Source organism: Thalassophryne amazonica, chromosome 4 (assembly GCF_902500255.1).
Source record: "Thalassophryne amazonica chromosome 4, fThaAma1.1, whole genome shotgun sequence".
In the NCBI taxonomy this organism is placed as follows: Eukaryota; Metazoa; Chordata; class Actinopteri; order Batrachoidiformes; family Batrachoididae; genus Thalassophryne; species Thalassophryne amazonica.
The window spans coordinates 115,888,725-116,022,668 of record NC_047106.1 but is presented as its reverse complement, the minus strand read 5'-3'; the positions used below and the strand labels follow the sequence as shown (position 1 = coordinate 116,022,668).

Genomic DNA, 133,944 nt, shown 5'->3' with positions numbered 1-133,944 from the left:
GTAGTGCTCATTTGCGAACACTTGAGCTTTTACACATCTGAATGTAATGACATCAAATTTTTTTTAAAAAGTGAAATCTGGTTTTATGTCAACATTTCTAAAACGATACCCTGTACATTCAGTGACAACTAATCTCTACAACATAAAAAAAATAAAACAAAAATAAAATATAACCGTCACAGCAATGTTGTACATAACTATATATACCTTTAAGTGTAACACCTGTCATCACTTTCACTGCCACTTTTCTTTAGACAAATCAGGGGATGGATGCGTCAACATTTCCAAGACACTGAATGTTTTGGACTTCATTTACATCAATCATTAAGAAATACAAATAGTACTGTATGGTATCAAGTACTGTGTCAAGAGGGCAGTTCTCAAAAACTGACTGCAAACAGGAAGGCCACCAAGACACCCGTATCTGTGGTTGTGATTGGAGAAACTGCACAGTGTAAAGTTCAACTGTAACATCACCACTTATACAGCTTCATGGTGGACTGGCAATCCTTTTGTGGGATGAAAGTCCTCTGCACCTCTCCACTATAAAGCAGAGAATGGTGATGCAGCAAACAAAAGATGCACTCTGCACAATTTCTCCAATCACAGCCACAGAAGCTGATAGCTCCTTCAGAGTCATCTTTGCTGTCTTTCCTCTCTAGTATCTCATCTTGCACAGTCCATTTTTGAGAACTTCCCTCTTGGCACAGTACTTGACACCATACAATACTCCAGATTTGCCATACAGAACCATGCTGTTTGGATTACCAAATCAAATCAATTTTATTTATATAGCGCCAAATCACAACAAACAGTTGCCCCAAGGTGCCTTATATTGTAAGGCAAGGCCATACGATAATTACGGAAAAACCCCCAACGGTCAAAACGACCCCCTGTGAGCAAGCACTTGGCAACAGTGGGAAGGAAAAACTCCCTTTTAACAGGAAGAAACCTCCAGCAGAACCAGGGTCAGGGAGGGGCAGTCTTCTGCTGGGACTGGTTGGGGCTGAGGGAGAGAACCAGGAAAAAGACATGCTGTGGAGGGGAGCAGAGATCAATCACTAATGATTAAATGCAGAGTGGTGCATACAGAGCAAAAAGAGAAACACTCAGTGCATCATGGGAACCCCCCAGCAGTCTAAGTCTATAGCAGCATAACTAAGGGATGGTTCAGGGTCACCTGATCCAGCCCTAACTATAAGCTTTAGCAAAAAGGAATGTTTTAAGCTTAATCTTAAAAGTAGAGAGGGTGTCTGTCTCCCTGATCTGAATTGAGAGCTGGTTCCACAGGAAAGGAGCCTGAAAGCTGAAGGCTCTGCCTCCCATTCTACTCTTACAAACCCTAGGAACTACAAGTAAGCCTGCAGTCTGAGAGCGAAGCGCTCTATTGGGGTGATATGGTACTTGGAGGTCCCTAAGATAAGATGGGACCTGATTATTCAAAACCTTATAAGTAAGAAGAAGAATTTTAAATTCTATTCTAGAATTAACAGGAAGCCAATGAAGAGAGGCCAATATGGGTGAGATATGCTCTCTCCTTCTAGTCCCTGTTAGCACTCTAGCCGCAGCATTTTGAATTAACTGAAGGCTTTTCAGGGAACTTTTAGGACAACCTGATAATGAATTCCAATAGTCCAGCCTAGAGGAAATAAATGCATGAATTAGTTTTTCAGCATCACTCTGAGACAAGACCTTTCTAATTTTAGAGATATTGCGTAAATGCAAAAAAAGCAGTCCTACATATTTGTTTAATATGCGCATTGAATGACATATCCTGATCAAAAATGACTCCAAGATTTCTCACAGTATTACTAGAGGTCAGGGTAATGCCATCCAGAGTAAGGATCTGGTTAGACACCATGTTTCTAAGATTTGTGGGGCCAAGTACAATAACTTCAGTTTTATCTGAGTTTAAAAGCAGGAAATTAGAGGTCATCCATGTCTTTATGTCTGTAAGACAATCCTGCAGTTTAGCTAATTGGTGTGTGTCCTCTGGCTTCATGGATAGATAAAGCTGGGTATCATCTGCGTAACAATGAAAATTTAAGCAATGCCGTCTAATAATACTGCCTAAGGGAAACGTATAAAGTGAATAAAATTGGTCCTAGCACAGAACCTTGTGGAACTCCATAATTAACCTTAGTCTGTGAAGAAGATTCCCCATTTACATGAACAAATTGTAATCTATTAGACAAATATGATTCAAACCACCGCAGCGCAGTGCCTTTAATACCTATGGCATGCTCTAACCTCTGTAATAAAATTGTATGGTCAACAGCATCAAAAGCAGCACTGAGGTCTAACAGAACAAGCACAGAGATGAGTCCACTGTCTGAGGCCATAAGAAGATCATTTGTAACCTTCACTAATGCTGTTTCTGTACTATGATGAATTCTAAAACCTGACTGAAACTCTTCAAATAGACCATTCCTCTGCAGATGATCAGTTAGCTGTTTTACAACTACCCTTTCAAGAATTTTTGAGAGAAAAGGAAGGTTGGAGATTGGCCTATAATTAGCTAAGATAGCTGGGTCAAGTGATGGCTTTTTAAGTAATGGTTTAATTACTGCCACCTTAAAAGCCTGTGGTACATAGCCAACTAATAAAGACAGATTGATCATATTTAAGATCGAAGCATTAATTAATGGTAGAGCTTCCTTGAGCAGCCTGGTAGGCATGGGGTCTAATAGACATGTTGATGGTTTGGAGGAAGTAACTAATGAAAATAACTCAGACAGAACAATCAGACAGAAAGAGTCTAACCAAATACCAGCATCACTGAAAGCAGCCAAAGATAACGATATGTCTTTGGGATGGTTATGAGTAATTTTTTCTCTAATAGTTAAAATTTTATTAGCAAAGAAAGTTGTGAAGTCATTACTAGTTAAAGTTAAAGGAATACTCGGCTCAATAGAGCTCTGACTCTGTCAGCCTGGCTACAATGCTGAAAAGAAACCTGGGGTTGTTCTTATTTTCTTCAATTAGTGATGAGTAGTAAGATGTCCTAGCTTTATGGAGGGCTTTTTTATAGAGCAACAGACTTTTTCCAGGCTAAGTGAAGAGCTTCTAAATTAGTGAGACGCCATTTCCTCTCCAACTTACGGGTTATCTGCTTTAAGCTGCGAGTTTGTGAGTTATACCACGGAGTCAGGCACTTCTGATTTAAGGCTCTCTTTTTCAGAGGAGCTACAGCATCCAAAGTTGTCTTCAATGAGGATGTAAAACTATTGACGAGATACTCTATCTCACTTACAGAGTTTAGGTAGCTACTCTGCACTGTGTTGGTATATGGCATTAGAGAAAATAAAGAAGGAATCATATCCTTAAACCTAGTTACAGCACTTTCTGAAAGACTTCTAGTGTAATGAAACTTATTCCCCACTGCTGGGTAGTCCATCAGAGTAAATGTAAATGTTATTAAGAAATGATCAGACAGAAGGGAGTTTTCAGGGAATACTGTTAAGTCTTCAATTTCCATACCATAAGTCAGAACACGATCTAAGATATGATTAAAGTGGTGGGTGGACTCACTTACATTTTGAGCAAAGCCAGTTGAGTCTAATAATAGATTAAATGCGGTGTTGAGGCTGTCATTCTCAGCATCTGTGTGGATGTTAAAATCGCCCACTATAATTATCTTATCTGAGCTAAGCACTAAGTCAGACAAAAGGTCTGAAAATTCACAGAGAGACTCACAGTAACGACCAGGTGGACAATAGATAATAAAATAAAACTGGTTTTTGGGACTTCCAATTTGGATGGATAGGACTAAGAGTCAAGCTTTCAAATGAATTAAAGTTCTGTCTGGGTTTTTGATTAATTAATAAGCTGGAATGGAAGATTGCTGCTAATCCTCCGCCTCGGCCCGTGCTACGAGCATTCTGGCAGTTAGTGTGACTCGGGAGTGTTGACTCATTTAAAATAACATTCATCCTGCTGTAACCAGGTTTCTGTAAGGCAGAATAAATCAATATGTTGATCAATTATTATATCATTTACTAACAGGGACTTAGAAGAGAGAGACCTAATGTTTAATCGACCACATTTAACTGTTTTAGTCTGTGGTGCAGTTGAAGGTGCTATATTATTTTTTCTTTTGGAATTTTTATGCTTAAATAGATTTTTGCTGGTTATTGGTGGTCTGGGAGCAGGCACCGTCTCTACAGGGATGGGGTAATGAGGGGATGGCAGGGGGAGACAAGCTGCAGAGAGGTGTGTAAGACTACAACTCTGCTTCCTGGTCCCAAGCCTGGATAGTCATGGTTTGGAGGATTTAAGAAAATTGGCCAGATTTCTAGAAATGAGAGCTGCTCCATCCAAAGTGGGATGGATGCCGTCTCTCCTAACAAGACCAGGTTTTCCCCAGAAGCTTTGCCAATTATCTATGAAGCCCACCTCATTTTTTGGACACCACTCAGACAGCCAGCAATTCAAGGAGAACATGCGGCTAAACATGTCACTCCCGGTCCGATTGGGGAGGGGCCCAGAGAAAACTACAGAGTCCGACATTGTTTTTGCAAAGTTACACACCGATTCAATGTTAATTTTAGTGACCTCCGATCGGCGTAACCGGGTGTCATTACTGCCGACGTGAATTACAATCTTACCAAATTTACGCTTAGCCTTAGCCAGCAGTTTCAAATTTCCTTCAATGTCGCCTGCTCTGGCCCCCGGAAGACAATTGACTATGGTTGCAGGTGTCGCTAACTTCACATTTCTCAAAACAGAGTCGCCAATAACCAGAGTTTGATCCTCGGTGGGTGTGTCGCCGAGTGGGGAAAAACGGTTAGAAATGTGAACGGGTTGGCGGTGTACACGGGGCTTCTGTTTAGAACTACGCTTCTTCCTCACAGTCACCCAGTCGGCCTGCTTTCCCGGCTGCTCGGGATGTGCTGGAAGGGAACTAACGGTGGCTAAGCTACCTTGGTCCGCACCGACTACAGGGGCCTGGCTAGCTGTAGAATTTTCCCACGGTGCGGAGCCGAGTCGCCAATTCGCCCAGCCTGGCCTCCAAAGCTATGAATAAGCTACACTTATTACAAGTACCATTACTGCTAAAGGAGGCCGAGGAATAACTAAACATTTCACACCCAGAGCAGAAAAGTGCAGGAGAGACAGGAGAAGCCACCATGCTAAATCGGCTAAGAGCTAGTAGCTGCGCTAAGCTAGCGGATTCCTAAAAACACACAAAGTGAATAATGTGTAAATAATTTAGAGGTGATTCAGCAGAGGGAGTGCTTTAGTTAAGGCACGTGAAGATTACACTGAAACAAATCGTTATCTAGTTAACTAGATCAATCTAACTGCGCAGATTAAACAGCTAACAGATACAGCAAAACACCGCTGTGCTCCGGAACAGGATGTGATACAATACCGCAGCGAGAGCCAACCACCAGTATAGTTCAGGGTCTGTATCTATGCACACCATTGTTTTGACCTTCATTTTGTTTGTCATGTTATAGGTTCTCATTTTCACACACACACACACACACACACACACACACACACACACACACACACACACACACACACACACACAGAGGGTTTCTTAAATTAGACAAAATTTTCTTTACCATTAAATTGTATCACCACTGAAAATTCAGTGATATGTGCGTATCATGTTTCTAAAACACAGAAACTGAAAATGCAGCATCAACAAATTTTTTTTTTTGGTTGTAACGGGGTTGGGGGGACAGAATAAAGAACATGTTGTCCAGGGTTCATTCAGTGTCCAAGGTTTAAAACAATATCTACCTCGTAATTACCTCCGCCAAGGAGGTTATGTTTTCGGTCGAGTTTGTTTGTCTGTCAGCAGGATAACTCAAAAAGTTTTGAACGGATTTTGATGAAAGTTTGTGGAGTGGTTGGAAATGACAAGAGGAACAAGTGATTAAATTTTAGTGGTGATCTGGATCACGATCCGGATCCATGAATTTTTTTAAAGGATTCTTCACCATTGCGGGATAGGTGGGAATTTTGACATTCTAGTTTCTAACTCCACAAAAACAAGGCAGAAAGGCTTGAAAAAAATTAGGGTGTAACATAGTCAAATGTTCTATCAAACAACAAAGTTTGGTGATGATCGGATCCCGATTCTGGATCTGGTGATCCAGAATATGCAAAAATATAGGGAAAATAGAAAATGTGTCAGTGTGAGATGACAAATGAAGCTTGAGATGCACAACTAACACCAAACTGTAGCTGAATCTGTACTGATTCAGTAAGGTGTCATCAGATTTGATGTAGCTTCAAATGTTATGGAGCTAGATCCAGAAGAATACCGCCATTACCGAAAAATCGTTTTTATACAATAACGTTTGAACTAATAAAGACATAAAAGTGATTCCAAGTTCTAGTGGTATGTTTTCATGGTCAAGGATGTCAAATATAAAGGAAAGAAAAGTGTATATATGATAGTTTTGGTTGTAACACTGAACTGTTGAATAGATCACTGTGCCAAGGAGGGAATCTCTTTAGGGTCAGTGACCCTATGGCCTTGTTAGTAAACGATGTCATACAACACACTGCAAAGAGGAAATCCCTCATGACAAGCTATACAGGCTGGGGAGCACAATGAATTTATTAGATGAAGGACTATCATTTGGCATTATTATATTTTAGTGGCAATGAATATCACTATCCACATTACTTCACTTGGTAAAAGCAGAGTGATGAGTCAGCAGTGCACATCACTGAACAAAGTACACAAGGTGCAAAACCCACTCCCAGGTGTTGATGAATCCTGCCTAGGATCCAGAAAACCCAAAGGCTGACATTAGCACCTTACTGTCGCATATATTGCTTCGGTGCACTTCACTGAATATATAGAAGGTGCACTTCATTATGTAGCACATGCAACACTTAAAAAATAGTTCTATTTCAGAATTTACTGTTATTTATTTAGAGAAGTGTTTCATAAATGTTAAAAAATTCATATATTTGCAGTTTAGTTGAATAATTAACTGAAATTTGTCTCATTTGTTTTGGTCTATAAGCACATGCAATATCAATATCAGTGCTCAGATGACAGTAGCTTCTGGGAAAGGTGCAAGTTGCAATAAACTGTGATGCCAAGTGCTAAGGATACATGTTATCCAGTCACAGCAGATAAAACTTTTTTTTACTACTGAGCAAACATCATTGTTAGACTTTTTTAGGTTCAATGATTCCACAGCGTGTAGATGTTATGGCGTCAGTGACCCCATGGCCTTGGCAGAGGTTTGCACTCTGAGTGCTTCTAGTTTAAAATCAAACTTCAGTAAACAGAGTAAAATATCACACAAAACCAGAAGTTCTACAGCATTTTAAAGACACATTCTGACTAGGCCATTTCTCATTTCTACTATTGTGAAACACTTATGTATATATGCATACAATGATATACGAGGTCTATTAGAAAAGTATCCGACCTTATTATTTTTTTCAAAAACCATATGGATTTGAATCATGTGTGATTACATCAGACATGCTTGAACCCTCGTGGACATGCGAGAGTTTTTTCACGCCTGTTCGGTTACGTCATTCGCCTGTGGGCAGTCTTTGAGTGAGGAGTGGCCCACCCGCTCGTCGATTTTTTTCATTGTTTAGGAATGGCTCAGATACTGCTGCTTTGTTTGATCAAATTTTTTTCAAAACTGTAAGGCACAACTGAGTGGACACCATTCGATAAATTCAGCTGGTTTTCGGTAAAAATTTTAACGGCTGATGAGAGATTTTGGTCTGGTAGTGTCGTTTTAAGGATGGCCCACAGCGCCTGACGGCGATCTGCGCTTCGAGGCGGCAGCGTCTCACCGTTTCAAGTTGAAAACTTCCACATTTCAGGCTCTGTTGACACAGTAAGTCGTCAGAGAACAGAGAACTTTCAGAAGAAGTCGGCATAAGGAGTTTATTCGGACATTCCATTGTTAACAGACATTTTGTAATGAAAGAACGTGTGGGCAGTCGCATGTCGGGCCGGACCTGACCGCGGGGGGTCGCGACAGGAAAAACACCTCCGTTGGAAACCTTAACGGACAAGTTGGAACATGCTCAAGCTGTTAAACAATTTCTCAGTTACTTGTTGAAAGCCATCAAAAGCCACCTGAATTTTACAAATGGTTTTCAACACTGAGGTGTTTTTCCTGTCGCGGCGCACACAGATTTGCCGAGCCGTCACGGAAACGACTCGGCGAATTTGCGTGCACGTCTTTCATTACAAAATGTCCTTAAACAGTGGAATGTCAGCATAAAGTCCTCATGCCGGCCTCTTCTGAATCTTCTGTTCTCTCACGATGTCCTGGGTGAATTAAGCCTTAAATTAGGATGTTTTCAGGTTGAAACAGGCCGACGACGTCGCCTGGAAGCGCTGCACGGCATCCCGCTCCATGGGAAGTCCTTACACTGACACAAACACCCCATAATCTCTCATCAGCCGTTAAACTTTTCACCGAAAACCATCTTAATTTCTCAAATAGTGTCCACTCGGTTATTCCTCACAGGTCCAGAAAAATGTTGATAATTCAACGCTCGCCGTCTCGAGCAGCGCGTAAAACAAAGGAATTCAGCCAAGAGAGTGGGACCACATCTCACTCAAGGCCTGCCCACAGGGAAATGACGTCACCGACACGCGTGAAAAAACTCACGCATGCGCACGAGGGTTCAAGCATGATTGGTGTAATCGCACGTAATTCAAATCCATGTAGTTTTTTAAAAAAATAAAAAAGGTAGAATACTTTTCTGATAGACCTCGTATATCATACACACCAGCTATTTACTGCACAAACTAATAAATACTAGTATAGTTATTTACATTGAAGAGTACTGGAGGGAAATATCCACAGAACTACAGCAGAATGAAAGTCAGACGCATACTGACTAGGCCATTTCTCATTTCTACTATTGTGGATGACTTGAGTGTAGCTATGAAGTGAGAATCAAAAGCCCTTCTGAACTAGGCTATTTTTTTTTAGCTACTCAGTGAAAGCAGTTACCACACATTACCATGTAGATTTTGGAAAATGTTCAGAGCAGTTGATCCCTCCTGGTGTACATACAATAGCAGCAGAGTCCATGGTGATTTTCCAGAAGTGAAACTGGGTCACAATTGACCTTATGGTGCATAGGGAGGTAAATGTCAGTGATTATTTTGGAGCTTACTACAAAGTCCCTGCCTTGACTGGCAAACAAATATTACAATGTAGGACAGGACAAAAAAGTTTTAATGTTCTGTTTATCAGTTTGATATTCCAAAGCAGTGCAGTTACGAAAGGTTGTTGACCTCTTCCTAAAGATCATGTGCAGAATGACATTTCAGTGGTTGGTTTGTGAAATACCCAAGTATATAAATAAAATAAAGTTCTAGAGAAGTCCATTGCACAAGGATTCAGACTGAAACACACTGAAAACATGATCAAGTCTGGCTTAACAGTCATACCTGCAGGACTAATTTCGCAGTCATTCAAGGTCACAAAAGGTCAGGTAAGATTTTTCCATAGCCATGATATTTAAAACAAGATATTAGATATTATATAAAACTTGACATATTTTGAAAAAGGATTAGGAACTCAAACTAAAGTTCAACGGAGCAATCTGAAAGGTCAATGACCTCTTAAGTTCACAAGAGGTCAAGTACATCCTGGAAAATTGGTGATTAGAATTCGAAATATTCAAATCTAGAAAACTGGACAATTATGTAAGTATTTTGTGGATTCTGAATGAGCTCAGATTGATAATTCATGCTCAAAGTGGGATTTCTAGTGGAGTCAACCAGTACAAAGGTTGATGACCTCTCAAGGTCACCAGAGGACAGATACAGTTTGGGAAATGGCAGATTTGGAATCAGCACACCCAGATTGACAAAGTAAGACCATTTGCCAACTTTTTCCTCACATTTGCCTGTATTTCTTTAAATAAAGCCCTTTCCTCAGTTTGGCACCAGTCTATTATGAGTACTGATGAGCTACGAGATACCTGAATTTCCCCTAGGGGATTAATAAAGTATCTATTTAGGTGAGGACCAGTGAACGTCCTGTGTTGAATTATGTCAAACAATATGCACAATGACCATTCGGGACGGGACGATGTACTTATGTCTCGATAGCATCACGACACTTGAGTATGCCTGGATGTAAGGATGACATGACGTTAAAAACTGACAGGCTAAACAAGTTGCTTGTTAAAAACTGTTGCTAATCGTGGGGTCCTGGTGGCTTTAAGGTCACACTTGTATCTTAAAATGTGACAAAAATGAAGCAGAAACATCTGCAATATATTAATCATATGAAAAATGTACCTGGTTACTGCAACAAGTCAGTTTTCAGTCATCCAATCTCAATCAGTATCTACAAGGACAGTGTCCAAATTAACATTTTCCACAACAATTCACCTGCATTGTCTCAGTACACCCAGCAATAAATCTAACCCGGTCTTGGCTGGCGAAATAACCTGAGTTGGACTGGCGTAACCTCCAAGGGGAGCTTCACACTATGGTAACCAGGGATAAGTACAGCCACCAACTGGCCTCAGGACTGACATAGGAATTACTTCTTACTTAAAAGTTCAAACATACACAATTATCAAACATATTGATAAAATATTTAGTGGCATGGTTTAATGATATACAGAAGAATTTTAGGGATCATTTTATACACAAAGAAAAACAATCTTCCAATAGTGTCTTGTTTTGCATCTCCCTGCTAGGGATTAATGACGAGCAATCACTGTTATTTTTCAGATTAAAAAGTTCAAACAAAATGTTTGCCAGTTCTACAAAAGTATTACTGAAGAACGAATCAAATGCAAAATGCCAAGATGCACTACACGTCTGTACAACAAAAGACAAATATTACAATAAAATGTAATTGTGCAGTATATGGCATTGTGCAATACAGGACATTACAGTTAGGGCAAATGTATAGAAGGAAAAGTCAGACACTACAAATTATTGGGGGAGCGGGGTTAAGAAGAGGGGCAGTCAGGACATCGCACAATAAAGGCATACGAAATACAGGCATCTTATACAAACCTACATGGAAAAGTTTTCAAACAAATAGGAAGCAATACTATTTCAAGCAGCAAAAATAAACATAGGCGGCAGAAGTAAATTTCACCAAGGGGGGGCTGGCTGAACTGGCTGAATGCACCACTATGGTTGCACAAGAAAGCCCCCTTCATGAGGGAGTCAAAGGCTAAAGGGTCCAGTATGATCCCCTCATCAGAAACAGTAATACTGATTTGTAGTGGTGCGCACAGCTAACCAAAAAGTTTCAATAATTGTTAATCCACTAACTGAAAAGTTATCTTTTCTAAAGTTAAACCAATAAACCCTTAAAAATTTAGCAGAACTTACAGATAAAAGCTAAACTGATAACTTTCAATATTGACTTCAGTACAATGGCAGCTACTGACACGAGTCAGCACTTCTGTCTCAGATCAGCCTTCTCTCAGCAAAAGAGACCTGGTGACCAGAGAGAACGGAAGGGGGTGGTTGTGGGGGGGGGGGGGGGGTAATCATTTTTATAACCATACAGACCTGCTGGCGCATTACTGGAATCATGCACAGGCAAACAGTTTTGATTTATGGTTAAAATTTTAAACAAACTAATTCTGGACAAGTTATTGAAATTAACTGTTGTTTTACAAAGTGAAACTATAAGCTATATGTTTTAAAGTAATGTACTAATTTTGAAGGTTTTAGCATTTAGACACATGCTGTAATACATTATGGGAGGACTAGTTTCTTGACATCGGCTGTTGGCTGGTCGGTATAACCCACAAGTTACTGAAACGTGTGGTGGGTTTTACAAATAAATCTATGTGTAAATATGTCTTTTTCTCATTTGTGTAAAAAAACAAAAAAAAACAACAAAAAAAACAAAAGCAATTTCAAAACTGAAAATTGTTTGTGTTTTAGCACTTTTAAGGTGCGTTTACACATAAGAAAGATGCGTTACGAATGTCATTTTTCTGTCATTCGTGACACATTCCTGACATTCTTAACGTGACTTAACGCATCTGAATAGGTTTCTTAATAGTGCGTGTTGGTGCGTGATATTCTTGATATTCGTGGAGCATGTTTTTGCCTGTCAAAAAATCTTCCACGAATGTCACGCACCACCCTCATTTCGCCTCACGTCGTGGAGGTCGCAATTGAGCACGTTGATCCGTCTTGATGAGTATTGATCCTTAATAGAACGTGACGATGTTCGTAGTGGTTCCTGTGATGGTTCTTGCAGCCCAAACTGTCACGCGTTACTACAAATTGACACGGAAACTGTCAAGTTTTGACACGACTTGCAACGCGGCGTCACGACAAATCAGTTTTCTGTCACATGCGCATAATTAAACTCGGCTCCACAGTGTTCAGTTTGATGCAGTATGCCGAAGAGGAACGGTGACGCAAAGTCGGCCAAGTGTCGTTCCACAGCTCCTGCTGAAGCTCCTCAGGACGTTCCTGCAGGTGTTCCACCTGCTGTTGTAACCAATGAGCAGGAGAACGAGTCTGAGCCAGAGGAACCAGAGGGCCGAGAGGAGCCTCACGTGCAGCCAGACATCTCTGCACCTCCTCCAGTCCGGCGGAGGAAGAAGCATGCGCACAATTAAACCCTGCTGCACCGCATTCAGTTTGATTGCTGACACCAAGTCGACTAAAAGTCTCATTTCAGTGCTCTTCAGCGCACTCCTGCAGGTGTTCCACCTGCTGCATGTGCCTGATGTTTGGGAAAACGCGCGAGACGAGAGCCGCATGAAGCCACACATCTGGCTCTGTCAGTTTCCTGCTCCTCCTCTCTGCGCCACTCCATGGCACAGAGCCCAACTACGCATGCAGTCACAAAGTTCTTCTGAAAAACTGGCGCGATCTGAATATGGGTGTGTGTCTGGAGACAATTCACCTCGTTCATGTGACAAAACTTAACGATGCGCTGTTACACGCAATAGCGCGCAACAACGCGGACCATTGTTCTTGACCGTGCACAATGGTTCCTGATAATTCTCCAGAAACACGTGCCATTAATCCTAACGTGTGGTAACAGGTTGCAGCAGTTCCTGAGGACACCTGACGACTCTTCCCCGAATCATCACATTCGTGATCAGCGGCCAAGAATGTATACTTCGTGGCATTCATGACTTGTCGTTATGTGTAAATGCAGAATTAGCAAATGTATGGCAACTGCTGTCAAGACTATATGCTCATACCAAAAAGGTTATACTGCCATGAACACTGCTAAAAGTGCTGAATCATAAACAGAATTTTCAGTTTTGAAATTGCCTTTTTTTTCTTTTTACAAATTAAACAAATTACATATTTACACAGATTTATTTGTAAAACCCACCACACATTTCAGTAACTTCGTTATACCAACCAACTAACCACTGTTGCCAGGAAACTAGTCTTCCCATAATGCATTGCAGCATGTGTGTCTAAACGCTAAAACCTACAAAATTAGTGCATTACTTTAAAATTGACATTTTCATTTTGTAAAAAGACAGACAATGTTAATTTCAATAACTGGCAGTCTTAGGTGGTGAAAGTTGGGCCTACAGTATGCTGGAAGACTGCAGGGCCAAGAACAGAGTAACCCTGTGAAGCATTTGCTGGAGGAGAACAGGGAGTTTGTTACCGACTTTCAGATAATGTCAGTATTCACTACAGAAGTTATAGCCTTGTGCTCTAGAATGAGTGGGCATAATTGGGCCTCAATATGCCTTGATTTGTTCAGATTCAGCTGCTGCTTTAAAGGCTTTGGAGGCTGGAGTGCCACGGGTGGGTGCTGACTTAATTTTTGAAATTTTAGTTGCTCTAAAAAGAGCTGATATGGAGGGCTTGTCTGTTGCTTTTATGTGGGAACCGGCCCACGTGGGAGTGGTGGGCAATGAGGTGGCGGACCTGACTGCCAAGCAGGCTCTGAGGCAGGATTTTATCAGTGTGTTTACAACATTAGGATTCTTGGAGTACTGTAGCATGGTGGCCCGCAAGGTGTTGAGTCAGTGGCAGCAAGAGTGGGACTCTGAGAAGAGAGGGAGGTATTACCATAGACTGCAAAGGGATGTTAAAGAGGGAGACACCAGTAGGGGGAAAAGCAGGTCAGAGCAAGTGATTTTTTTTCAAGGTTAAGGCTGGGACATTGTGGCCAGGCTCCTGACCTGTGTTTGAATGGAAAAAGGACTAATGCAGTCTGCTCGTGTGGAAAAGAAGAAACTGTAAAGCATGTCTTGATGGAGTGTGTCACCTATAAAGTGGAGAGAGGGCGCCTCTATAAAAGAATCACTGAGTTAGGCATTGAACAAAATCTCTCTGAAGACTCTTCTTGGCCCAAATAGCCACAAAGATGAAGTTGTGGCCGCTGTTGTATCATTTATTTATTGTACAAATTTCCATCTAAAGATTTGAGTAAATCAGCGTAGTACTGACAGCAACACGTCTGGAGGCGTCTAGTCTGCCGGAAACATAAAAGAAGAAGGTCTGTATGGTGTTAAAAATAAATCATCTTTTTATTTTCTTCCTCTTCCTTTCTCTCTGGTAGTCAGCTCTCTTTTGCCTGCAGAGAATAGAGCTCTACCATTCATGCCTATCCATCTGCTGCAAAACATGTAACAGGCAGGGACTTAAAATCTTTGATTTTAGATTTAACAAATGTTCTTAACTGTTAAGCTTTATTCACTATGCCTGCAAAAATATGTTAGTGGTCTAAAGGTTATCGGAACTAAATTTATTGGAAGCTAATTGGTCCACTGATGGTTTTAGCGGAACTATGCCCACCACTGCTGATTTGCAAGATAGGGGAGGACTACAAAGACTCAAAGCCCACCATGGCACATCTAAAATGGAATCCAAGAGGTCAAAAGCAACAGTGCTGTATTTAAAACACAGAATTTGCTGATATGAAAAGAAATAAATGGGGGGACGGAATTTGACAAATGTTCTACAAACTGTAAACATTAAAATACCAGTACACTGATGTCTTTAGAGCAAATACAGCAACAACTCAGTGCAGTGAAGAAACCTATTACCACACAAAAAATGACCATCTGTAATACATTATACCTTATCTGGGTGGGCGTCTTGCAGTTACCTCATAAAAATTCCAAAACTCAGGTTGAACAATTCCCCAGCCCCCTAACCCCCCTTCCACCGCCTATGATAAAGGCAGAAGTATTTATGTCTACAGGCAAAATAAAAAGCTGATAGTTAAATAAAAAATGATCGTGGATTCAACTAATTCCTACTCATGTCTGATATTTAACAGACCTTTCAAACATCATGCTGTATCAGACTAATGGCTAGCATTTCAAAAAATGCAAAAAAAAAAAGTTAAAAAATACTGTTTCAAAATAGCATTTTTACAGTCAGGTCCAAGGGACCTTAGGGCCAATGTACACCATAACGACAAAATCGAAATTAATCAGTCAAGATATACTTGTGGGAAAGTTCAGGTTTAATTCAAGGAGTGTCAAATATATTACTATTCAGGAATTACATCCATTTTTATCTGCAGTTTCTCCATTTTCAGAGGTTACCCTAAGCCAGGATTTCAGATAGACTTGCCAGAAGGCACATGGGAGACTGAGACCTAAATGTTATCTCCTCTGAGGATGGGTTATGTTGACTTAAAATTAGGGAATAACCCGTTGTGTCTGATGATTTGCGAACGTTAATGCTGGATTTTATGGTGGTTAATTGAGTTTTAAAACGGATATCTGCAACCTTAAAATCCAGCATTAACGTCCGCAAATCATCACACAAGGGGGTTATTCCCATTCTAATCCAATTCCATCTTTTGCACGGTTTACTTTTCTGGAAGTAATTCAACCAAAAGACCACTTCACGGGTGAAGGCTACATCTAAACCTGCATAATAACATAGTTCGATAACTGTTACACAGACCGTAGTTTTAGGGAAATTTTGCTAGATTCCTGGTCCCGAGTTGTCAAATAATCACCGTTAGTATTGTATTTATCGGTTATCACAGTAGTAATTGCAATACTTACATTGGTCGGCAAAGCTTACCGCAGCAACAGCATCTTCATGCCAAACTGGAAATTCTGTGAACAGACCCACAGATTTCTCTATCTGGTCAACTGCATTGAGTAATTCTGTATCAGATTCCACATCAATACTTAAATATGATAGATTAAATTCACCCATTTCAGCATTGTCATTGCTCCACCAGTTTTTCTCACGCTCTTCTTCTTCGTGTTTAATGGCAGTTGGCAACCTTCTCTCGCTCTCAGCTGACAGCGTCATTACTGACATCTGCCTAGCAATGTGGTCAGGGTGCAGAGTAACACATCAAATGTGAAACTGTAGAATATTTTGCCACTGTCAATGCTATATTTTATGGTTGAAATCTCACACGATTAACCAATCACATTTGCGGAACAAATGTAATTGGATTAGAATTATATATATATTGTGGCATTTTTGATATTATAATTTGTGTAAATTTATTAATTATTAAAATAACATGGGACAAAATGATACAATAATGCAATAACATTCAAATGTGGTCCAAAACCATGTGAGGGGGACTTGGATGCTGTCACTGTTTAAAATCCTTATTGGGAGCAGCGAGAAAAAAGAAAATATGTTGTGTCCCTTGAAAGCACCTGATTTCCGAAGATCGCAGGAAAGTGTCCATGGCACAATTACACAGCACCAGAAGGAGCATGGAAGGAGGAAAAGTCCAAGACATATTCAGTGACTGAGAAATGTTCAATTATCCATCTCATATATATATATGTTCTTAATTCCTAAATGATTGATATTTTTTGTTAAACACCATTAATTAGAGGTAAGAGTCTACAGCACAAGCACATGTTGACTGTATCATTTCAACTCTATTGTGGTGGTGAAGAGGCCAAAAATTAAAAACACTGTCCTAATAATTATGGACCTGACTGCACATATTTCAGTTCATATTATCAGACAAAAAAAAGTTTTAGCAGCAAGTAAAAATCTATTAGGAACAAATATTTCACAGTTTGCAAAGGTGGGTGGAACAGCCTACTCATCAGCCTACCAGGATGATGACAGTTCATGACATTGTATGAAAATGCCAGAGAACAAACAGGTGGGATATTACTGATTGTGCAACAGACTTTAGGATACATTTGCAGCTTAATCAGACTTGGTAATCTCACATAGATAATTTATGTAAACCTGTTTACCAATGATCATCACAAAAGTTACTATCTACACTGAATCCATAACAAAATACCTGGTGTAGGGTCTTACTCACATAATACTGCTGGTGAATATTGAAGCTTAATGGAAATCAATCCTCAAATCAAACACGCAGCATTAAGGAGATGCTTTGACTTCAAGGATGCATAAGGCTTCATCTCGCCAGAAATAACTTGCATCCTGTTGCACTGCGGAAAGCTTTTCTCTGAAAATGCTTATTAACAGAAGGCCAAACAAATGTTAAAACAAATGTTAGACTAACTCCCATATACACATTTTAAAAAGCACTGGACTACAAACGATGGGATGAACAAACCAGTTTACTCAGAAGGCGGCATTGGAACTCAACCACCTTCCCAATGCAGTCAATGGCTGTTTAGTTACCTCAACTCCACCTAATTGAGGCTGCAGCAGCTCAAGTAATTGATGGTTTTCCCCTCTCCAGGCATCGGGGCAGTGTCATTATTATCCAACTTGTTCTGCTTGGCCCCTCGAATGAGTTTGCAGGCCAGATCGAGGAAGAGTTTCTCGACGTTGTCAGACTCTTTGGCTGAGGTTTCAAGATACAACATGCTTTGAGCCTCAGCAAAGTCCTCAGCCCTCTGTCGGAGAACCTCCCTCTTCTCTGCAAGATCAATTTTATTACCTGGAAGACATACAAAATCTCTATCGGTAAGTAACATTTGCTTAACAGATTTTCATCCTGAATACTGGAGGGTGAGTCTGTGTCTGAGACACAGATGGAAGCAGAGGCGTATGTGTGTGAGGCATGCCTTGTTTGTAGAAGGACCGTGTCAGCTACCCCCCCAGACAAAACAAGAGAAATTAGACTTTGGAATTACTGGTTTTGTGTCATCTAGAGTACATGAAATGGCGTAGTTCCAAATTAGAGGTGTTCCACCTTGCGTGGCATGATGCTACCTCACAACGAGGTTATGGGTTCAATTCCCACCTGTGGCCTTTCTGCATGGAGTTTGCATGTTCTGCCCGTGTTTGCGTGGGTTTCCTCCAGGTGCTCTGGTTTTCTCCCACATCCAAAGACATGCGGGTTAGGTGGACTGGAATCTTTGGATTGTCCGTAGGTGTGCGAATCGATTTTCGATTGAAAGCGCTCTGGGAAATAGTTATATTACTTAAAAAATGTTTATGTTTAAGAAAATGGAGCTTTACAAGGTTAATCAAGTGATTCTAAAGATGTAAATTTACTTATCTGCTTTGCTCGTTCACAGTTGGCTGGCAGTTTAGTGAAGTGCTGGTGAGTAGTCGGCAGATACCGCTGCTCCGCTTCTTTTAGCTCTGGGTGATGGCGTCGCATGTGGGCTTGTGGATTTGAAGCGTTTCCGAAGTACTTGACTTTCATTTTGCAGATTTTGCACACTGCGTAAGTCATGTCAAGCTCCTTCTTACGCAGTAAATAATAAAATCCAAAATGCGCCTAAACATTTGCCTTCAGCAAAGACGGTGCTGGCTGAATTAGCTCATCATCCGCCATGCTAAGCTGCAGCTCACGAATGTTTGAAGCACGCCGGATTCTCCCCTCGCGGGGACGCTGTAGTACAAAGGCCGTTGCCTGACAAACACTACACGCAGCAATTAAGTAAGAAAATTTTTAAAAGATGCTTTTTAAAAATTGATTCTTGAACATTTTGGATCGACTCAATAAATAAGAATCACGATTCGGACGTGAATCGATTTTTTGTGTTTGTGGCCCTGTGACAGACTGGTATCCTGTCCTGAGTGTACCCCACCACACGCGCTATGACTGCTGGGATTAGCTCCAGCCCCCCCGCAACCCTTAATTGGACTAAGCGGTTGAAGATGAGTGTGTGAGTGTGTGTGCATAACTCAAAGTTTTTGTTTGACACGGTACCATTTCTCATTCATGGACAACCACCTGTTAGTTGTTCACCTTTTTCAGCACAGGACTTCTTGGATTATTTCGAGAAGAAAATAGAACACATTAGGTTGAGCATATCTCAGCATGCCTTGGCCCAGTCACTGCACCCTAATATGGAACTGGGTGCTACCACTGAGTAGTGGATCAGATAACTAACAATTGTTCATTTCTGGAAACAAACAAATGTAATAGTTTGCACCATGTGTCATGCTGAGTTATGTTATGGGGCAACATACAGCAGTGTTCAGAATAATAGTAGTGCTATGTAACTAAAAAGATTAATCCAGGTTTTGAGTATATTTCTTATTGTTACATGGGAAACAAGGTACCAGTAGATTCAGTAGATTCTCACAAATCCAACAAGACCAAGCATTCATGATAAGAACACTCTTAAGGCTATGAAATTGGGCTATTAGTAAAAAAAAAGCAGAAAAGGGGGTGTTCACAATAATAGTAGTGTGGCATTCAGTCAGTGAGTTCGTCAATTTTGTGGAACCAACAGGTGTGAATCAGGTGTCCCCTATTTAAGGATGAAGCCAGCACCTGTTGAACATGCTTTTCTCTTTGAAAGCCTGAGGAAAATGGGACGTTCAAGACATTGTTCAGAAGAACAGCGTAGTTTGATTAAAAAGTTGATTGGAGAGGGGAAAACTTATACGCAGGTGCAAAAAATTATAGGCTGTTCATTTACAAATGATCTCCAATGCTTTAAAATGGACAAAAAAATAAAAATAAAAAAAAAATAAAACACACAGACACGCATGGAAGAAAATGGAAAACAACTATCAAAATGGATAGAAGAATAACCAGAATGGCAAAGGCTCACCCATTGATCAGCTCCAGGATGATCAAAGACAGTGTGGAGTTACCTGTAAGTGCTGTGACAGAAGACGCCTGTGTGAAGCTAATTTATTTGCAAGAATCCCCCGCAAAGTCCCTCTGTTAAATAAAAAACATGTGCAGAAGAGGTTACAATTTGCCAAAGAACACATCAACTGGCCTAAAGAGAAATGGAGGAATATTTTGTGGACTGATGACAGCAAAATTGTTCTTTTTGGGTCCAAGGGCAGCAGACAGTTTGTGAGACGACCCCCAAACTCTGAATTCAAGCCACAGTTCACAGTGAAGACAGTGAAGCATGGTGGTGCAAGCATCATGATATGGGCATGTTACTCCTACTATGATGTTGGGCCTATATATTGCATACCAGGTATCATGGATTAGTTTGGATGTGTCAAAATACTTGAAGAGGTCATGTTGCCTTACGCTGAGGAGGACATGCCCTTGAAATCAGTGTTTCAACAAGACAATGACCCCAAGCACACTAGTAAATTAGCAAAATATTGGTTCCAAACCAACAACATTAGTGCCTTGCAGATGTGAAGAAATCCTTGTCCTACCTTGTTTCCCATGTAACAATAAGAAATATACTCAAAACCTGGATTAATCTTTTTAGTCACATAGCACTACTATTATTCTGAACACTACTGTATGTCACAGAATCCAATGGACGTTGACCTTATTTGACCTTTACTTTGGAGACCAAGCATTCAACAGTCAAAACTATTCCATTTATTAATTCTACTAGCACAACTAATAATTTGCACCACTTTTTACCAAAATTTGAGCAACTTTAACTTTTGACCCCTGTACAAACTGAAATTGACCTGTCACCATTCTTACTGTTTTTAACCCCATAACTCTGTAACATTCAGTCACAGATAGTCCAAACTATACCTTTTTGGAATCTCTGTGATCAGACAAATAATGTAGTATAGTTTTCAACATGATTAGAGCATTTGCAAATTTTGACCCCTGTGTAAATCTTCAATTGACCCTACCTGGCTGCCTATTGAAAATTTAGGTGGCTAACGTGCTTTTGCAAAAGAATAATGTCCAAGGAGTATTTGCAACAAATTTGGTGCTTGTTTCATCAATTGAAAGATTCCTTTGTAAATATTTTTGCTTCACTATGAGGTGTTACCTAGATTTACAGAATTTAATAATATTTCACTAGACGCGCTGAAGAAACTCCTTGCACATGCCAACAAAACTGTTTAAAGACCTATGGCCTATTCTTGGGCTGACTGTGCTGGAAATTATTAATCTCTGACCAACTTCTGGATCTTTCCTAAATGTTTTAAATCGGCAGTGATTAAACCATTACTTAAGAAATCTAATCTTGACCCTAGTGTATTGAAAAATTATAGGCTAATATCAAATCTACCATTCTGTTCCAAAATTCTGGAAAAAAAAAGTGTTTTCACGGCAGCTCGTGGACCACCTCAATGAGAATAATCTTTTTGAGCCATTGCAGTATGCTTTTAGAAAATATCACCCCACAGAGACAGCGCTCAATAAAGTAGTGAATGACCTTCTGTGATCAATGGATTTAGACACCACTACGGTTTTGTTGTTGTTAGATCTTAGTGCTGCATTTGATACCGTGGATTATCATATTTGCTCGATAAAATGGAGAATCTTTGTGGGATTACTGAAGTGCCCTTGCGTGGTTGACGTCATACCTGTCCAGTCGTTCTCAATGGGTTTGGTATAATAACACTACCTCTAACCTCTCCCTTTATGTAGCACCCCTTGGGTGTATACTGAAGAGTTTTGGGATCAACTTTCACTGTTATAATGATACTCAGTTGTACATGCGGATAAATGTGGGATATCTTTGATAATGACAATGAGCACGCACTTCTGTCTTTGAACATTTTGCCCCCTGCAGGAAGGTCTTGTTTACTACACAGCTTCCAGCACAGGAGCAAGCTGAGAGCAGCCAAAGCCCAGCTCTCTACTAATCACAACACTCCGGTCAGGCAGAGGTCTTGGAAAATAAAACAGTGCTGACTTATGGTTTTGATTTATAAATAACATTAATACCGATAGAATAACTCCATTAATGTCATTTCTGTCATGTGTACAAAGTTAAAATATAACATATCTCTTAATGTTGAATAATGCACTAATTCTGAGGTTTTGTAACAAACAGACAGATCGCAAAGGATTCTGGGTAAAATGTGCCTCTGCTAAACACTGATTGGTTCAGTCATTCATTATGTAAACCAACACGTTAATGTGATGTGTGTTAGTGTTTACAGATAAATGTGCTTTTGTAAAATATTCCATTTTTTATTTGTAAAAACAGGCATTTTTACAGAGTCCTGGAAGTGTCATCGCAAAATGTTTTGCATGTGGAGAGAATGTGCGCTCATTTTATTAGTGCTGTGCGCACATTTTATGATAATGTGCGCACGTTTTATTATATTGTAAAACGTGCACTCAATATTGGCTTGACACAAATGTTGGCTTTACACTGTGCGAGTTTTGGCCCTTTTTCAGATGTTTTTCATTCGTGCGAGAATTTTTTTGGACTGAGTTTCAGGTTAATCGCGCGTCCTGCATCGTGTAGTGTACATGGAGCAACAAGCTGCGTTTAACATCTCATGACCACCTCCTGATCACCGATCGTATGGTCGAATGAAAATTAAACCTGTTTGATATTATTCTGGTCGGCCGTCCTGAGGGTATTCTGCTGTTGAAGAGCAACAAGCGTCCAACCGCTCGCACTGTGCATGTGCAAATAGCGCAGAGCTGTCTTTTAATGTTTCTTTTTGTTGTTTTGTTTTTAAACTTTGATGTCTCCCATCGAGAGTTTTTGTAAATTAAGTTTGAAAATAAAGCTTAGGTTTTGCTTCTGGAAACACGAGTCGACGTGTGGTTTTTGAACGTACAATGTGTGTGAGAACATAAATCGGGCGCTCTGAACTTTTACACCGTGCGGTTCTGTGGTACAGTTTGAACTGAAAGAGTACAGTGATTAAAAATATCATACAGTGTCTGCCCAGCTTCAGGACAAATAATGGCAAGTAGATGGCAGTAGAGACCACGAAAACTTGCCAAAACAAAATTCCAGATAATCCGTGTCTGCTACCTTTAAGATGCGTGGAATTTAACAAAAGTAAATACAATGACAACATCTATAAATCCAGAGAATATATTCACAAGCGTTTTAGGCACTAGAGTTTAATGCTGTTGTCCGTGGAGCCTGAACAGAGTGTCTGAAATGCATTTGTCCTGTCGTGAACGTACTGAGATTACCCTATCCTACCCATAATGCACTGCTGGGCACAGCATGTGCTCACTAAAACCTTAAAAATTAGCGCATTACTTTAAAACTAAAACATATATCAGATATTTTCACTTTATAAAACTTCAGATGTGACAGTAATTTTAAATACCTTGTCCGAAATTAGTCTGGTTAAAATTTGAACTTGAATGAAACTTGAATTTGAAGTTAAAAATGTATGCCTCTGGATGACTTGGGTGATATTGCCAGCGTATCAGTATGGTGTTAAAAGAAATGTTTTTGTTTTTTTTGTGACTGGTTCTCCTTTGCCTGCAGAGGATAGAGCAGTTTCTCATAGAAGCAGCTCTCTTCTGTTTGCAGAGGGTAGAACTATACATCTGTTAGGAAACTTTTAACAGGTAGGTTAAAAGTAACAATGATTTTAAATTTTAAAAATGTTTGTTGCTGTTCAGCTTTGTTTACTACGTTATCGAACAAAAATTTATCGGAAGATAATTAATCCGATAATGGTTTTTAAAAAGTTATCTAAAAAGATAATCCGATAATGAAAACATTATCTTCAATAATTATCTGTTATCGGATTATCAGAACTGTGCCCAGCACTGGCATTAGGGGTCTCCAACTGGTTCAGAATGCTGCTGCCAGACTTTTGACATGAAGCAGAAGGTTTAAACATATTACACCCATTCTGGATTCTTTGCACTGGCTTCCTGTCTCTGTAAGAGCAGATTTTAAGGTCTTGCTGCTAACCCATAAAATTTTTCATGGACTGGCACCTTCTTACCTGGCCCATTTGGCGAAGCCCTACGTACTAGCCCGGGTTCTGTGATCGCAGGATGCAGGACTACTGTGTGTTCCGAAGGTGAAGAAGAAATCAGCGGGGGTCAAAGATCCTTCTCTTATCATGCACCCGCTCTATGGAGCAGTCTCCCTACAACCATGAGGCACTCAGATTTCATGGCCTTTTTCAAGTCAAGACTAAAAATGTATTTTTACTCCCTTTCTTATGAATAGATTTTTTTATCTGTATTATTCTTTTACTTCTGTCTTTTAATTATGTATTTGAATATTTAAATGTACTCACTTGTTTTAAAATTGATTTTGAACTCTCTTGTATGAGGCAACCTTTGTCATGTCAATTGATTAAATTGAATTAAATTAAGTCAAGAACTGTTTCTTGGATGAGCTCACTATGTATTTGGAAAAAAAAAATTTACACAATATCCATGAAAATACACAGTGTTATTATCAGTCAGTACTTTTCCTCACAAGCAATCATACACCTAATGAGAAAACAATTCTGTTGCTGACGTACAAAGCACTTTTTCCTCACCGACTAATATAGTCACCACTTGGTTGCTGGCGTACTGCTCAATCTCCCTCAACCACTCGGGAAGGCACCTGAAGGAGTCCTCACAGGTAATGTCATATGTAAGGATGAGGGCATTGGCACTACGGTAGTAACTCTGAGTAATGGAGCGAAATCTCTCCTGTCCAGCCGTGTCCCATATCTGCAACTGAAAAAGACATAGAAATAGGCAGCTGTATATTTAAACATACTATGAATGATTTCTGTGCCACTAGATGTCACACTTGTCTAAGACTACAGGATATAAACAAGCTTTCTCCTTCAGCCACTCCTACTCCCCTACCTCCCACTTCTGCACCGAGCAGAACAATTGGCAATTACAGTTTTAACAGGTCTAATATGTAGTTCTCTGTGATCAGTGCTGAACACTCGAGCAGTGCAAGTGAGTCTTGCATTTGCAGTACTGATAAAAGTTTTGGTTCAATCAGGTTCAATCCATTCTGTAAATCCACTTTTAAGTTTCCTTTTATCTGTTTCACCCTGTATTTCTAATACAGGGTGTCTTCTGTATTTCTGTACTAATTCAGATCAGGGAGACAGACACCCTCTCTACTTTTAAGATTAGGCTTAAAACTTTCCTTTTTGCTAAAGCTTATAGTTAGGGCTGGATCAGGTGACCCTGAACCATCCCTTAGTTATGCTGCTATAGACTTAGACTGCTGGGGGGTTCCCATGATGCACTGAGTGTTTCTTTCTCTTTTTGCTCTGAATGCACCACTCTGCATTTAATCATTAGTGACTGATCTCTGCTCCCCTCCACAGCATGTCTTTTTCCTGGTTCTCTCCCTCAGCCCCAACCAGTCCCAGCAGAAGACTGCCCTTCCCTGAGACTGGTTCTGCTGGAGGTTTCTTCCTGTTAAAAGGGAGTTTTTCCTTTCCACTGTTGCCAAGTGCTTGCTCACAGGGGGTCGTTTTGACCGTTGGGGTTTTTCCGTAATTATTGTATGGCCTTGCCTTACAATATAAGGCGCCTTGGGGCAACTGTTTGTTGTGATTTGGCGCTATACAAATAAAATTGATTTGATTTATTTGCTAGCTTAACATGTTTGGTTCACGTTCATGTCCAATGGCCTTTAGTGAACAGAGCACACTGAGCTTGTGCATCTGTGCGGATTCATACACAAGTTTTTAAAAATGCTAATGTGTGCTGCCTAATGGATGAACAGTTCAAGTACAGTCTGTGTGAGACACCCTTGGTCCAAAATAGACTGACAGAAGAAAAGAATTCATTGAATGGACAGCCATCTGTTGATGGAGATTTTGCAGCCATGGAAACCCAATGTTAAAAAGACAAATTTTGTTAATTTCAGTAAGTGTGCAATGTTTCACATTGTGACAGCAGCTTTCTCATAGCAGTTCCCCTGTTCTACCACTAGATGTTGTGTGTGTGCGCACAATCAGAGCTGTACGTATATTTACACACGTTTCAAAATGTAAATACAAGTTGATAAATCCATACTTTAAAGTATGTTTAAGCACAAATCTGTGCATACGAATGGCTGATAAATAAGGCTCGTGGTACTAAAGACATCCAGTCACCACGTTAGGTCACTGGTTAGCTTCCAGGGCCTGGTTTCATAAAGCAGTCTAATTATTGAAGTTTCCTAAACTTACTTAGTACACTACGAAATACGGTACCCACTTTCCTCAAATCGGCCAGTGTCAGTGCTGCACTTCATTTCATAATACTGTTGCAACTGGGCACACCCAGACTGCTCTGCCCAATACATATCCAGTATATATGGCAGGGGTGGCCAAGTTCGGTCCTCGAGAGCCACATTCCTGACACTCTTAGTTGTCTCCGTGCTCCAACACACCTGAATCCAATGAAAGACTCGTTAGCAGACTTTTAATGAGCCTTTCATTGAATTCAGGTGTGTTGGAGTAGGGAGACAACTAAGAGTGTCAGGAATGTGGCTCTCGAAGACCGAACTTGGCCACCCCTGATATATGGTGTTCATTACATGGAAAACCATACAAAAGCATTGGGATTTTGCTTTAGTCCGGTGAGTGCGGGTATCCGGTTTATATGATGACAGTTTAGGTGAATTTTACTGTTTTTTTTTTTTTGTTTTTTTTTTTTAATTGTTGTAGTGTAGGTTTTACCCAAGGCATCAAATATGACCATGGGTATTGCGAAGGCTTTTTGTCCATCCATCCATGCTCAGCCTAAGTCCAGTCCTATTACTGCCAGAGTCTTCAAATTGACAGGTAACATTCTTGGGAGACAGTCCTTGGACAAGATCAAAGATGGCTAACCTTGACCTATTTTAAGAGGTTAAAAAGTCACATTCAGTTTCAATCTGTTCAGTTTTATTTCTGAGTGGCAGGAATGATAGCCAATCAGAGAAGAGCTGCACCGTAACGTCAGTGGCTGGTCTCTCCAAAAATCGCTTCGTTTTGTGTGTTCATATACATGTTTCTCATATGCAGTGAGGCAAATAAGTATTTGATACACTGTCGATTTTTCAAGTTTTCCTACCTATAAAGAATGTAGAGGTCTGTAATTTTTATCGTAGGTACACGTCAACTGTGAGAGACAGAACCTAAAAAAGAAACTCAGAAAATCACACTATGATTTTTTAAAATAATTAATTTGCATGTTATTGCATGGAATAAGTATTTGATCACCTACCAAGAAGCAAGAATTCTGGCTCTCACAGACCTATTAGTTTCCCACCCCCTTCAGAGTAAAGCAAGGTGACGTGCTTTCCCCCACTTTATTTGCTTTGTATGTAAACGATTTGTCATTAGAAATTAAGAAAGCTAATTTAGGTATACCAATTGAAGATATTAATTTAAGTATTATTTTATATGTAGATGATATTGCTTTGGTAGCAGAAACTGAGGAGAATTTGCAAGAAAATCGTGTAATAAATGGAGGTTGTAATCAACCAAGAAAAACACAAATTATACACTTCCAAAGGAAGTCAGAACAACAGAGTAATCAGTTCTATTTCTTTGAATTATACTTCGTATTATAAGTACTTAGGTTTTATTTTTTTATTTATTTTTAGTTTTTCTGAAGGAATGAGAGTATTATCAAACTCTGCAGGTAGAGCACTGGGAGATGTGCTGAGTAAAACCAAGTCATGCCCAGATCTCGGCTTTGGTACATTTACAAAATTGTATAACTCTGTGGTTGAATCAGTTCTGTTGTATGCAGCAGGAGTATGGGGCTTTGAGGAGGCCAAGGAATGTAAGGCCATTCAGACTCTGGCCATAAGGTGCTTCCTTGGAGTGCACAAGTACACTACCAAGTTAGCTATTGAAGGGGATAAGTGGTTAGATTGTGGAACCGCCTAACCTAACTGCCAGAGGAAAGGCTCACCAGAAAGATTTTTAATTGGAACAAAATGCACAATCATCCATAGATAAGGGAAGTCTCTAACTTTTTCTTGTACTGGGTTAAGTATGTATTTTACCATTTACAGTGTAGTATAAAGATTATTAAACAGAAATTGGCAATTAAATGTCAAGAGCAATGGGAGGAGGACATTTGGAAAAAACCCAAGCTAATAAATGATGTTTATATGCACTGAACCATATGCTGCATCCAACTTGAAGAAAGGTCAAAGATCCCTTTGTGCCCAATTGAGAGCTGGCATCTTGCCCCTGGCAGTTGAGGTGGGTAGGTATCAAGGGATACCAAAGGATCAGCATTTGTGTATTTTATGTGATTTAGGAAATGTGGAGGATGAGTCACACTTTGTTTTTCATTGTTCATTGTATACTAGTCTAAGAAATGTTTTATTTGAAAAAGTACAATCCAAGCCAGGAATCCTGATTTGTTTTGGTTGTCCAAATTTAATATGTCAAGTTGGCTGTTTGAAGAAGAGGTGTTTGTTCTGGGTAAAGTTTTGGCGAAAGCATGGCAGCTGCAGTGGAGACAGCTGTACCCGCATATATGAAAAAGTTGCATGTATTTATTTAGTTTTGTTGGGAGTGTTTTATAAACCCATGGGGGCTGGGCATTATTGTATGCAGGACACTTAAATAAAAATTATCTATCAATCTATCTATCCTATTCTACACTCTTTACCTGTAATAATTGCACCTGCTTGAACTATAATTATGAGTGTTATCAATAAAATCTAAAAAAATACATCTGCTGCCAGGGGAAAACGAGCATCTCATCAGCTGCACAGTGTGCACACACACGCACAACGAGCTTTGCAGCACAAATACACACATTCCAGCTCCCAAACTTACACACTCTCAAAGTAAAAAAAAAAAAAAAAAAAAAAAAAAAACTCAAATCCTGAACACGCCAGACTCACCGTCATGTTATGGATTTATTTCCAAATTTAAACTCCTCACGATAAAAGAAGCACACGCGCGAGATCGCCGGCCCAGCGCTGGAGCAGAGCTCTGTATTGCCAAGTCCTGGAGAAGCTGGGAAGAGAAGCGTGTGATCCGATCCACTGTGCAGATCTGTGCACACAAATCTGTGGATCCACCTGCTCTAGTGTTCATACAGAACAATAAAGTCCACTTCATCATCAGACTGATCACTCACTGCTCAGACTCTGATGAAGCGCTTTGATCGTCTTCATGTAGTTTGAAAAAAAGAAAAATTTGAAGCACTGGTCCGCCTCATTATTTTGACACAAAATAAATAAATAAAAATACACAACACCACACACTAACCACACATGCCACCACACACACTAAAAACACACTCCAAGCACGACAAATATCATGCAACTTTCAAAACTGATTGCTGTCTGCTTTTCACTCCGAACGAAACCACAATTTTCCTTCGCTCAGCAACCAAATTTACATGGATTAGGATCATTGTTTATTAGGTAATATATTTTACACCAGTGATTTTTTTGGGGGGGATTTTTTTTTTTTTACTTGTTTGCTGTTGCAGACAGAGGGAGACGGAAGAAGAGTCCCATTCACAAAACGCGCCCACACACCCACAAGCACAGCCATGTGGGGTTGGTGATTTTGATTTGTTAGCTCCTGAGTTTTCCACCAATGGTAAACACCCCTTTCTCCTGCTGCAGATGAGGGAGTCCATTTTCTTTCCACCCCTCTCTCTCCTCCAGCAGAATGAGGAAATGAGTTGGGGTTTTTTGCTGCAGGTGTCTGCAAAACGTGCAGCAAATATGAGCATATTATCCAGGAAAAAAAAACAAAAAAACATGTAAATTATTAATTATAATTCAAGTTATACCTGGCCTATTAACAAAATTTTATGAAGTGGTGTACAGGATGAATTACACACATTCAACATGCATTCAAACAGACACTCAGAGTGGAGCGGATTGTGTGCTACGTCCACTAATTAGGTCATGTGACTTGACGAGGAGGGGCGTCAGTCGACTACAGAGGGTTAAAGACATGCAGGTTAGGTGAATTGGAAACTTTATACTTGTGCAGGTCTCCCTTGCAAAAGAGGTCTCAATCTCAATGGACTAACCTGGCTAAATAAAGGTTAAATTAAAATATCTATCCACCATGGTGAAGACCAAAGGGACAAACTGTAGACCTGCACAAACCTGGAATAGGCCACAGGACAATAGGCAAGCAGCTTGGTGAGAAGGCAACAACTGTTGGCGTAATTATTAGAAAAGGAAGAAATGCAATCAATCTTCCTCAGTCTGTAGCTCCAATGCAAGATCTCACCTCGTGGGTAAGAATGATATGAGAAAGCCCAGAACTACACAGGAGGACCTGATCAATGACCTGAAGAGAGCTGTACCACAGTCGCAAAGATTACATTACTAACACTACGCTGTCATAGTGATGAAAACAACCCAAGAACACCATCCCAACCATGAAGCATCGGGGGTGAAACATCATTTTTGAGGGTGTTTTTCTGCAAAGGGGACAGGATGACTGCACCTCAGTAAGAACACTGAAGAAGGGATGGGTCGTGGCTGGGTCTTCCAGCATGACAATGGCCTGAAACACACAGCCAGGGCAACTAAGGAGGGGCTCCGTAAGCAGCATTTTATGGTCCTGAAGTGGCCTAGCCAGTCTGCAGAACTGAACTCAACAGAAAATCTTTGGAGGGAGCTGAAACTCGACATCTGAAAGATCTGGAGAAGATCTGTATGGAGGAGTGGACCAAAATCCCTGCTGCAGTGTGTGAAAAATTGGTCAAGAACTACAGGAAATGTCTGTCCTCTGTAATTGCAAACAAATCTGTACCAAATATTAAGGTCTGTTTTGCTATTGTATCACATTTATTTCATGCAATAACATGCAAATTAATTATTTAAAAATCATACGTGATTTTCTGGATTTTTTTTAGATTGTGTCTCACAGTTGAAGTGTACCTACGATAAAAATTACAGACCTATCCATTCTTTGTAGGTAGAAAAACTTGCAAAATTGACAGTACATCAAACACTTATTTGCCTCACTGTATCATGTAAAACTAATGAGAAATAAACTACAACTGAAAACTGGTTTTGGAACGTAATAACACCTCTGTACTAATTTACAAGACACTTTGCAGACATTAGCATGGTGACATCACAGGCTGGTAGCTAGCTGCAAAACTTGTGTGTAAAATATCTTCGTCATATATTATGTAAAAGCTAGTGAGAAATAAACACTTCTAAACCTGATAACACCTCTGGATTCATTTACAAGACATTTTGCATATGTTAGCATGCATGCTAACCTCCACTAACTCAAATATCACTTTCCATGGAGATACAGCGGGAAAATAAGTATTTGATCCCCTGTCATCTTGCAGGTTCTCCCCACCTACCAAAGAATGGAGAGGTCTGTAATTTTTATTGTAGGTACACTTCAACTGTGAGAGACAGAATCTTAAAAAAAAAAAAAAAAAAAAAAAATCCAGAAAATTACATTGTATGATTTTTAAATAATAATTTGCATTTTATTGGATAAATAAGTATTGACCACCTACCAACCAGCAAGAATTCTGGCTCTCACAGACCTGTAATTTTTCTTTAAGAAGCCCTCTTATTCTGCACTATTTACCTGTATTAATTGCACCTGTTTGAACTTGTTACCTGTATAAAAGACACCTGTTCACACAATCAATCACACTCAACCTGTCCACCATAGCCAAGACCAAAGAGCTGTCTAAGGACACCAGGGACAAAACTGTAGACCTGCACAAGGCTGGGATGAACTACAGGACAACAGGCAAGCAGCTTGGTAGAAGACAACAACTGTATGATTATTTATGAGAAGTGGAAGAAACACAAGATGACTGTCAATTTCCCTCAGTCTGGGATTCCATGCAAGATCTCACTTTGTGGGGTAAGGATGATTCTGAGAAAGCTCAGAACTACACAGGAGGACCTCGTCAATAACCTGAAGAGAGCTGGGACCACAGTCACAAAGATTACATTAGTAACACATGATGCTGTCATGGTTTAAAATCCTGCAGGGCAGCAAGGTCCCCCTGCTCAAGCCAGCACATGTCCAGGCCTGTTTGAAGTTCACCAGTGACCATCTGGATGATCCAGAGGAGGCATGGAAGAAGGTCACGTGGTCAGATGAGACCAAAATAGAGCTTTTTGGAATCAACTCCACTTACCATGTTTAGAGGATGAAAACAACCCCAAGAAAACCATCCCAACCGTGAAGCATGGGGGTGGAAACATCATACTCTGGGGTGCTCTTCTGCAAAGGGGACAGGACAACTGCACCATATTGAAGGGAGGATGGATGGGGTCATGTGTTGTGAGATTTTGGCAAACAACTTCCCTTCCCTCAGTAAGAGCATTGAAGATGGGTCCATGCTGGTGTCTTCAGGATGACAATGACCCCAAACACACAGCCAGGGCAACTCAGGAGGGGCTCCATAAGAAGCATTTCAAAGTCCTGGAGTGGCCTGGCCAGTCTCCAGACCTGAACTCAATAGAAAATCTTCGGAGGGAGCTGAACCTGAAAGATTTGGCGAAAATCTGTATGAAGGAGTGGATAGGGCTGTCACGATTAGGAATTTCTGGAGACGATTAATTGTCAGAGAAATAATTGCGATTGACGAATATATTGTCTTTTTTCCCTTCTTTATATTCTACTATTGTAGTATAATTACACAACTCTGGAAGAACGTTTGGCTTCTGTGAGTGGAGAAACTGGGAATGGTGCAACATTTTTATTTTTATCTTCATTTTATATACAGTCACAACGTTTTCTGATTTGTGGTTGTTTCTGTTGCATTTCTGAAATTGTTTCTCCTCATCAGTCACGTTTTGTGCTTAAACACTACATTAAGCTCAAGATTGAACAAATAAATACCTTTGGGAAGTAACAGCTGTTAAAGTTCAGAGTTCTCACCAGTTCATATATTCTCATTTTAAATATGTTTTTAAAGATATTTGACCGTTTATTTCATCTCATGATCTCATAAATTCAGCATACGACGCGCACATGGTGTGAACAGGACGGTAACGGCAGAATCACACCTTTAGAGAAAGTTCAGAGAGAAGTAAGCTTCACGTTTGTTTTTTAACATGTTCACTCGGGTTAAAATCCTCTCTCTGCTCCACGCTCGCTGCGCACTGATGGTTCTCAGACTGTTAACGTGTCGTGCTTCCATTCAGGAATCTCCCTCACCCACCCCCTCCCTCGCAGTCTGCAGCCTGTTGACACACACACACACACACAGCTCCGCATTTTAGACAGCTTTTGAAGAAGACGGCCACAGTTTTAATCGGCCGTCCGTCTTATCCAAACAGCAGGACGGATCGCTCCTCAGCCTCCATGTTATTGTCCCGCCTTAAGACGAGAGCGAGGCTGCAGCACAATGACGTCAGATTCTGAGTCGTTTTATGCTTTGTGGATAAAATAAATAATTCACGGTAATTGCAAATATGAAAAATAATCGCGAATATGAAAAATTGACGAATATTGTAATAACTGTGAAAGCCCTAGGAGTGGACCAAAATCCCTGCTGCAGTGTGTGAAAACTTGGTCAAGAACTACAGGAAACGTCTGACCTCTGTAATGGCAGACAAATGTTTCTGTACCAATTGTTAAGCTCTGCTTTTCTAGAGGGTCAAATACTTGTTTTATGCAATAAAATGCAAATTAATTATTTAAAAGTCATACAATGTGATTTTCTGGATTTTTTTTCTAGATTCTGTCTCTCACAGTTGAAGTGTACCTACGATAAAAATTACGGACCTCTCCATTCTTTGTAGGTGGGAAAACCTGCAAAACTGACAGGGGTCAAATACTTATTTTCCCCACTGTACATTAGTGTCATTAATACTTGCAAATGCACAGAAGGTGATCAACAAATATTCCTTGACTTGCACAACTTACGATCTTAAAACCTAAATATTGTTTATGACTGATAAATAGAGGGGCTTTATTGAACATGTACAATTTGTATGTAATACAACAGGATTTTAATAATTAATTCAACTGATCTGAAATGGGAGCTGGTTCCACAGGAGAGGAGCCTGAAAGCTGAAGGCTCTGCCTCCCATTCTACTCTTACAAACCTTAGGAACTACAAGTAAGCCTGCCGAGAGCGAAGCGCTCTATTGGGGTGATATGGTACTATGAGGTCCCTAAGATAAGATGGGACCTGATTATTCAAAACCTTATAAGTAAGAAGAAGAATTTTAAATTCTATTCTAGAATTAACAGGAAGCCAATGAAGAGAGGCCAATATGGGTGAGATATGCTCTCTCCTAGTCGCCGTTAGTACTCTAGCTGCAGCATTTTGAATTAACTGAAGGCTTTTCAGGGAACTTTTAGGACAACCTGATAATAATGAATTACAATAGTCCAGCCTAGAGGAAATAAATGCATGAATTAGTTTTTCAGCATCACTCTGAGACAAGACCTTTCTAATTTAGAGATATTGCGTAAATGCAAAAAGCAGTCCTACATATTGTTTAATATGCGCATTGAATGACATATCCTGATCAAAAATAACTCCAAGATTTCTCACAGTATTACTAGAGGTCAGGGTAATGCCATCCAGAGTAAGGATCTGGTTAGACACCATGTTTCTAAGATTTGTGGGGCCAAGTACAATAACTTCAGTTTTATCTGAGTTTAAAAGCAGGAAATTAGAGGTCATCCATGTCTTTATGTCTGTAAGACAATCCCGCAGTTTAGCTAATTGGCATGTGTCCTCTGGCTTCATGGATAGATAAAGCTGGGTATCATCTGCGTAACAATGAAAATTTAAGCAATGCCGTCTAATAATACTGCCTAAGGGAAGCATGTATAAAGTGAATAAAATTGGTCCTAGCACAGAACCTTGTGGAACTCCATAATTAACCTTAGTCTGTGAAGAAGATTCCCCATTTACATGAACAAATTGTAATCTATTAGATAAATATGATGCAAACCACCGCAGCGCAGTGCCTTTAATACCTATGGCATGCTCTAATCTCTGTAATAAAATTTTATGGTCAACAGTATCAAAAGCAGCACTGAGGTCTAACAGAACAAGCACAGAGATGAGTCCACTGTCTGAGGCCATAAGAAGATCATTTGTAACCTTCACTAATGCTGTTTCTTAATTACTGCCACCTTAAAAGCCTGTGGTACATAGCCAACTAATAAAGATAGATTGATCATATTTAAGATCGAAGCATTCATTAATGGTAGGGCTTCCTTGAGCAGCCTGGTAGGAATGGGGTCTAATAGACATGTTGATGGTTTGGATGAAGTAACTAATGAAAATAACTCAGACAGAACAATCGGAGAGAAAGAGTCTAACCAAATACGGCATCACTGAAAGCAGCCAAAGATAACGATAAGTCTTTGGGATGGTTATGAGTAATTTTTCTCTAATAGTTAAAATTTTATTAGCAAAGAAAGTCATGAAGTCATTACTAGTTAAAGTTAAAGGAATACTCGGCTCAATAGAGCTCTGACACTTTGTCAGCCTGGCTACAGTGCTGAAAAGAAACCTGGGGTTGTTCTTATTTTCTTCAATTAGTGATGAATAGTAAGATGTCCTAGCTTTACGACGGCTTTTTTATAGAGCAAACAGACTCTTTTTCCAGGCTAAGTGAAGATCTTCTAAATTAGTGAGACGTCATTTCCTCTCCAACTTACGGGTTATCTGCTTTAAGCTGCGAGTTTGTGAGTTATACCACGGAGTCAGGCACTTCTGATTTAAAGCTCTCTTTTTCAGAGGAGCTACAGCATCCAAAGTTGTCTTCAATGAGGATGTAAAACTATTGACGAGATACTTATCTCACTTACAGAGTTTAGGTAGCTACTCTGCACTGTGTTGGTATATGGCATTAGAGAACATAAAGAAGGAATCATATCCTTAACTTAGTTACAGCGCTTTCTGAAAGACTTCTAGTGTAATGAAACTATTCCCCACTGCTGGGTAGTCCATCAGAGTAAATGTAAATGTTATTAAGAAATGATCAGACAGAAGGGGAGTTTTCAGGAATACTGTTAAGTCTTCAATTTCCATACCATAAGTCAGAACACGATCTAAGATATAATTAAAGATAATTATCTTATCTGAGCTAAGCACTAAGTCAGACAAAAGGTCTGAAAAATCACAGAGAAACTCACAATAACGACCAGGTGGACGATAGATAATAACAAATAAAACTGTTTTTTGGGACTTCCATTTGGATGGACAAGACTAAGAGTCAAGCTTTCAAATGAATTAAAGCTCTGTCTGGGTTTTTGATTAATTAATAAGCTGGAATGGAAGATTGCTGCTAATCCTCCGCCTCGGCCCGTGCTACGAGCATTCTGGCAGTTAGTGTGACTCGGGGGTGTTGACTCATTTAAACTAACATATTCATCCTGCTGTAACCAGGTTTCTGTAAGGCAGAATAAATCAATCTGTTGATCAATTATTATATCATTTACTAACAGGCACTTAGAGAGAGACCTAATGTTTAACAGAACACATTTAACTGTTTTAGTCTGTGGTGCAGTTGAAGGTGCTATATTATTTTTTCTTTTGGAATTTTTATGCTTAAATAGATTTTTGCTGGTTATTGGTGGTCTGGGAGCAGGCACCGTCTCTACGGGGATGGGGTAATGAGGGGATGGCAGGGGGAGAGAAGCTGCAGAGAGGTGTGTAAGACTACAACTCTGCTTCCTGGTCCCAACCCTGGATAGTCACAGTTTGGAGGATTTAAGAAAATTGGCCAGATTTCTAGAAATGAGAGCTGCTCCATCCAAGTGGGATGGATGCCGTCTCTCCTAACAAGACCAGGTTTTCCCCAGAAGCTTTGCCAATTATCTATGAAGCCCACCTCATTTTTTGGACACCACTCAGACAGCCAGCAATTCAAGGAGAACATGCGGCTAAACATGTCACTCCCGGTCCGATTGGGGAGGGGCCCAGAGAAAACTGCAAAAACAATGTCGGACTCTGTAAAGTTACACACCGATTCAATGTTAATTTTAGTGACCTCCGATCGGCGTAACCGGGTGTCATTACTGCCGACGTGAATTACAATCTTACCAAATTTACGCTTAGCCTTAGCCAGCAGTTTCGAATTTCCTTCAATGTCGCCTGCTCTGGCCCCTGGAAGACAATTGACTATGGTTGCTGGTGTCGCTAACTTCACATTTCTCAAAACAGAGTCGCCAATAACCAGAGTTTGATCCTCGGCGGGTGTGTCGTTGAATGGGGAAAAACGGTTAGAAATGTGAACGGGTTGGCGGTGTACACGGGGCTTCTGTTTAGAACTACGCTTCCTCCTCACAGTCACCCAGTTGGCCTGCTTTCCCGGCTGCTCGGGATCTGCCAGAGGGAAACTAACGGCGGCTAAGCTACCTTGGTCCGCACCGACTACAGGGGCCTGGCTAGCTGTAGAATTTTCCCACGGTGCGGAGCCGAGTCTCCAATTCGCCCAGCCTGGCCTCCAAAGCTACAAATAAGCTACACTTATTACAAGTACCATTACTGCTAAAGGAGGCCGAGGAATAACTAAACATTTCACACCCAGATTGAAAAGTGCGGGAGAGACAGGAGAAGCCGCCATGCTAAACCGGCTAAGAGCTAGTAGCTGCGCTAAGCTAGCGGATTCCTAAAAACACACAAAGTGAATAATGTGTAAATAATTTAGAGGTGATTCAGCAGAGGGAGTGCTTTAGTTAAGGCATGTGAAGATTACACTGTGAAACAAATCGTTATCTAGGTAACTAGATCAATCTAACTGCGCAGATTAAACAGCTAACAGATACAGCAAAACACCGCTGTGCTCCGGAACAGGAAGTGATACAATACCGCAGTGAGAGCCAACCACCAGTAGAGGCAAGCAAGAGCTGTCAAAAACAATTATGATTAACACTGCTTCCTCACAGCAAGAATCTAAAAAAAAAAAAAAAACTTTTCACATACTTCACATGAATTCCATCCATTTTGGAACAAGGCTCTAACATAAAATGTGGAAAAAAGTGCAGTGCTGTGAATAATTTCTAGATGCACTGTAAATCACACTGCTTTCAAATGTAATCATGTCATCCAAAAGGAACATATTTACTGGGTTAAAAAAAATAAAAGAGTTGAGGGCACAGTCCAGAAATATGTCTAAAATAACTGCCACTTGAGCAAAAAGGAGCATTTTGCAATGGCCCCTATAGGCGCCGCCCTCGACTGCCTAAATTTTGCAATTCTCTGGAGCTCCTTCAAGCACAGATTGACTCCAATCAAAATGAAGCTGGGCAGTCATTGGCGCATTGAGATATTTACATTTCAAAACCTATTTTTTTTTAAGAAGTCTGATTTTAGCCTTCAACAAACTGACCCCTGTAGAGGCCCTAGAAAAAAAAAGATGGTATAGGGACTTAGAATTTTTGGATTATCATAGATCATAGATCGTCCATTAAAAAATAAATAAAAAAATTTACGCAAATCTGACACGGCACCACCTTACCTTTAAAGAAACTGCCTAAATTAATCTGTTCTAAAAGTATCATGTGTATCACATGCTTTTATGTAACTAATATACAACTGCACTTGTTCATATTTTAGCATGTAAAATATGTATTGTAACAATAATAATAATCAATAGTCAATAACTCTGAGCAGGACTGTGGCATAGTAACTTTTACATACCTTGACCTTCTCCCCTTTGATTTCAACTGTTTTAATCATGAAATCTACTCCAATAGTCGCCCCTTGTCCAGGTGGGAAAAGGCCCTAAAATAATTCAACAAAATACTCAGTCAAATAATTGAAATTTTAGTACTTCAACAACTTCAATCTCAAACACCCACTCATAACCAACCTGAGTAAAGCGTCGGACGAGACATGTCTTTCCAACTCCAGCATTTCCTATCAGAACTATTTTGAACAGGTAGTCATAATCTTCCATGCTCATGCTAAACTGAGGTAAACAAAGAACAAAGAGTGGTGATTAAATACATTTACACTCAATCAATGCTTTTAATTTCAGTTCCTATTCACTCCAGGTCCAGTTAAGGCTACTGGTCAAGATTAGCAAGGCACCTGGAAACAGTCAGAGAGAACAGAAGTGACACTCCCAACATGCTGTGAAATACACCTGTCACAGGAGTTCACATACGACATCAGACTTGAGTATGCTTCAGTAACATAAATATATGCATAACCATATACTAAGTTTTCCCACCCTACTAAATTTGGGGCCATATGGCCTCATGCTCCGTCCTTTTCTGGATTATGAGTGACATACAAGTTCAGTTATCATCTGCAGGGGCTGCTTAGCTACAAGGTGCCTTGTTCTAAAGTAAAGCCACATGCTTGACCATTTACCACATTCCATCTCACACTGTTGAGGCTGCAACGTTAGCATGTATGCACGCAAGCTCGTCTCCAAGCAGGCATGCTGTGCAACATTGCCACAGCATCCAATCATGACCCATTTTAATATAACTGCCTGTCTATCCGACAAGGTAAGAAAGAAACTTGCAATTGAGGGTGAGTAGAGTGTCAAGGCCTGATGTGTCATCACTGTGTAGTGTATGACCACTTTAGACCCCAGTCACACATAGCAAGCATGTATAGGAATCAGGCAGAATCAGCCGGAACAAGGAAAAAACCCAAATCTCAAGGCATAGTCGAGAGGGACAGGACAGTTGGACAGCCGTGTAGGACTATGATGACTATGTGGAATGTGGACGGATCCAGTCCGAACTGAGTTGTGCTCACCCGTAGAATCACAGCCCAAACGTCGTCGTGCTGTCAGACTGCATCAGAAACATAAATAAAGTGCCCAGACTGGCCAACGGATGTGCCCGAGTGCTGTCACTCAGTCACTCATACATCGATTCCACTCACCACTCACACCCTCATGCACACTGTCCTGAGCAGGACATAGCGGAGGCAGGATGGCCATGTGCCTGCCTCACATGAAGGACTGTCAGCATCGTGCGACGGACACAGCACACCAACGGCAATGTCATCAGCAAACAAAGCGCACGGGACAACTGTGCTCCGTACTAACCGACTGGATCGCCAGCGTGAGGTGCACCGGAGGATAGCGCATGACATAGGATTTTTTTTTTTTGCAGTGATGGATGGGGCATTTTGTGCTGGTATCATCAGTAAACAGAGCAATGGACAGCTGTGCTCCGCGCTGACAGGCTAAATCACCAGCCCGTCTATTCACCTTTACTCGCAGAGCAGAGAGCTGCGCAAATCCTGCAAAACACCACACACACACACAGAGTGGATGATATTATTATTTCATGAGGGACACTAACTTTAGTTTATGAACCAGAGAAGCAGGAGATATTAATGTTCCAGTCCACGGCAGAGAACTGTGTCGTTGGCTGCCCCACAAAAAAAAAGGCACGTTAATGACAAATGAATAAAAACTGTCCATGTGAAGCGGTGGACGATTCTCGCAGAAAACGAGTCCAGTTAGAGACTTTAATCAGGAGAAAAGGTGAGTCACGACTGAAATCTTTAAATGGCTTTGATATAGGTTGATGAATAAATTGTGGACACACTGCTTCTAAATCAGATCCAGCGGGTCCACTATCAATATAGAGAAATTATTATTTTCACATTACACACCCTCGAAAACAATGTAATGGCCCAACTGCAGTGTAATGGACCGTTACGCTGTTATAATGCTGGTGAGAACCCTGCATAGACTCCCGTTGGATGGGTGTCCCACCTGGAGTGTGCCAATCGAAGCAGCTGCGCGAATGGTATAATAAAACGTAATTTGTGATTGTTTCATGGTGGTTAAGTTGACCACAAACAAGGTCAGAGCACAAGCTTCCTCCGCATGTCTTTCTGCACTTATACCACAGAGCACTTTCAGCAGGGCTGCACAATGTGAGGCCAGTGGGCCAATTCATGCTCCTGTTTTTGTCCCACAATAGCAAATGACAAGCTTTCTGGAAATTAATAAATTACTGCTAGGCATCACACTCGCCGAGTGTGAAGCGTCCAGGATGAAAATCAGGACCTCCAAATCTGAGGCCTTGGTTCTGAACCAGAAAAGGGTGCTTTGCCCTCTTCAGGTCGGTGGAGTGTCCTTGCCTCAAGTGGAGGAGTTTAAGTATCTCGGGGTTTTGTTCACGAGGGACGGATGGAGTGTGAGATCGACAAACGGATTGGTGCAGTGTCTGCAGTGATGCGGTCGCTGTATCAGTCGTGGTGAATAGAGCGGAGCAGGGGGACAAATCTCTCGATTTACCAATCGATCAACGTTCCGACCCTCAGCTATGGTCATGAGATTTGGCTCATGACCGAAAGAACGAGATCTCGAGTACAAGCGGCCGAGATGAGTTTCCTCCGCAGGGTAGCTGGCGCTCCCTTTGAGATAGGGTGAGGAGCTCAGTCAATCGGGAGGAGCTCAGAGTTGAGCAGCTGCTCCTCCCCGTCGAAAGGAGCCAGCTGAGGTGGCTCGGGCATCTTTTCCAGATGCCCCCTGGACGCCTCGCTGGAGAGGTGTTCTGGGCACGTCCCATTGGGAAGGCCCCGGAGAAGACCCAGGACACGCTGGAGGGTCTACGTCTCTCGGCTGGCTTGGGAACGCCTCGGGGGAGTGTGTGGATCGAGAGGTCTGGGCGGCTTTGCTTGAGCTGCTGCCCCCGCAACCCAACTCCGGATAAAACGGAAGAAAATGGATAGATGGATGGATGGATGCTAAGCATATTAAAGAGTAGTAATTTTTGTTTTTCTTATTTAGAATTTTTTATTTTAGATCAAGAAAGTTAATTTTCACATATGACAGTAAAAGATGTTCAAAGTTTTTTTTTTTTTTTTTTTTTAACATCTAGCACAATATCTCAAGGAAGAGGTATCTTCAGATTTGTTTTGCCCAACCAACAGTTCAAATCAAAATAGTCAGTAGGTTTTTGACAAGCATGCAAATCCAGTTTTTCTTGATTATGCCTGAGGTTAAATCCATTTTAAATACATAGACATTAGTTTGGACTTGTTAAACCCCAGCAATGACTTCTGAGTAAGAGAGGAACAAATAAACAAACTGAACTTTCTGTGACAATGGAACAAGTGAAATTTCACTTAAGATTTCTTGACATTTACTGAGAAAACTCATTTTGAGCAATGCTTTACTAGTATTAGGAAGTGATACATCTTTTACAGACAACAGAGCAGGTTAATCTCAGGATGACAAGGACTTCACTTAAGACTTTTAAGATGATTTCTGACTACAATTTACACAAATATATTTGGTAAGATTCTTTTGAATTTTGCGGATTCGCACGTCCAAGCATTCTGGGCATTCCGGGCAAAATTTGACTTGAAGTGAGGGTGGGCGTTTGCACAAAATCGACCAAGTATTAAGTTTGTCGGACCGCTCATTTCAATAAAATGTCTGAAGAATAAATCACTTCTCTGTGTCTGTTTTTGTCATATCCTTTTGTCATTTTTTTAAATATGTTCCTTGTCAACTGATGTCTGGCACAGCAAAAAAAAAAAAAGGTGACATGAGGCACACGGTCAGTTTTCAATATTAACCACGCAGACAATTTACTTCACTTAAATATTTTGCACAGTGTTATATTAAAACAGAAAACTCTGGCACTTTTGACCAACTGCAGTTTATTGTTTATATTATAACATTTGAAAAGACGTGTCATTTGATTTAAAATGGTGATTCGCTTTGAAGTTATTAATTCCGACCGGACTCTAACTTGACTCAGCAGAGAACGGCGCAGCATTTGGAGCTGTGCAAACGGAATGGAGGACGATTTCGTTTCTTTTTCACAATGAGACAGGAGTCCCAGTTAGTGACTTTAATTCACACAAAAGTGACTCACGATTGACATAATTTAATGGCTTTGAGACGGCTTAAGAAGCACATTTGCCACTTCTGAAAAGCAGCAAAGCAAAGACTCAATGAAGCAGCGGGTCAAAGCACTGCTTCATTGCTTCAGGCTTCAAAGAGCCGTACTGCAGAAACGGTTGATTACAGACCCACTGCAGTGTCTGCAATCAATGTCGAGAAATGATCATTTTCCCGACAAACACCCTCAAAAACAACGGCTGCTCTGAAGGACCGATAAGGGAATCATTAAGCAAAAAAGGTTATTGATGTTGGTGGATCGAATAATTTCTTAAATATTCTCAAAAAGAACTGGTTCCTGATACCCAACCCTAGCCACCATGCAGATTGTCAAATTTAGTGTATCCCTTTCTGTTTTCCTGGGTAATTTTTTTTTTTTAACCAGGGCTGTACAGTGCGAGCGTTTTGCTCGCATATTGCGCCTAAAATTTGATTGTGCGAGGAAAAAAAATAAAACGGGCCACGTGTGCGAGAATGTATTTCAACCCTTTCATTCGCATTTTGCTCCTAAAATAAATACAGTGGTCCTCGCCAACGCGGTTCACCTTTCGCAGCCTATCGAGCCGTCCTGCCGTCATTTGAACGTTCAAACTTGGATAAGACGGCTGATTAAAACGGTGGCCGTCTTGTTCAAAGCCGTCTAAAATGCAGTTTACCGGAGGAGCTGTGTGTGTGTGTGTGTGTGTGTGTGTGCGCGCGAGTCAACTCGCTGCAGACTGCGAACGGAGGCACGAGATGTTACATTCTGCTGAGACCATCAGTGCACGTGACACAGCGAGCGCAGAGCAGAGAGAGAGGATTTTAACCCGAGTGAACATAAAAAACAAAAAAAAAAAACTACTTTTCTTACTTTTCTTTTCTCTGCTCTTTCTCACCGGTGTTTTTCTGATGGCACCGTCCTGTTCACACCATGTGTGCGTCGTATACTGAATTTATGAGATCATGAGATGAAATAAACGGTCAAATATCCTTAAAAACATCCTTAAAAAATGAGAATATGAATGAACTGAGGAAAAATTACGCAAACACTGGATAAAAAATAAAACCCTGCTGCAGTGATGTTCAGAGGCACAGATCACAAAAAGCAGGTGAGAACTCTGAACTTTAACAGCTGCTATTTTCCAAAGGTATTTATTTGTTCAATCTTAAGCGATGAGGAAAAAAATGACTTCATCACACTAAATGAACTGGAGTCAGAATAAAGCTGCTGATTTTTGTTATTTTCCAAAGTTATTATAAGCTGCAGCTATATGTTTTATTCATTTCAAAGTGAGTTACCTCTTATTTTATTCTGATTTATTTTACAAAAAATGGGGAGTCAAATCAGCCTGCATTGTTCTGTTCAGTTTATATCAGTTTTCCTGCACATGTCCAGGTATTTTTTCCTCTTTATAAGAGTTTGGTGTTTGCATTTGCGCCACAAAGTTTTAAAACACAATAAAATGTTCACACTTTTCTTTAAAGCAGTTCTGTAATTTCAGAAATGCAACAGAAACAACCACAAATCAGAAAAGTTGGGACTATAAGTAAAATGAAGATAAAAATAAAAATGTTGCAGAGTTGTGTCTTGGTGGCTTCCCTCACTTGTCTCCTTCCAGCATGGACATTTAGTTTTTGAGAACTGCCTACCTGACACAGATTTACTATAAAGTACCACACTGTTTGTATTTCTGAATGATTGATGTAAATGAAGTCTAAGAAATAGTCACTGATTTGGAAATGTTCATGTTTTCATCCCGATTTCTCTGAAAATGCTGCAGACCTTAATTTAGGAAATTCTGTATGATCCGACTAGTCGACTAATCGCAAAAATAATCGTTGACTAGTCGACTATCAAAATAGTCGTTTGGGCAGCCCTATTTTCAAACCATCTCCCGAGATTTTCGAAAAAGGGGTAGTTTTTCGTCAGACCCCAGTAAAAAATAAAATTATAAAAAAATCATGCAAAAAAGCCCATGATAGGGGGGTGATTGTCTGAAGGTTTTCCCTAGATAGGGGGTATATTTTCAACATGGGGAACAAGCATAGGTACCCCCTTGAATTGGGGAGTGGGGGGGCCGGGATTTTTCTACTCAGGTTTGAACTTTGAGAGTGTTTACACACGAGAGAAAAGTGAGAAAATGTTCATGCCTGATTGAGAAAAGTGTATAAAGTGTGTAGTGAGGGGTTTTACAGCTTTAAAACGTCTATAATAAGTAAAAAATAACGCTGGCCACTTCGCGGATTTCGCCTATCGCGGGCTATTTTTAGAACGTATCTCCCACGATAAACGAGGGACCACTGTATATCCCATAGAGAAAACCATTCCCACATCTGTACAAATCGACAAGAGTGTGTGTGTGTGTGTGTGTGTGTGTGTGTGTGTGTGTGGTGTGCTGTGGACCGTTGGTTGAATGTAGCTAAGCGTAGCAGGCGACCTGAGTATAAAAAGTGGGACGGGATGTTATGTGTGTGTGAGGGTTTAAAATAATACAAGAATACACATCAAAAAGTAATTAAATGGACAAAACAATGATGTAAATAATGACAGAAAAGGAAGTAAAAAACAATGAAATAAATACAACATCAGAATCATATAAAATGTGCATGTGTGTAAAAAGGTACTCTGTACAGTATGTGTCTTTGCGTTAATAATAAAATTGTATCAAGAAATTTCACAGTGCTCCTAAATTTTTATCTGTGCTCCTAAATTGTTTTTATTTAGGAGCACCTGTGCTCCTAGTGAAAAAGCTAAGCGTACAGCCCTGTTTACATCTTTGCAAGTTTTGGATCTTTCCTGATGCCAGGACCTCAGCAGTCCCCTGACACTGGACCGTAAGCGCAAGCGTGGGGCCTCAGTCAGTCAGCCTGCACGTGAACATGAGCACAGCCTGTGAAAAACTGGGCTCCGGATGGCAGCATTTCCACAAAAGCCACACTGATAAATCCGCTCTGCACCTTGTTGATGAAAACTCTGATCAAATCCAAATAAAGGTGGTTTTTGAATAAACTTGATTGACTTAAAGTCCATGTAGAGCAGCGCAGCCAGCAGACCAACTGTTTTTTTTTTTAAATAGACAAACACACTGCTTCACTTTAAATGCTCAGTAAGTCTATTTCAGATGATCAGTGTAAAAGGCTTTATTTTACTCTGTGTCGCATTGGAAAGCTGTAGCTTTTGGTGCTACATTGATTTGCTCTTACATGGCTTATGCGCATATGTACTACAATGCTAAATGGAGCTTCAAGGTACAGAATTTGCCTCTATCATTTTTTATAATCAAATTATTCGAGTTACTTGACTAATTGTTTCAACCCTAAAACAAATATTATGCATCTGCTACTTTTAACCTGTGTGGATCTTCATAAACGCAAACAAAATTTCAGACATCTTATATATGTTACTCTGGAACAAACAAGACAAACAGTGTTGTAAAAGACAAGCACGATGTTAAAGAGCAAACTTCACTTTCCCCCCAATGACATGATCAGGAAGCGATCGCAGCTCACGGCAATTCCAAGTGACAATAATGGAGAAACAACCCGAGCTTCTCACGTTTACATAAAACAAACAATAACAACATCTATAAACCCAGATAATATATTCATGAGAGTTTTAAGCACTATGCAAGAGTTTTATGTAGCGATGTTAATGCTGTTGTCCGTGTGGAGTGGTTAAATTTCAGCCTTATCAAACCGCCTCAATGCATTTCTCAGTGTTACTGACATCACGCAAAAAGGTGAACTCTCCCAGGTTTTGCAGGACTTGAAACCTCAATAGGGCGAATATTAATGGCATCTCACAGAGTGGCGAACTCTAAGATTTTGCGGGATTTGAAACTTCAACAGGTTGAATTCGATAACATTTAAAACCCCAAACTCCCATGGTGCACTGCAGAACAATGTCCATTATTTACTGCAGCGGTCTCAAACTGATTCCACAAAGGGCCAAGAGGGTGCAACCACCCACACCACCTGGTGATTTCACTGATTAACTGATTCCATCTGCTCAATGTGATGTCAATCAGTGAAATCACCAGGTGGTGTGGGTGGTTGCACAGAAAACCTACACCCTCTTGGCCCTTTCTGGAATCGGTTTGAGACATCTAATTTTCTGGTTAGCTAAAATTGATCATCCATCCATGCATTTTCTTCCGCTTCATCCGAGGTCGGGTTGCGGGGCAGCAGCTCAAGCAAAGCCACCCAGACTTTCCAACTGACACACCTCCCCCAGGGGAACCTGAGGAGTTCCCAAGCCAGCTGCTAGAAATAGTCCCTCCAGCGTGTCCAGGGTCTTCCCCAGGGCCTCCTCGCGATGGGACGTGCCCAGAACACCTCTCGAGCAAGGCGTCCAGGGGGCATCTGAAAAAGATGCCTGAGCCACCTCAGCTGGCTCCTTTCTCCCCCTCGAATTGCCACCTTATCGTGGTGGGGGGTTTGTGTACCTGGATGATCCTAGGAGCTATGTTGTCGGGGGCTTCGTGCCCCTGGTAGGGTCTCCCATGGCAAACAGGTCCTAAGGGACGGTCAGACTAAGGGCAGTTTAGGAGCTCCCATGACCAGTATGAAATCAAGAACCAAGACGTCGCCTGGTATGGCGGAGCTGGGGCCACACCCTGGAGCCAGGCCTGGGTTGGGGCTCGTGCGCGAGCGCCTGGTGGTCAGGCCTTAGCCCACAGGGCCCGGCCGGGCCCAGACCAAAAGAGCGACATGGGCCCGCCCTCCTGTGGGTTCACCACCTGCAGAGGGGGCAATGGGGTCGGGTGAAGAGAGGACTGGGTGGGTGTCGAGGGCGGGTGGCCCGTGGCCCGGTCCGCGCTCAACTTCTCTGGCTGTCGGGATGTGGAATAAAATGCTCATTTCTCCAAAAATATTAGTCCTATCAACTTTCCGTTTTTGCAGCATTCATCTGTGAACCAAAACACATAAAATTACCAAATGACAAATATCAGCTCTCCCCAGTTTCTCCACGATCGAAACCATACACATGCACACGCAGTACTTAGCTATTACATTATTTGCAATAGTTAAAAAATTAACCAAAAATTACTAAATTAAGAAATTAAATGAATAAATCCAGACATTTGAAAGCCACAACATACAAACGTGATATTTTTCTTAAACTACTTAAAACGTTAATCAATTGAAATAAGTGATTGATTTTTATGGATGATATGCAGCCCTGTATGTGAAAACATCACAAAAAAAAAAAACAACACTACTTTGATTGTAAATCTTGATGAACCCCTCAGAAGACATATTTTCTGCGGAATGAAGCAGGATCCGCTTGCAAATTGGTGCAACTATCTTCTGGTGTCGCATCTTCGTCTTCAGCTGTTTATCTTATTATTATTATTATTATTATTGTACCTGCTTTTGCGATAAGAAGTGTCGCTGCCAGCATGATAACACTTGGCGCAGACAAAATGTTGAGTTAACGCCGCATTTCTGCCCGTTATTCGGTGTGAGGCGGAGAGAAGCGGAGCTAGCAAACACCAGCGGCGCGCACAGCCATTTTGGAGCCATTTAAAGCAGGCAGCGCAAAACAATTAGCACTTACCGCAAAGACGGGACAGCCCCGGGTTTAGGAGGATTTGCTGTGCATAGGTCACCTCATTAAACTGGCGGAGCCACTGCTGCTGGGTAGGCCACCCTCCTCCCTGTCAGCTCCCCGTCTGTCTGCTCCGTTAGCAGCGCGAGGAGGAGGAGATGGGGAGGCGATACTTGATGACGTCACCACTTCACGGCACAACGCAGTACTTTTTAAGTGCTGTACTGCTTTAAACCCCCTTTTATTATTAAAATGTTTTAACGTAGAAACGAATTATGTGCTTACAGGGTAGAAATTCAACTTCAATTAAGGGGTTGACGTGATATTTGGACCCTATAAAAACAAAATTTAGCCAGTTTTATTTAGAACAAGTCAGGATGAATACATGATGAACACCGTGACTGAGTACTGTATGTCTTGGACATCATTTATGTCAATCATCAAGAAATACGGAAGGTACTGCGTGGTAAATGTTTCTAGAGCAGGCAGTTCGGAAGTCAGAACAACAGAGTAATCAGTTCTATTTCTTTGAATTATACTTCGTATTATAAGTACTTAGGTTTTATTTTTTATTTATTTTTAGTTTTTCTGAAGGAAGAGAGTATTATCAAACTCTGCAGGTAGAGCACTGGGAGATGTGCTGAGTAAAACCAAGTCATGCCCAGATCTCGGCTTTGGTACATTTACAAAATTGTATAACCCTGTGGTTGAATCAGTTTGTTGTATGCAGCAGGAGTATGGGGCTTTGAGGAGGCCAAGGAATGTAAGGCCATTCAGACTCTGGCCATAAGGTGCTTCCTTGGAGTGCACAAGTACCTACCAAGTTAGCTATTGAAGGGGATAAGTGGTTAGATTGTGGAACCGCCTAACCTAACTGCCAGAGGAAAGGCTCACCAGAAAGATTTTTAATTGGAACAAAATGCACAATCATCCATAGATAAGGGAAGTCTCTAACTTTTTCTTGTACTGGGTTAAGTGTATTTTACCATTTACAGTGTAGTATAAAGATTATTAAACAGAAATTGGCAATTAAATGTCAAGAGCAATGGGAGGAGGACATTTGGAAAAAACCCAAGCTAATAAGATGTTTATGCACTGAACCATATGCTGCATCCAACTTGAAGAAAGGTCAAAGATCCCTTTGTGCCAATTGAGAGCTGGCATCTTGCCCTGGCAGTTGAGGTGGGTAGGTATCAAGGGATACCAAAGGATCAGCATTTGTGTATTTTATGTGATTTAGGAAATGTGGAGGATGAGTCACACTTTGTTTTTCATTGTTCATTGTATACTAGTCTAAGAAATGTTTTATTTGAAAAAGTACAATCCAAGCCAGGAATCCTGATTTGTTTGGTTGTCCAAATTTAATATGTCAAGTTGGCTGTTTGAAGAAGAGGTGTTTTGTTCTGGGTAAAGTTTTGGCGAAAGCATGGCAGCTGCAGTGGAGACAGCTGTACCCGCATATATGAAAAAGTTGCATGTATTTATTTAGTTTTGTTGGGAGTGTTTTATAAACCATGGGGGCTGGGCATTATTGTATGCAGGACACTTAAATAAAAATTATCTATCAATCTATCTATCCTATTCTACACTCTTTACCTGTAATAATTGCACCTGCTTGAACTATAATTATGAGTGTTATCAATAAAATCTAAAAAAATACATCTGCTGCCAGGGGAAAACGAGCATCTCATCAGCTGCACAGTGTGCACACACACGCACAACGAGCTTTGCAGCACAAATACACACATTCCAGCTCCCAAACTTACACACTCTCAAAGTAAAAAAAAAAAAAAAAAAAAAAAACTCAAATCCTGAACACGCCAGACTCACTCATGTGTTATGGATTTATTTCCAAATTTAAACTCCTCACGATAAAAGAAGCACAGCGCGAGATCGCCGGCCCAGCGCTGGAGCAGAGCTCTGTATTGCCAAGTCCTGGAGAAGCTGGGAAGAGAAGCGTGTGATCCGATCCACTGTGCAGATCTGTGCACACAAATCTGTGGATCCACCTGCTCTAGTGTTCATACAGAACAATAAAGTCCACTTCATCATCAGACTGATCACTCACTGCTCAGACTCTGATGAAGCGCTTTGATCGTCTTCATGTAGTTTGAAAAAAAGAAAAATTTGAAGCACTGGTCCGCCTCATTATTTTGACACAAAATAAATAAAAATACACAACACCACACACAACCACCACACTAAAAACACACTCCAAGCACGACAAATATCATGCAACTTTCAAAACTGATTGCTGTCTGCTTTTCACTCCGAACGAAACCACAATTTTCCTTCGCTCAGCAACCAAATTTACATGGATTAGGATCATTGTTTATTAGGTAATATTTTACACCAGTGATTTTTTTGGGGGGGATTTTTTTTTTTTTTTACTTGTTGCTGTTGCAGACAGAGAGACGGAAGAAGAGTCCCATTCACAAAACGCGCCCACACACCCACAAGCACAGCCATGTGGGGTTGGTGATTTTGATTTGTTAGCTCCTGAGTTTTCCACCAATGGTAAACACCCCTTTCTCCTGCTGCAGATGAGGGAGTCCATTTTCTTTCCACCCCTCTCTCTCCTCCAGCAGAATGAGGAAATGAGTTGGGGTTTTTGCTGCAGGTGTCTGCAAAACGTGCAGCAAATATGAGCATATTATCCAGGAAAAAAAAACAAAAAAACATGTAAATTATTAATTATAATTCAAGTTATACCTGGCCTATTAACAAAATTTTATGAAGTGGTGTACAGGATGAATTACACACATTCAACATGCATTCAAACAGACACTCAGAGTGGAGCAGATTGTGTGCTACGTCCACTAATTAGGTCATGTGACTTGACGAGGAGGGGCGTCAGTCGACTACAGAGGGTTAAAGACATGCAGGTTAGGTGAATTGGAAACTTTATACTTGTGCAGGTCTCCCTTGCAAAAGAGGTCTCAATCTCAATGGACTAACCTGGCTAAATAAAGGTTAAATTAAAATATCTATCCACCATGGTGAAGACCAAAGGGACAAAACTGTAGACCTGCACAAACCTGGAATAGGCCACAGGACAATAGGCAAGCAGCTTGGTGAGAAGGCAACAACTGTTGGCGTAATTATTAGAAAAAGGAAGAAATGCAATCAATCTTCCTCAGTCTGTAGCTCCATGCAAGATCTCACCTCGTGGGGTAAGAATGATATGAGAAAGCCCAGAACTACACAGGAGGACCTGATCAATGACCTGAAGAGAGCTGTACCACAGTCGCAAAGATTACATTACTAACACTACGCTGTCATAGTGATGAAAACAACCCCAAGAACACCATCCCAACCATGAAGCATCGGGGTGGAAACATCATTTTTGAGGGTGTTTTTCTGCAAAGGGGACAGGATGACTGCACCTCAGTAAGAACACTGAAGAAGGGATGGGTCGTGGCTGGGTCTTCCAGCATGACAATGGCCTGAAACACACAGCCAGGGCAACTAAGGAGGGGCTCCGTAAGCAGCATTTTATGGTCCTGAAGTGGCCTAGCCAGTCTGCAGAACTGAACTCAACAGAAAATCTTTGGAGGGAGCTGAAACTCGACATCTGAAAGATCTGGAGAAGATCTGTATGGAGGAGTGGACCAAAATCCCTGCTGCAGTGTGTGAAAAATTGGTCAAGAACTACAGGAAATGTCTGTCCTCTGTAATTGCAAACAAATCTGTACCAAATATTAAGGTCTGTTTTGCTATTGTATCACATTTATTTCATGCAATAACATGCAAATTAATTATTTAAAAATCATACGTGATTTTCTGGATTTTTTTTAGATTGTGTCTCACAGTTGAAGTGTACCTACAATAAAAATTACAGACCTATCCATTCTTTGTAGGTAGAAAAACTTGCAAAATTGACAGTACATCAAACACTTATTTGCCTCACTGTATCATGTAAAAACTAATGAGAAATAAACTACAACTGAAAACTGGTTTTGGAACGTAATAACACCTCTGTACTAATTTACAAGACACTTTGCAGACATTAGCATGGTGACATCACAGGCTGGTAGCTAGCTGCAAAACTTGTGTGTAAAATATCTTCGTCATATATTATGTAAAAGCTAGTGAGAAATAAACTTCTAAACCTGATAACACCTCTGGATTCATTTACAAGACATTTTGCATATGTTAGCATGCATGCTAACCTCCACTAACTCAAATATCACTTTCCATGGAGATACAGCGGGGAAAATAAGTATTTGATCCCCTGTCAATCTTGCAGGTTCTCCCCACCTACAAAGAATGGAGAGGTCTGTAATTTTTATTGTAGGTACACTTCAACTGTGAGAGACAGAATCTTTAAAAAAAAAAAAAAAAAAAAAAAAAAAATCCAGAAAATTACATTGTATGATTTTTAAATAATTAATTTGCATTTTATTGGATAAAATAAGTATTTGACCACCTACCAACCAGCAAGAATTCTGGCTCTCACAGACCTGTTAATTTTTCTTTAAGAAGCCCTCTTATTCTGCACTATTTACCTGTATTAATTGCACCTGTTTGAACTTGTTACCTGTATAAAAGACACCTGTTCACACAATCAATCACACTCCAACCTGTCCACCATAGCCAAGACCAAAGAGCTGTCTAAGGACACCAGGGACAAAACTGTAGACCTGCACAAGGCTGGGATGAACTACAGGACAACAGGCAAGCAGCTTGGTAGAAGACAACAACTGTTATGATTATTTATGAGAAAGTGGAAGAAACACAAGATGACTGTCAATTTCCCTCAGTCTGGGATTCCATGCAAGATCTCACTTTGTGGGGTAAGGATGATTCTGAGAAAGCTCAGAACTACACAGGAGGACCTCGTCAATAACCTGAAGAGAGCTGGGACCACAGTCACAAAGATTACATTAGTAACACATGATGCTGTCATGGTTTAAAATCCTGCAGGGCAGCAAGGTCCCCCTGCTCAAGCCAGCACATGTCCAGGCCTGTTTGAAGTTCACCAGTGACCATCTGGATGATCCAGAGGAGGCATGGAAGAAGGTCACGTGGTCAGATGAGACCAAAATAGAGCTTTTTGGAATCAACTCCACTTACCATGTTTAGAGGATGAAAACAACCCCAAGAAAACCATCCCAACCGTGAAGCATGGGGGTGGAAACATCATACTCTGGGGGTGCTCTTCTGCAAAGGGGACAGGACAACTGCACCATATTGAAGGGAGGATGGATGGGGTCATGTGTTGTGAGATTTTGGCAAACAACTTCCTTCCCTCAGTAAGAGCATTGAAGATGGGTCATGGCTGGGTCTTCCAGGATGACAATGACCCCAAACACACAGCCAGGGCAACTCAGGAGGGGCTCCATAAGAAGCATTTCAAAGTCCTGGAGTGGCCTGGCCAGTCTCCAGACCTGAACTCAATAGAAAATCTTCGGAGGGAGCTGAACCTGAAAGATTTGGCGAAAATCTGTATGGAGGAGTGGATAGGGCTGTCACGATTAGGAATTTCTGGAGACGATTAATTGTCAGAGAAATAATTGCGATTGACGAATATATTTCTTTTTCCCTTCTTTATTTCTACTATTGTAGTATAATTACACAACTCTGGAAGAACGTTTGGCTTCTGTGAGTGGAGAAACTGGGAATGGTGCAACATTTTTATTTTTATCTTCATTTTATATACAGTCACAACGTTTTCTGATTTGTGGTTGTTTCTGTTGCATTTCTGAAATTGTTTCTCCTCATCAGTCACGTTTTGTGCTTAAACACTACATTAAGCTCAAGATTGAACAAATAAATACCTTTGGGAAGTAACAGCTGTTAAAGTTCAGAGTTCTCACCAGTTCATATATTCTCATTTTTAAATATGTTTTTAAAGATATTTGACCGTTTATTTCATCTCATGATCTCATAAATTCAGCATACGACGCGCACATGGTGTGAACAGGACGGTAACGGCAGAATCACACCTTTAGAGAAAGTTCAGAGAGAAGTAAGCTTCACGTTTTGTTTTTTAACATGTTCACTCGGGTTAAAATCCTCTCTCTGCTCCACGCTCGCTGCGCACTGATGGTTCTCAGACTGTTAACGTGTCGTGCTTCCATTCAGGAATCTCCCTCACCCACCCCCTCCCTCGCAGTCTGCAGCCTGTTGACACACACACACACACACAGCTCCGCATTTTAGACAGCTTTTGAAGAAGACGGCCACAGTTTTAATCGGCCGTCCGTCTTATCCAAACAGCAGGACGGATCGCTCCTCAGCCTCCATGTTATTGTCCCGCCTTAAGACGAGAGCGAGGCTGCAGCACAATGACGTCAGATTCTGAGTCGTTTTATGCTTTGTGGATAAAATAAATAATTCATGGTAATTGCAAATATGAAAAATAATCGCGAATATGAAAAATTGACGAATATTGTAATAACTGTGAAAGCCCTAGGAGTGGACCAAAATCCCTGCTGCAGTGTGTGAAAACTTGGTCAAGAACTACAGGAAACGTCTGACCTCTGTAATGGCAGACAAATGTTTCTGTACCAATTGTTAAGCTCTGCTTTTCTAGAGGGTCAAATACTTGTTTTATGCAATAAAATGCAAATTAATTATTTAAAAGTCATACAATGTGATTTTCTGGATTTTTTTTCTAGATTCTGTCTCTCACAGTTGAAGTGTACCTACGATAAAAATTACGGACCTCTCCATTCTTTGTAGGTGGGAAAACCTGCAAAACTGACAGGGGTCAAATACTTATTTTCCCCACTGTACATTAGTGTCATTAATACTTGCAAATGCACAGAAGGTGATCAACAAATATTCCTTGACTTGCACAACTTACGATCTTAAAACCTAAATATTGTTTATGACTGATAAATAGAGGGGCTTTATTGAACATGTACAATTTGTATGTAATACAACAGGATTTTAATAATTAATTCAACTGATCTGAAATGGGAGCTGGTTCCACAGGAGAGGAGCCTGAAAGCTGAAGGCTCTGCCTCCCATTCTACTCTTACAAACCTTAGGAACTACAAGTAAGCGCAGTCTGAGAGCGAAGCGCTCTATTGGGGTGATATGGTACTATGAGGTCCCTAAGATAAGATGGGACCTGATTATTCAAAACCTTATAAGTAAGAAGAAGAATTTTAAATTCTATTCTAGAATTAACAGGAAGCCAATGAAGAGAGGCCAATATGGGTGAGATATGCTCTCTCCTAGTCGCCGTTAGTACTCTAGCTGCAGCATTTTGAATTAACTGAAGGCTTTTCAGGGAACTTTTAGGACAACCTGATAATAATGAATTACAATAGTCCAGCCTAGAGGAAATAAATGCATGAATTAGTTTTTCAGCATCACTCTGAGACAAGACCTTTCTAATTTTAGAGATATTGCGTAAATGCAAAAAAGCAGTCCTACATATTTGTTTAATATGCGCATTGAATGATATCCTGATCAAAATAACTCCAAGATTTCTCACAGTATTACTAGAGGTCAGGGTAATGCCATCCAGAGTAAGGATCTGGTTAGACACCATGTTTCTAAGATTTGTGGGGCCAAGTACAATAACTTCAGTTTTATCTGAGTTTAAAAGCAGGAAATTAGAGGTCATCCATGTCTTTATGTCTGTAAGACAATCCCGCAGTTTAGCTAATTGGCATGTGTCCTCTGGCTTCATGGATAGATAAAGCTGGGTATCATCTGCGTAACAATGAAAATTTAAGCAATGCCGTCTAATAATACTGCCTAAGGGAAGCATGTATAAAGTGAATAAATTGGTCCTAGCACAGAACCTTGTGGAACTCCATAATTAACCTTAGTCTGTGAAGAAGATTCCCCATTTACATGAACAAATTGTAATCTATTAGATAAATATGATGCAAACCACCGCAGCGCAGTGCCTTTAATACCTATGGCATGCTCTAATCTCTGTAATAAAAGTTATGGTCAACAGTATCAAAAGCAGCACTGAGGTCTAACAGAACAAGCACAGAGATGAGTCCACTGTCTGAGGCCATAAGAAGATCATTTGTAACCTTCACTAATGCTGTTTCTTAATTACTGCCACCTTAAAAGCCTGTGGTACATAGCCAACTAATAAAGATAGATTGATCATATTTAAGATCGAAGCATTCATTAATGGTAGGGCTTCCTTGAGCAGCCTGGTAGGAATGGGGTCTAATAGACATGTTGATGGTTTGGATGAAGTAACTAATGAAAATAACTCAGACAGAACAATCGGAGAGAAAGAGTCTAACCAAATACCGGCATCACTGAAAGCAGCCAAAGATAACGATACGTCTTTGGGATGGTTATGAGTAATTTTTTCTCTAATAGTTAAAATTTTATTAGCAAAGAAAGTCATGAAGTCATTACTAGTTAAAGTTAAAGGAATACTCGGCTCAATAGAGCTCTGACACTTTGTCAGCCTGGCTACAGTGCTGAAAAGAAACCTGGGGTTGTTCTTATTTTCTTCAATTAGTGATGAATAGTAAGATGTCCTAGCTTTACGGACAGCTTTTTTATAGAGCAACAGACTCTTTTTCCAGGCTAAGTGAAGATCTTCTAAATTAGTGAGACGTCATTTCCTCTCCAACTTACGGGTTATCTGCTTTAAGCTGCGAGTTTGTGAGTTATACCACGGAGTCAGGCACTTCTGATTTAAAGCTCTCTTTTTCAGAGGAGCTACAGCATCCAAAGTTGTCTTCAATGAGGATGTAAAACTATGACGAGATACTTTCTCACTTACAGAGTTTAGGTAGCTACTCTGCACTGTGTTGGTATATGGCATTAGAGAACATAAAGAAGGAATCATATCCTTAAACTTAGTTACAGCGCTTTCTGAAAGACTTCTAGTGTAATGAAACTTATTCCCCACTGCTGGGTAGTCCATCAGAGTAAATGTAAATGTTATTAAGAAATGATCAGACAGAAGGGAGTTTTCAGGGAATACTGTTAAGTCTTCAATTTCCATACCATAAGTCAGAACACGATCTAAGATATAATTAAAGATAATTATCTTATCTGAGCTAAGCACTAAGTCAGACAAAAGGTCTGAAAAATCACAGAGAAACTCACAATAACGACCAGGTGGACGATAGATAATAACAAATAAAACTGGTTTTTGGGACTTCCAATTTGGATGGACAAGACTAAGAGTCAAGCTTTCAAATGAATTAAAGCTCTGTCTGGGTTTTTGATTAATTAATAAGCTGGAATGGAAGATTGCTGCTAATCCTCCGCCTCGGCCCGTGCTACGAGCATTCTGGCAGTTAGTGTGACTCGGGGGTGTTGACTCATTTAAACTAACATATTCATCCTGCTGTAACCAGGTTTCTGTAAGGCAGAATAAATCAATCTGTTGATCAATTATTATATCATTTACTAACAGGCACTTAGAGAGAGACCTAATGTTTAACAGAACACATTTAACTGTTTTAGTCTGTGGTGCAGTTGAAGGTGCTATATTATTTTTTCTTTTGGAATTTTTATGCTTAAATAGATTTTTGCTGGTTATTGGTGGTCTGGGAGCAGGCACCGTCTCTACGGGGATGAGGGGATGGCAGGGGGGAGAGAAGCTGCAGAGAGGTGTGTAAGACTACAACTCTGCTTCCTGGTCCCAACCCTGGATAGTCACAGTTTGGAGGATTTAAGAAAATTGGCCAGATTTCTAGAAATGAGAGCTGCTCCATCCAAAGTGGGATGGATGCCGTCTCTCCTAACAAGACCAGGTTTTCCCCAGAAGCTTTGCCAATTATCTATGAAGCCCACCTCATTTTTTGGACACCACTCAGACAGCCAGCAATTCAAGGAGAACATGCGGCTAAACATGTCACTCCCGGTCCGATTGGGGAGGGGCCCAGAGAAAACTGCAAAAACAATGTCGGACTCTGTAAAGTTACACACCGATTCAATGTTAATTTTAGTGACCTCCGATCGGCGTAACCGGGTGTCATTACTGCCGACGTGAATTACAATCTTACCAAATTTACGCTTAGCCTTAGCCAGCAGTTTCGAATTTCCTTCAATGTCGCCTGCTCTGGCCCCTGGAAGACAATTGACTATGGTTGCTGGTGTCGCTAACTTCACATTTCTCAAAACAGAGTCGCCAATAACCAGAGTTTGATCCTCGGCGGGTGTGTCGTTGAATGGGAAAAACGGTTAGAAATGTGAACGGGTTGGCGTGTACACGGGGCTTCTGTTTAGAACTACGCTTCCTCCTCACAGTCACCCAGTTGGCCTGCTTTCCCGGCTGCTCGGGATCTGCCAGAGGGAACTAACGGCGGCTAAGCTACCTTGGTCCGCACCGACTACAGGGGCCTGGCTAGCTGTAGAATTTTCCCACGGTGCGGAGCCGAGTCTCCAATTCGCCCAGCCTGGCCTCCAAAGCTACAAATAAGCTACACTTATTACAAGTACCATTACTGCTAAAGGAGGCCGAGGAATAACTAAACATTTCACACCCAGATTGAAAAGTGCGGGAGAGACAGGAGAAGCCGCCATGCTAAACCGGCTAAGAGCTAGTAGCTGCGCTAAGCTAGCGGATTCCTAAAAACACACAAAGTGAATAATGTGTAAATAATTTAGAGGTGATTCAGCAGAGGGAGTGCTTTAGTTAAGGCATGTGAAGATTACACTGTGAAACAAATCGTTATCTAGGTAACTAGATCAATCTAACTGCGCAGATTAAACAGCTAACAGATACAGCAAAACACCGCTGTGCTCCGGAACAGGAAGTGATACAATACCGCAGTGAGAGCCAACCACCAGTAGAGGCAAGCAAGAGCTGTCAAAAACATTATGATTAACACTGCTTCCTCACAGCAAGAATCTAAAAAAAAAAAAAACTTTTCACATACTTCACATGAATTCCATCCATTTTGGAACAAGGCTCTAACATAAAATGTGGAAAAAGTGCAGTGCTGTGAATAATTTCTAGATGCACTGTAAATCACACTGCTTTCAAATGTAATCATGTCATCCAAAAGGAACATATTTACTGGGTTAAAAAAAATAAAAGAGTTGAGGGCACAGTCCAGAAATATGTCTAAAATAACTGCCACTTGAGCAAAAAGGAGCATTTTGCAATGGCCCCTATAGGCGCCGCCCTCGACTGCCTAAATTTTGCAATTCTCTGGAGCTCCTTCAAGCACAGATTGACTCCAATCAAAATGAAGCTGGGCAGTCATTGGCGCATTGAGATATTTACATTTCAAAACCTATTTTTTTTTAAGAAGTCTGATTTTAGCCTTCAACAAACTGACCCCTGTAGAGGCCCTAGAAAAAAAAAAGATGGTATAGGGACTTAGAATTTTTGGATTATCATAGATCATAGATCGTCCATTAAAAAATAAATAAAAAAATTTACGCAAATCTGACACGGCACCACCTTACCTTTAAAAGAAACTGCCTAAATTAATCTGTTCTAAAAGTATCATGTGTATCACATGCTTTTATGTAACTAATATACAACTGCACTTGTTCATATTTTAGCATGTAAAATATGTATTGTAACAATAATAATAATCAATAGTCAATAACTCTGAGCAGGACTGTGGCATAGTAACTTTTACATACCTTGACCTTCTCCCCTTTGATTTCAACTGTTTTAATCATGAAATCTACTCCAATAGTCGCCCCTTGTCCAGGTGGGAAAAGGCCCTAAAATAATTCAACAAAATACTCAGTCAAATAATTGAAATTTTAGTACTTCAACAACTTCAATCTCAAACACCCACTCATACCAACCTGAGTAAAGCGTCGGACGAGACATGTCTTTCCAACTCCAGCATTTCCTATCAGAACTATTTGAACAGGTAGTCCATAATCTTCCATGCTCATGCTAAACTGAGGTAAACAAAGAACAAAGAGTGGTGATTAAATACATTTACACTCAATCAATGCTTTTAATTTCAGTTCCTATTCACTCCAGGTCCAGTTAAGGCTACTGGTCAAGATTAGCAAGGCACCTGGAAACAGTCAGAGAGAACAGAAGTGACACTCCCAACATGCTGTGAAATACACCTGTCACAGGAGTTCACATACGACATCAGACTTGAGTATGCTTCAGTAACATAAATATATGCATAACCATATACTAAGTTTTCCCACCCTACTAAATTTTGGGGCCATATGGCCTCATGCTCCGTCCTTTTCTGGATTATGAGTGACATACAAGTTCAGTTATCATCTGCAGGGGCTGCTTAGCTACAAGGTGCCTTGTTCTAAAGTAAAGCCACATGCTTGACCATTTACCACATTCCATCTCACACTGTTGAGGCTGCAACGTTAGCATGTATGCACGCAAGCTCGTCTCCAAGCAGGCATGCTGTGCAACATTGCCACAGCATCCAATCATGACCCATTTTAATATAACTGCCTGTCTATCCGACAAGTAAGAAAGAACTTGCAATTGAGGGTGAGTAGAGTGTCAAGGCCTGATGTGTCATCACTGTGTAGTGTATGACCACTTTAGACCCCAGTCACACATAGCAAGCATGTATAGGAATCAGGCAGAATCAGCCGGAACAAGGAAAAAACCCAAATCTCAAGGCATAGTCGAGAGGGACAGACAGTTGGACAGCCGTGTAGGACTATGATGACTATGTGGAATGTGGACGGATCCAGTCCGAACTGAGTTGTGCTCACCCGTAGAATCACAGCCCAAACGTCGTCGGTGCTGTCAGACTGCATCAGAAACATAAATAAAGTGCCCAGACTGGCCAACGGATGTGCCCGAGTGCTGTCACTCAGTCACTCATACATCGATTCACTCACCACTCACACCCTCATGCACACTGTCCTGAGCAGGACATAGCGGAGGCAGGATGGCCATGTGCCTGCCTCACATGAAGGACTGTCAGCATCGTGCCGACGGACACAGCACACCAACGGCAATGTCATCAGCAAACAAAGCGCACGGGACAACTGTGCTCCGTACTAACCGACTGGATCGCCAGCGTGAGGTGCACCGTAGGATAGCGCATGACATAGGATTTTTTTTTTTTTGCAGTGATGGATGGGGCATTTTTGTGCTGGTATCATCAGTAAACAGAGCACATGGGACAGCTGTGCTCCGCGCTGACAGGCTAAATCACCAGCCCGTCTATTCACCTTTACTCGGCAGAGAGCTGCAGCAAATCCTGCAAAACACACACACACACACACAGAGTGGATGATATTATTATTTTCATGAGGGACACTAACTTTAGTTTATGAACCAGAGAAGCAGGAGATATTAATGTTCCAGTCCACGGCAGAGAACTGTGTCGTTGGCTGCCCCACAAAAAAAAGGCACGTTAATGACAAATGAATAAAAACTGTCCATGTGAAGCGGTGGACGATTCTCGCAGAAAACGAGTCCAGTTTAGAGACTTTAATCAGGAGAAAAGGTGAGTCACGACTGAAATCTTTAAATGGCTTTGATATAGGTTGATGAATAAATTGTGGACACACTGCTTCTAAATCAGATCCAGCGGGTCCACTATCAATATAGAGAAATTATTATTTTCACATTACACACCCTCGAAAACAATGTAATGGCCCAACTGCAGTGTAATGGACCGTTACGCTGTTATAATGCTGGTGAGAACCCTGCATAGACTCCCGTTGGATGGGTGTCCCACCTGGAGTGTGCCAATCGAAGCAGCTGCGCGAATGGTATAATAAAACGTAATTTGTGATTGTTTCATGGTGGTTAAGTTGACCACAAACAAGGTCAGAGCACAAGCTTCCTCCGCATGTCTTTCTGCACTTATACCACAGAGCACTTTCAGCAGGGCTGCACAATGTGAGGCCAGTGGGCCAATTCATGCTCCTGTTTTTGTCCCACAATAGCAACTGACAAGCTTTCTGGAAATTAATAAATTACTGCTAGGCATCACACTCGCCGAGTGTGAAGCGTCCAGGATGAAAATCAGGACCTCCAAATCTGAGGCCTTGGTTCTGAACCAGAAAAGGGTGCTTTGCCCTCTTCAGGTCGGTGGAGTGTCCTTGCCTCAAGTGGAGGAGTTTAAGTATCTCGGGGTTTTGTTCACGAGGGACGGATGGAGTGTGAGATCGACAAACGGATTGGTGCAGTGTCTGCAGTGATGCGGTCGCTGTATCAGACCGTCGTGGTGAATAGAGCGGAGCAGGGGGACAAATCTCTCGATTTACCAATCGATCAACGTTCCGACCCTCAGCTATGGTCATGAGATTTGGCTCATGACCGAAAGAACGAGATCTCGAGTACAAGCGGCCGAGATGAGTTTCCTCCGCAGGGTAGCTGGGCGCTCCCTTTGAGATAGGGTGAGGAGCTCAGTCAATCGGGAGGAGCTCAGAGTTGAGCAGCTGCTCCTCCCCGTCGAAAGGAGCCAGCTGAGGTGGCTCGGGCATCTTTTCCAGATGCCCCCTGGACGCCTCGCTGGAGAGGTGTTCTGGGCACGTCCCATTGGGAGGAGGCCCCGGAGAAGACCCAGGACACGCTGGAGGGTCTACGTCTCTCGGCTGGCTTGGGAACGCCTCGGGGGGGAGCTGTGTGTGGATCGAGAGGTCTGGGCGGCTTTGCTTGAGCTGCTGCCCCCGCAACCCAACTCCGGATAAAACGGAAGAAAATGGATAGATGGATGGATGGATGCTAAGCATATTAAAGAGTAGTAATTTTTGTTTTTCTTATTTAGAATTTTTTATTTTAGATCAAGAAAGTTAATTTTCACATATGACAGTAAAAGATGTTCAAAGTTTTTTTTTTTTTTTTTTTTTTAACATCTAGCACAATATCTCAAGGAAGAGGTATCTTCAGATTTGTTTTGCCCAACCAACAGTTCAAATCAAAATAGTCAGTAGGTTTTTGACAAGCATGCAATCCAGTTTTTCTTGATTATGCCTGAGGTTAAATCCATTTTAAATACATAGACATTAGTTTGGACTTGTTAAACCCCAGCAATGACTTCTGAGTAAGAGAGGAACAAATAAACAAACTGAACTTTCTGTGACAATGGAACAAGTGAAATTTCACTTAAGATTTCTTGACATTTACTGAGAAAACTCATTTTGAGCAATGCTTTACTAGTATTAGGAAGTGATACATCTTTTACAGACAACAGAGCAGGTTAATCTCAGGATGACAAGGACTTCACTTAAGACTTTTAAGATGATTTCTGACTACAATTTACACAAATATATTTGGTAAGATTCTTTTGAATTTTGCGGATTCGCACGTCCAAGCATTCTGGGCATTCTGGGCAAAATTTGACTTGAAGTGAGGGTGGGCGTTTGCACAAAATCGACCAAGTATTAAGTTTGTCGGACCGCTCATTTCAATAAAATGTCTGAAGAATAAATCACTTCTCTGTGTCTGTTTTTGTCATATCCTTTTGTCATTTTTTTAAATATGTTCCTTGTCAACTGATGTCTGGCACAGCAAAAAAAAAAAAAAGGTGACATGAGGCACACGGTCAGTTTTCAATATTAACCACGCAGACAATTTACTTCACTTAAATATTTTGCACAGTGTTATATTAAAACAGAAAACTCTGGCACTTTTGACCAACTGCAGTTTATTGTTTATATTACAACATTTGAAAAGACGTGTCATTTGATTTAAAATGGTGATTCGCTTTGAAGTTATTAATTCCGACCGGACTCTAACTTGACTCAGCAGAGAACGGCGCAGCATTTGGAGCTGTGCAAACGGAATGGAGGACGATTTTCGTTTCTTTTTCACAATGAGACAGGAGTCCCAGTTAGTGACTTTAATTCACACAAAAGTGACTCACGATTGACATAATTTAATGGCTTTGAGACGGCTTAAGAAGCACATTTGCCACTTCTGAAAAGCAGCAAAGCAAAGACTCAATGAAGCAGCGGGTCAAAGCACTGCTTCATTGCTTCAGGCTTCAAAGCAGAGCCGTACTGCAGAAACGGTTGATTACAGACCCACTGCAGTGTCTGCAATCAATGTCGAGAAATTATCATTTTCCCGACAAACACCCTCAAAAACAACGGCTGCTCTGAAGGACCGATAAGGGAATCATTAAGCAAAAAAGGTTATTGATGTTGGTGGATCGAATAATTTCTTAAATATTCTCAAAAAGAACTGGTTCCTGATACCCAACCCTAGCCACCATGCAGATTGTCAAATTTAGTGTATCCCTTTCTGTTTTCCTGGGTAATTTTTTTTTTTTAACCAGGGCTGTACAGTGCGAGCGTTTTGCTCGCATATTGCGCCTAAAATTTGATTGTGCGAGGAAAAAAAATAAAACGGGCGCACGTGTGCGAGAATGTATTTCAACCCTTTCATTCGCATTTTGCTCCTAAAATAAATACAGTGGTCACTCGCCAACGCGGTTCACCTTTCGCAGCCTATCGAGCCGTCCAGCCGTCATTTGAACGTTCAAACTTGGATAAGACGGCTGATTAAAACGGTGGCCGTCTTGTTCAAAGCCGTCTAAAATGTGCAGTTTACCGGAGGAGCTGTGTGTGTGTCTGTGTGTGTGTGTGTGTGTGTGTGCGCGCGGAGTCAACTCGCTGCAGACTGAGAACGGAGGCACGAGATGTTACATTCTGCTGAGAACCATCAGTGCACGTGACACAGCGAGCGCAGAGCAGAGAGAGAGGATTTTAACCCGAGTGAACATTAAAAAAAAAAAAAAAAAAAAAAACTACTTTTCTTTACTTTTCTTTTCTCTGCTCTTTCTCAACCGGTGTTTTTCTGATGGCACCGTCCTGTTCACACCATGTGTGCGTCGTATAATGAATTTATGAGATCATGAGATGAAATAAACAGTCAAATATCCTTAAAAACATCCTTAAAAAAATGAGAATATATGAATGAACTGAGGAAAAATTACGCAAACACTGGATAAAAAATAAAACCCTGCTGCAGTGATGTTCAGAGGCACAGTTCACAAAAAGCAGGTGAGAACTCTGAACTTTAACAGCTGCTATTTTCCAAAGGTATTTATTTGTTCAATCTTAAGCGATGAGGATAAATAAATGACTTCATCACACTAAATGAACTGGAGTCAGAATAAGCTGCTGATTTGTTATTTTCCAAAGTTATTATAAGCTGCAGCTATATGTTTTATTCATTTCAAAGTGAGTCACCTCTTATTTTATTCTGATTTATTTCTACAAAAAATATGGGGAGTCAAATCAGCCTGCATTGTTCTGTTCAGTTTATATCAGTTTTCCTGCACATGTCCAGGTATTTTTTCCTCCTTATAAGAGTTTGGTGTTTGCATTTGAGCCACAGAGTTTTAAAACACAATAAAATGTTCACACTTTTCTTTAAAGCAGTTCTGTAATTTCAGAAATGCAACAGAAACAACCACAAATCAGATAAAGTTGGGACTATAAGTAAAATGAAGATAAAAATAAAAATGTTGCAGAGTTGTGTCTTGGTGGCTTCCCTCACTTGTCTCCTTCCAGCATGGATATTTAGTTTTTGAGAACTGCCTACCTGACACAGATTTACTATAAAGTACCACACTGTTTGTATTTCTGAATGATTGATGTAAATGAAGTCTAAGAAATAGTCATTGATTTGGAAATGTTCATGTTTTCATCCCGATGTTTCTCTGAAAATGCTGCAGACCTTAATTTAGGAAATTCTGTATGATCCGACTAGTCGACTAATCGCAAAAATAATCGTTGACTAGTCGACTATCAAAATAGTCGCTTGTGGCAGCCCTATTTTCAAACCATCTCCTGAGATTTTCGAAAAAGGGGGTAGTTTTTCGTCAGACCCCAGTAAAAAATAAAATTATAAAAAAATATCATGCAAAAAAGCCCATGATAGGGGGGGTGATTGTCTGAAGGTTTTCCCTAGATAGGGGGTATATTTTCAACATGGGGAACAAGCATAGGTACCCCCTTGAATTGGGGAGTGGGGGGGGCCGGGATTTTTCTACTCAGGTTTGAACTTTGAGAGTGTTTACACACGAGAGAAAAGTGAGAAAATGTTCATGCCTGATTGAGAAAAGTGTATAAAGTGTGTAGTGAGGGGTTTTACAGCTTTAAAACGTCTATAATAACTGTAAAAAATAACGCTGGCCACTTCGCGGATTTCGCCTATCGCGGGCTATTTTTAGAACGTATCTCCCACGATAAACGAGGGACCACTGTATATCCCATAGAGAAAACCATTCCCACATCTGTACAAATCGACAAGAGTGTGTGTGTGTGTGTGTGTGTGTGTGAGAGAGAGTGTGTGCTGTGGACCGTTGGTTGAATGTAGCTAAGCGTAGCAGGCGACCTGAGTATAAAAAGTGGGACGGGGATGTTATGTGTGTGTGTGTGAGGGTTTAAAATAATACAAGAAATACACATCAAAAAGTAATTAAATGGACAAAAACAATGATGTAAATAATGACAGAAAAGGAAGTAAAAAACAATGAAATAAATACAACATCAGAATCATATAAAATGTGCATGTGTGTAAAAAAGGTACTCTGTACAGTATGTGTCTTTGCGTTAATAATAAAATTGTATCAAGAAATTTCACAGTGCTCCTAAATTTTTATCTGTGCTCCTAAATTGTTTTTATTTAGGAGCACCTGTGCTCCTAGTGAAAAAGCTAAGCGTACAGCCCTGTTTACATCTTTGCAAGTTTTGGATCTTTCCTGATGCCAGGACCTCAGCAGTCCCCTGACACTGGACCGTAAGCGCAAGCGTGGGGCCTCAGTCAGTCAGCCTGCACGTGAACATGAGCACAGCCTGTGAAAAACTGGGCTCCGGATGGCAGCATTTCCACAAAAGCCACACTGATAAATCCGCTCTGCACCTTGTTGATGAAAACTCTGATCAAATCCAAATAAAGGTGGTTTTTGAATAAACTTGATTGACTTAAAGTCCATGTAGAGCAGAGCGCAGCCAGCAGACCAAACTGTTTTTTTTTTTAAATAGACAAACACACTGCTTCACTTTAAATGCTCAGTAAGTCTATTTCAGATGATCAGTGTAAAAGGCTTTATTTTACTCTGTGTCGCATTGGAAAGCTGTAGCTTTTGGTGCTACATTGATTTGCTCTTACATGGCTTATGCGCATATGTACTACAATGCTAAATGGAGCTTCAAGGTACAGAATTTGCCTCTATCATTTTTTATAATCAAATTATTCGAGTTACTTGACTAATTGTTTCAACCCTAAAACAAATATTATGCATCTGCTACTTTTAACCTGTGTGGATCTTCATAAACGCAAACAAAATTTCAGACATCTTATATATGTTACTCTGGAACAAACAAGACAAACAGTGTTGTAAAAGACAAGCACGATGTTAAAGAGCAAACTTCACTTTCCCCCACAATGACATGATCAGGAAGCGATCGCAGCTCACGGCAATTCCAAGTGACAATAATGGAGAAACAACCCGAGCTTCTCACGTTTACATAAAACAAACAATAACAACATCTATAAACCCAGATAATATATTCATGAGAGTTTTAAGCACTATGCAAAGAGTTTTATGTAGCGATGTTAATGCTGTTGTCCGTGTGGAGTGGTTAAATTTCAGCCTTATCAAACCGCCTCAATGCATTTCTCAGTGTTACTGACATCACGCAAAAAGGTGAACTCTCCCAGGTTTTGCAGGACTTGAAACCTCAATAGGGCGAATATTAATGGCATCTCACAGAGTGGCGAACTCTAAGAGATTTTGCGGGATTTGAAACTTCAACAGGTTGAATTCGATAACATTTAAAACCCCAAACTCCCATGGTGCACTGCAGAACAATGTCCATTATTTACTGCAGCGGTCTCAAACTGATTCCACAAAGGGCCAAGAGGGTGCAACCACCCACACCACCTGGTGATTTCACTGATTAACTGATTCCATCTGCTCAATGTGATGTCAATCAGTGAAATCACCAGGTGGTGTGGGTGGTTGCACAGAAAACCTACACCCTCTTGGCCCTTTCTGGAATCGGTTTGAGACATCTAATTTTCTGGTTAGCTAAAATTGATCATCCATCCATGCATTTTCTTCCGCTTCATCCGAGGTCGGGTTGCGGGGGCAGCAGCTCAAGCAAAGCCACCCAGACTTTCCAACTGACACACCTCCCCCAGGGGAACCCTGAGGAGTTCCCAAGCCAGCTGCTAGAAATAGTCCCTCCAGCGTGTCCAGGGTCTTACCCAGGGCCTCCTCGCGATGGGACGTGCCCAGAACACCTCTCGAGCAAGGCGTCCAGGGGGCATCTGAAAAAGATGCCTGAGCCACCTCAGCTGGCTCCTTTCTCCCCCTCGAATTGCCACCTTATCGTGGTGGGGGAGTTTGTGTACCTGGATGATCCTAGGAGCTATGTTGTCGGGGGCTTCGTGCCCCTGGTAGGGTCTCCCATGGCAAACAGGTCCTAAGGGACGGGTCAGACTAAGGGCAGTTTAGGAGCTCCCATGACCAGTATGAAATCAAGAACCAAGACGTCGCCTGGTATGGCGGAGCTGGGGCCACACCCTGGAGCCAGGCCTGGGGTTGGGGCTCGTGCGCGAGCGCCTGGTGGTCAGGCCTTAGCCCACAGGGCCCGGCCGGGCCCAGACCAAAAGAGCGACATGGGCCCGCCCTCCTGTGGGTTCACCACCTGCAGAGGGGGCAATGGGGGTCGGGTGAAGAGAGGACTGGGTGGGTGTCGAGGGCGGGTGGCCCGGTGGCCCGGTCCGCGCTCAACTTCTCTGGCTGTCGGGATGTGGAATAAAATTGCTCATTTCTCCAAAAATATTAGTCCTATCAACTTTCCGTTTTTGCAGCATTCATCTGTGAACCAAAAACACATAAAATTACCAAATGACAAATATCAGCTCTCCCCAGTTTCTCCACGATCGAAACCATACACATGCACACGCAGTACTTAGCTATTATACATTATTTGCAATAGTTAAAAAATTAACCAAAAATTATCTAAATTAAGAAAATTAAATGAATAAATCCAGACATTTGAAAGCCACAACATACAAACGTGATATTTTTCTTAAACTACTTAAAACGTTAATCAATTGAAATAAGTGATTGATTTTTATGGATGATATGCAGCCCTGTATGTGAAAACATCACAAAAAAAAAAAAACAACACTACTTTGATTGTAAATCTTGATGAACCCCTCAGAAGACATATTTTCTGCGGAATGAAGCAGGATCCGCTTGCAAATTGGTGCAAATATCTTCTGGTGTCGCATCTTCGTCTTCAGCTGTTTATCTTATTATTATTATTATTATTATTGTACCTGCTTTTGCGATAAGAAGTGTCGCTGCCAGCATGATAACATTTGGCGCAGACAAAATGTTGAGTTAACGCCGCATTTCTGCCCGTTATTCGGTGTGAGGCGGAGAGAAGCGGAGCTAGCAAACACCAGCGGCGCGCACAGCCATTTTGGAGCCATTTAAAGCAGGCAGCGCAAAACAATTAGCACTTACCGCAAAGACGGGGACAGCCCCGGGTTTAGGAGGATTTGCTGTGCATAGGTCACCTCATTAAACTGGCGGAGCCACTGCTGCTGGGTAGGGCCACGTTCCTCCTCCTGTCAGCTCCCCGTCTGTCTGCTCCGTTAGCAGCAGCGCGAGGAGGAGGAGATGGGGAGGCGATACTTGATGACGTCACCACTTCACGGCACAACGCAGTACTTTTTAAGTGCTGTACTGCTTTAAACCCCCTTTTATTATTAAAATGTTTTAACGTAGAAACAGAATTATGTGCTTACAGGGTAGAAATTCAACTTCAATTAAGGGGTTGACGTGATATTTGGACCCTATAAAAACAAAATTTAGCCAGTTTTATTTAGAACAAGTCAGGATGAATACATGATGAACACCGTGACTGAGTACTGTATGTCTTGGACATCATTTATGTCAATCATCAAGAAATACGGAAAGGTACTGCGTGGTAAATGTTTCTAGAGCAGGCAGTTCTCAAAAACTGAGTGACTGTGCGAGAAGGAGATGAGTGAGGGAAGCCACCAAGACCCCTCATGCCACCGTTTTGTTGTATTAGCATACTTCTTCTGTTCCCTTCCACCATGAAGTTGTGACTGGTGATGCGACAGACAAATGTTCGTTTTCTAGTTTGTCCTATCACAGCCAAAGGCACCTGCAATTCCTTCAGAGCTGTTAAGGGTGTCTCAATGGCTTCCCTCATCAGCCTCCTTCTTGCACAGTCATTCAGTTTTTGAAAGCCACCTACTCCAGACAGATTGATGATAGAGCATGTTTGTATGTATGCATGTATACTCAACAAAAATATAAACGCAACACTTTTGGTTTTGCTCCCATTTTGTATGAGATGAACTCAAAGATCTAAAACTTTTTCCACATACACAATATCACCATTTCCCTCAAATATTGTTCACAAACCAGTCGAAATCTGTGATAGTGAGCACTTCTCCTTTGCTGAGATAATCCATCCCACCTCACAGGTGTGCCATACCAAGATGCTGATTAGACACCATGATTAGTGCACAGGTGTGCCTTAGACTGCCCACAATAAAAGGCCACTCTGAAAGGTGCAGTTTTGTTTTATTGGGGGGGGATACCAGTCAGTATCTGGTGTGACCACCATTTGCCTCATGCAGTGCAACACATCTCCTTCGCATCATCTGTGAAGAGAACACCTCTCCAACGTGCCAAACGCCAGCGAATGTGAGCATTTGCCCACTCAAGTCGGTTACGACGACGAACTGGAGTCAGGTCGAGACCCTGATGAGGACGACGAGCATGCAGATGAGCTTCCCTGAGACGTTTCTGACAGTTTTTGCAGAAATTCTTTGGTTATGCAAACCGATTGTTTCAGCAGCTGTCCGAGTGGCTGGTCTCAGACGATCTTTGAGGTGAACATGCTGGATGTGGAGGTCCTTGGCTGGTGTGGTTACACGTGGTCTGCGGTTGTGAGGCTGGTTGGATGTACTGCCAAATTCTCTGAAACGACTTTGGAGACGGCTTATGGTAGAGACATGAACATTCAATACACGAGCAACAGCTCTGGTTGACATTCCTGCTGTCAGCATGCCAATTGCACGCTCCCTCAAATCTTGCGACATCTGTGGCATTGTGCTGTGTGATAAAACTGCAACTTTCAGAGTGGCCTTTTATTGTGGGCAGTCTAAGGCACACCTGTGCACTAATCATGGTGTCTAATCAGCATCTTGATATGGCACACCTGTGAGGTGAGATGGATTATCTCAGCAAAGGAGAAGTGCTCACTATCACAGATTTAGACTGGTTTGTGAACAATATTTGAGAGAAATGGTGATATTGTGTATGTGGAAAAAGTTTTAGTTCTTTGAGTTCATCTCATACAAAATGGGAGCAAAACCAAAAGTGTTGCGTTTATATTTTTGTTGAGTGTATGTATGTATGTATGTTTCATCCCCTTGCTTGTCTAAAGAAAACTGGCTATAAAAGTGATGATTTAAAGAAATAACCCTTGTATTTAGTTTTTGCAATTACTTATGGGTCTGAAAATGAAGCAACTGTGTATAAAATAGTGCTGCAGTGATATTTTTGTTATGCACCTTGAATTAAAGATAGATAGATAGATAGATAGATAGATAGATAGATAGATAGATAGATAGATAGATAGATAGATAGATAGATAGATAGATAGATAGATAGATAGATAGATAGATAGATAAGTTTGTGTAATATTTCATACAAAAAATACCAGTGTTTTATCTTGATACAAAGATGACAGCAAGAATAATACATAAATGATGCAGTTGAAAGAAAGAAAGAAAGAAAGAAAGAAAGAAAGAAAGAAAGAAAGAAAGAAAGAAAGAAAGAAAGAAAAGGAAATCACTCAGGAAGGTAAATCCCATAAGGTGTCACTTTATGCTGACGACCTTTTGTTTTATATATATATCTCGCCCAGCAGAATTTTTACTGAAATTACTACATATTCTGGATGATTTTGGTCATCTGTCAGGTTATAAATTAAACTATTCAAAGTGCTTGCTTTTTCCAACTAATGATATGGATAACAAATATTCTATTTTCCTATTCAAACTGGAAAAAAAATGAGTTTACATGAGTAGCAAATAATCCCCCCCGTGTGTTGGATAATGCATTTCAACATTGGCATGGAAAGGAATTGACATTTTTCAATTACTTGTTTACAAATGACACATTCTCCTCATTTGAGACACTCAGGAAAGACCACAATTTATGCAACACTCATTTTTTTTTAGATACCTAGTATGTACTTTCACTAAGAAAGTGTTCCCCTCGCTCCCCTACCTGCCACCTAAAAGCCAATTAGATAACATTCTCGACCCCTTTGAGTAGAAACGGGTTTCGTGATATACGAGGTCTGTTAGAAAAGTATCGGACCTTTTTATTTTTTTCAAAAACCATATGGACTTGAATCACGTGTTATTGCATCAGCCAAGCTTGAACCTTCGTGCGCATGCGTGAGTTTTTTCACGCCTGTCGGTTGCGTCATTCGCCTGTGAGCAGGCTTCGTGTGAGCACTGGTCCACCCCTCTCGTTGTTTTTTTATTGCGAATAAATGTCTGAATGATTTGGAGCTTTGCTGCATCAAATTGTTCCAGAAACTGTGAGAGACCTCCAGGTGGATACCGTTCGGAAAATTAATATGGCTTTCAAGGGACGATTTTATGGGTATTACACAGATTAAGGAGTGATCCAGACGGTTTAAAGACCACCCACAGCTGCTGAGAGCGCGCCACGCTCCGAGCGCTGATCGACAGCCTCAAACCCCGCTGAAACAACCAGATCATTTCCAACGTGAAGGCTTTGTTGATCCGGGACCTCGTCTGACTTTCACAAAAAGGCAGAAGGCGTGGACATCAGTACTTTTTCGACACATTCCACTGTTACAGGAGTTTTTTTCATGGAAAGAAAAGCAGACGGATGCGCCACTGTGCCGTTCATGATGCGGCACAAAACCACCTCCGTGTTGGTCTCACAGGACGGCTTTGAGATGGCTTTCAGGCGGCTTCCGGTTGCTTTTCAGTTGTGTGATTATCCGAGAAATTGCGCATGAGCTGGACATGCCCCAACATGTCCTGTGAGGCTTCATCACGGTGTTGCTTTGCGCCATGCGGCTCCACCGCGACGCGCGGAACTCCACTGCTCTTTCCATGACAAAAACTCCTGTAACAGTGGAATGTGCCGTTCATTTCTAAACTGGACGTTGTCTTGATCCGGTATGTCGTCTGACTAGCACAGGAATTGCGGAAGACGTGGACATCAGCAGGTTTTCAGCCATTGAGACAGACGTGCGGAGGAGTTCCGCGTATCGCGGTGGAGCCGCATGACGCAAAGCAACGCCGTGATGAAGCCTCATAGGACATGTTCTGGCATGTCCAGGCTCATCCACAATTTCTCGGATAATCACACAACTGAAAAGCAACCGGAATCCATCTGAAAGCCATCTCAAAGCCGTCCTGTGAGACCAACACGGAGGTGGTTTTGTGCCGCGCCATGAACGGCACGGTGGCGCATCCGTCTGCTTTTCTTTCCATGAAAAAAACTCCTGTAACAGTGGAATGTGCCGAAAAAGTGTTGATGTCCACGACTTCTGCCTTTTTGTGAAAGTCAGACGACGTCCCGGATCAACAAAGCCTTCACGTTGGAAATGATCTGGTTGTTTCAGCGGGGTCTGAGCCTGTCGATCGGCGCTCGGAGCGCGGCGCACTCTCAGCAGCTGTGGGCGGTCTTTAAACCGGCTGGAGCACTCCTTATTCTGTGTAATCCCCATAAAATCATCCCTGAAAGCCATATTAATTTTCTGAACGGTGTCCACCTGGAGGTCTCTCACAGTTTCTGGAAAAAAATTGATGCAGCAAAGTTCCAAATTGTTCAGACATTTATTCGCTTTAAAAAAACGAGAGGGGTGGACCAGTGCTCACACAAAGCCTGCTCACCGGCGAATGACGCAACCGACAGGCGTGAAAAAACTCATGCATGCGCACGAAGGTTCAAGCTTGGCTGATGCAATCACACATGATTCAAATCCATATGGTTTTTGAAAAAATAAAAAGGTCCGATACTTTTCTAACAGACCTCGTACACTTTGATAAGGGGTTTAAATCAGATATCCTGGGAGAAAACTAAAACTGCATGGGAGAGTGATTTGGGGCTGGTGCTCTCGGAGGAGGCGTTGAGGGACAGCCTTTCTCGTGTACACAACTCTTCATTATGTGTACGCCAGGGATTAATTCAATTTAAGGTACTTCATCGTCTCCATTACTCACAGGACAAACTCTCCAGAATTTTTCTCACTACAAACTCTGCCTGCCCGAGATGTGGTAACAGCTCAGATCAGTGGGACATATGTTTTGGGTATGCCCCTCTCTAAACAGTTACTGGGGCAGTATTTTTGATGTATTCTCTCATATGTGTAAAAAGACCATAGCTTCTGATTCCCACACACAGCCATTTTTGGCATAGCCCCCAAATTGTAAGATCACAAACTTAGAGGCGAACACTTTGGTATGTGCTTGCGGACTGATTCTTTTTAACTGGAAGGCAAAGAAACCCCCATCATTTCTACAGTGGTTGAAGGAGGTGTTTTCCTTTCTGCTTCTGGAAAAACTCAGATACAAGACAAGCAAAAGAAGCAAGGAATTTTCTGTGTCCTGGAGTTCTTTTATGGACTACATCGAACTTTCCCCCTTACAGTAAATAATCTGCTCTTTCTATTTTCAAGGATCTATGTTGGAATAATACTGCTGTATTCAAAACAAACAAACAAACAGATTAATTGTAAGCAGACTTCCCAGTTTTATGGCACCCCTTTTTTTGTTCGAAGCCTCAAGGGAGTGGGGGGAGTTGATATTTAGGGACTGAGTAGGCAACATCCTACGAGGACCCTATTGTAATTGCACTGTTTATTATTATTATTATTATTTATTATTATTATTATTATTATTATTATTATTCTCACTCTTGAAATCGAAATTTCGGCCTCTTCCCATGCTCAAAAACTCACCAAACTTTCCAAAGTCGTCCGGCCGGATCCGAAATTCGATATTTTGGGGGCAACGCACATGGTCACAGAAAAATTGCGAAATAGCGCCCCCTAGAAATTTTCAAAAACCCCTCTGCATTGGCCTTTTTTCGTTGTAGCCTCACGAAATTCGGTACACATATTTACCATGCCAGGACGCACGAAAAAGTCTCTTACTGTCATGGTGAAATATCGACAGGAAGTTGGCCATTTTGATTTCAAGTTTCGATTTTGAGCAAATTTTTGCCATTTTTGGCCATTTCCACTACTTACATTTGAACGAACTCGTCCTAGGGATTTCATCCGATCGTCTTCAAATTTGGTCAAAATCATCACAACACAATGGTGATCAAAAGTTATCAAAAGATTCTAATTAAGTCAAAAGGCGTGGCTGCTAGGAGTCGTCAAACTTTGGTGAGCTTTTTGGAGCACGCCATTTCACTTCGAACGGCTGTCACGCCCACATACTTCATTGTAGATCCTTCAAACTTGCTGGACATGATGAGGGCTCCGCCCTGAATGTCTACATATCTTAAGTTCCAACCTGTGCCATAGCGCCCCCCGGTGGTGGCGGGAAATGTCCTATTTTTACTTTAAGAGGTCCTGATGTCACATACTTAACCCAATCAACTTCATTCCACTTCTAAAACATGCAGAACAAATTGGTGAACGTAGGCGATGAACGCCGTGAAGTTACGAGTAACGGCGTCTGAATATTGCCCATTCGCCATGAAATTATGTTCTTCATTTTGACGGCTTTAATTTTGTCACATCATCATGAAAATTGATACACAGGTCGAGCACGACAACCTCTTACAATTCATAGGGGCGTCGCCCATGGGCGGGGTAAAATGCCTCAATAGCGCCCCCTTGAAACTTTCAAAAACCCCTCCCCATAGGGTTTTATTTTGGAGTAGGGAGATGAAAATTGGTACACATGTATGTCTTTCATAGACGTACAAAAAAGTCTCTTGCACCATGAGTCTACTCCAAACAGGAAGTCAGTCATTTTGAATTTTCTTCTCATTTTGGCGTGATTTCCACATGTTGTATTTGAACGAACTCCTCCTAGGGATGTTGTCCAATGCACTTCAAATTACTTTGACAGCATCCAAAGATGATACTGACCAAAAGTTATCGAAAGCTTTTCTCTATGTTGAAGGGTGTGGCCGCTATGGTGCCGCCATTTTGACCCTTTGCCATAGAACATCAAGTCATGATAACTCCTTCATGCTTTGCCTGATTGACTTGAAACTTCACATGTATGATGACAGTTGGCCCCTGAACACACCTAGCCCCTCTGTTTGTACACTGAGCGCCACCTAGTGGATGAACATTCAACATGTCATAACTCCTTCATGCATTGTGTGATTTGTTTCAAGTTTTAACTGTGTGATGAGTGGTTGCCCCTGCATGCACATGCCCACATGTGGTCACAAGGGCACCCACTGGCCTGGGTAGGCGGTTGCGCAGAACGAGGGCCCGTATATAACTGCTTGCAGTCCTAGTTACATTCGTATTTTTTTGTTTGTTGTGTGAAAGTTGTTGGTATTGTGTATGTACATTTAAAGTGTGAAAAGAGGAAAATAAAGTGAAAAAAGAAAGAGAGTGAGAGCAAACTTGAAAAACAAAATTTACTATTTTATGGAGATATTCTTTTAAATGATTTTTGCATATGATACTTTTACAATGGCATGACTTTTTGCAATTTTAAATGTCTGTCACACCATGTTTTCAGTTCAAATCTGGGAGCATGTGCTTGTGACATGTGTTGTCCCATCTAACACATTACAGAACTGCCTTGGGTCCTGGATGGAAGCCACCCAGGCAGTCAAACCATTCCCAGGTACTGGGCACCGTAGTCTTGTTTGGGGGTGGGCGATAAAGGGGTTAAATGAAACTGCATATGATGCAAAAAATTGTACTTCCGGGGACAGCCCCATTATCATTATTCACATTAAATCTCACTAAAACGTACCGACACAACCGCTCCAATTTGTCTTTTCTTTTCTCTACTGGGAACCGAAAAAACTCCACTTTTCGCGAGTGCTTCGGTGATTGCAGCCAAAAGCAAAACAGTACACCATCTTTCTGTGGGAAGTGATGCTGTATTTGTGTTGCGCACTGACAGGCTGTCCCCTGAAGTGGTCAAATCCCACGATATCACACAGGGGTTCAAACAAGACTGCGCTGCCCCATTGTAAGTGACAATCTATCTACCTCAGCCAGGTAAAAAGACCTCATCTGCCACAGTTATTTCAGCAGTTCCCAAGGATCCATCAAATAGATCTAGTACCAAAGACATCAAGTCGTCACCTTAAGTCTCTGGTTAGCATTCAAGTCTCACAATCATACAGTAAGACAGGAAGCTCATGTTATGGCTCCAGTTATGGACTCTAAAGACTTGGGCTTTCATTCTACTGCATAGATATTGGGATCGCCAAACACTTCAGTCCAGTGATCTCATGACTCAATAAGAGCTTCCCAGGCATCTCTCAGTGATGGGGGTGCCAGAGTCTATCCCAAGCAGTCATTAGGTAAAAGGTGGAGTACACCATGGATAGGCCGCCAGTCTATCATAGGGCCACGTGTAGAGACAAACACATTTACATCTATGGTTAGTTTTGTGCTTCCAGTTCAACTAACCTGCATGTCTTTTCAAATGGGAGGAAGAGTGGCAAGAGGAACCCGCACACAAACAAGGAGAACATGCAAACTCCACACAGAACGGACGAAGTGGGAGGTGATTCCAGGATCTTCTTGCTGTGAGGCAACAGTGCTAATCACTAAGTCACTGTGCTGCCCTCATTTCAATTCTGTTTATTCATATAGCCCTAAGGCATGTCACAAGGATAAGGTCTAACCCCCATGAGCAAGCACACTGTGAAAAAACTACCTCTGGCATTTTTAAGGAAGAAACCTCAAACAGGCCAGACTCAAAGGGGTGACCAACTGCTTTGGCCTTACGAACAATAACAAAATTCAAAACATAATACAAGAAAGAATTGGCAAACATGCAAAACATAAGCATCCCTGCAGTAAAGTCCCTGCGATAAAGTCCAGTGAGCATCGTGGCCCACAGTTCAGGAGTGGCAGTTAACAATGTCCTGCAACCTCGGTTCAGACATCACATGCTCAGGCACTGATTCTGCAAAGGTCACAGTACAAAGTCCACAAAGTCAAGGTCAGTAAACCTTTCCATGCCAACAAAGGCACCAAAGTCACATACAGAATACTGTAGCTGGATCTGGATGTGAGCTTAATATACAGGTCTTCAGCTTTATTTTGAGTGTGTAACACACAGCCTGAGTGGATAAACAGTATGGGAATTATAGCACATGATACTGCATTTTTAAGAGTCCAGATGTTATGCGACGACTGGTGATCAGCCATATCATGAACAGTTTTGTGTGGTTCCTCAGGACTTACTTTTTTTATTTATATGTAAGCAAATAAAAGGTCTACGCTTAATTTGGATGGCTGAATTTGCCATTGAGACCTGTTAACTGTCAGTATGCTGTGCAAAGAGGTGTCAGTGCTGATGCCATCACTGGACTAGAACTTATCCCAGCAGTCACAGGGAGTGAGGCAGGGTACACCCTGGACAGGATGTCAGTCTGTCGCAGAACCACATATACACAAACAAACACATTCACACCCACAGACACACACCTACAGAGAATTTAAAGTTTCCAATCCACTTAACTTGCATGTCTTTGGATGTGGGAGAACATGCAAACTCCACACAGAAAGGCCACGGGTGGGAATCGATCCCATGATCTTCCTGCTGTGAGACAACAGTGCCAATCACAAAGCCACCATATTGCAATATCATAGTCTTATTGCATATAATTAAATGTTGCAAGCATTTTTTTTATTCTAAGTGTGATAATTGATAACGCAACCACTGGTGACAACAGGAGTTCATAAATAACAAGTGCCTGCATTATGCACTCATTTCTGATGAAGCAAAACGTAATTTCACCTCACATTACAGTAAAGAGTCTGTACTGTCTTCAACTCATAGTAAACACTTGCTTTCGTGAAAATAACATCTGTGGCGATCACAGTGAGATGGGAGCGGAACGGAAGTGCTCCTGCTCTGTTGTGGCCGGACTTCTTACTGGCTGCACAGCGTGTCCTTGACTCCTTCCGGGAGGTGAAGGAGGCAAGACAACAATCGAAATCTTAGCGAGAAGTTGTGGCCATGGCCCTTATACCAGGAGAAGGAAAGGGTCTGCCTCCTCCGGGAATCGTTAACAGGAACTCGGTGTGGTTGGGGTTCATTGGCTGGTGCTCTGCGATGCTTGATAACGCCTTCCGCCACAGGCCGCCGCTCTACTCAGGTTAGCATCTCAGCTAGCTCAGCACCTTGAGCGAAAAGTTACTCTCAGTTATGTTGTTTTACATCAGGCGTTAAGCCAGTGGTGTACGAGACCAATGGATGGGTACCAGTAATATGTATATGTCGCGGACATAAACGAGCAAAGCTCTTCAGCATCTCGCCATGTCATTTAGGTCTTGGGGTGGGTATTGACAAGATTTTATCTATCGATGCCATTATCAATTCCGCTTATCGATCCGATTCCCTTATTAATAACTCTTGTGAATTTTCTGGGTACTAAAAGTAGGCTTTACAGGTTTTCTATGTCAACAACATTTTATTAAGTCTTAAAACCCCTTTCTAAGCCTGTATATCCCATCAATGGGAAATTTAACTTTTTATTTGTGAGATACTGACAAGCCAAAATGAGGTGGGTGGTAGGGGGTTTTAAAGTAAATAAATATGAAATTGGTCACTGGGTCATTGATCTCTGGTTTTAAATAAAATCGACATGGTGGATCCTTGATCTCTCGACATAAATAGAAATAAACAATCTGTAGTTTTTGTCAAAAGCATTTCCTTTCAGACATTAATGGCATGAATGTCACTCCATACCTGTGAGCTGAGCTCAGCCAGCTCCACGTCAGCATCAGTGTAATTCATAAAAGATGTCTCATTTTGGGAAGAAAAACACGTTTTAGTCGATTGTAGTTTATTGTTTGTATTACTACATTTGGAAAGGTGTCATTTGATTTAAACTGTGATTCACTTTGAAGTCATTATTTCCGTCCGGACTCTAATTTGACTCGTCAGAGAGTGGCGCAGCGTTTGGAGCTGTGCTAACAGAACGGAGGATGATTCTTGTTTCTTGCCTGCAACAAGACAAGAGTCCCAGTTACTGACTTTAATCCGCACTTAAGTGACTCACAATTTACATTTTTAAATGGCTTTGAGAGGGGTTAAAAAGTGGACTTCCCGCTTCTGAAAAGCAGCAAAGCAATGAACCAAAGAAGCAGTGGGTCGGAGCACTGCTTTGATGGTTCAGGTTTCAAGAACGGCTGCTGCAGAGGCGAATAACAGACCCGCTGCAGGGTCTGCAATCAACGTAGAGAAATTAGCGTTTTCCTAACAAATGCCCTCAAAAACAACGCCCGCTCAGAACAACCGATATGGGAATCGTTAAGCAAAAAGGCTGTTGATGTCGGTGGATCAAATCATTTCGCGCCATTTCTGGTTTGCGGCTTCGTCTACCATCGGATTGTGGCTTTTTACTGTTGTTTATGACAATGTTGTCTGGTTTTTGCCTCTTTCTCCACTGGGGAGATTTTTTTGTGCCATTTCCAGTTTGTGCCTTCGTCTATCATAAGAGCAAGATTTGTGCCGCTGTGCGGCACTTCACTTGTATTCGTTCAGCAGACACATTCGACGTCTTTCCTGCCTTAAATATACTTCTATCTTTGAATGGTTTAGATAACGTTAAATATAACTCGTTAAATATAACTCGTTTGAGCATCTGATTCTCCACTACGCTCAGGATATTACGCTTTGCCAAGGTCAGAAGAATAAAAATCAGCCGTATTACTTTGTCACTGTATATAGGCCTCCTGGCCCATATTCTGAATTCTTAGATGAATTTGGTGCGTTCATTTCTAACTTGTCAATGAGAGCAGATAACATTCTGATCATTGGTGACTTTAACGTTCATATAAATAAGCCTTTTGATCCCCTCTGCAAATCATTTATGGAAATTGTGGATGCATTAGGATTTCGGCAATGCATTCGGGATTCGATGCACATTAGTGGAAATACCCTGGATCTGGTTCTCGGACGTGGTATTGCTGTCATGAATACTGACATCATGCCTCTTACATCAGTGGTCTCTGATCACTCACTTATTAAGTTTACAGTTTCACTGCCATGTTTAGTGGAACAACAACCTTATTTATCATTACGGTCATGCATCAACTCCTCAACTAAGACTGAACTAGAAGCTAGATTGCCTGATGTCTTAGCCTCACTTTTGACAAATACCCAGTCAGTAGACAGACTTGTGGATAGTTTAAACTCAGTGCTCAAAACTACACTCGACATGATTCCAGCACCTGTGTTGAAACCGTGCTCCCCCAAATCGCAGTCACCTTTACCTGTGTGACCTCAAGCATAAAGCAAGAGGTCTAGAACGGAAATGGCGTCGTTCAAAATTAGAAGTATTCCACCTTGCATGGCGTGATGCTATCTTAGACTATAAGCATGCACTATTGGCTACAAAGCGGACCTATTACTCTGATTTGATCAACAAAAACAAGCATAACTCAAAGTTCTTGTTCAACACGGTGGCAACCACCTGTAGTTCGTGCTCCTTTTACAGCACAAGATTTCCTGGATTACTTTGAGAAGAAAATAGATAACATTAGGTTGAACATATCCCAGCATGCCTTAACCCAGCCACTACACCCTGCTATTGAGGTGGGCGCCACTACTGAGGTATTACCTAGATTTACAGAATTTGATGGTATCTCTCTAGACATGCTGACGAAACTCGTAACGTCAACAAAAAGCACAACCTGTTTATTTGATCCTATACCAACAAAACTTTAAGGACCTGTGGCCCACTCTTGGGCCGATTGTGCTGGAATTTATTAATCTTTCTTTAACTTCTGGATCTGTTCCTAAACGTTTCAAATATGCAGTGATTAAACCATTACTTCGGCCGATATCAAATCTATCATTTTGCTCTAAAATTCTGGAAAAAGTGGTGTCATGGCAGCTTGTAGACTATCTTACTGAGAATAATCTTTTAGAGCCGCTGCAGTCTGCTTTTAGAAAATATTATTCCACAGAAACGGCTCTCACTAAAGTAGTGAATGATCTTCTGCTTACAATGGATTCGGACACCACTTCGGTTCTGTTGCTGTTAGATCTCAGTTCTGCATTTGATACAGTGGATAATCATATTCTACTTGATAGGCTGGAAAATCATTTTGGCATTACCGGGAGTACCCTTGCATGGCTGACGTCATACTTGACCAGTCGTTCTCACTGTGTTTTGTACAGTAACACTACCTCTAACCTTAGTGACATGAAATTTGGGGTTCCTCAGGGGTCTGTCTTAGGCCCCCTGCTTTTCTCCCTTTATATAGCACCCTTTGGGCACATATTGCGGCATTTTGGGGTTACCTTTCACTGCTATGCCGATGATACTCAGTTATATATGCCGATAACTGCTGGTAAGCTCGTTCACATAAAATCCTTAGAAGATTGCCTTGCATCAGTGAGAAGTTGGATGTCTAGAAACTTCCTACTTTTAAACTCTGATAAGACTGAAATGATGGTTCTTGGTCCAGTGAGACATCGGCATCGATTTGACCAGTTAACACTCAGCCTAGGCTCGTGTGTCATACATCACACTGACAAAGTGAGGAACCTTGGGGTAATTTTTGATCCTTCGTTGTCCTTTGGTCTCCATATTAGAAATATTACTAGGACTGCTTTCTTCCACCTGCGAAATATAGCAAAGATTCGTCCTGTCCTGTCTATGGCTGATGCTGAGACCCTGATCCATGCGTTCGTCTCTTCTAGATTGGACTACTGCAATGTTCTATTTTCTGGTTTACCGCAGTCTAGCATTAGGGGTCTCCAATTGGTTCAGGATGCTGCAGCCAGACGTTTGACACGAAGCAGAAAATTTGACCACATTACACCCATTTTGGCGTCTCTTCACTGGCTTCTTGTCCCAGTGAGATCAGATTTTAAGGTTCTGCTACTAAGCTATAAAATTATTCATGGACTGGCACCTCCCTACCTAGCTGACCTAATTAAACCTTACGTAGCGGCCCGGGCTTTACGTTCTCAGGGTGCAGGACTACTTTGTGTCCCTAAGGTGAATAAGAAGTCTGTGGGTCACAGAGCTTTCTCTTATCGTGCCCCTGTTCTGTGGAATGATCTCCCTGCGTCAATAAAACAATCAGATTCTGTGGAGACTTTCAAGTCCAGACTTAAGACGCACTTATTTTTCCTTTCATATCGCTAGCATACTGGTGCAGTTTTGTTTTACGCTTTATACTCTTTTAATTCATGTTATTAGTAATTGAAGTGGGCCTCGGCCTCAACGTCACCTAAATTCTGGGTCTTTTAGTGAAGCTTAGGGCTATTGGCCAGTGATCACCTTAGTATTTCTCTGTTTTTCTTGTTGATTAATGCTGGCAAATTATACAGTATTTTTTGTCTTTCTGTTGCCTGATTCTGTTTTTTGTCTGTTTAAGGTGCAGCTCCATCCAGAGATAGGAGTTATGTTTGTGTTGGCGATCCTCCTGTCCTGTGCGCCAACAGCAATTCTTGTATATTCGTCCGTGAATTGTTCTGTGAATTATTTCTGTAATTTATGTTTGTAGCATGGCCCAAGCAGAGGGTCACCCCTTTGAGTCTGGTCTGCTTGAGGTTTCTTCCTCAGAGGGAGTTTTTCCTTACCACTGTTGCTCTGGGGGTTGGTAAATCAAATCAAATCAATTTCATTTATATAGCGCCAAATCACAACAAACAGTTGCCCCAAGGCGCTTTATATTGTAAGGCAATGCCATACAATAATTACGGAAAAACCCCAACGGTCAAAACGACCCCCTGTGAGCAAGCACTTGGCGACAGTGGGAAGGAAAAACGCCCTTTTAACAGGAAGAAAACTCCAGCAGAACCAGACTCAGGGAGGGGCAGTCTTCTGCTGGGAGTGGTTGGGGCTGAGGGAGAGAACCAGGAAAAAGACATGCTGTGGAGGGGAGCAGAGATCAATCACTAATGATTAAATGCAGAGTGGTGCATACAGAGCAAAAAGAGAAAGAAACACTCAGTGCATCATGGGAACCCCCCAGCAGTCTAAGTCTATAGCAGCATAACTAAGGGATGGTTCAGGGTCACCTGATCCAGCCCTAACTATAAGCTTTAGCAAAAAGGAAAGTTTTAAGCCTAATCTTAAAAGTAGAGAGGGTGTCTGTCTCCCTGATCTGAATTGGGAGCTGGTTCCACAGGAGAGGAGCCTGAAAGCTGAAGGCTCTGCCTCCCATTCTACTCTTACAAACCTTAGGAACTACAAGTAAGCCTGCAGTCTGAGAGCGAAGCGCTCTGTTGGGGTGATATGGTACTATGAGGTCCCTAAGATAAGATGGGACCTGATTATTCAAAACCTTATAAGTAAGAAGAAGAATTTTAAATTCTGTTCTAGAATTAACAGGAAGCCAATGAAGAGAGGCCAATATGGGTGAGATATGCTCTCTCCTTCTAGTCCCTGTCTGTACTCTAGCTGCAGCATTTTGAATTAACTGAAGGCTTTTCAGGGAACTTTTAGGACAACCTGATAATAATGAATTCCAATAGTCCAGCCTAGAGGAAATAAATGCATGAATTAGTTTTTCAGCATCACTCTGAGACAAGACCTTTCTAATTTTAGAGATATTGCGCAAATGCAAAAAAGCAGTCCTACATATTTGTTTAATATGCGCATTGAATGACATATCCTGATCAAAAATGACTCCAAGATTTCTCACAGTATTACTAGAGGTCAGGGTAATGCCATCCAGAGTAAGGATCTGGTTAGACACCATGTTTCTAAGATTTGTGGGGCCAAGTACAATAACTTCAGTTTTATCTGAGTTTAAAAGCAGGAAATTAGAGGTCATCCATGTCTTTATGTCTGTAAGACAATCCTGCAGTTTAGCTAATTGGTGTGTGTCCTCTGGCTTCATGGATAGATAAAGCTGGGTATCATCTGCATAACAATGAAAATTTAAGCAATGCTGTCTAATAATACTGCCTAAGGGAAGCATGTATAAAGTGAATAAAATTGGTCCTAGCACAGAACCTTGTGTAACTCCATAATTAACCTTAGTCTGTGAAGAAGATTCCCCATTTACATGAACAAATTGTAATCTTAGATAAATATGATTCAAACCACTGCAGCGCAGTGCTTTTAATACCTATGGCATGCTCTAATCTCTGTAATAAAATTTTATGGTCAACAGTATCAGAAGCAGCACTGAGGTCTAACAGAACAAGCACAGAGATGAGTCCACTGTCTGAGGCCATAAGAAGATCATTTGTAACCTTCACTAATGCTGTTTCTGTACTATGATGAATTCTAAACCCTGACTGAAACTCTTCAAATAGACCATTCCTCTGCAGATGATCAGTTAGCTGTTTTACAATTACCCTTTCAAGAATTTTTGAGAGAAAAGGAAGGTTGGAGATTGGCCTATAATTAGCTAAGAGCTGGGTCAAGTGATGGCTTTTTAAGTAATGGTTTAATTACTGCCACCTTAAAAGCCTGTGGTACATAGCCAACTAATAAAGATAGATTGATCATATTTAAGATCGAAGCATTAATTAATGGTAGGGCTTCCTTGAGCAGCCTGGTAGGAATGGGGTCTAATAGACATGTTGATGGTTTGGAGGAAGTAACTAATGAAAATAACTCAGACAGAACAATCGGAGAGAAAGAGTCTAACCAAATACCGGCATCACTGAAAGCCAAAGAGAACATTATGTCTTTGGGATGGTTATGAGTAATTTTTTCTCTAATAGTTAAAATTTTATTAGCAAAGAAAGTCATGAAGTCATTACTAGTTAAAGTTAAAGGAATACTCGGCTCAATAGAGCTCTGACTCTTTGTCAGCCTGGCTACAGTGCTGAAAACAAACCTCGGGTTGTTCTTATTTTCTTCAATTAGTGATGAGTAGTAAGATGTCCTAGCTATACGGAGGGCTTTTTTATAGAGCAACAGACTCTTTTTCCAGGCTAAGTGAAGATCTTCTAAATTAGTGAGACGCCATTTCCTCTCCAACTTACGGGTTATCTGCTTTAAGCTGCGAGTTTGTGAGTTATACCACAGAGTCAGGCACTTCTGATTTAAGGCTCTCTTTTTCAGAGGAGCTACAGCATCCAAAGTTGTCCTCAATGAGGATATAAAACTATTGACGAGATAATCTATCTCACTTACAGAGTTTAGGTAGCTACTCTGCCCTGTGTTGGTATATGGCATTAGAGAACATAAAGAAGGAATCATATCCTTAAACCTAGTTACAGCGCTTTCTGAAAGACTTCTAGTGTAATGAAACTTATTCCCCACTGCTGGGTAGTCCATCAGAGTAAATGTAAATGTTATTAAGAAATGATCAGACAGAAGGGAGTTTTCAGGGGAATACTGTTAAGTCTTCAATTTCCATACCATAAGTCAGAACAAGATCTAAGGTATGATGAAAGTGGTGGGTGGACTCATTTACATTTTGAGCAAAGCCAATCGAGTCTAACAATAGATTAAATGCAGTGTTGAGGCTGTCATTCTCAGCATCTGTGTGGATGTTAAAATCGCCCACTATAATTATCTGAGCTAAGCACTAAGTCAGACAAAAGGTCTGAAAATTCACAGAGAAACTCACAGTAACGACCAGGTGGACGATAGATAACAACAAATAAAACTGGTTTTTGAGACTTCCAGTTTGGATGGACAAGACTAAGAGTCTAGCTTTCAAATGAATTAAAGCTCTGTCTGGGTTTTTGATTAATTAATAAGCTGGAGTGGAAGATTGCTGCTAATCCTCGGCCCATTCTACGAGTGTTCTGGCAGTTAGTGTGACTCGGGGGTGTTGACTCATTTAAACTAACATATTCATCCTGCTGTAACCAAGTTTCTGTAAGGCAGAATAAATCAATATGTTGATCAATTATTATATAATTTACTAACAGGGACTTAGAAGAGAGAGATCTAATGTTTAATAGACCACATTTAACTGTTTTAGTCTGTGGTGCAGTTGAAGGTGCTATATTATTTTTTCTTTTTGAATTTTTATGCTTAAATAGATTTTTGCTGGTTATTGGTGGTCTGGGAGCAGGCACCGTCTCTACGGGGATGGGGTAATGAGGGGATGGCAGGGGGAGAGAAGCTGCAGAGAGGTGTGTAAGACTACAACTCTGCTTCCTGGTCCCAACCCTCAAGGCGACTCTGTTGTGATTTGGCACTATATAAAGGAAATAAATTGAAATTGAATTGAAAATTGACTGCTGAGTTAGCTTACAGCTCTGCTCAGCCTGACAGTTGCAACATATTTAGTGTTAAATCTAGACGCTCTCTAATCTTCCAGTACCTTACTGTACTCCCCCCCCCAATGGAACATTCCATCTTTCAACTAATGACAACACTCATAAACATAAACACTGTCAAAGTAGTCCATGAAATCCTGGGTGGTGAATTGGGAACATTTCTTTTGGAATTTTTGATTGTTTTTTTTTTTTGTTAATTAGAATAATATATTACCTACACTGATGTGACGATTTACTCAGACTGACCCAGACAACAAATATGAGTAAATTAAGTGCTTTTATTTATTTTATGTTTGTTTCTTGTGGCATTTTAGAAATGCAGAAATGTGCTCTGTTCTCAAAATGGTATGCGAAAAGTGAACAGGACTCACTTTTCTGATGTACGAGTACATCAGGATGCACTGCTGCCTCATCAGGGCTCATAACATCAGATCGCAAAGTTTAGAGAGTTCTATTGTGTGTGTCCCAAAAATTCACAAACGCCACAAGAAACCACATATATGTACTTAATTTACTCATATTTGGAGTCAGTCTGGGTAAATCGTCACACTCCACGTTGAAAAAAGGTGGCAACAGCTGGAGTTGTCTTGGAAACACTTTGCGCACAACACCAAGGCCCGGTTTCATAAAGCAGTCTAATCTTGTTTAGTAGATTAAACTGACTTAGTTGACTCGTCTTTTGCCGATAGATAGATAGATAGATAGATACTTTATTGATCCCAAGGGAAACTGTGCATTGTCCGTGCTCCAAGGATAGAATTAAAAGATACAATAAAATGGAAGGAACAAAGCCCACCACAAAAATAAATAAATAATAACTAAAAACTAGCTGATAAAGCACATTCTCCCTCCTGCTCCTCCCTCCTTAGTTAGTTGTTGCACAAAGCACTTAGTCGGTTAAAGTTTTGCCTTACCTGACTAAAGTTTTTAGCCTGATACAGAGGAGGCTAATCTTATATTAGTCGATAAACTTCAGTGTCTTACCTCAAAAAGAGGTGGCTATCATGTACCACCACCTGATGGAAGAGGAAGGAAGGATAGACTTGCGCCAGGAGCGGGTGTTCCTGGACCGGAATAATGTATTAGGGATGTTTACAGATGCTGAGGTTGGGAGCGCTTCCCCTCTGCTCTGGACTCAGCCATGTTTATAGCGGACAGACTGACCTGGAAGTAAACAAAATGGTTGCACATTGTAGGCATTTCTTGGCAACGGCATTCACAAGGCCGCTATGACCATGAAAATCATCGACAAATTTAAGACGACTACAACCCCTGGCAAAAATTATGGAATCACCGGCCTCGGCGGATGTTCATTCAGTTGTTTAATTTTGTGGAAAAAAAGCAGATCACAGACATGACACAAAACTAAAGTAATTTCAAATGGCAACTTTCTGGCTTTAAGAAACACTATAAGAAATCAAGAAAAAAGATTGTGACAGTCAGTAACGGTTACTTTTTTAGACCAAGCAGAGGAAAAAAATATGGAATCACTCAATTCTGAGGAATAAATTATGGAATCACCCTGTAAATTTCCATCCCCCAAACTAAAACCTGCATCAAATCAGATCTGCTCGTTGACATTGACCCTATGCCATGACATTGATCCTATGTGTCTTTTTGCAAGGAACGTTTTCACAGTTTTTGCTCTGGCAAGATGATTATCATCTTGAAAAATGATTTCATCATCCCCAAACATCCTTTCAATTGTCCAAAATATCAACGTAAACTTGTGCATTTATTGATGATGTAATGACAGCCATCTCCCCATTGCCTTTACCTGACATGCAGCCCCATATCATCAATGACTGTGGAAATTTAGATGTTCTCTTCAGGCAAGCATCTCTATAAATCTCATTGGAACGGCACCAAACAAACGTTCCGGCATCATCACCTTGCCCAATGCAGATTTGAGATTCATCACTGAATATCACTTTCATCCAGTCATCCACAGTCCTTGCTTTTCCTTAGCCCATTGTAACCTTGTTTATTCTGTTTAGGTGTTAATGATGGCTTTCGTTTAGCTTTTCTGTATGTAAATCCCATTTCCTTTAGGCGGTTTCTTACAGTTCAGTCATAGATGTTGACTCCAGTTTCCTCCCATTCGTTCCTCATTTGTTTTGTTGTGCATTTTTGGATTTTTGAGACATATTGCTTTAAGTTTTCTGTCTTGACGCTTTGATGTCTTCCTTGGTCTACCAGTATGTTTGCCTTTAACAACCTTCCCATGTTTTTTGTATTTGGTCCTGAGTTTAGACACAGCTGACTGTGAACATCTTTTGCAACATTGCATGATGATTTACTCTCTTTTAAGAGTTTGATAATCCTCTCCTTTGTTTCAACTGACATCTCTCGTGTTGGAGCCATGATTCATGTCAGTCCACTTGGTGCAACAGCTCTCCAAGGTGTGATCACTCCTTTTTAGATGCAGACTAATGAGCAGATCTGATATGATGCAGATGTTAGTTTTGGGAATGAAAATTTACAGGGTGAATCCATAATTTTTTCCTCAGAATTGAGTGATTCCATATTTTCCTCTGCTTGGTCTAAAAAAGTAACCGTTACTGACTGCCACAATCTTTTTTTCTTGATTTCTTATAGTGTTTCTTAAAGCCAGAAAGTTGCCATTTGAAATGACTTTAGTTTTGTGTCATGTGTGTGATCTGCTTTTTTTCTACAAAATTAAACAACTGAATGAACATCCTCCGTTGCCGGTGATTCCATAATTTTTGCCAGGGGTTGTAATCTACATGTTTAGCCGTCAATGTGAAATGGAGATTAACCGGATAAGAGAAGAAGAGAAGAGCCTTTGTTGTCATTATACATATATACATACATACAGTGAAATGTGTCTGCATTTATCCCATTCTAATTACAGTTAGACACAATCTGTTGGACATAATAATGTTGGACGACTAACCTTAGTCAACTAAGTAAGCTTAGTAGACTAAAAGGTTAGACTGCTTTATGAAACTGGGTCCAAATCATTATATCTAAAGTGTCTGAAACATTATGACAGATTAAAGAAACATGTGAGTAATGCATATGAAATTTTGATCTCATTCAAGTCCATTTTTGTTCTGTACAAGTCCTTTTCTCATTCATCAAATGCGTTCCTCATCAGCTGATGTACGGCAAATACTTGGGAAAGTTTTGTGCGTGCCCAAACTTTGAGCTGACATCGGAGGAGAGCTTTCCTGGTGATTGCACGGTTTTGGACACTTTGAGGCCGTTGAAGCTTACCGCTTGTGGCCAGCACAGTTTAAAGCACCGATGTCTGCTGCTAACACAGTGAATTACCTCACATTACCTTGATATTGACAATATCTAACAGCATCAATTAAAAACTAGGTGTTGTAGCTTAGTTCCTCCATAAAGCATTGATTCTAAGCTTCAAAGTGTGCTTTGAAGATTCAAGTGTTTCTTCAGAACTTTTGCTTCGAAGTACGTGACATTCACAAAAGTACAAAGACAAAATAAGTCAAAACTAGCTGGAACACAGAGGGGCAATGGCTATGAGAAGGGAGTCAGTCACACAGAGAGAGGCTGTTAACACACACACACACACACACACACACAGAGGCGAAGGTCACAGTGAATTTGTTTTTTTTTCCCATGTTAGCTATAATAGCCAGGGGCTTTACGTGGTACACATGACGATCTGCTGGCCTCCACCATTAGGGAACACACTGTACAAGATGTGTATCACAAACATGAGTCTAATGATAAGAAAAATGAAACATAAGGTTTATCATTATCATTGGTAGCCACTTGAAATGGAAAATTACTGTATCAGGCCACTAAATGATGTCATGATGTGACCCAAAAAAAAAAAACACTTTACCACAATAAATTTGAAACCGCTAGAAGGATGAGCTCATGGGCATGTGAGTCAGCAGACTGCCACGTGTTGGTTTATATGTGATATCATGATGATGTCATCATGTGACAGTATACAATCAGAAAAAAAAAACACCTTTTTCTTAGTAAGACTATTTTGAGTGCCTACATATGTATAATGAAATAGAAAGGCAAAGTGTCCAACTGCCATTCACTCTCAGATTGCATTTTAGGCTCTGTGTTCATATAGTGTTTATTTTTTTCCTCCCAGTTGCTTTCGCTGAGTGATGTGACATGGCGACTGCCAAACTGAGTGAACGCAGTGTGACTGTTTGTTTACATTTATGGTAATTTATGTTATAGGTCATGTTTTAACTGTAAAACATCGTTTCAATTACATTTCTTTGTCATAACAGTTTGGTAATGAAATGCTGTAAATCTTTGCCTATTTTTTATATCAGCAGATAAATTGGTATCGTATTTTTTTGTAATGCTCGCAAATAGCAATTGGACTTCAAACATGCTGCTTGTTTTTGTGTGTGTGTGTGTGTGTGTGTGTGTGTGTGTGTGTGTGTGTGTGTGTGTGTGTGTGTGTGTGTGTGTGTGTGTGTGTGTGTGTGTGTGTGTGTGTGTGTGTGTGTGTGAGAGAGAATGATGCAATGTTTATCAAAATCTACAGTTTTGATCCTATCTTTACCAAATTTGATGTGCTGATAATTTGAGTCACTGGGCTCTGTTTTTGCATACTTAAAATATGTTTTCTTATCCATTCAACAGAATATTCACATTTTCATGTTTGACGGGTGGAGGTTGAGGCTTGGTGTATATGACAAATGTCTGTGTAACCTTACACACCCGGGTGTCAACTAGGGGTCAACCGATATGGATTTTTAAGGACCGATACCAATTATCGATGCCGATATTTGAGGCTGATATTTGCCTGCAGTAAAACGTGTCATAAAGGTCCTAAAATTTAGTATAACACACTTTTGACACAAAAGTTTTTAAAAATGTTTTGCAGCATATGTTTAATTCACATAACCTTTCAACATTACCTTCACACAAAATGGCAAGGAGCTATAAATAATATTGTTATGAATTTGAATAAATAAATAAATACACTACTACTATCTTCTTCTTCTATGTGACAGGCATTATCAATCTGTTGATTATTTTCTGGATTAATCCATTAGTTGTCTCTTACATAAAATGTCAGAAAATGGTGAAAATTATTGCTGTTCCTCAAAGCCCAAGATGATGTCTTAAAATATCTTTTGTCCACAACTCAAAAGTATTCAGTTTACTGTCAGAGAGGAGTAAAGAAAGGAGAAAATTTTCATGTTTAAGGAGCTGAAATCAGAGAATGTGGACATAAAAAAAAGACTCAAAGCCATTGATTTCTATTTAATCCAGTAGATGAAGGACCGCGGTGATCCGCTCATTCGCTAGCTGTTGCCAGAGCACCGCCATCTGACAACCAGTCATAAATAGAAATCAGTGTGGACATGATCAATGTTTTTAAGAAAGTTTCAGGATAAATCTGCATTTTCTGTGCTTTTACTGTGCTGTTACATTTATTCAAACTCAATCCCACATTTGTACAGCCACTGTTTGTCTAAACAAATACAGAAGAGGATCAGATTTATATAATAGTCTTGAATGAATTTGTTCCTCCCAGTCCAGATAGTAAATAATACCTTCAGTTTGTCAAACACACGATGTTTGCCATGACATGAGATACTAGTCTGATCCTTAATTAATTTCATTATGAAGTTAATGATTGGAAATAATCAGGGGTGAAGAGCTTCGCACGCTCGCGTCATATTAAAGATATTAATATTACAGACTGTTTTTAACCCACCTGTGGTACCGCTTTTACGGAGCGCTTTCAGCGAAAATATCAAATAAACCAAATAAATAAATGAAACAGCCACGCCAGCCAGGGTGACAGTAAGATTATTCAATAATTTCTGGACCAAGTTGAAAGAAATCTGAAAACACTAGACTGGAGTATGCAGTATATCATAGAGAAATAAATCTCATTTGTGTATATTCTTATATTAGTAGAATATAAAATGGCAAAGCGACTGTCATGTGACTCATCAAATTGAGAGAAAAAGTATTTCCATTCTATGAATTTGCTCTATGACAGAATATCTCAGGATGGGAAACTTGATGTGAAGAAAAAAAATGAGGTTAATTAAAAAGGGATAAATTGAGACTTATGAAAGTGAGACTTCTAATTGCATCGCTAAAAGAATGGTGAGATATTTATCAGACAAAACATTCAGGCAGTAAAGCAGAAGTCACTACAGAATACAAATCGACACAAAACCTAAATTTTCTAACCTTTTTTTCAGCAATTTCAGTCATTTCTCCACATAATTTATATTACATATAATACACACTTATGAAAGCTTACGTCACAATTTATTATTTATTTATTTAACCTTAATTTAACCAGCTGACAGTCCTGTGTCAGGTTGTCGCTGTACTTGAACGCTGCACAAAACAGTGTTTTCAGATCACTTTAACCTAGTTTAAGCCAGCGAATTATCATATTTCTATTTAATCTAATTACTGACGACCCATACTAACGCTAAGCAAAATGGAGGCTGCTGGCAACAGCTCACAGGCTGCATCCGCCATCTAGTGGATTAAATAGAAATTGATGCTCAAAGCGAACAGGTTACCATCTATTTGGAGATTAATTTAATAATCAGTTGATGATGATATTCTGTGATAGACTGGAGTCCTGTCCAGGGTGTACCCTGCCTCTTGCCCCATCGCTGCTGGGATCGACCCCAAAACCCTTAATTGGTGTAGAGTAAGCAGGTATAGAAAATGAATGAATGAATGAATCGATGATGGTTGCAGCTCTATTAAATATCATGGTACAAATTACTGGTGGTATACGTCGTCTTTGTTCTTGTCACAGATTTATTGTACTGATGTCATATTGTTACTTAACACAATCATGTAATCTGTCCTAATTTCCTTTTTAGGTGTTCATCGACAAGTCCTGTATATAACAGTTGGATGGTTCATTGGCTACCATCTTCGAAAATATGAGAAATATAGAGCGGCCAAACTTGATCATGAAATGTTCGCGTACATGAAACTCCACCCAGAATTATTTGTAGAAAAAGGTAAGATTTTTTTCACTGTGTGTGTGCCTGTGTGTATTGTCTCTAACAAAAGAAACCAGAAACCAGAACAGCCACAACATTGTTGTTCATTCATTAAATTTTAACCCCGATTTATGTGTCCGTCCATCTGCAGTTACTGATATTTGATGAAATGTTGGAAAATTGGAGGTGGATCTTCCTTCGATAGTTGCAGAAAGATCCTGTTTATTTCATTATGAGCAATGAGGTGGAACTTTAATGCCTACCTGCTGACTACGGCTCCGTCTGCACTTTTCTTTGTCTGTTCTGTTGTCTTTTTTCATATATTGTTTACTTTCAGCAATCATTTCTCTTAGTCCTTAAATTAGGGCTGCGCAATATTAAGGGTGGAATTATACCCAAGGTCCACTATATGACACCTATGACGATACACCTTTTGTGTTTTAACACACGTCACAATATATTAATTATGTCACTTTCACATTAATTATGTAGAAAGTGATTTGTGTTTATTAACTATTTTGAAGCAGTAACTGTAATTCTTGATTTAATCTGTTTCCCATTTATATATTTTAGAAATAATTAATGGGCAGCATGGTGGCTTAGTGGTTAGTGCCGCTGCCTCACAGCAAGAATGTCATGGGATCCATTCTCACCTGTGACCTTTGTGTGGAGTTTGCATGTTCACTTGTGTTTGTGTGGTTCCCTCAGCTCAGTGAAGTTGACCCCCCACCCATGTAAAAAAAATCCAAGCAAACACAGTGGTTAGTGCAGATTTGTGCCATATACATTTTTGTTTGTGCTGCTATGGTTTCTGAGATATTAAAGATGTTTTTTAGTTCAATTAGAGGTCAACACCCCCCCCCCCCCCCCCACAGCTTGCTCCAAAATGAACCACACTGGTCTACTTTTTAGTGCTTCGTTTGTGCTGATTTGTGCCATTAAAATTTTCATTTCAGCTGCTATAGTTTCTGAGATATTACAAGTTTTATTTTTGTGCGATGACAGCGGACACACGCACGACAGAGGAAGGCAAGTACAGTTATATACTAATAAACACACGTTACAGTTCCCTCTGGGTGCCCTGGCTTCCTCCCACATCCAAAGACATGCAGGTTTGGTGGATTAGAAACTTTAAATTGTCCGTAGGTGTGCGTGCAGGTGTGAGTGTGTTTGTTTGTCTATATCCACCTGACAACCAGGAAGGTAGTCAGGAGGTTAAGTGGGCCTGTGACAGACTGGCGTCCTGTCCAGCGTGTACCCTGCCTCAAACTCTGTGACTGCTGGGATAGGCTCTGACACCCCTGTGACCCTTAATTGGAGTAAACGGTTGAACATGAGTGAGTGAAAAATAATTGATTCTTTTGAAAGAGATCATTTTATCCATGTAGTAGTTGACATTTTGTGGTATCACTGTAAGTCACCTTTCCTGCTTCTTAAATTTGGGGTTGCCGTAGCAGATCTGAGGTGGATCTGATTGTTGATTTGGCAAAAGTTTTACTGTGGATGCCTTTCCTGGCGCAACACCACATTACCTGGAGGAGTGGGTAGGGGTGGGTTTGAACCAGGAGCATTCTGCACTGAAAAAAGCACCCTAGCCACTTGGCCACCACCCCTGCTGTGGTATCACTGTACTAATTTCAAAAACATATGTCCCAAGATAAAATTATCAGCATCATTATCACTATGTGGTCATACACAGCAGCCACTGTTAACAAAAAAACTTGTATGGTTTTCTGACATCAGATACTTTACTCCAGTTTAAGGCTTCTTGTATAAACAGAGTTGGGGTTTTTGTGTTGTTTTCATTTCTTTCCCTCAAATTTATTTTCAGTTTAAAAAAAAATGGATTATTTAGCAGGACTTGCACATCTGTTGCAATGATAATTATTAGAATGACGCAAATTAATTTTGAAGGTTTTAGTGTTTACAGAAACACATGCTGAAATGCATTATGGGAAAATTGCCATCTACTGGCCATCCAGTAGATGGCAGTGTTCACGGCAGTGTGAATACCAATTGCCACACATTCGCAAAAAGTGCTGAATCACTTAAACAGAATTTTCACTTTCAAATTGCCTTTTTTTTTACAAATGAAAAAGACATATTTACAAATACATATTTATTTGTAAAAACCAACACACACTTTACAGTAACTTGTGTGTTATATACCTACCAACCACTGATGACAGGAAAGTAATTTTCCCATAATGCATTTTGGCATGTGTGTCTGTAAACGCTAAAACCTTCCAAATTAGTGCATTACTTTAAAACTAAAACATAGCTGATATTTTCACTTTGTAAAATGATAGAGGTGATGTTAATTTCAATAACTTGTCCAGAATTAGTTTGTTTAAAATGTTAACCACAACTCAAAACTGTCTGCCTGTGCATGACTCATGAGATACATCTGCAATTCTGTATGGCTGTGAAAATAAATTCTTTTTTTCCCCTCTTCCTTTCTCTGTGGTAGCCAGCTCTCCTCTGCTGGCAGAGGATTGAGCTGTACCTCTCTCATAGCTGTTTGTCTGCTACAAAACATGTAACAGACAGGCACTAAAATCTATTTAGCGGAAGTTAATTGATCCTCTGATTGGTTTTCAAAGTTAGCTGAAAAGCTAATCAGCTAACCAAAAAATTTGCTTTGCTAATTAGTGGTTAGCAGATTAGCAGAACTGTGCCCACTCCTGGACAAAACCCAGTAATTGCATGACATTGTGTTTTTTCGACATTCTGACATTGCATAAAATTTGTGTGTTTCACTAATAGAAACCTACCTGTTAACTCAATAACAACAAGAGCAAATTGAGATTTTTGACATCTGCCGAGCCGGTTCACCTCCAAAATTCATTGGAGTCTTTCATACCCTAATATCTATCTGTGGTGCAAATTTGGAGAGAATCCATGAAGTAGTTTTGATGTAGTCCTTCAAAGCCTGTATATAAAGAATCTGGAGCCAGGTCACCTCCAACATTTAATGGAGTCTTCTGTGGCCTAATATCTGTTGGTGAAAATTTCATCAAAATCCGTGCAGTAGTTTTGACAAAATCCTACTAACAGACAGACAGACAGACAAATAAATACACTGAACAAAAATATAAATGCAACACTTGTTTTTGCTCCCAATTTTCATGAGCTGAACTCAAAGATTTAAAACATTTTCGATATGCACAAAAGACCTATTTCTCTCAAATATTGTTTACAAATCTGTCTAAATATGTGTTAGTGAGCACTCCTCCTTTGCCAAGATAATCCATCCCACCTCACGGGTGTGGCATATCAAAATGATAATTTAATCATTTCAGTTATCAACTTAGATCAACTTTGCTGCATTATTTAATTATTTTACTTTTCATGATTTTGACAAAGGCTGTTTTGTGTTTACTGGCACTGTTCATATTGCTGTTTAATATGAGAAGTATTTTATTTTAAATTATTTTCTAAAACATTTGACAGCTTGTTGTCATTCAGGAACCTTCTTTTTTCATTGTTCTTTATTTTTAAAATGGAAAGCAAAGTAGTAGGGTTTTTTTCTTTTCCTAAAAAAAAGATCCCATTCCTAACTTAAAAACTGGACCCAAACTGAACCGTGGCTTCTGGTTGTTTTTTGTTGTTGTTGTTGTTTGTTTGTTTTTTTTCTTTTGTGAAAGCATTTTGTTTTGTTGTTTTGTTCTTTACCTGTGATTACAAATTTGGTTTGTTGTCATTCATTTCTGAATCTATTTTCAATTATCTGTTTAAAATATAGGGGTGCCTATAATTCTGACTGAACATCTTCTGTCCTGTGTTAAGTACTTTGTAAAGTGATATTTCCAGAGAAACTCTGTTTTTAAGAATGCTGGCCTGTGCATGTGTAATGAAGTTATTTCCTTTGTGTCACCAGAAAAGAAGACACTTGCAGAAATCGTGGAGCCTTTCAGGCCCGTGCGCTAAGACTCCAGTGGAGTGATGGTAGAAGAGAAGGACAGTGCTTCACAGACTATCCTGAAGTCTTTGTCATGTTCTGTGGAACATACATACTTGTTGTAATAAATATTCATTTTGAGCATTTTGACTGTTGTTTTTCTATATACATGAAATTAATCCTAATTATAAACACGTCCTTGTTCAGTGTACAGTTGTGTTTGTGGATATTAAAGCTTAAAATAATTTTAAAAAACACTACCATTGTGATCAGTAATATTTCCACCACATAAACATTTGAAACATGTCTTCAGCTATGAAAAGAAATCAGGCAAGTCTTTATAACTGCATGTTTATTTTCTTTAAGTTAAAGTTGTCTTCGTGTTACTTAACTGCACAGACCGCTCATGTACGTACACCCGATTATTATTATGATGTGATTGAGAAGTTTTGAGCCTGACCACACCCAAAAATAAGGTGGTGCTTTTCATCTTTTGCATTCTGAGAATCCAACATTTCAATTTAATTTTATTTTATTTTCATTTATATAGCACCAAATCACAACAGACGTGCCTCAAAGCGCTTCACACAGGTAAGGTCTAACCTTACCAACCCCCAGAGCAACAGTGGTAAGGGAAAAACTCCCTCTGAGGAAGAAACCTCAAGCAGATCAGACTCAAATGGGTGACCCTCTGTTTGGGCTATGCTACAAACATAAATTACAGAACAATTCACGGACGAATATACAAGAAATGCTATTGGCGCACAGAACAGGAGGGTCGCCAGCACAAATGCAACTCCCATTTCTGGATGGAGCTGCACCTTAAAGAGAAAAAACAGAATCAGGCATCAGAAAGACAAAAAATACTGTATAATTTGCCAGCATTAAACAAGAAAAACGGAAGAAATACTAAGGTGATCGCCGGCCACTAGCCCTAAACTTCACTAAAAGACCCTGAATTTAGGTGAAGTTGAGGCCGCAGCCCGCTCCAATTACTGATAAATGAATTAAAGAGTAAAAAGCGTAAAACAAAACGGTACCAGTATGCTAGCCATATGAAAGGGATGTCTTAAGTCTGGACTTGAAAATCTCCACAGAATCTGACTGTTTTATTGACGCAGGGAGATCATTCCACAGAACGGGCACGATAAGAGAAAGCTCTGTGACGTGCAGACTTCTTATTCACCTTAGGGACACAAAGTGAGGTGGGCTTCATAGATAATTGGCAAAGCTTCTGGGGAAAACCTGGTCTTGTTAGGAGAGACGGCATCCATCCCACTTTGGATGGAGCAGCTCTCATTTCTAGAAATCTGGCCAATTTTCTTAAATCCTCCAAACCGTGACTATCCAGGGTTGGGACCAGGAAGCAGAGTTGTAGTCTTACACACCTCTCTGCAGCTTCTCTCCCCCTGCCATCCCCTCATTACCCCATCCCCGTAGAGACGGTGCCTGCTCCCAGACTACCAATAACCAGCAAAAAATCTATTTAAGCATAAAAATTAAAAAAGAAAATATAGCACCTTCAACTGCACCACAGACTAAAACAGTTAAATGTGGTCTATTAAACATTAGGTCTCTCTCTTCTAAGTCCCTGTTAGTAAATGATATAATAATTGATCAACATATTGATTTATTCTGCCTTACAGAAAGCTGGTTACAGCAGGATGAATATGTTAGTTTAAATGAGTCAACACCCCCGAGTCACACTAACTGCCAGAACGCTCGTAGCACGGGCCGAGGCGGAGGATTAGCAGCAATCTTCCATTCCAGCTTATTAATTAATCAAAAACCCAGACAGAGCTTTAATTCATTTGAAAGCTTGACTCTTAGTCTTGTCCATCCAAATTGGAAGTCCCAAAAACCAGTTTTATTTGTTGTTATCTATCATCCTCCTGGTCATTACTGTGAGTTTCTCTGTGAATTTTCAGAACTTTTGTCTGACTTAGTGCTTAGCTCAGATAAGATAATTATAGTGGGCGATTTTAACATCCACACAGATGCTGAGAATGACAGCCTCAACACTGCATTGAATCTATTATTAGACTCAATTGGCTTTGCTCAAAATGTAAATGAGTCCACCCACCACTTTAATCATATCTTAGATCTTGTTCTGACTTATGGTATGGAAATTGAAGACTTAACAGTATTCCCTGAAAACTCCCTTCTGTCTGATCATTTCTTAATAACATTTACATTTACTCTGATGGACTACCCAGCAGTGGGGAATAAGTTTCATTACACTAGAAGTCTTTCAGAAAGCGCTGTAACTAGGTTTAAGGATATGATTCCTTCTTTATGTTCTCTAATGCCATATACCAACACAGTGCAGAGTAGCTACCTAAACTCTAAGTTAGATAGAGTATCTCGTCAATAGTTTTACATCCTCATTGAAGACAACTTTGGATGCTGTAGCTCCTCTGAAAAAGAGAGCTTTAAATCAGAAGTGCCTGACTCCGTGGTATAACTCACAAACTCGCACCTTAAAGCAGATAATCCGTAAGTTGGAGAGGAAATGACGTCTCACTAATTTAGAAGATCTTCACTTAGCCTGGAAAAAGAGTCTGTTGCTCTATAAAAAAAGCCGTCCATAAAGCTAGGACATCTTACTACTCATCACTAATTGAAGAAAATAAGAACAACCCCAGGTTTCTTTTCAGCACTGTAGCCAGGCTGACAAAGAGTCAGAGCTCTATTGAGCCGAGTATTCCTTTAACTAGTAATGACTTCATGACTTTCTTTGCTAATAAAATTTTAACTATTAGAGAAAAAATTACTCATAACCATCCCAAAGACGTATCGTTATCTTTGGTTGCTTTCAGTGATGCCAGTATTTGGTTAGACTCTTTCTCTCAGATTGTTCTGTCTGAGTTATTTTCATTACTTACTTCATCCAAACCATCAACATGTCTATTAGACCCCATTCCTACCAGGCTGCTCAAGGAAGCCCTACCATTATTTAATGCTTCGATCTTAAATATGATCAATCTATCTTTATTAGTTGGCTATGTACCACAGGCTTTTAAGGTGGTAGTAATTAAACCATTACTTAAAAAGCCATCGCTTGACCCAGCTATCTTAGCTAATTATAGGCCAATCTCCAACCTTCCTTTTCTCTCATTGTTACGCAGATGATACCCAGCTTTATCTATCCATGAAGCCAGAGGACACACACCAATTAGCTAAACTGCAGGATTGTCTTACAGACATAAGGACATGGATGACCTCTAATTTCCTGCTTTTAAACTCAGATAAAACTGAAGTTATTGTACTTGGCCCCACAAATCTTAGAAACATGGTGTCTAACCAGATCCTTACTCTGGATGGCATTACCCTGACCTCTAGTAATACTGTGAGAAATCTTGGAGTCATTTTTGATCAGGATATGTCATTCAAAGCGCATATTAAACAAATATGTAAGACTGCTTTTTTGCATTTATGCAATATCTCTAAAATTAGAAAGGTCTTGTCTCTGAGTGATGCTGAAAAACTAATTCATGCATTTATTTCCTCTAGGCTGGACTATTGTAATTCATTATTATCAGGTTGTCCTAAAAGTTCCCTGAAAAGCCTTCAGTTAATTCAAAATGCTGCAGCTAGAGTACTGACGGGGACTGGAAGGAGAGAGCATATCTCACCCATATTGGCCTCTCTTCATTGGCTTCCTGTTAATTCTAGAATAGAATTTAAAATTCTTCTTCTTACTTATAAGGTTTTGAATAGTCAGGTCCCTTCTTATCTTAGGGACCTCATAGTACCATATCACCCCAATAGAGCGCTTCGCTCTCAGACTGCTTACTTGTAGTTCCTAGGGTTTGTAAGAGTAGAATGGGAGGCAGAGCCTTCAGCTTTCAGGCTCCTCTCCTGTGGAACCAGCTCCCAATTCGAATCAGGGAGACAGACACCCTCTCTACTTTTAAGATTAGGCTTAAAACTTTCCTTTTTGCTAAAGCTTCTAGTTAGGGCTGGATCAGGTGACCCTGAACCATCCCTTAGTTATGCTGCTATAGACTTAGACTGCTGGGGGGTTCCCATAATGCACTGAGTGTTTCTTTCTCTTTTTGCTCTGTATGCACCACTCTGCATTTAATCATTAGTGATTGATCTCTGCTCCCCTCCACAACATGTCTTTTTCCTGGTTCTCTCCCTCAGCCCCAACCAGTCCCAGCAGAAGACTGCCCCTCCCTGAGCCTGGTTCTGCTGGAGGTTTCTTCCTGTTAAAAGGGAGTTTTTCCTTCCCACTGTCGCCAAGTGCTTGCTCACAGGGGGTCGTTTTGACCATTGGAGTTTTTACGTAATTATTGTATGGCCTTGCCTTACAATATAAAGCGCCTTGGGGCAACTGTTTGTTGTGATTTGGCGCTATATAAATAAAATTGATTGAAATTGATTGATTGAAAGTAGTCCTGCACCCTGAGAACGTAAAGCCCAGGCCGGTACGTAAGGTTTACGTAAGGTTTAATTAGGTCAGCTAGGTAGGGAGGTGCCAGTCCATGAATAATTTTATAGGTTAGTAGCAGAACCTTAAAATCTGATCTCACTGGACAGGAAGCCAGTGAAGGGATGCCAAAATGGGTGTAATGTGGTTGTACTTTCTGCTTCGTGTCAAAAGTGGCTGCAGCATTTTGAACCAGTTGGAGACCTCTAATGCTACACTGCAATAAACCAGAAAATAGAACATTGCAGTAGTCCAATCTAGAAGAGATAAATGCATGGATCAGGGTCTTAGCATCAGCCATAGACGGGATGGGACGAATCTTTGCTATATTTCGCAGGTGGAAGAAAGCAGTCCTAGTAATATTTCTAATGTGGAGGCCAAAGGACAACGGAGGATCAAAAATTACCCCAAAGTTCCTCACTTTGTCAGTGTGATGTACAGTACCTTTCAGAATAATAGTAGTGCTATATGACTAAAAAGATTAATCCAGGTTTTGAGTATATTTCTTATTGTTACATGGGAAACAAGGTACCAGTAGATTCAGTAGATTCTCACAAATCCAACAAGACCAAACATTCATGATATGTACACTCTTAAGGCTATGAAATTGGGCTATTAGTAAAAAAAAAAAAAGTAGAAAAGGGGTGTTCACAGTAATAGCAGCATCTGCTGTTGACGCTACAAACTCAAAACTATTATGTTCAAACTGCTTTTTTTAGCAATCCTGTGAATCACTAAACTAGTATTTAGTTGTATAACCACAGTTTGATTTCTTCACATCTGCGAGGCATGGAGTCAACCAACTTGTGGCACCTTTCAGCTGTTATTCCACTCCAAGATTCTTTAACAACATTCCACAATTCATTCACATTTCTTGGTTTTGCTTCAGAAACAGCTTTTTTGTTGTCACCCCACAAGTTCTCAATTGGATTTAGGTCCGGGGATTGGGCAGGCCACTCCAAAACACTAATTTTGTTGGTTTGGAACCAAGATTTTGCTCGTTTACTAGTGTGCTTGGGGTCATTGTCTTGTTGAAACACTCATTTCAAGGGCATGTCCTCTTCAGCATAAGGCAACATGACCTCTTCAAGTATTTTGACATATCCAAACTGATCCATGATACCTGGTATGCGATATATAGACCCAACACCATAGTAGGAGAAACATGCCCATATCATGATGCTTGCACCACCATGCTTCACTGTCTTCACTGTGAACTGTGGCTTGAATTCAGAGTTTGGGGGTCGTCTCACAAACTGTCTGTGGCCCTTGGACCCAAAAAGAACAATTTTACTCTCATCAGTCCACAAAATATTCCTCCATTTCTCTTTAGGCCAGTTGTTGTGTTCTTTGGCAAATTGTAACCTCTTCTGCACATCTTTTATTTAACAGAGGGACTTTGCGGGGGATTCTTGCACATAAATTAGTTTCACACAGGCGTCTTCTAACTGTCACAGCACTTACAGGTAACGCCAGACTGTCTTTGATCATTCTGGAGCTGATCAATGGGTGAGCCTTTGCCATTCTGGTTATTCTTCTATCCATTTTGATGATTGTTTTCCGTTTTCTTCCACGCGTCTCTGTTTTTTTCTTTTTTTTCTTTTTGTCCATTTTAAAGCATTGGAGATCATTGTAGATGAACAGCCTATAATTTTTTGCACCTGCGTATAAGTTTTCCCCTCTCCAATCAACTTTTTAATCAAACTACGCTGTTCTTCTGAACAATGTCTTGAACGTCCCATTTTCCTCAGGCTTTCAAAGAGAAAAGCATGTTCAACAGGTGCTGGCTTCATCCTTAAATAGGGGACACCTGATTCACACCTGTTTGTTGCACAAAATTGACGAACTCACTGACTGACTGCCACACTACTATTATTATGAACACACCCTTTTGTACTTTTTTTTACTAATAGCCCAATTTCATAGCCTTAAGAGTGTGCATATCATGAATGCTTTTTCTTGTTGGATTTGTGAGAATCTACTGAATCTACTGGTACCTTGTTTCCCATCTAACAATAAGAAATATACTCAAAACCTAGATTAATCTTTTTAGTCACATAGCACTACTATTATTCTGAACACTACTGCATATTTCTCGGTAGCCCTCTGTGCCTTCACAGTGAGGTCATTCATCACTGATGGTGGTCCTCTCAGGTGGGAGTGGAAACCAGCGTCTGGGTCCCAAAGGGGCTCCAGGCTCTTGGTGAGAGCACCGATGGCGTTGTTGTCAAGTGGAGCCAGGCTGCTCTCCACTGTGTTTCTGATGGTCTTGAGTGTCATACAGGTTCCTGCCTCGCAGCTCCACACCTCTGAGGACACGTCTCAGAAACCATCTGCTCAATGTCACGGCAGCACTCAGTTTTTGTTCAGTTTGGTCTCAGCAGACTGCAGGGCTCTGGTCAGTTGTGTTATCGTGGCGTGCGGTGCAAAGCCACGATCTCAAGGCACTTGATTTATGTGATCAGACTGGTGGGGTGATCAACATGCTTCCATAACACCGTCATCCAATACCTCAGAGCACATGAAGTCAAATGCTTCTCTGTGATTCTCTTCATACTGTAACCAGTGAGCACTACAGTTAACATCTGTTAATTATTAACTCAGCTGATCAGTGTGTTTGCATGACCCAAATAAGAAGATAAAAAAGCTGACAGGAAAGGTAGGTAATTATATACGTGTTTGTATATGTACAAGCAGCGTGAGGCAAGATAATCACTTAAAGTCCAGCTGGCCTGGCTGGGTTCAACATTTCTTTGAGATCTGTTCTGGTATTTTGTGCACAAATTGAAGTTATTACTGTGCAGACAATCTGGCCCTGAGCAAAGTACTCAGAGCCAAGTTTGTACATCACAGCAAGACAACTGAATATTATTACCTCAACCATGGAGGTTTTGTTTCTGCTTTTGCTTTTTATTTATGTTTAAGGATGACACAAAAGTATTGTGGTGTAAAATTGGAAACAGGCGTGATTTAAAAACATTAGAAGCTGTGCTATTAATTAACATAAACTCATCATAGCTTAATGCAAATGTCTAAAAGGGTGAAGCCAGTAATATTGCAGTCATAATACTAAGCTTAATATTTGCACGGTAGCATGTTATATACTAATAAACCAGGCCTCATTAAACTTAGAATACTATTAATTTTGGAGTTTATTCAGCTAAAGGACCAGACGTAAAATGATGAATCTTGAAATACACACACACACACTCTATATATATATACATATATATATAGACACAGTTTATTAATCATATTTACTACACTGCAGTTGTTTTGAATCCCCCCCTTTTTTAATCCGTCTGTATGTGGAAATAGTTGCCCATATCACAAACACTTTTCCTATTAACACCAAAACTAATATTATTACACAGATACACAGACATGTGGAGGGAGAGCAGTTGAAGATGTGTGTGTGTGGGGGGGGGGGACTCGTGTGCTTGATCAAGTACACCAAAGAGTCCATTTGTTCCAAAATGCTCCCTCCACAGCACGGGCAGCATGTTGACTTAGTGGTTAGCACTGTTGTCTCACAGTGAGAAGGTCACGGGATTGATTCCCACCTGTTGCCTTTCTGTGTGGAGTTTGCATGTTCTCCCCATGTTTGCGTGGGTTCCCTCCGGGTGCTTGAGTTTTCTCCCACATCCAAAGACACAGAGGTCAGGTGGACTGGAAAATTTAAATTGTCCATAGGTGTGTGAGCGTGTCTACTATATGTGGCCCTGAGACAGACTGGCGTCCTGTTCAGGGTGTGCTCTGCCTCATGCCCTATGACTGCTGGGATACTGACAGCTCAACCACTAATTCAGTAACAGGCACCCATCTGTTGCAATGCCATCAGGTCAAATGTGGGCCTCACATTAAAAAAAATGTTCACGTCTTTACAACTTTAGTCATACTAAAGCATTGTTACAACCGCAATTCCATTGAAGTTGGGACATTGTGTAAAATGTAAATAAAAACAGAATTCAATGATTTGAAAATCCTCTTCAACTTATATGCAATTGAATACACCACAAAGACAAGATATTTAATGTTCAAACTGATAAACTATATTGTTTTTGTGCAAATATTTGCTCATTTTGAAATGGATGCCAGCAACACATTATAAAAAAGCTGGGACAGTGGTATGTTTACCACTGTGTTACATCACCTTTCCTTCCAACAACACTCAATAAGCGTTTGGAAACTGAGGGCACTAATTGTTGAAGCTTTGTAGGTGGAATTCTTTCCCATTCTTGCTTGATGTACGACTTCAGTTGTTCAACAGTCCGGGGTCTCCGTTGTCGTTTGCACTTCATAATGTGCCACACATTTTCAATGGGTGACAGGTCTGGACTGCAGGCAGGCCAGTCTAGTACCCGCACTCTTTTACTACGAAGCCACACTGTTGTAACACGTGCAGAATGTGTCTTGGCATTGTCTTGCTGAAATAAGCAGTAACGTCCCTGAAAAAGACGTTGCTTGGATGGCAGCATGTGTTGCTCCAAAACCTGGATGTACCTTTCAGCATTGATGGTGCCCCCATACCATCACAGATGCTGGCTTTTGAACTTAGTGCTGGTAACAATCTGGATGTTCTTTTTTCTCTTTTGTCCAGAGGACACGACGTCCATGATTTACAAAAACAATTTGAAATGTGGACTCATCAGATCACAGCACACTTTTTCACTTTGCGTCGTTCCATTTAAAATGAGAAGGGGGTGGCGTTTCTGGATGTTGTTGATATATGGCTTTCGCTGTGCAGAAGTTTTAACTTGCACTTGTAGCGACAAACTGTGTTAACTGACAATGGTTTTCTGAAGTGTTCCTGAGCCCACACAGTAAGATCCTTTACACAATGATGTCGGTTTTTAATGAAGTGCTGCCTGAGTAATCGAAAGTCACGGGCATTCAATGTTGGTTTTCATTAATTAATATATTCACTGAGCCACAATATGATTTTGCACTCGCTGTCCTTGCGACCAAACAATATGTAAATCAGGTCACTGTTGCTATGGTGATTGCCCGCCAGTACAAGCCATGTGCCAAATTTGATTAATTTACACTTAAGGGCCTTAGAGATATTGTAGCTAATGTTAGGATGGACATACAGGTCTTGATTATATCCCTTCTGGTTCTTTGTAGAGGGGCCAATATCAAACAGACGAAGAGCGGATCTCCAAAACTGATGTATGTAGGTTGGTATAAACTTCTGAAAAATTCTGAAAACTATATCTAGCTCGCTATATTTTTTCAGATGTTGTTGTTGTAGTGCCATAAATGTAAAGGTAGTAGTAGTAAAAGTATGGGTTTGTTGCTATTTTCAGTCCATGGTGATTTGTGTAATTCAGGACATCTGCCCTGTTCACTCTCATTGATCTCTTTCCAAAGCTAATTAATAATAATAATAGCAATAAAGATTTCTCGCAAATAAATAAACTGTCAAAGGTGAGTACAGCACTCAAGTTTTATTATTAACAGTTTGAATATGACTTTGCATACTTTTAAATCACAAATTCCCCCTTTTATGGATTTGGTTGAATCCCTTGAGTTTTTCATGGTACCATGTTGCTCTATGATCTGATATCTAAACAAGTCTTGCATTAGTCAACACTGACTGATGTAAAACAATGCTCTGTTATTGCTGTGTTCTGGATCTTGAAAAAAAAAAACTTAATTTCTTTGATATTAACACAAGGTCACAGTAGTCATTTAATCAAAATATATTAAATTATTTAATTCTGTAAAATAAAGATGTGAACAACCAAAATAAATACTGAAGAAAATTAAAGAGCCACACAATCATGTGTGTGTGAGTGAGTGAGTGACTGAGTGAGTGAGTGAGTGAGTGAGTGAGTGAGTGAGTGAGAGAGAATATATCTTGGACATTTTAAACAAAACATAATAATGTTAAGGCAGCATTTAAACTCACAACAACAACAGCAAAAAAAAAAAAAGTTTGTACATAAAATCTTGTAATTATTTTTTCACTCACCATACAGACACACCATGAAACTGAAAGACTTCCAATGAAGACCAGGAAAAGGGAAAGAAGTTAGAAATTCTCTACCTGCCAGAAATACATTCATGAGTTTTTTCCAGTTCATCTGATGTAGCTGAAGGTGAAACTTTACCATGTGTGTAGCTTTCTTACAGTAACATGCACTAACATACAGTGGGGAAATAAGTATTTTTCCACCTACAAAGAATGGAGAGGTCTGTAATTTTTATCATAGGTACACTTCAACTGTGAGAGACAGAATCTAAAAAAAAATCCATAAAATCACATTGTATGATTTTTAAATAATTCATTTGTATTTTATTGTGTGAAATAAGTATTTGACCCCCTAGAAAAACAGAGCTTAACAATTGGTACAGAAACATCTATCTGCCATTACAGAGGTCAGACATTTCCTGTAGTTCTTGACCAAGTTTTCACACACTGCAACAGATCTTCTCCACATCTTTCAGGTTTGGAGTTTCAGCTCCCTCCAAAGATTTTCTATTGAGTTCAGGTCTGGAGACTGGCCAGGCCACTCCAGGACCTTGAAATGCCCCTTACGGAGCCCCTCCTTAGTTGCCCTGGCTGTGTGTTTGGGGTCATTGTCATGCTGGAAGACCCAGCCATGACCCATCTTCAATGCTCTTACTGAGGGAATGAGGTTGTTTGCCAAAATCTCACAATACATGACCTCATCCATCCTCCCTTCAGTACAGTGCAGTTGTCCTGTCCCCTTTGTAGAAGAGCACCCCCAGAGTATGATGTTTCCACCCCCATGCTTCACGGTTGGGATGGTTTTCTTGGGGTTGTTCTCATCCTCTAAACATGGTAAGTGGAGTTGATTCCAAAAAGCTCTATTTTGGTCTCATCTGACCACATGACCTTCTCCTATGCCTCCTCTGGATCATCCAGATGGTCACTGGTGAACTTCAAATGGGCCTGGACATGTGCTGGCTTGAGCAGGGGGACCTTGCTTACTAATGTAATCTTTGTGACTGTGGTCCCAGCTCTCTTCAGATCATTGACCAGGTCCTCCTGTGTAGTTATGAGCTTTTCAGAATCATCCTTACCCCACAAAGTGAGATCTTGCATGGAATCCAAGACCGAGGGAGATTGACAGTCATCTTGTGTTTCTTCCACTTTCTAATAAATAATCATAACAGTTATTGTCTTCTACCAAGCTGCTTGCCTGTTGTCCTGTAGCCCATCCCAGCCTTGTGCAGGTCTACAGTTTTGTCCCTGGTGTCAGACAGCTCTTTGGTGTTGGCCATGGTGGACAGGTTGGAGTTTGATTGATTGAGTGTGTGAACAGGTGTCTTTTATACAGGTAACAAGTTCAATTAATACAGGCAAAGAGTGCAAAATAGAAGGGCTTCTTAAGGAAAAACTAACAGGTCTGTGAGCCAGAATTCTTGCTGGTTGGTAGGGGATCAACTTATACTTATTTCATGCAATAAAATGCAAATTAGTTATTTAACAATCATACAATGTGATTTTCTGGATTTTTTTAGATTCTGTCTCTCACAGTTGAAGTGTACCTATGATACAAATTACTGACCTCTCCATTCTTTGTAGGTGGGAAAACCTGCAAAACTGATAGGGGGTCAAATACTTATTTCTCCCACTGTACCTCTGGGTAGGAAATTATTACAGTTTTCCTTTAAAATTTTTAGAAGTGTTTCACTTTACAGATTTCCTCTTCTGACCCTTAATGATGATTCCCAGAACATTGGTGAGATCCATCATCTTGGAGAGCATGTCCATGATGTCAGGATGTTCACGTGCTCCACTGATGAACTCCTCCAGCGTCAGCTCACCTGAGACAAGTTATAAAGGTGTTTTTTTTAAGACGATCTTAAAATCAACATTCCTCCTAATCATTCCAAACAAAACTCTGGAGACCTGGGGCCTCTTGTGCAAAGCGTGCTTACACACAGAAATATGACGTATGTCCATCTCCACGCCAATGTTCAGATGTATCAAAATGAAATGGCCATGGAAATGTGCGGTTCATCAAACAAAAATCCTGACTGACGTACGTACGTTTCTACAACTATTGTTCCACTGCTGACAAAGAGGTGATGCTGGGAAACCGTTAATAGTGTGAAAACAAGAAGTCATCAGAGTGATGTGCACATCAGAGACACAGTGCTGAACATTTAACACACCCACATGTTTGCAGTTATATGGATGGACATAAAAGCATGTGCAAAGTGATTACGAAAATGGCACTAACAATGGTTGCATTAGCGTCAGAGGACCTTGCAATCTGATGTGAGCGTATATTCACGAAACCTGAGGATTTTCTTGCAAATGACAATAATTGGCTCATAAACCAACTTTGATTACCAAGGCCAGTGTTACTGAAGGTGCGCACAGAACTCATCCCAGAGTGCAATATGGTGAGGAGCCAGACGGTTGTCTGTGTCCACACAGCTAATGACCACGCTGCACTTCCGGGAAACAGGGGCATTCCAGCGTGAGCTGCCTGATCACTCAGGAGTGTGCCAGTCAACCTTAAGCCCCTTTCACACCGGGCCTGCTCTCTGAGTGCTCCTCTAAAGTTTTGCTTTCAAACCAATACTGAGGTCTCATCTATCAAAGAACACACTCTGGAGTCTTTTCTTAACCTGGGAGGTGATGGTCTAGTGGTTAAGCATTGGGCTTTAAACTAGAGGATCCTCGGTTCAAACCTTAACCAGACCGGAAAATCACTAAGGCCCCTTGGGCAAGGTCCTTAATCTCGAAGCTGCTTCCGGTGTGTAGCGAGTACCTTGCATGACAGCACCCTCATATCGGTGTGTCTGTGTGAATGAGTGAATGTGAGGCATCATTGTAAAGTGCTTTGAGCTTCTGATTCGTATGGAAAAGTGCTATATGCAGTCCATTACCATTTAGATGAACAGCTGAGTTCACCTGTTGTGTGTGAGTTCACCACATCTGTTGTGTGGGCCACTGAAGAGGAGGTACTGCTGGCCCACCACCAGAGGGCGCCCTGCCTGAAGTGCGGGCTTCAGGCACGAGAGGGCGCATCCACCCCACGGGAGCACCTGGGAGTGACAGCTGTCACTCATCATCAACGCCAGCTGTCACTCATCAACCACCACCATAAAAGCCGGGCAGCATCTCCACCTCGCTGCCGAGATATTGTCTACCAAACAGGTAAACTCTCAGCTGTTATTTGTGCCGAACGCACGTAATCATTTCTGGATTGTTTGCAGGCGTCCTGTTTTCCCTACTTACCGCTGGAGGCTGGGTTCGTGGATGTTGGAGGAGTGACGGTCTTCACTCCTCACTTCGAACTTGTGATAAGTAGTGATTCAGACTCTGCATTACTGTGTTTGAGGTGGAGGTGTTATTCCCGCCTAAGGAAACGTATTTGCTGACTATTTACTGGGCGTGTACACACACCCACTATTGACTGTTTCTGCTTCCTGCCAGCAGTACCAGGTCTGACAGCTGGAGACGGTGGCCATCTGGGGACTCAGGACTTGGCGGCTCTGGTGTGCTTCAGACCCGCTGGCAGTGGAAATCATGTGGGGCCCGGCTCTTCTCTGGACGGACATCTTCTATCCTCGAGCCTGCCCACACGTCACCTTTGTATATTGATTGCATACAAATTCTGTGATTGTCTGTATTTCGTTGTGCACATTCACAACAGTAAAGTGTTATATTGTTATATATGTTATATATATGTATATATATGTTATATATATAGTGTTCCATTCATTTACGCCCCCTGTTGTGGGTCCGTGTCACTACACTTTCCCAACAGAATTATTACTAATCCAACTGAAAAAACAGTGAAGGTATGTACCAGTTTATTTATTTTATCTAAAACAAAGCTATGACTGAGGAAAATTGACAATGTTATGGATGAGTGAAAAGTTGATTATATTGTGGTGGTAGAGCTGAAACAACTAATCGAGTTAATCGATTAAAATCGATTATTAAAGTAGTTGTCAACTAACTTAGTCATCGATTAGTTGCTAAATAACTTTGTTTTACCGCAAATGTTTCGTTTCTTCCATATAATCAACTTTGCTTTCAATCTTGAACTGCTGCTTCGTTGGTTTCATTTGTTTTATTTCCCTTTATTGTTGTGTGGGCCGCTGAAGAGGAGGTACTGCTGGCCCACCACCACCAGAGGGCGCCCTGTCTGAAGTGCGGGCTCCAGGCACCAGAGGGCGCTGCCGCCTCACAGGAGCAGCCGGGGTGACAGCTGTCACTTATCGCCTACGACAGCTGTCACCAATCATCTGATCAGCAGTGGTATATCAGCAGGACGACATCTCCACCTCTTTGCCGAGATATCGCTCTACCTAGAAGGTACCGTACTCAGCCGACTGTGTTCGCTTTTTTGACATTAACCCTTTGTTACTTTTGTGCGTTAAATAGCAGACATTCTTCCAACGAGAGGTGGAGGTGGTTTTCCCGCCATACGGGTTGCTGGGTGCAAACGCACCCACATTTAACTGTTTTTGTTCCTCGCCAGCAGTACCAGATCCGACACGCGGAGGCAGTGGCCACCTGGGAGTTCGGGACTTGGCGGCTCCAGTATTCCCGGGGTTCGGTGGCGGAGGAAATCGTGTGGTTCCGGTTCTGCTTTGGACAGACGTCTCTTATCTTCGAGCCTGCCCACGTGACACATTTTGTGAATTGACTTCTTTGTCTATTGTTGTAATTCGTTGTGTTTGTTGTGCTTATTCACAACAGTAAAGTGTTGTTATTTGACTTCCTCCATTGTCCGTTCATTTGCGCCCCCTGTTGTGGGTCCGTGTTCCTACACTTTCACAACATTTATCTTAATTTTACCCCACTAAAACCCTAAAGAGCATATGTCTCTGAGGAATAAATTTACCTTTTTTTATGTTAAACTGACCTGTTATGGTCTTCTGAAACAGTTGACAGATGTATTTTATGCTAACGCCGATGCTAACGCGTTAGCATGTCTATGGCGTTTTCAATGTTAAAGTTAGCATTAAGCTGCTGGCATTTCAGCATGTTTGTGCATTTGTTTTCTGTATAATAATTAATGGCTCAGCGTTTGTTGTCGTAAAAGAGTCAAATGTATTACAAATTAGAATATTTTTAAATTTATTTTTATTTATATGTTAATAATAATAGCAACAATAATAGTAATAATAATTAATAATGCTACAATATAATTTTAGAGAAAGAGACATGAGTCACATGTGTCATTGTGAAATGACCACATAGTTTACAAATTATACAGAGAATGTTGCACATATAATGAGTCAGGCTGCAGTTTTTGATTTAGGTTTTATGGTTAACTGGTTATGCTAATTGCTCATTTGCAGCAACAAAAATACCTATTTTTTCACCATATATTTTATAACACTTATATGTTTCAATGTTGTTTTATGGGAACTCAGCACTTTGGTAAAGCAGTGCCATTTGAAATAATTATTTTTGTTCTTTATTATAAACTGTTTTATTCTTTATTATTTTATATTTCAACAGCCAAGGGACATTTGACGATTTGTTGATTTTCAAGTATTTTAAGTTTTCAAATAATGTTCTGTTGTTAAATAAAGTGATGGAAGGAGAGAAATTGTTTCCCTGGCACATTTTTAAAAAATTCCCCACTAATCCGATTAATCGTGTCGAAACCCCATCAGATTCATCGATGATCCAAATCGTTTGTTGCAGCCCTATTTGGTGGTAATCTGAATCTGCTTCGAAATTGTTGCTTTTATCTGTTCTGTAACATTCTCGCCCCATGATATCAAAAAGCTCTGACATCACGTCAGAATTCTGACTGGCCTCCTATGTGAGTTGGACATTAATGTCCCAGCACAGGTTTACAAAAACATTTTTAAAAAATCACGTGAATTGAGTTAGACACATTCCTTACCCTCTCCTTTCACATCAATCTTTTCATATATGAGAGTCACAATCTCTTCTGGAGGAAAATCATAAATCCTGGTGATGTCTTGAATTGCCTGACAGAAGAAACTGCACAGTTAATTGTTAAACAGACCAACACGCTCTGTATCAAGTGATGGGATGTGACATGTTTCAGGCTGGTTCACCATAAAAAACATAAATTCTTTTGCTGCAGGCTCTTTTCTAAAGTACAGAAAAACTGAAATGGCTGCTGGGAGGTTAGACACTATTCTCACTGTTTAGCAATTTAAATTGATGAGCTGCCTGAACTTAAGCAGCACATTTATTCAACTTATCAGAAAACATCCAGCTGGAGATAACTGTGTTCTAAGGTTACGGATAACAATAATTTGAGTTTTTTTCGTTAATTCATTTTCTGTACCCGCTATGAATTAAGGGTCATGGTGGAGATGAAACCTGTCACAGTGGTCATTGGGTGGGAGGCGGGGTACACCCTGGACAGGACACCAGTACATCCACAAACACATCCGCACTCACGGTCGATTTAAAGAATCCAGTTCACCTAACCTGCATGTGTTTGGAAGTGGGAGGAGTCAAGAGCACCTGGATAGAACCCATGGAAACATGGAGAGAAATTACAGACTCCACACAGAATGGACAAGGTTGACAGTGAACCAGGACTTTGAGGCAACAGTACTAACCACAAAGCCACATGTTTGAAATAATAAAAACTTAATTAAACTGAGGTAATTTAATTAATTAGATGAAAATCTGGCCTAGAAAGTATTCAGGACTTCACTTTTTACACATTTTGTTATGTTACAGTCTCATTCCAAAATAGAGTAAGTTCATTTCTTCCCTCAAAATTCTACTCACAACACCCCATAATGACAACATGAAAAACGTTTTTTGTTTTATTTTTTGAAAATTGATTAAGAATAATAAAAAAAACACTAAGAAATGTCCATAAATATGCACAGCCTTTACTCAATACTTTGTTGATTACAATTACAGCATCAAGTCTTCTTGAATGTGATGCCACAAGCTCAGTGCACCTATCTTTGGGTAGTTTCGTCCATTCCTCTTTGCAGCACCTCTCAAGCTCCATGAGGGTGGATGTGGAGCGTCAGTGCACAGCCATTTTCAGATATCTCCTGAGATGTTCAATCAGATTCAGGTCTGCACTCAGGCTGGGCTACTCAAGGACATTCACAGAATTGTCCTGAAGCCACTCCTTTGATATCTTGGCTGTGTGCTTAGGGTCATTGTCCTGTTGAAAGAAGAACTGTCACCCAAGTCTGAGGTCTAGAGCACTTTGGAGCAAGTTTTCATCCAGGATCCATCCATCCATCCATCCATTCATCCATCCATCCATTTTCTTCTGCTTTATCTGGAGTCGGGTCACGAGGGCAGCAGCTCAGGCAAAGCCCTTCAGACCTCCCGATCCACACACGCTCCCCCAGAACCTCCGGGGGAACCCCAAAGCGTTCCCAAGCCAGCCGAGAGATGTAGTCCCTCCAGCATGTCCTGGGTCTTCCCCAGGGCCTCGTCCCAATGGGACGTGCCCGGAACACATCTCCAGCGAGGCGTTCAGAGAGCATCCGGAAAAGATGTCTGAGCCACCTCAGCTGACTCCTTTCGATGTGGAGGAGCAGCAGCTCGACTCCGATCTCCTCCCGAGTGACCGAGCTCCTCACCCTATCTCTAAGGGAGCCAGCCACCCTGCGGAGGAAACTCATCTCGCCCGCTTGTACTCGCGATCTCGTTCTTTCAATCATGAGCAAATCTCATGACCATAGGTGAGGGTTGGAACATAGATCGATCGGTAAATCGAGAGCTTTGCCCCCTTGCTCAACGCTCTCTTCACCACAACAGTCCGATATAGTGACTGCATCACTGCAGACGCTGCACCGATCCGTCTGTTGATCTCACGCTCCATCAGTCCCTCGCTTGTGAACAAGACCCCGAGATACTTAAACTCCTCCACTTGAGGCAAGGACCCTCCACCGACCTGAAGCGGGCAAGGCACCTTTTTCTGTTCGAGAGCCATGGCCTCGTATTTGGAGGTGCTGATCTTCATCCCGGACCCTTCACACTCGATTTGACGAAGCCAACAAAACCACATTGTCTGCAAACAGCAGAGATGAGAGTTTGTGGTTCCCAAACCAGACCCCCTCTACACCCTGGCTATGTGTAGAAAATCTGTCCATAAAAGTAATGAACAGAACCGGTGACAGAGGGCAGCCCTGGTGGAGGCCAACGTGCATTGGAAACAGGTTTGACTTACTACCGGCAATGCGAACCAAGCTCCTGCTGCGGTCGTACAGGGACCGGATAGCTTTACCAAGGACCCCGGACCCCGTACTCCAGGAGCACCCCCCACAGGGTGCCCCGGGGGACACGGTCGAACGCCTTCTCCAGATCCACAAAGCACATGTGGACTGGTTTGGCGAACTCCCATAAACCCTCGAGCACCCGATGGAGGGTGTAGAGCTGGTCCAGTGTGCCGCGACCAGGATGAAAACCACACTGCTCCTCCTGAATCTGAGGCTCGACTATCAGTCAAATTCTCCTGTGTGATTCTCCTATAGTTGGAATACACCCTCCGGTCCCCCTTCTTAAACAGAGGGACCACCACCCCGGTTTGCCAATCCAGAGGCACTGTCCACGACCGCCACGTGGTGTTGCAGAGGTGTGTCAACCAAGACAGTCCCACATCATCCAGAGACTTAAGGTGCTCAGGATGGATTTCATCCACCTCAAGAGCTTTGCCACAGAGGAACTTCCTGACCACCTCGGTGACTTCGGCCTGGGTGATGGATGAGTCCATCTCTGAGTCCCCAGTCTCTGCTTCCTCTTCGGAAGATTTGACAATGGGATTGAGGAGATCCTCAAAGAATTCCTTTCACCGCCCGACAACATCCCAGTCACGGTCAACAGCTCCCCACCCGCAACGTTTCATCCAGGATGTCTCTGTAAATTTCTGCATTCATCTTTCCCTCAATCCTGACTAGTCTCGCAGTTCCTGCTGCTGAAAAACATCCCCACAGCATGATGTTGCCACCACCATGCTTCACTGTAGGGATGATGCCTGGTTTCCTCCAAACATGACGCCTGGCATTCACGCCAAAGAGTTCAATCTTTGTCTCATCAGACCAGGGAATTTTGTTTGTCATGGTCTGATAGTCCTTCAAGTGCCTTTTGGCAAACTATAGGTGGGCTGCCATGTGCCTTTTACTCAGGAGTGGCTTCCGTCTGGCCACTCTACCATACAGGCCTGATTGGCGGATTGCTGCAGAGATGGTTGTCCTTTTGGAAGGTTCTCCTCTCTCCATAAATGAATGCTGGAGCTCTGATTGAGTGACCATCAGGTTCTTGGTCACCTCCCTGACTAAGGTCCTTCTCCCCTGATTGCTCAGTTCAGAGGGGCGGCCAGCTCTAGGAAGAGTCCTGGTGGATCCAAACTTCTTCCATCTATGGATGATGGAGTCCACTGTGGTCAATGAGACCTTCAAAGCAGCTGAAATGTTTGTGTATCCTTCCCCAGATTTGTGGCTCAAGACAATCAGAGGTCAAGGAAAAGGCTGTGAATAGCTATGTACGTGTGATTTCTTAGTTTCTTTATTTTTAATAAATTTGCAAAAAAAAAAAATGTTTTTTCACTTTATCATTATGGGGTATTATAGTAGAAAAAGCTTGAATCTTCGACTGGACTGGGTTGCTTGACGCGAGGACGTTTTGCTTCAAATCGCAGAAGGTTCCTCAGCTAAAATTCTTGCTCTGGTGGTCTAACTTCAAGACAGAAGTCAGACCACCAGAGCAAGAATTTTATCTTTTTTCTACTACATCATCCGTTCGCAGATGATGGAGGCCACTGTGCTCATTGGGACCTTCAGCAGAAAGCAGCGGAGGTGTTTCTGTACCCTTCCCCAGATTTGTGCCTTTACACAGTCCTGTCTCGGGTCTGCAGATGGCTCCTTTGACTTCATGCTTGGTTAGTGCTCTGGCGTGCACTGTCAGCTTTGGGACCTTGTATGCGGATGGGTGTGTGTCTTTCCAGGTTGTGTCCAGTCGACTGGATTTGCCCAGAGTGGACTCCATTTAAGCTGTACAAACGTCTCAAGGATGATCAATGGAAACAGGATGCACCCGAACTTCATGCCAAATACATGTGTTTTTATTTATTTGTTTATTTTTTTGTTGTTTTAAATAATTTTGCGAAAATCGCAAAACTTTTTTCACATTGTCTTTGTGGGGTGTTGTGTGTGGAATTTTGAGGGGAAGGGGGAATTTTGTCCATTTTGGAATGGGGCTGTCACATAACGAAGTGTGGGGGGAGTGAAGTGCTGTGGAGGCTTTTCAGGTGCACTGTAATTAACAACACGTTATGCTACCTTCTCAAAACTTTATCCCCCGGTATGAAATGCGGGAGGATATAGCGATTAGCATGTCCATTTGCCTGCACAAGGGGAGGTGATGGTTTAGTGGTTAAAGCGTTGGACTTGAGACCAAAGGATCCTCAGTTCGTATCCCAGCCTGACCGGAAAATCACTAAGGGCTCTTGGGCAAGGGCCTTAATCCCCTAGTTGCTCCCGGTGTGTAGTGAGTACCTTGTAAGGCAGCACCATCACATTGGGTTGAATGTGAGGCATTATTGTAAAGTGCTTTAAGCATCTGATGCAGATGGAAAAGCGCTATATAAATGTAGTCCATTTACCATTTACTATGGAAACCACCTGGACAACTGAGAGCCTACACAGAAACATTATGGGGTATTGTTTGTAGAATTTAGAAGAAAAAAAAAAGAATTTCATCCACTTTGGAATAAGGCTGTAATATAAAATGTGGAAAAAGTGAAGCGCTGTGAATACTTTACATATGAACCATATAGTGTAGACCAGCTACAAATATTATTGCTATGATAAAAAACAACTACCTGGATTCAAGATAGTGGCAGTTCTATAATTAATTATTAAAATTATTCACTCACCGTATCGATGCCAACTAGGCTCAGTTTGACCAAAAGTCTTGATAAAAGTGATTTCTTAGGTCCATATTCAACTTTGATTTATTTGAAATTACAAAGGAAAACTGAATAAACTGCTAAAACTGTTCCACAATTACAAGAAGTAATGTAAATACGAGGTCTGTGAGAAAAGTATCGGATCTTTTTATTTTTTTCAAAAACCATATGGATTTGAATCACGTGTGATTGCATCAGCCAAGCTTGAACCTGCACATGCGTGAGTTTTTTCACACCTGTCAGTTGCGTCATTCACCTGTGAGCAGGCTTTGTGTGAGCAGTGGTCCACCCCTCTCGTCTGATTTTTATTGCGAATAAATGTCTGAACGATTTGGAGCTTTGCTGCATCAATTTTTTTCCAGAAACTGTGAGAGACCTCCAGGTGGGCACCGTTCGGAAAATTAATATGGCTTTCAGGGACGATTTTATGGGGATTATACAGATTAAGGAGTGTTACTGCCGCTTTAAGGACCGCCCACAACTGCTGAGAGCGTGGCGCGCTCCGAGCGCCGATCGACATGCTCAGACCCAGCTGAAACAACCAGATCATTTCCAACGTGAAGGCTTTGTTGATCCGGGACCTCGTCTGACTTTCACAAAAAGGCAGGAGACGTGGACATCAGCACTTTTTCGGCACATTCCACTGTTACATGAGTTTTTTTCATGAAAGAAAAGCGGAGGGATGCGCCATGGAGCCGTTCATTACGCGGGACAAAACCACCTCCGTGTTGGTCTCACAGGACGGCTTTCAGGTGGATTTCAGATGGATTCCGGTTGCTTTTCAGTCGTGTGATTATCCGATTGTGATTGTGCATGAGCTGGACATGCCCCAACATGTCCTGGAAGGCTTCATCACGGCGTTGCTTTGTGCCATGCGGCTCCACCGCGACGCGCGGAACTCCTCTGCACGTCTGTCTTAATGTGCCAAAAAAGTGCTGATGTCCACGTCTTTTCACAATTCCTGTGCTAGTCAGATGACATACCGGATCAAGACAGCGTCCAGTTTAGAAATGAATGGCACATTCCACTGTTACAGGAGTTTTTGTCATGGAAAGAGGAGCGGCTCCACCGTGCATCACGGTGGAGCCGCATGGCGCAAAGCAACGCCGTGATGAAGCCTTCCAGGACATGTTGGGGCATGTCCAGCTCATGCACAATCACAATCGGATAATCACACAACTGAAGAGCAACCGGAATCCATCTGAAATCCACCTGAAAGCCGTCCTGTGAGACCAACACGGAGGTGGTTTTGTCCCACGTAATGAACGGCTCCGTAGCATGTCCCTCCGCTTTTCTTTCCATGAAAAAAACTCCTGTAACAGTGGAATGTACCGAAAAAGTGCTGATGTCCACGTCTCCTGCCTTTTTGTGAAAGTCAAACGAGGTCCCTGATCAACAAAGCCTTCACATTGGAAATGATCCGGTTGTTTCAGCGGGGTCTGAGCATGTCGATCGGCGCTGGGAGCGCGCTGCAGTTGTGGGCCGTCCTTAAAGCGGCAGTAACACTCCTTAATCTGTATAATCCCCATAAAATCGTCCCTGAAAGCCATATTAATTTTCCGAACGGTGTCCACCTGGAGGTCTCTCAGTTTCTGAAAAAAATTGATGCAGCAAAGCTCCAAATCATTCAGACATTTATTCACAATAAAAAACCGACGAGAGGCGTGGACCACTGCTCACACAAAGCCTGCTCACAGGCGAATGACGCAACCGACAGGCGTGAAAAAACTCACGCATGCGCACGAAGGTTCAAGCTTGGCTGATGCAATCACACGTGATTCAAATTCATATGGTTTTTGAAAAAATAAAAAGGTCCGATACTTTTCTCACAGACCTCGTAAAACTGAAAAATAAGTTCAAACTACTTAAATGATACACATGAAAATAAACATTGCTGTGTAATCCTATATGGCACTGTGAATGTGCCATAAACTTTTGAAAATAATGAAAAGCTGATACATTTCCAACATTTAAAAATAAAATCTGTGTGAGATACATTTCTTTTCAGTGATAACAATACCTTGTTTTTTAAGGTGGTCTCATTTCATTTCAAAGAACATTTTCATCTTTTTTATTTTTTATAATCATTTTATTTTTCAGTGACAGGGGAGGTGACTAAGGGTTAGTGCACTTGTTTCCAATGCAGAATGTACCGGTTCAAACTCCACCCTCTGCCCATTCTCCTTGTAATATGGAGTTGCGTCAGGAACGGCATCCGGTGTAAAGCTTGTGCCAAATTAACGTGCAGACTCACCTCAGATCTGCACGGCAACCCCAAGTAAAAACCAGGGAGAAGCAGAAAGGACTTAGTTTTACTTCATTTCTGAGTGATCAAAAACTGTCTCTGCCATTATATATGGCATAATTTCCACTAATTTAATAATGTGACATAATCATTGGTGTGTTCACTTTACAAATCTTTTTGTCCCTGAAATAAAAACATATCCATGTTTAGACAAAGAAGCTCTCTGGATGTTAGGTCAAGGTCACAAAAACTCTTATGCTGACTGATGCTCAATTTTACATTTAAGTGAAACAACATCTATGAAAGTAAAATAAATAAATGAAGAAACAAATAAAGTATACCTTAAATATAGTCTCCAGTTCTTCCTTGTCAATTTTTCCATTTCCATCTTGATCAAACAGCTTGAAGTACCATTTTAGTTTCTGGTTAATTTCTCCTTTCAGTAATAAACTTATTGCTGCGATATATTCAACAAAGTCTATGTAGCCATCCTGTAAAACAAAGCAAAAACAAACAAACAAAAAAGTTACAACACTATGCTTTGTCATTGTACTACATTAACCAAACATGATATATATTCAAGGTTATTTTTCAAAACTTTAAGTTGTGCTTGTCAAGAGAAGCTGTTGTCCATCCATCCATTCATCCATCATCCGTACAGCAAAACTTTCTGTGTCCGGAAACTCAAGAATCTCAAAACTCTCAAAATTGAAAATGTGATACATTAATACTAGGACATCAAAGATCTGCCTGCCAAAAATCACGCATTTCTGATATTTTAACTGAATTTTGGCTTTCAAGTCGAATATGTACAGCCCTGAAATGGTCGAATCGCCCGCTAGATGGCGACAAAATGCTCAAATGTCTCGACCGTTTCTTCATTTGAGAAGTTAAATTTTGGTAAAAAGAAGAAGAAAAAAACCACATAAAAATAAGATGGGGCTGGCAGCCAAAATCAAGTTATAATTGTGCCCCTTGCTCTTATGGGTAACTTACTTGTTTTGTCAATGTAATTGTATTTAATGGGTAAAACTCTTCTATGCTATATATTGTGTAAAACATTGACATTTGCAGGAGAACAAAGGTCCAAGTCTTTAGGATCCTGGTGCTTCCTGTTTTATTGTAGGTTTGTGAGACTTGGATACTAACCAGTGACCTACGGTGATGACTGGGGGGTAATCCTTGTCAGGATATCTCCCCCATCCTTACGTGGGAAGGTAAGATACATGAATACATGACCAGGGAAGAAATTATAGATGTGAATTGAGAGAATTTACACAAAAGAGGGGCCAGTCACTTCAGAATGGAAGATCTTGCATTTATAGCCAACCTTTGTGCATCCACAGTAAGTATGTGTTCAAGATGGGAATAGGCTTTTTTTAATTAAATTCCCTCTATCGGGTCCAGGGCAAGACCATGTCATTGAGGCTTATAGTAGTTTTTTTTTTCATTCTGTCAGCCATGTACAAATCTGGATAAGATGAAATGAGTGATAATACTGCAGCAAACTTTCTTTGCAGGGGGTGGGGGAGAAGATATCCAGGGTAGGGGGTAAGATATCCTAGATAAACTGGGATACTGGATCTGATCCAGATTGAATATTTTGTAGTCATTTAAATTTATAAATGAAAACCCCATTTAATGCATATTTTACATCATACTTTAATGAAACATGCCCCAATCACTCTCATATTTGAAAGTGAGGTGCAGACTTGCACTATCACCTAACAAAGTTTGATCTGGATCTGATCCATACTGAGGATTTTGTGGACTTTTTTATTTAATATTGAAAAGCCCATTTGTTGTACATTTTGCATTATATCTCAATCAAAAGTGCCTCAGTCACTCTCATTTTTCTGTTATTGATTTAACTACACCACCAAAATTGGATGGAGGTTCCAATTTTATGCCCGTTTGTCTATCTTCCAGTAATCAGTCGGAAACCAAGTGCCAAAAAGCAATGACAAATTGTGCGTAGCACAGATGACAATGTTCTGTGAAAATTATCTGAAAAAAATCCAGAAACCAAAAAAGTAAAAAAAAAAAATTAAAAGCCACTTCTAACAGGACCTTTACTTTGTACGACGTTGTTCTAGGGTCACATAGAATTTTTTTTTTTAGACTTTGAGAATAAAGTCGTAATATTACGAGAATAAAGTCGTAATTTTACGAGAAAAAAGTCATAATATTATGAGAATAAAGTCTGAATTTTACGAGAATAAAGTCATAATATTCCGAGAATAAATTCGTAATTCTATGAGAATAAAGTCATAATATATTTTGAATTTTTTCTTGTAATATTATGACTTTTTTCTCGTAATATTATGACTTTATTCTCGTAATATTACGACTTTATTCTCGAAGTCCCAAAAAAAAATAAAAAATAAATAAATAAATTCATTGTGGCCCTAAAACTCCGTCGTGACTGAAAGGTTTTCCAAGGTAAAATTTTGTGGAATTGGAGATGAGTGTTGGCGGAAGTTTGCATTCTATGAGCGCGGTGCTCTAGTTTGAGTTATAAACTTTTACTGCTGTGAAATAATAAGAAAATAACACTTTATCTCTCTAATTTAGTACATTGCTCTGTTTATAAACAGTCTTTTGCTCACTGATTAGCACACCTGCTCCTAACCCATCATCAATCCAATTCTCTAACAATCTGTAAGCTGGCAGACACATATATAGGATATTACATAGACAAAAGAAAATCCATCAATCAATCGACCTCTATCTATCTATCCAGGGTGCATGCCTAGGCTTTCCCAAAACCTAAGTATGTGATTCATATATTTTTTTTACTGCGTGTACATTGTTAAAGACTTCAGCACTGATCAAATCATAACCGACTGCCCTCCCTTGATCCTTGAGAATTAAATTTTATCAGAGGTCACGGTAATTGCTTTCGCTGTTAAATCTTCTTGAGATCAAACAATATTCTCAGATTAAACTGCACACTTATTTTGTGATTCTTCAACTGTCCAGTTTTAGAAAACTAAATATTAAAGAATGTGCATTTATAGCAAGAATTCACTAACGAAGAAGCCCATCATTTGTCTGTCAAAAAAGGTTAACGCTACATTTCAGCCTTTATAGAAACAAATCTGCAACATATTTTGTCTAAAAGAAGAAACAGAAAAGGTGCATTTATACCCCATCCATGTCAAAGGTGAAGAAGACCTGGTCCACGTAGCTGCTGGCCTCCTCTGTCATTCCTTGCATCTCAAGCATACCCTTCAGTTCAAAGAGCGTCATGAGTCCAGACGGAGACTCTTTCATGAACTTGGTGTACCAGTGGTGCATGTCCTCCTCCAGGATATCATCTAGGTTGGAGCTATGGGCACCCATCGTTACTCCAATGAGGTGATCGTGTCCAGAATCCTGCCAGGAGCCGGCGGCTCAGAGTCTACTGTGTCTGCAGAGCACCTCTGCACTCATGCAATGACCACGGTAATCTTTAATTCTTAGGAAAGTACAGGTAACTCTTTAATGGGATAACTGAAGCAGTCCCAGAAAGTCACATCACAAACACGGAGGTTGGCAGGAAGTGAGGTGGTGCCATTACGTTCATGCAACTGACCCTCAATGTGCAGCCCGATCTCACGCAGTTCACGATGGCATTGGTTCGAAAAATTCTCAAACAACAATAACTTCAGGATTCAGGCCCCTTTCAATTTAAAGATTTAATCTTGCAGCAAGGGGGCAAGTGACAGCATACAACAATATTGTATTACAGCATTTGCACATGAAAACCAGATAATTAAAGCAGGGAGTCCCATCAGGCTAGTCAACAGGCAAACTCAGTTCTTCTGTTTCTTCAGAGCACATATACATTCCAGATTAATATCCCCCACAAAAGTCTGCTGTGAGAAGGCATCTGGTCAATAAATGCAATGTTTAAAGCAGCAGTTCTCTTTAATCCTTGTACAAAATTGTCAAACTAAAACATGTCATCTCATACAGCAGTTAATACAACAAAATGTCTCTTCAAAAGAATGAAATATTAGATCTAATGATAAAAAAGGCCAACAGTAAAGCGTACATATGAGAAAAAGTAAAAGAATATAAATTTTCTAACAGCATCACGAAAAGTGACTTTGGTCTGTTAGTTTGTGATACTGTCAAGAGAAATGTAACATTGTAGTAGCTAATAAAAAAGAATGTTTTGTAAATGTTTTACAAGTAGTTATTTAAACATTTACTTACACTTTATAAGTGCTTTATAGCGTGCAGTTAATCTGAAGTGTTACCAAACTGTCTTCTACTTAATGCTGACTCTGGCATAATCTAAGAAGATTTTCATGTGTAGTTTATTAGCATCAAATAAATGCAACAATTCCAAATTACGTGCACCATATGCTTTGCTCTACAAAGTAAATCCGACAGGCTCTCTGATACAAACAATACTCAGGAAACACATGCAGCATCATTCAAGGCCATCAAAGCTCAGAGAGCTGATTATAGTAAATCTAGTTTGGGATGATTAAAGGTTCTTAAAATGGGACTGAGGTGGACCGCCAGGCTCTGCAGGAAGCAGACAACTAATGCTGATTAGCCACTCGAGTATCTGTGCGGCACCCACCCTGCTGCCTGCTGCCAAATGACCTGACTACTTCTAACAGTTTTATCTTGGAAAAATGATTAATCACACAGCCATTCATCTCATCTGTAATATAGTTCAGACTTGTTTCCACATTTATTGCCAGGAAAAGACTGCAGTCTGACGTTACAGTCACTGGTGCTACCCCCCCCAATACAGTAAAGTATAGCAGTAGACAAATTAATCAGACAGCATGATAATCAAACTGATTCAATTTGTTTTGAGACAATCAGCTTTGGCGCCGACTTTTTTTTTTTTTACCCCACATGGTGAAGCGAGCAGGGTATTGTTTTCACTGATGTGTGTGTGTGTGTGTGTGTGTGTGTGTGTGTGTGTGTGTGTGTGTGTGTGTGTGTGTGTGTGTGTGTGTGTGTGTGTGTGTGTGTGTGTGTGTGTGTGTGTGTGTGTGTGTGTGTGTGTGTGGCTGGATGGGTTTCCTTCAAACTTGGGAATATTACTTAGATAGATGTCTAGAACTGATCAGATTTTGGAGTTGCTTGATCAAAGGTCAAGGAAAACATGGTCTGAAAAGTCCTTTTTTTGCGTAGCTAAAAAGTCAAGAAGACTAGATGGATCAAACTTGGTAATTACTTGGATAGCTTCATAGAGGTGATTAAATTTTGGAGTCGTTCCGTTAAGGTCAAGGAAAAGAGGGTCTGGAAAAAACACCTTTTTTGTGTATCTCAATAGCCAAGAAGCCCAGAAAGACGATCTAAAGCATCAAATCAAATCAATTTTACTTATATAGCACCAAATCACAACAAACAGTTGCCCCAAGGCGCTTTATATTGTAAGACAAAGCCATACAATAATTACGGAAAAACCCCAACGGTCAAAACGACCCCCTGTGAGCAAGCACTTGGTGACAGTGGGAAGGAAAAACTCCCTTTTAACAGGAAGAAACCTCCAGCAAAACCAGGCTCAGGGAGGGGCAGTCTTCTGCTGGGACTGGTTGGGGCTGAGGGAGAGAACCAGGAAAAAGACATGCTGTGGAGGGGAGCAGAGATCAATCACTATTTATTAAATGCAGAGTGGTGCATACAGAGCAAAAAGAGAAAGAAACACTCAGTGCATCATGGGAACCCCCCAGCAGTCTAAGTCTATAGCAGCATAACTAAGGGATGGTTCAGGGTCACCTGATCCAGCCCTAACTATAAGCTTTAGCAAAAAGGAAAGTTTTAAGCCTAATCTTAAAAGTAGAGAGGGTGTCTGTCTCCCTGATCCGAATTGGGAGCTGGTTCCAGAGGAGAGGAACCTGAAAGCTGAAAGCTCTGCCTCCCATTCTACTCTTACAAACCCTAGGAACTACAAGTAAGCCTGCAGTCTGAGAGCGAAGCGCTCTATGAGGTCCCTAAGATAAGATGGGACCTGATTATTCAAAACCTTATAAGTAAGAAGAAGAATTTTAAATTCTATTCTAGAATTAACAGGAAGCCAATGAAGAGAGGCCAATATGGGTGAGGTATGCTCTCTCCTTCTAGTCCCCTGTCAGTACTCTAGCTGCAGCATTTTGAATTAACTGAAGGCTTTTCAGGGAACTTTTAGGACAACCTGATAATAATGAATTACAATAGTCCAGCCTAGAGGAAATAAATGCATGAATTAGTTTTTCAGCATCACTCTGAGACAAAACCTTTCTAATTTGAGAGATATTGCGCAAATGAAAAAAAAGCAGTCCTACATATTTGTTTAATATGCGCATTGAATGACATATCCTGATCAAAAATGACTCCAAGATTTCTCACAGTATTACTAGAGGTCAGGGTAATGCCATCCAGAGTAAGGATCTGGTTAGACACCATGTTTCTAAGATTTGTGGGGCCAAGTACAATAACTTCAGTTTTATCTGAGTTTAAAAGCAGGAAATTAGAGGTCATCCATGTCTTCAAGTCTGTAAGACAATCCTGTAGTTTAGCTAATTGGTGTGTGTCCTCTGGCTTCACGGATAGATAAAGCTGGGTATCATCTCCGTAACAATGAAAATTTAAGCAATGCTGTCTAATAATACTGCCTAAGGGAAGCATGTATAAAGTGAATAAAATTGGTCCTAGCACAGAACTTTGTGGAACTCCATAATTAACCTTAGTCTGTGAAGAAGATTCCCCATTTACATGAACAAATTGTAATCTATTAGATAAATATGATTCAAACCACCACAGTGCAGTGCATTTAATACCTATGGCATGCTCCAATCTCTGTAATAAAATTTTATGGTCAACGGTATCAAAAGCAGCACTGAGGTCTAACAGAGATGAGTCCACTGTCTGAGGCCATAAGAAGATCATTTATAACCTTCACTAATGCTGTTTCTGTACTATGATGAATTCTAAAACCTGACTGAAACTCTTCAAATAGACCATTCCTCTGCAGATGATCAGTTAGCTGTTTTACAACTACCCTTTCAAGAATTTTTGAGAGAAAAGGAAGGTTGGAGATTTGCCTATAATTAGCTAAGATAGCTGGGTCAAGTGATGGCTTTTTAAGTAATGGTTTAATTACTGCCACCTTAAAAGCCTGTGGTACATAGCCAACTAATAAAGATAGATTGATCATATTTAAGATCGAAGCATTAATTAATGGTAGGGCTTCCTTGAGCAGTCTGGTAGGAATGGGGTCTAATAGACATGTTGATGGTTTGGAGGAAGTAACTAATGAAAATAACTCAGAACAATCGGAGAGAAAGAGTCTAACCAAATACCGGCATCACTGAAAGCAGCCAAAGATAACGATATGTCTTTGGGATGGTTATGAGTAATTTTTTCTCTAATAGTTAAAATTTTATTAGCAAAGAAAGTCATGAAGTCATTACTAGTTAAAGTTAAAGGAATACTCGGCTCAATAGAGCTCTGACTCTTTGTCAAGTTACACACCGATTCAATGTTAATTTTAGTGACCTCCGATTGGCGTAACCGGGTGTCATTACTGCCGATGTGAATTACAATCTTACCAAATTTACGCTTAGCCTTAGCCAGCAGTTTCAAATTTCCTTCAATGTCGCCTGCTCTGGCCCCCGGAAGACAATTGACTATGGTTGCTGGTGTCGCTAACTTCACATTTCTCAAAACAGAGTCGCCAATAACCAGAGTTTGTTCCTCGGCGGGTGTGTTGCAGAGTAGGGAAAAACGGTTAGAGATGTGAACGGGTTGGCGGTGTACACGGGGCTTCTGTTTAGGACTACGCTTCATCCTCACAGTCACCCAGTCGGCCTGCTTTCCCGGCTGCTCGGGATCTGCTGGAGGGGAACTAACGGCGGCTAAGCTACCTTGGTCCGCACCGACTATAGGGGCCTGGCTAGCTGTAGGATTTTCCACAGTGCGGAGCCGAGTCTCCAATTCGCCCAGCCAGCATATATTGATAAGCCAAAAACTTGTCATTGATTGGTATGATAACTTCAAAATGAAGTCACACTCCTTTACAGTGCATCCAGAAAGTATTCACAGCGCTACACTTTTTCCACATTTTTTTTTGTTACAGCCTTATTCCAAAATGGATTAAATACATTTTTGTTAATCTTTTATCTATTTTCTTCTACACACAATACCCAATAATGACAGAGATTTCTGCAAATTTAATAAAAATAAGAAAATTAAGAAATCACATGCACCTAAGTATTCACAGCTTATGCCATGCAACTCAAAATTGAGCTCAGCTCAGCACTTGTTTCCACTGATCATCCTTGAGATGTTTCTACAGCTTAATTGGAGTCCACTTGGTGTAAATTCAGTTGATTGGACATGATTTGGAAAGGGACACACCTGTCTACATATAAGGTCCCACAGCTGACAGTGTAAATCAGAGCACAAACCAAGCATGAAGTCAAAGGAATTGTCTGTAGACTGCTGAGACAGGATTGTCTCGAGGCACAAATCTGGGGAAGGGTACAGAAACATTTCTGCTGCTTTGAAGGTCCCAGTGAGCACAGTGGCCTCCATCAATGGAAGAAGTTGGGATCCACCAGCATTCTTCCTAGAGCTGGCCGCCCATCTAAACTGAGCAATCAGGGGAGAAGGACCTTAGTCAGAGAGGTGACCAAGAACCTGATGGTCACTCTGTCAGAGCTCCAGCATTCCTCTGTAAAGAGAGGAGAACCTTCCAAAAGGACATCCATCTCTGCAGTAATCCACCAATCAGGCCTGTATGGTAGAGTGACCAGACGGAAGCCACTCCTTAGGGCCCCTCCAACATAGTGTGAATTTGGTCGAATTGCGCATGAAGCAGGAATTGTATGCAAACCGTGTAATTTCGTAGCTGCTTCCAACGCCCCATACTCCTTTTGCTACAACCATTTGTGCACACCAGTGGCTGAAAGAGTGTGTGCTGTGCAAACCCATCGAACCCTCTTGCGGCAGGTGTTGGACAAATTCCAACCGGCACGCAAGAACACCTAACACCGCTCACATGGTACTTACAAAATGTGTGGCCATTCACACTCTTGGCATGACAACAGACTAGACAATCACTGTCGTACTGCTGTGAAATTTGTCTAAGTTCCCCACAAGTGTGACTTTGCAAACACACACATTGACACGTGGGTGTGTGCGCTCCACTGATGGGAGGTGTGGCTTCAGACAGAAGCAGCTGTGGGGATCTGTGGATCTGGACAACACCTACTGTATTTGGACAGACATGGACTAACAACTGTCCATTGTGAGGCACGCGTGTCTGATTGCTGTACTTATGTGGACATAAATAACATATTGCCATTGCGACAAGCTGCAGTGAGTGAGCTTGCGCACGGAGCAGATATTGACAGCCTGTGAGGTTGAAATGGACCATCAGATCAGAACACGCAGCAAGCGATCTGACCATCACGTCACCCACGTGAGCTCTATTCCACATGACGCAGTGTCAGTGCGCTGTCCACAAGACACGTGTGTCGGGCAGAACATGCACGCGGGGCAATTGAATGCACCTGACCAGTAGATGTTGACATGACCAAAGCACACTGCTTCTCATTCATGTCATTTCATGACTGTAACCATGGGTCATCACCAGAGGAACAGACAGATCATATTTGTATTGCTCGCTTGATAAATGTGGTGTTTTTATATGGTGTGGGATTTCAATTTTTTTGTAATACTTCCATGTCCTTCCTGATATGAGGCAGCTTCCTGCACCTTTCAAAGAACAGCTCCATAGCTTAGTGGTAAAGTCGCTGACTGGCAGTCAGAGCTTTTAGAAGGTGTGGGTTTGAATCCTGTGGGTGGGATTTTTTTTTTTCTAAACGTTTTCCACATGAGCAGTGCAATGTGGTTCCACAGGTACCAGCTGGTTTTTATTTTATCCACATAAGCTGCGAGATGTGGTGCACCTTGCACTGTTCTTGCTCGAAAGACACCGTTACATGCACAAAGTCTCGCACCAGGATTTTGCATGCCTGCCCATCAGCGCAATGTTTCGTGGTGCACTAATTCAAACTATTTCGCTGTATTCAACCAAACTTCGCACTATGTGTGAAGGGGCCCTGATTAAAAGACACATGGCAGCCCACCTGGAATTTGCCAAAAGGCACCTGACGGACTCTCAGACCATGAGAAACAAAATTCTCTGGTCTGATGAGACAAAGATTGAACTCTATGAATTCTTCATGGCAAAGGCTGCCTATATACTTGTGATTTCCTTTTTTGGTATTTTTAATGAATTTGCAAAAGTCTCAAAACTTTTCACATTGTCATTATGGGATATTGTGTGTAGAATTTTGAGAAAAAAAATGAATTTCATCCATTCTGAAAAGGCTGTAACAAAACATGGAAAAAAATAAGTGCTGTGAATACTTTCCAGACGCCCTGTAGACAGGAGCAGTCGTAAATATATTTTCACTTAACTGCAGCTGTTGTGTTACAATTTATCATCATTATTAAATTGATGTGTTGGGAAAATAAAAACTTATCAGAACCATATATCAGCCATTGGCTGCATCAGGAGACATTTGCATAAACAAGACCGATCTCCAAATCCATAAATCCAGTTTAAACAGGTTGGCGTTTGATTTAGTTGATACAATGTCTCAACATTAAGCTGACAGTGTCATTTATTTTATGGATGGGTTTTAGTTTACTTCTGTCAAACCCTGAAAAAGGCCTTAGCCATAAATAGGGTTCAATGGAATTGACTTAGTTTCTTCATTCAGCTTACTTTGTTTTATTTAGTTAGTTTCTCATGTTCAGTTAGGATTTGTAGATTTAGTTACATTTACTCAGGTTGGAAACCTTTACAAGAACTGAGAAAACAAACCACAAAATACAGCAATTACTTAAAAAAAAAAAAAAAGGCAATGAGAGTTGTGTTAAAGCATAGTTTTATTAGTGATAATTAAACTAGGCAAAGACAAAATGTGGCAGCAAAACATGGCGTTGGGGAGTCCAAATCATGGTGAGAGCCACGGAGGAATGCTCATCAGAAGTGGGGACTCCTTCCTACGCCACAGATGAGATTCAACAGAGACTGGGTGAAAGGAGGAATGTCCTTTCTTTGTAGGTGAGTCAAACACAGACAACAGGTGGCAGGGAAAAACTGAAGATTATCTTCTTCAGAAAACATGATATCAATCGAGGACTCCTTCCTCTAAAGGGGAGTGTACTGGAATGTCTCTTCATAAAAGGGTGAGGGTTAGGGTTAAAAGGGTTAGGCAGAGCCAAGGAATGTCATTGCTTCTTGGAGTGTATTTCCAAAATGAAACACCAAATTCAGCCAATAGAATTTCTTCTTATGCAAAATAAGGGTCAAACAGTCTTCTTATTCAAAACAGGATTCAAACAAATATTTCTTATTAAAGAGTGAATTAATCTCCAATGTGCAAAACCAACTTTTACTCACAATCTAAACATGATTCCAGGAGACACAGAGGACAGACAGGCTGCAAAGTGCAAACCTACCATACATAACCAGAACACGCAAACAGAGACAATGGACATGCACTGAAGATAAACCAGAGCTACTTTAAATAGCCTCGCTCATCAAATACTGGTGCAGATCAACCAAGGTGTAAGTGATAATGTCTAATTATGTGTAGAGTCAAAAACGAGCACTAGATGGAGGTAAAGCAAAGACAGAGACTAAGACCTGTGAGGACATAAAGGATCACCAGAGGAAGGCAGAGAGTGCTAAACAGGTGTTAGAGGGCAAATACAGAGAATACATGACAAGAAAAAGGGTGAAACAGACAAGATGTGATATCAGAGCAGGAAGCTGGGAGTGACTGTGAGGAAATGACAAAGGACTACTGAGGCAGATACAAACTAGAGGAATGAGAGAAAGGAAATGACTGAGACAAAAGCTGTGATAAAATGTGAAAAGTAGGAGCAGAAGACAAAACCAACTAAGACAGGACCCTAACAGGACACAAAATG

General features: G+C 40.9%; 3 protein-coding genes and 1 long non-coding RNA gene across 5 annotated transcripts; 2 read left to right on the top strand and 2 right to left on the bottom strand.

Moving 5' to 3' along the window:
* The first annotated feature begins 15,293 nt into the window (after positions 1-15,293).
* LOC117508657 lies at positions 15,294-33,080 on the top strand. Its single transcript, XR_004560159.1, has 3 exons — positions 15,294-16,688; positions 25,990-25,992; positions 33,070-33,080. It is a non-coding gene; the product is annotated as an uncharacterized LOC117508657 (long non-coding RNA).
* Positions 16,915-69,776, bottom strand: rab30 (RAB30, member RAS oncogene family). Of its 2 annotated transcripts, none has more exons than XM_034168458.1 (5): positions 69,619-69,776; positions 38,710-38,808; positions 38,538-38,621; positions 24,488-24,671; positions 16,915-17,807 (listed from the first exon to the last, which is right to left on the bottom strand). In XM_034168458.1, the coding sequence occupies exons 2-5, from the start codon at positions 38,800-38,802 to the stop codon at positions 17,557-17,559; spliced, it is 612 nt and encodes a 203-aa protein (XP_034024349.1). In that variant the 5' UTR covers positions 38,803-38,808; positions 69,619-69,776; the 3' UTR covers positions 16,915-17,556. The 2 variants fall into 2 exon arrangements, with proteins under 2 accessions (XP_034024349.1, XP_034024348.1); XM_034168457.1 differs by lacking the exon at positions 69,619-69,776 and adding an exon at positions 48,269-48,365.
* A 9,474-nt stretch (positions 69,777-79,250) lies between these two features.
* Positions 79,251-98,582, top strand: ndufc2 (NADH:ubiquinone oxidoreductase subunit C2). Its single transcript, XM_034168456.1, has 3 exons — positions 79,251-79,512; positions 94,415-94,558; positions 98,421-98,582. Exons 1-3 carry the CDS (start codon positions 79,374-79,376, stop codon positions 98,468-98,470), a joined length of 333 nt encoding a protein of 110 aa, XP_034024347.1. The 5' UTR covers positions 79,251-79,373; the 3' UTR covers positions 98,471-98,582.
* Positions 98,583-110,494: 11,912 nt separating this feature from the next.
* Positions 110,495-125,416, bottom strand: guca1c (guanylate cyclase activator 1C). Its single transcript, XM_034168961.1, has 4 exons — positions 125,149-125,416; positions 122,340-122,489; positions 114,738-114,825; positions 110,495-110,676 (listed from the first exon to the last, which is right to left on the bottom strand). The coding sequence occupies exons 1-4, from the start codon at positions 125,341-125,343 to the stop codon at positions 110,540-110,542; spliced, it is 570 nt and encodes a 189-aa protein (XP_034024852.1). The 5' UTR covers positions 125,344-125,416; the 3' UTR covers positions 110,495-110,539.
* Positions 125,417-133,944: the final 8,528 nt, after the last annotated feature.

What these genes read in the sequence shown, in the direction of transcription:
- ndufc2 (XM_034168456.1), top strand. Translation starts at nt 79,374, where the DNA reads ATGGCCCTTATACCAGGAGAAGGAAAGGGTCTGCCTCCTCCGGGAATC. An exon ending in CAGGCCGCCGCTCTACTCAG is followed by an intron (nt 79,513 to 94,414) that starts GTTAGCATCTCA and finishes TTTCCTTTTTAG; the next exon opens with GTGTTCATCGACAAGTCCTG. An exon ending in AGAATTATTTGTAGAAAAAG is followed by an intron (nt 94,559 to 98,420) that starts GTAAGATTTTTT and finishes TTGTGTCACCAG; the next exon opens with AAAAGAAGACACTTGCAGAA.
- guca1c (XM_034168961.1), bottom strand. Translation starts at nt 125,343, where the DNA reads ATGGGTGCCCATAGCTCCAACCTAGATGATATCCTGGAGGAGGACATG. An exon ending in TCACCTTTGACATGGATGGG is followed by an intron (nt 122,490 to 125,148) that starts GTATAAATGCAC and finishes TTTGTTTTACAG; the next exon opens with GATGGCTACATAGACTTTGT. An exon ending in GATTGATGTGAAAGGAGAGG is followed by an intron (nt 110,677 to 114,737) that starts GTAAGGAATGTG and finishes AACTTGTCTCAG; the next exon opens with GTGAGCTGACGCTGGAGGAG.
- rab30 (XM_034168458.1), bottom strand. Translation starts at nt 38,802, where the DNA reads ATGAGCATGGAAGATTATGACTACCTGTTCAAAATAGTTCTGATAGGA. An exon ending in TCGTCCGACGCTTTACTCAG is followed by an intron (nt 38,622 to 38,709) that starts GTTGGTTATGAG and finishes GAATTATTTTAG; the next exon opens with GGCCTTTTCCCACCTGGACA. An exon ending in AGTGGTGACTATATTAGTCG is followed by an intron (nt 17,808 to 24,487) that starts GTGAGGAAAAAG and finishes TATGTCTTCCAG; the next exon opens with GTAATAAAATTGATCTTGCA.